Raw genomic sequence first — 107,267 nt, 5'->3', positions numbered from 1 at the left:
ACTAGTGTACCCATACAACAACACAGTGTAAAGCCCTATATTGTAAACACAGTTCAAACTTCGCAGTATACGATTAGCGAATTAAAGCACTTTCATATTTCTGATAATGTAAAAATACTGTACACAAAGCGTGACACGAGTCAACCAAAAAGAGAACCACGAAGTTCAAGCTCCTCATTTGACACAGTGTCGATTTTGAACACACCATTGTGAACTAAAAAGATGAGTTCACACCGTTTACCTTCTATGTTCACATTCACGACATCGTCATTCATGATATTGTGGTGCTCTTAATTCCTATTTGTTGATAGAGGAATTATGCGTCCGTCCGGCCATGAACTTGATAAACAGTAAGAATGGTTTTGGTTTTTGGTCTTGTGATTATACATATCAGCTAAAACCATCACCATAAAACAAACAAACGCATATCCCTGCCTGATTATTTTTTAGAAAGAAAATATGGTGGGCGAATGTGCTTGTACCATTAATTGAAATTGGCGAATGAACTAAATTGTGTTTATAACATCAAACACTGCAACGGAGGTTTTATCAGTTTACGAAGCTGTTAGTGTGACGTTATGAACCCAGTGTCGTGATATTCATCAGAATGTTTTTTTTAAGTGTGTTCTGTTGAAAGACATATCGATCATCTTACATTGCTTAGGCTTATTCGACTTCATCAAGATATATATATATACATTTAAAAAATATATCTATATACATTATATTCAATAACATACAGTACATTCCTAGCATAATATAAAATTATGGTTTTGTTCAAACCACCAAAATTATGATCGGAAATATGCCTTATGCTCCTCAATTGTCAATAATGTACCATGTGAACATACAAAGTAGGGTTGTTCCTGTAGACATATTATTACAATTTTGAATGATTTGGAGAAATCCACATCGCACTCAAATTTATTTTGCAGGACTTCATCCTCATAAAAAAAAGATGTACAAACGTAATCACCTCTGATACAAAATAATTGTAATAGCCATCAAGCCATTATAATCAAAGGAAAATTATTTTATGTGTTCGCCTACGTTTTGTATTTTGTTCTTCAATCATTCCATTCATGGCATTCAATTTATTATATTCCCTTCCAATCATTCCTCGTACCTTAATCGAATGTTCAAGTGTTTTATTGCAAGTGAGATTTGCGTTAGGTCCTATATGAAAAAGAGTTAATATCAATTTCAATTTTTTTTTTCTTCTTCAAGACCCTGAAAGACTAAATAGGCAGCCATTATTTAAAAAAAACACTTGAATCCACCCCAACTCTTAATAAGATGGGATGCCCTAATCATTTTTGTCAAGCTAATCTGCCAACTTCACAAGATAGCACCCCTCTCCCCCACCCCAGACATACACCCTCCCAAATCCACACCGTGCCCTCATAAACACACCCATGCAGTCATTCCTCTTTTCCATTGTAACCTCCGAACCCCGGTGTTCCTTGAATCAGGCGATTTGGAAAGAGCCCAAATGATCTATTGTAGCTGGAAGGACAGTTTTTTTAGAGTCCCGTCGGACTTCGACCATCGCTGTTAATTAGTACTTCCGTGATCATGGGCCCGCCGTCGATGTATCTAAACAATAGCCCCTGTAGAGAATGCTTTCAGTCGGTGATATGATACCTTGACATCGTACCCAGTTAAAGGTGCATTCGTTTTGATAGGTTCCCACTGTAGTACAGACAGGTTCCAGGACCAGCTCACACGTCGGTGGACATGGGATGGGTGTCGTCACCACGGGAGCTGCCGTGGTGGTCGTTGTCGTAGTCGTTCTCCTCGTCGTCGTCTTCCTAGTCGTGATAGGAGCTTGAGTAACCCCGGCAGTGATGGGTCGTCTCCTTGTAGTGGGGACTCCTGAAATAAAGTAATTAAATGTTATCAACGCGTATACATCTTAAGAGTTGCCTTTAATACAATCATTACTTCTTTAGCGTGCCCATCCGTTTCAATGTATACTTTTAGGTCAACAATGTTCAATTATATCATTTTCAATTCTACAATATTTCTATTTTGTCTTATATACTTATTACATCTATCTTATCTTATTACATTGTTTTATGTCAATTATTGAATGTATATGTATTTTGTACTTGCTTATCACGCTCATATTGAAACGGAGACAAATCCATCACATCAATTATTTTGGTTTAAATTAATCTAATCAGGATCGGAGATTATCGTTGTCCATAATGATTATCTATTTAACAAACGTACGCTATCGAATTTTGCTCCTTGTTTAATTTGTCAGATATACAGATCAAGGGCTGCACTTGGGTTTTTCTGTTCTTTGAATTTTTCTGCTCGATTATGGATTAGCACAAGGGTAGGGTTTAGTTTTAGGTCCATACTTTTTGTTAGGGACTTGGTTGGCGTTATAAGTGATGGAGCAATTGTCACCGAGAATTGTCTCATAGAATCTTTATTTCTGTCATCTATATCTGTCTCTCTAGCTCTTAGTAAATGTTCAAATTTATATTTCCGATAACAAATTATGATACTACATGTACATACTTTTCGGTGTTACCGGCTGCCGTCTCATACAGGCTCCTACATATGCTATGTACCAGTAACCAGTAGCTCCTACTGCGCAGGCGTGTTGCCGAAAGAAACATGCCGATCTATAAGTTTGATCATTGCTCCCACATACAGTTAAACTCCGAGAAGGGTTCTGTTGACAATATCTTGGACAATTCCTGTCTTGCACTGCAAAGGAAAAATGGTAAATACTTGTTATTTGTTTTATGTGCAAAATGATTACTTAATACTCATCACGAACTGTTTTAAATAAATGATTTGATAAGCACAACAATTCAGTCAAGATTAACCCCAAAATATGATAGTTAATATAATACTATACCTGTTACCGTTATTGAAACATTGTAAGGGTAACACATCGAACATTATGTCTCAGTGTATGATAGATGCTTTGGAATTATTGGAATTATTAAGCGATGTATAGATACCAATCGCAAGTAATCAAGCAAAAAAAAAATAATCTAGTGTGTTGCTGTAAAAATAGGTCTATAATTATAATAATATCCACACAACGGAAAGACGTTTCCGAAAAGCAGAAGCGGATCTAGAGGGGGGGTTGGGGGGGTTGCAACCCCCCCCCAAAAAAAAATCCGGGGACCATTTTTTTAAATCTTATCTTTTTTTTTAAACTTGTAATTTTATTTTATTCTATTTCTATGTGTTTATTTCATTTATTATTATTATTATTATTATTACTATTATTATTATTATTATTATTATTATTATTATTTCTTTTTGGGGGAGGGGGGGGGGGGGGGTTGGGCGAACAAATGTCACAGAGTCCCTTGCCCCCCCCCCCCATCAGCTTTTTTGAGGACACGGGCCACCGCCGAAGTGACAAGCTAGGCCAGCGTTGCCGTTTCTCATCCCCAAAATCCCCACATTAAAAAAAAAAAAAAAAAAAAAAGGAAAAAAAAAAGAAGAAAAAAAAAAGAAAAAAAGAAAGAAAAAAGAAAGCACGCTGGAGAGAAACCCTTTCAAGTGCAAATATTGTGAGAAGATATTTAACTCATCTGGTAACTTAACCAAACACATGATAACTCTGGATATAACTGTGTATTTAACTGTTACTTGATTTAAAAAGACGTTATCATGCACTGCTTTTTATGGTCTCCATTGTGTTAATAGATGCCAGGAAAACATCACTTACGGGTTCAAATAAACACCCCAAAAAAATCGGCTCGCCGCTTCGCGGCTCGTAGACGATGCTCCGCATCGTCATTATTGGTCAACCCCCCCCTGAGCAAAAAGCTAGATCCGCCCCTGAAAAGTGTTCAAAATAGTCTCCCAAAAGTCAATGCATTTGAAGTTTGTGTCGGAGTAAAAGAAGCCCTTTGTTATTTTGTACAATTGCGTACCCCCACATGTTGTGGTCTAGTGGATAAGTCGTCGGACTGTGGATCACAGGGTCCGCGGTTCGAGTCCTGCCGCGGCACTAATGTCTTTGGGCAAGAAATTAAATCTACATTTGCCACTTTTCATCCAGGCGTTAAATGGGTACCGGTAGGAAGGAATTCCTTGAATGCTGTGAGCACCGAAATCGGCGTCCTAGATGCAGAGCCGGGTAACATTCGGAGCGCCTTGAGCACCTTGCATGGTGGATATGCGCGCTGAATAAATATCCTATATTACTATTCTTACCTGGAACTTGTTCCTCCGAGCTCTCATCAGTCCCCTGTCCCTCCGAGCTATCATCGGCGTTACCATGGAGAATGATGCATGCCAGGAGGATGAAAACGTACAAAGATGATCCCTTCATCTCTCTAATACCCTCCTAGAACAAAGGTCTGTGGGTGGGGGGGGGGGGGGTAAAAGCAATCAGATCATTATAACCAGTCCCAGTGCTTTATTATCATGATCATATCTTAATATATTGACAGTTTATGACGACGCCTGCATGACAGAAAAATATGATACAATTATTACAATGATAATGTTGTTTACCCGGGAAAGCCTCATCATCATCATTACTGATCTTCCTGAGGACCCTGTAAATATGACTACCGCAGCAATAATGATAAATACCCATTTACACCTGGGTGGAGAGTGGTAAATATAGATTAATTTATTGCAAAAGGACTTCAGTGCAGTGAAGGGATTCGAACCCTTAACCTTTGGATTGAGAGTCAAGTAAAGATAATTATACCACGTTCAGTTCAGAAAAGAAAAATGATTGAGGTATTGAAAAAATAAAACTCCACTAATTTATAGTTCGTTTGTAAGGAACACTATGTGGAAGTAATGCAGATACTGGTCTATTTTTGAAGTACAATAATGTGAGTCATGATGATAAGCTGTTTCATCATAATCTAAGGTCTCGATTAACTACCAAAACAATCTTTGAACAAATCCGAACTTTAACAAGTTATATATAGATTGTAAGGAAATGAAAAGAAGCACAAACAGTAATAAGTGAAACTGTAACAGAGCCTTCTCGAGCCAAGAATATCAGACCTGTTGACACAAAGGATATAAAATCCCGATATGAAAGTACCCACTAAGCTCAACATCTTATATGACTAAGTTTCGATAATACATGACTAAGGAACTCTTGAGCGTTCAAAACGCCCCTCATTTTGAAAGATTTAACACATCTTAGAAATAGCGGACATGAATTTCGCGATGATTCACCGATTCACACCGGTCTAGTCACGATAAACACAGACGGAATACTGTACACATGGCACAAGAGGGTTGAAACATTCATTCACTTTCAGATTGTTGTTGTGAGGAAAGTTTTCAAGTACTCTTCTGACTAGCCGATGAAAGGCCCTTTGGGGAACTGTTTCTTTCCTGTTACTTTCTGTGTAAATGGCGTATTCGATTTGTGTGCATCGCTCTTTGAGCTTGGATGATTATGAAGATTATTAAAAGAAAAGTATTTAATCCGCACCAGCACAATTTTTTCCTGCTGTATTACCTTTTACATAATGGATGTAGTGTACAAGTAAAAAACGAATGGGCAGAAGTTGAACATGACACAAGAACAGCAGATTTACATTATATACCTTTTGATGAAAAAAATGTAAAAGGATCATTACTTTGCATCATGGGATAAACCAGGAATTTCCCGCTTTTATCTTACAGTGAAAGACCGTAATAACAGTTAAACAGGCATGCCTTTTATCATCTGATTGTAGAAAAGACTCCGATTTTTTTTTTTTTTAATGAAGGTGTCAAACTATGAAAGCAGAATCATATAAGGCTATGGAATATTAAAGTCATGTCATTCATTCTTTGGGTAAAATTTCGGCGTCAACTTTGCAGTGTTTTTCATAATAGTTTTTCATCCCTGTATATTATATATCTTTCAGTGAAATATTCTTATCAGTGTCATCGTCATCCTCAACTTTATCATCATCAACATCATCATCATTATCCTTATATTTGACATGTGCTTTCAATTAGTTGTCAATTCTTCTTAATACATTTGTTCATCTATTGCATAATATTTGTTTTGGGCTTACAGTGGTAGTCCTTCTTCCTCAATAGTTGTATAAATTATGATGAAATATGATGCTTTGACAATTCAAATTTTCTTTTTTTTCTATAATAATTGTTATGTTTATTTGCTTATATATTATTCATTGTCACAATGTACCTTTTAAAGGTACTATGTCCCTTTTGCAGCCAACCTCAAATTCTGTAGATCTTTGCAGGAATTATGAATATGTCATGTATGTCCTATCTGTGAAATTTAAACGTTAGCAGTGTCCTCATATTCAAATTATGCAAGGAAACCCCTTTACTTGCTAGACTTCACTGTCAGACACTATTGAGTGACTGACTGGCTTTTTTTCTTCTTTGGTAATAACATATAGGAAAGAGTTGTAAAGGGTACATGAGCATTTGTCTACATCAATAACCCACTTCTTGTGATGGCCAAGATTAAACTGACTGAATCTTTGCGCAGCATAAAACGTATGACCATTTGGTACAATTGTCTGAAAATCAAGACTATTACTTTTGGGCTCTATATAGCCCTAAAGTCGATTTGACAACTAATAGTCGTTATTTTCCCACTTGAAGACATTTTCAATCCCCACCTTTTTTTAGGGAAGTTCTAAATTAGTATTATCTTTCAAATGCAGTTGGAATTTAACTTTTTCATTTTTTGGCCTGCAAATGGGACATAGTACCTTTAATATTTTGTATTTATTATGATATCGACTTTTAAAAACATTTATATGGAATGCAGAAGAAATCAAATCAAATCAAATCAAATCAATTGGAGAGTAAACAAAATGAATAGAGACTCTTCGTTTTAGCAAGATTGGTTGGTGCTTCTCTCTCCCTCACCTGTTGAGCTCATATTTGTATCTTTTGATTTTTGTAACATAAAGAGATATTTAGTAGTAGTCAGACAAAAGTAGCTACTGTTTGGTTGGGCGTAATTTCTTACAAATCGTTGATATACGCACGCATACACATCGTATGTTTATATATAATATATACAGTTTATGAGAAATTATTTTCTAGATAACACTCTATTTAGCATATAATCTTTTCTGTTTACAGTAGTAAAAATCAGCGTTCTATGTGAGCTATAAAAATAACTTATCCCACTTTTGATTTCGTGTCAACATTTCAATTGTTCACTTTGATGCTTTATACAATAGTTTTCTTTTAATGACCCAATCGTCGATTACTTTTAGCAGGGACAGTCCCTGTTTTAGTAAGTTTTTGCAAGTCATAATAGTCAAAATACACAATATAGGGGTAATATACATACAAGCATAGCTTTTTGATATGCCCTACTATATACGTATTGAGAAGAAAAAAAACAATTATCATAAAAGGTCATAACAAGTGAATCATATATTGTAATTGTTAATGTTTAACTATTGCCTACTGAAATTTATGTAAAACATCATTCTTATCAGAATTAATGTTGCCATGTTCTTATGTTATTCACTGTTATACATCTAAATCTAAATCTGATACTCGTACTTGTTTTCATCACCCCCAAAATGCATAGTGATGTCAGAAAAGCTCATCGGTAGCTTGCAAAGAAAGGTTCATCAACATATCGAGTTAGCCTGACATGCATAAGCCCACCTCAAATCCCTTCATCGTTCTGATTCATCCGCCTCTGTAATCAATTTCAACTGAAATTAGTGCCGGATTTTGGCTTACGTCACGCATTAAATAAATGTCATCCGCATCCACACGCGTCATCGAGGGCAAAATGAGTAATAAAATTAAACAAAGTGATACTCCATTATGTCGACTAAACATGAAGGAAAAGTACGAAACTAAAAATAAGACTGTTTTTTGCTTTGTCTACGATATTTTTTTTTAATATTAAAGATTAATGAAATATAAAGATTAATGAAATAGGCCCAGGCCTAGACGGGAATGGAATGACGTATCGATTTCTGAAAATAGAAACATCGAAATGAAATGAAAATGCAAAAAAAGAAGAAAACTAGCTGACAGTAATGCGATCCTATAATCATGATGCATTAATTGGCTCCATATAAAAACAAATTATACATTAGGAAATCAAGAACTCTACTAAATATACTGTACACTCGTCATCTTTTTATAGTGTAAACTAGAATTCCTGTTATTGACAGCACTATGATTGCTGTGCGTTTGAATAGGTAGCCAATATCGTTTTCGAAAAAAATTATATTAAAAAAAAAAAAATCATTTTAACACACACTTCCGATGCTTTGGTCATTATTTTACCCCTATCTCTTTTTCTTCCATACCTCCCTCTCCCCTCCCCCCCCCCCCCCTCACTCTCTCTTTCTCTCTCTCTCTCTTCCTTCTCGTTCACTAATCGCTGCATGAAGCCAACTCAACTATTTTTGCGAACAAACGCGTTCTTTTGGCTTTCAATGTATTTTTTTCTACGAATCAAACCTCTAAATTTATGCATTATTTGCAAATCCGGTTTGAACTATAGTTCCTTCAACAAAACACAGGGGAATGAATGATTACACTTTCCTATAGAACCAAACATGATACGTGTGTAAACTCACATCTCCCTGGTGTAACATATCAGTTCATGCCCGCGTCCTAAACGTATCCTTTACGGTAGCTCTAGATTATAAGTCTATCTTGAGACTTTAAAGGCGACCTAAAATCGATTTGCTTTAAATGGATATTTTAACCAATCTCCTACTCCGCATGTCTCTTCTTTTTCTGTAGTGTTTTGAACATGTGGGGATTTATATAAATCCCTCAATGAAGGATTCTGATATTTCGGTTAGCAACCGCCATCTAACCATGAAAGAATATTTGCAAACGGGTTGAGATATTTTGCTCATGCATGATATTCATACCTTCCTCATTTGAACTTTTTGAGTTGCATTGTCCCAAAATAATGTGATCTACTTTAATTATATAACAAAATATTTATGATGTACTGCATTTCTCCATGAAATTAATCAGCTCGATTTCAAGGACCACTTTGAATGATGAAAGATAACAAACCATTGTCCATGTAATATGGGCTAAATTTGTGATTCCTATTGTTGAAGGGGTTGTTTTATGACTGCAGCTCGATGGCCGACATTCGGTTTCTTTTTATCCCGATGAATAATAACAAAACAACCTAAAACACACCCTAATGATGCAGGGCGATATATAAGAGGTATTTACCTACTACAGCTACAAACCACGCAAGCCCCCCCCCCCCCCCCCCCTCGCCCCCTTGATCAAACCAATCGCTTTAGCACAATATTTGCTATCGTTGTATCAAGGTATGTCATCATTAAACATAAGTAATGCAATAATCTTTAACTGCCATTCATATAATCACGTACATGTTGACCGTTTGAAAGAGGAAGTCATTGCAATTTGATCTTTGCATGAAACTAAAGTCAATTCTATGCCCCTCAAATCCACCCCGTATCCCGACCCTCTCCTGAAATACATCCGCGTGGCAACGATGAAAAGTTCAGATAGGCCGAAATATGAATCCAGTCTTGACAGTTATTGGCCTACATACATATAAATAAATTGAGTTATATGCACGCTGCTTGTTTTTCCTATACAAAATTATTTCCTACAAAGACCTGCCTCTATAATGTTGCCAATGAACGCATGCTATTTTTTGTTTTAACATGTATACAGTTTGCCAAGTCTAATTACTTTGTGATGTCTTGCCAAACCCCCCTGTGTGCAAGGTGCAACGACATATAATATCTCAAACTTGTGCGAGAGATATGATCCTAAAGAATAGGAAAAAGGTGTGTTACCCATTCCATTCTTTATAAATAGGTATGGAGTGGTGCTTAGCAACGAACTGGGGAAATACAACCCAAAATTACGTATAGGGTCGAAAGTTAGTTTGATATAGTTAATATACAACCGTGCAATTTTTAATGATCAAAACTCAGACGTCAACCACAGTTTTGGCTGAATACTATTTTGATATATAATGAATATTAACAGACCTTCAAAGGCAAAAACAAAGCTCGATATTTGCTGATAAAACGTGCACATCGTGCATACTTCTGGACTTTGATTAAACAACTTGAACTCATCGCAATATTAAGCTTCAAATTAAAATAGTAAACAGAACATGCACAGCCACAAAGTTGGGTCATTATTCAATTAAGAAATGTCAAACTACCAAACAATATTAACTATTTTTTAATAAGTAACATATAAACTTTATGATAATATAAAAGCACAATATTGATGCTCACCGATCAGTAGATTCAAATAACGATTGCAGACGATGAAACTAAAATCAATTAAACAATACAGAAGTTTGTTTGGATTCCTGGGTTCCTTTCAGCTAATAGTAATCCTGACTTTGCGGATGATTCGTGGAGCTCACAAACTTCACAGCATCCCTCTAGAAACCTCTCCGAGCCTCTACTTATATCGACCTTGTGAAACCAGAAGGATTCCTCTTTGTCCACAAAGGACCCGGTTTGTGGTGAGAAAACACATACGAGACAATTTTTAGTCACACTCGTTTGTCGACACTCGTTAGTGTTGTATAGGTGCTATATTATGACGTGTTAACTCATTCCGTCCTAGTCTGAACACACGACAGCTGTTTGACGTTCACCCTAATTTCTAAATTATGAGTAATACTTGCATGTTACCATTTACACCTCTCTCTCTCTCTCTCTCTCTCTCTCTCTCTCTCTCTCTCTTTCTCTCTCCTTCCCCTTATCATGCTTTTCAATAATAGTGGTCTACATTCCTTTACATATTTTTGATCCTTTATTGATATGTATATGTAATTCATTTAACCGCAATAGAAATGGAATTAAAAGAAAATTCAGAATGTTTTAAGGTGATTATGTTTAGTTTAATTATTTTTAACTTCATGATTAGAATGTACATAATGTAGCAAACTAGCAAAGAGCTATAAATATTAAAACGCCTAGAAGATAATGTTGTCACATGTTTCGTTTATTCAATTCATCTTTACGAACTCTTGATGAATATCGTCATATCACTGGCGCGGCGTAATGAAGGACGACGGGGCACCCACCACCCCCAAAATAACTTTAAGAGAGAAACGTTTAAAAGGAGAACACGGGGGGACGCCAGAGATTGATTAAAGATAGATCGCCACCCCCACCCTCCTCCTTCCTAAGTTCTGACTACGTAGCTTGGCTTAAAGGCCCACTGCACTACTTGTAGCTACTTGCGCCCTCTATATAACAAACAATGCCTAATCGGTGACCATTGGTCCCCCATGATCCTCTTTTTCTTATGTTAACTGAGAGCTGTGTTGATGAGATAACCACCTGTCCAGTGACCTTGCAGGGCAGTTTAATCCCTCCTGTAAACTATGGCAGATAAGCTTTAAAACAAAAGGAAATACAACTTTTCTATCAATGACGTCTGCATATTTTTAACTTGTATTCCTAAAAATAATTTTCCGGCATTCTAAATTTAGACAATTACTCAATGGCCATGACAAAGATTCATCAGTTTCTAAAACTTAACCACAATTAATTCCCTTCCAGTCTCGAGCCTTCCTTCATTGACATACGTCGTTGAGTGTGTTGGGTGACAATTTTTGAAGTATGATTCAAACTTAGAGTTCATCAGCAGCGTCCCTCTTTCCCCTTTTCTCTGAATAGGACCCATGACACAAAGTGAAAATGCGGAGTCGACCTCCATTCTATTCAAAACCACATCATTGGATCAAATCAATATAGGAATGTAAGAACTTCTTTAATGTCCTGATATACACAGGAAGGCAATTAATTTAACTTGTTCGGTCATTAGGAAATGAATCGTTTGAATGAGGAAAAAAACAGGAAATCTAACATTAAGTAGCTATCACCTTTGAACTAAGAAAAAATGTTTTTATTAATATGCCGTTGGCATCGATGCTTAGAGCATGTGTTAACAATAACCGTATCTTGGGAAGAATCTTATTTTAATGAGTTTCTACGCCGGAGATATGTTTTCAGATGAAGTATAGTGAAATATTCTTCTAAATCAAAATGGCAGCGAAGAAATTGATATACATACCCATTTTGGATTAAACGTGCACAGCAGCCAAAGTAGAGTCACAAATAAAACCCTCATGAAAACGTTAAATTCAAATTTTGACTGCACTAGAGAAATGGGTAATTTCTGAAACTCTGCGCCCTAAACTCCTTCTGTCGACAACTGTTTGCAAATAAGTACTTAATAAATGTTTTCAGTCAGATTACAACAGCATCATACGTCACATAATCGCGTTTACTTGATGAATTATAGGCAGATACAACAAATCACAATATTTGGCACATCTATCATTTTGGATATGGTTCAAGGCAGACTATTTTGATTTTGATATTTCGTGTCAGTAATCTCTCTCTTGCTCTCTTTCACTCCCTCCCTCCCCACTCATATTATCCTGTTCCCCGTTCTCCCAGCCCCCCCCCCCTCTCTCTCTCTCTTTCTCGGTTACTCACTCCCCACCCCTCACTCTATTTTTTATACGTAGAACGCAGGGCATTTAATTTCCTCGTCTGCTTGGGTCATATAACAGGATTAGATTTTTCTTTCCTTTTATCCCAAAGGGTACGCGATGTCTGGAACAGTTAAACATACAAATCAGAAAGTTAGTTTGGATTTATGATATCATTTGATATATTTTCGAAATATAAACAACATCGGTCTTATAAGATGTGTCAGATCGATCAGTGGCGTTTCCAGCCCATATAGCATGTAGGGTGAACCCTGTGTATCCCCTCCCCTCGTGAGTGCAGATTTTATTACAACATCACGCGGGGTTACGCAGAAGAATGTTACGCCCCATACCCCTCCAATCTAAAAGATGTTGCACCCCTTTATCATTTTTTGTTAATACGTCACTGGCCTCATTCATATATTACCTGAGATTGTAAAACATGCGTCCTGTTATTGACGGAAAAGAAGTGATGTCAAGGAAAGTTTGACGTAGGCTGTTTGCCAGCTCCTTCTTATCCTAACATATGGGAACCATTCCAATGTACCACACTTGACCCCTCCCATCCCCTCGATATTATGATTCTGAATACCATGTGTATATGGCCATTGGTGATTGACAGAATATCCTCTGAGGTCTGACTGGAAATTAGGTTAAATATCCGTACATGAATTCACATTTCCAACTTCATAATGTTTGTCTTGTTTAGTTTAAAAGCGATTTTTCTAATGAACATTACGTCGTCTAGTTTATAACCACCTCCTCCCATATCACACACACTTTAGTTCAAGTGTATTATTTTGGCACAAACTCATTGTGTGTCACTTTGCCTTGAGTTGGCCCTTTTTTCAATATTATCATGATAATACCTGTAGATTGTATTGCTATTGTTATCAATTCGTCAAATATATTTAAACGCTATACATTGCTGTTCATGTGTAATCTATATATTTTAAAACGTAAATTTAATTACAAAGATTACTAAGATATTTTTCTATTCAAATGTTTTAAAATGTAAAGGATCAGCTGCCTCATAGACATACATCAAAGTATGTTGCTTTGTTTCAACATATAAACATAAACACAAAAAATTACAATGACTATTAGATGTCGATCTTTTAAACAGTTAACAAACTTTTATACATGATAAGGGGCGAAGCCAGCCCATTTTTCTTTGGGGTCGCTTCCATAAACAGTTCCAATCCCTTGGCTACAATCTTTTTATCCATCCCTTCCATCGGCAAAAATGATATATCGAGATTATCGTCTGTAGTTTGGTTCATGTTTTTTTTTTTCTCTCGAATTTACCGATATCATTATGACTTAAGGTTTATTTATTCACTTTTTCTCTTTGGAAGTTTGAGTTTCGAGGGGAGCGGGTTCACCCCTTATCGACGCCCCTGAACGAGAGAGGGAGAGAGAAAAGAATTACATCGGTAGTTCATAATCTAACCTTGATTATCGCCGTAATCGAAAAGTAATCTGCGACAAGTCATATAAGGATTAATTCTAGACGTATTCGGTCGGAAATCTGTACATATTTGTCTAGAGCTGTAGGATTATCGTGGCTGTATTCCATTGTTTGGTTCCTTAAAGTGTATTGTTGGTGATAGATATTTTTAATTTCTACTTTCTCCTCTCTTGATAAACTTCCTTCAGTGGCGGATCCAGGATTATCTGGCCGAGGACACACGTCGGGACAATATTTAACAAGTAAACATTCATGAAAAAGAAGAGAAAAAAAACAGGTCACCATTTGTTTAAAGCTTCATATTTTGTGTGTGCCTTCCAGCTGGTTCCGTTTAAACTTCCATCCTTACTAAAAGTTACACACCATAACAAATTAAACAATGAAATTTGCCTCGTAAGTTGTTGCCTGGGTGACGGATTTCTGTTCCGACATCCTAATGATTTATGTTCTGATGCCCCTATAGGGTCAGTCAGTCTGTTTTGTGTGTATGTGTGTGTGTGTTTTTTGTTTGTTTTTTTGTTGTTGTTGTTGTTGTTGTTGTTGTTGTTGTTTTTTTTTTTTTTTTTTGGGGGGGGGGGGCGTACATGTAAGTTATACATCAATTGTATAGAGGCGAAGCTTTATGGTGTCCAAAGAAAAGGATATCGGAAATTAACGATGGACTGAATGAAAATGTCTTCTGTGCAATGGGGGAGGGGTGCTTTATAATTATGAGCCTCATGGATGTATGACGTTCTATTGTTTATGATTTGTTGATGTCTCACTTATAACAGGGAAATAGTTCCCCGCATAAAAAAAGTTGAGTTTTTTTGGTTTTCAGGTGCGTTAATTCTGGGGATGGGGCATTAAATTACAGTTTTATAATCGTTTATCAAAATGCAGCGTATTCTACTAACTTTAGACTCCCCCCCCCCCCATGCCCTTTCCCATAATGAAGTCAGATTCATGCCAGTGTTCGTTTCAATAATATTATTAGACTGCCTTGAAATGACATCCTTATTGAATCACACTTTGAAATGGAGGGGTACCAGAGGTAGTTTTTTTTCTTTTCTACTCATTGTTTTGGTTGGGAGGGGCTTGCTTGGCATTAAAGGTCACTCAAGGCCGGATCGAGAAAAAAACCTTCCTCAGGCGTTAAGAGGAGTGAAGATTTCAAATATCATATTCTATTTTTGTATCAATATTTCGGTCATTGGGCAAATTTTTGCCAAAAACATGTTTCTCTGAGCAAGCAAGACGTCCACCTTCTCCCTGATCCTACAATCTTTCTTTCCTCTCTCTCTCTCTCTCTTTGTGTGTGTGTCTCTCTCTCTCCTTCTCTGTCTGTCTCTCTGTCTCTGTCTCTCTCTCTTTGTGTGTGTGTGTGCGTGTGTGTGTGTGTGTCTCTCTCTCTCTCTCTCTCTCTCTCTCTATGTGTGTCTCTCTCTCTCGACTTCTTCTTAATCTTCTTCTTCTGTCAGTCGCCCTCATTGTTCGCATCATGTATTTGCAATATGTTCATTTTTATGTATGTAAGTTTGATACATTAAACTGTCGGTCTTGTGATATTATCGTCAATTTTAATAAAGAAATCAATTTGTGAGGAAGATTTTTTTAAATAATCGGTTGCCAAATTATGTCTGTTATTTCGATAATTTAGTTTCTTACATGTTTCTATCATAATACAAATTACCAGTAGTAAGAACAGAACAGTGAAGAAAACTAAATTCGTGTATAGATTTTTTTTGAGCTGTTTAATCACATTTATTATTCATGTATTAATCGCTAAAGCGTAACATGCATCAAATGATACTGTATAATAATACGTATTTTAGGAAAGGGCTTCAATGAATAAATAACTTTACAATTTCAAATGTATATATATATATATGTATATATATATATATATATATATATATATATTCTTAAACATATTATATTATGCATGCTAGATTTTCTCTCTAAATTACCTACAGTCAATGAGCACTACGTCTAAAACATATAGTGCACATGGAATTAAAATATCTTTGACAAATGGATTCAAACCCATCTAATGCAAAGTATGGCTGTGTGTTATGTAATTTTTTTTGTTTATCTCTGATTTACAGACAATTGTGACTGCGGGGACCAGCCCCACTGGGTTCATTCGATCAATGTCATAGCAAGGTTTTGAAGGCTCCTTATTTTGAAGAGAAGCCTGTCTTCTGAAATTTGCGACTTTCTAAAATACATGTTATTTATTGATAATCATAAAACTGAGAAAATAACTAGTATCCTCCAAGAACGATAATTTGAATCCGATATACGGAAATCCATCATTTTAACACAATACGATTATAATCAACCCTTACCGGGATCACACCAATTAAAATGGTCCTTGATGAATTATTCAGCTAGAAATGTGAAAAGAACTTGGTTTCTTTTGGTAAAATCTATATACCCAAATTACTATAATCAGAAGACCGTAAAGGGAATAGTTGAATGTAATACGTCTTGGTAATTAATAATTATAATAATAAATCTTTTAGATCATATTCATCTACCAAAATGACAAATATAAATACAAAACACAATGAAAACTTTTAACGCTTTAGATTGGTTCTTAGATTGTGTGAGTCATTCTTCGAATATCTCCCTTGGGGTCCATGTTTCTTTTTCTCTTTCTTCCCACCTTCTTTCTTTCTTTCTTCATATCTTTCATTGTCTCTCCTCTAGATAATCCAAACACGATTTGGCTGGGCGGTCTTCAAGGCCCAGCAGTGCCCCGATAAGCGGTTTCAATACCGGGTAACGTAGGGGGCGACGTTGGACACAACCCTTGGAAGAGGATGATGTCATCTTGACTGATCTTGCCTTGACACTGCAGCAGAAGGAACACACACTCATTGGTGTATGTGACAAAGTTAGGAATGGGGTTCGGAGTGGAGAAGAAAGTATTGAGAGCCGTATACGTAGCGCAGACTGGTTTGTTCTCTATGGGACATGATGCCGGGCAGCGACTCTTTGTCTGAGGGAGGAAAGAAGGAAGGGTGTTAAACGAAAAGGAGTTAATCAGAGAGAATGAATGCTGAAAGTGAGAACTGAGAACAGTTTCTGCCGTTTCCAAGTTCTTTACATATTTTGAGTTTTGATAATAGAGCCGCTAGTAGCTAAGTTATTGTCCTTTGGGGAGCGCCAAAATCTGTGTAGGCTACGGGGCGTCATTTTTATGACGTAGGAAGTTGCACCACCGAATGGCACGGTCTTTGACACGACAAGTAACACCGTACAAAAAGAATCAAAAATAAACTTTAAAGACAGTGTCTTGAACTACTGGGTGGAGGCTCAATCGACTTTAATGGCTCAGATACTAAATCAATCGAAATAGTCCCTCATATGCCCTGGGCATAAATCTAAAAACTACAAGAACGTTAGGAACTTGAGTCCTATATCGGTCTTATTCTGTACTCAAAGATCTATTGTAAACTTGATGCATCTCAAAGTGTTTCGCTGGTCTTGATCTCAGGACCCATGATACTGTTTACTTTACTGTCATCACGGTTTTCTTTAAGAGATTTCTATTTAAAAATCGAATAGATTGGGTAACAAAATCATGGTTTGTGAACTTCGCTTCACTGATTCATGATCTCATAAACAAACAAAATATGCGTTGACATTGACCGCAAATGAAAACTTTCTTACTCGCAGTAATCCCACAGTCATCTCCTTTCTTTTATAGATCGTTTGACTATTGTCATTGAACATAAGTGATAATGTTGGAACAAATATAAGAAATAATTCACCAAGAGATATCATACCGTTGTTGGTAGTACTAGGGGCTTTGTAACCATCTGTCGAGTCACGGCAGCTGTCTTGATCCGTGGAGGAGCAGGGGTAGCTGGGCATTCGCCATCGTAAAGAATTATTTCATCCTGGCCGACTTTACCAAGACACTTGAAGAAGTTAAAGAGGCACTCGCTGTCGAAGGTACCTACTGTAGTACATACCTTCTGGCTAGCGAGTGGGCAGAAGACCTGACAACCCTCTTGGGTGGTAGCAACCAGACGACGTGTGGTGGGTTGGACTGTGGCAGTGGTAGTGGTAGTTGTTGGGGCAGTGGATGGTGTGCGATTTTGGGGAACTGTGAAGTAAAATAACCAAAAAATCGAATAACTCATCTTAGTGATCAGGGCATGGGAACATCTTTAGAATGTATCATAATCACCGATATTATGTAGTACACATAATCAGAAATAATCCATTTTATATCCATTTAGGATTTTAACGAAATTAAATACACTCTAAGAAACCAAGTACTTTAAACAAATGTTGTGAATAAACCGATAGCCAATTCGTTCATGATTTTTGAAAACTATATGCTGGCTTGAGATACCTAGTAGATTTTTAGAAATATCAATTTGTTTCCCCAAGGACAAATTTTGTTCATTGTTTGTAGGAAAGATAATTTCACATTTATGTCATTAATTGCTTATTTGAATTTCTTTGAGAAATCACATTATGTAAGCGCAATAATCTTTTGTCTCAAAATCAATCTTGGGTATTAATGAAAGTAACAATCCTACGTATTCCTCAGATATAAAAATTAATCTTCACTGCGTTACTTTACCAATCTACAACTTTAATGATATGCAAAATAGACCAAGGGTGTGTGAAGTTTAGTTCTTTCTAATTTTTGCCCAAGCTCAGCACGAAATGACCGATAACCTCTACCTGGTTTTTTAGTATGCGGACCTATGCTTTGGGTATGTGATGACTCCGTCTCTTCTTCATCTTCCTCATCATCGTCGTCATCATCGTCGTCCTCCTCCTCTGATTCGGAAGGCTCTAAAGTGGTAACAGATGTAAAGATTTGAAAACATGTGTGTCTTAAATTATTTGTTATGCGTATGTTCGGTCACTTCTCTTTCGTTTGTGTTATCATGTCATGGAATATAGTAAAAACCTGTAATAGATCGGGGTGATATACTTTATATTCTATCGCACACCATGTTGGATCTTGTTAATTTACAAACTTCACGCAATGACATTGCTAATTAAGACACCCAAACATATATTCATTATAAGTGTTTCATTTGGCTTTCGTAATAATGTCAACCAATATTACGTAAGAAGGACATGGCTAACCAATGCACATTTCCGTTCGTGGCAAAGGCACTTCCGTAATGCATCACGTGATCACTTTTTCCTTGGAGGAGGAAGAAGGATTCGGAAATGGGATGATGGTCATTTGAGGCTTTCCAGAGGGGAATATCACGAATCAAGGGGGGGGGGGGGGGGGCTAAATGTCTTTCTGACGTGTAATAATATTTGTGTTTAAATCTCGTTGCCGAGCCTGATGAAAAGAACATATTCATTCTTTCACTATACATGCGATCGTTATCGATTACTGTGGCAACAATTCCTTAGATTTGAAATATTGCCTCCAAAACTAATGTCTGCAAATCTTGAAATCATCTCTTATTATGTTCAGATACATGGGAAAGCTGGGAGTCACGGCTCTTCTTAAGGCCTAAAATAAAAACTTGTTGTATTGCCCTTTGCGACCGACCCAACAATCTGAAAATCTACGGTCGGCATTATAATTTTTTTTTAAACCATTTTTTAGAATTTTTTGTATTAGTGAATAAAAAAATATGTATTTTGTTTGACTTAGGATATAAATGCATACAATCAAATTATTCCAAACAATCTTCACATTGCTAGCAAGTTTTACAGGTAGTTGAAAACCAACTTCGTCAGCAGGAAAGCACAGAATGCTGTCTCAACACAACATTGCAAACCATGGATTATTATGAGGTGAAAAATATATGAATGGAATGCTGACTCTGAAACACATATATTAAAGCATTAAAAACTGAGAAATATCAGCCAAATGAGGGCGGGAAAAAAACATTCAAAACTGAAAAATATCGGCCCAAAGAGGGCGACAACAAAATAGTTTTAAAAAAAAATCTTTTCCGACCGACCGACCCATGTTTTGGCACCTAAAGGGCAATACAACAAGATTTAATTTTAGGCCTAATGTATGATTTATGTTAATGGTTAAAGTGTTAATCACAGCTAGACGTTTATAGATTAGTCAGATTGTTGCCTTTTGTATCTATTTTGTTTTCCTTTGCATTTTTAATAAAAAATTAATGTTAGTTCTCATCATTAAATGAATTCCATTGTACTCCCTTAACAGGTGTTGGTCAGTGATAACGGCTTACCTGCCGATTCCGATGTTTGTGGAGATTCAGATTCAGCACCTTCCGATTCTTCAGGAGATGACTCTGAAGAAAGTTATATACAAATCGTACAATAACATGGTCAAAATAATGTACTGCAATAAAATGATTGACCTTAAAAAATTAATCGTAGCATATTTTCTTGATACGATACAAACATTATTATTCACATGTTTATTATAATCATTGAGTAATTTACATTTAAAAAATACATTTACCAGATCAATATACACAAATCAAAGTTCAGAAGAAAAGAGAGAAGGAGAGAGGGATACGAGAAAGAAGGAGAGAGAGATACAGAGAGAGAAAGAGAGAGAGAAAGAGATGGATACAGAGAAAGAGAGAGAGAGAGAGATGAGGGATGTGGAAGAAAGAGAGAGAGGCGGAAAGAATAGGATGGAAGAGAGGTTAAGAGAGGATTGAAAGTGAGAATACTGTACAGGAAATTATTTGTATTATAGACATGATATGAGAAAATGGTTTGATACTTTAAACAATAATGATTTTTAGAAATGGCATATGTTGGGAGTAATAATTATATTTATGGTATGATTTTCATGTACGCTTACGTACAGAGTGACGATGTAATCCGGATTGACCGGTGAAGATTTGGCTGATTCTGAACATTCAGAACGATTTAAATATATTTGATGGAATAAAATCCTTTGACTACCATGGATTTTTTTCTCCAAGGATTAACATTTGTCATTAAAGAAGTAAGATAAACCGATACTATGACATACCTGCTTGTTCTGCTGGTGAGGATTCGGCTGGTTCTGAACTTTCAGGCTCTTCTGATTCTTCGGGTTCTTCTGACTCTGATGCTGCAGTCGAATGAAAAAATATATAGAAAATATATGAAAAATACAAGTTCTACGAACTTAACGGATTTAGGTTTTTGTGACAACGAAAATATTGTTTAGAAAATTCTTTGTATCTCTTCAGAACATGGAATCTAGTAAACAAAACGCCAGGTTTGAATATGACATACCTGCTTGTTCTACTGGTGAGGATTCGGCTGGTTCTGAACTCTCAGGCTCTTCAGATTCCTCGGGCTCCTCTGACTCAGATGCTGAATAAGAAATATAAACGGAAACTTCATCTTTATAAGTTAAAGGATTCAAGTGAATATTCCTCACTTCACAATGATTACAAAAATGATTATAATGTCGATTCTATTCTAATTGTATCATCAATTTGTGTGCAAGTATGGAATATATAATAAGTTATGATCTATTTTACTGTGTATTATTTGTACTTGTCTATATCTAAGTTTTGTTGAAATGCTTTTTAAAACTGAGCTTGTAAAACTTGCAATGTAATTTAGCTCTCGGGCTACCATTTTGCAGTTGTTCTAATAAAACCATTATACTACTACTACTTCATTATTTAACTCGTTGTAATTCCAATGTTGTAATTGTGCGCTTTGCATGCTGAAAGCAACTGAACTTAGAGGCAATTTGTTGTTTATTACGTCTTCAGAACATGGAAAGCATCAAAGAAATACCTGCTTGTTCTGCCGGGGAAGACTCAGCTCCTTCTGAACCTTCAGGCTCTTCGGATTCCTCTGGTTCCTCCGACTCAGATGCTGTTTGAGATAGTATACGAGGAGAACATTTAGCATTTGTTTAAATATAGGAGAAATGAGGATATAAAAACTGTTTAAATATTACTTAACTTCAATTTCGTTTAACGTTCCACCGAGCAACTTTTTGTAAGGTAATCTCCTTTTTTCCCTCAAAATATAGAAGGCACAAACGAAGACATACCTGCTTGTTCTACAGGAGAAGATTCGGCTGGTTCTACGAACTTAACGGATTTGGGTTTCGTAATTGTTTCTCACATCCGTAATAGTCGGAAGTTATGACCAACGAAAATGTTGTTTAAAAAGTGTGTATTCTTTTTATCTCTTCAGAACATGGAATCTACAAACAAAATGCCAGGTATGGATATGACATACCTGCTTGTTCCACTGGTGAGGATTCGGCTGGTTCTGAACTTTCCGGTTCTTCAGATTCCTCTGGTTCTTCTGACTCAGAAGCTGTAAGGCAGAAATGAAAAAGCGTCATATACTATTATATGTATCATTTTAAAGAAAGTCAGTTAACTAATTCATGGGGACTATATTTCTGGCCCATAAAACAATTAATATGAATGAGTTGTTACTGTTTTTATCGTGTTTTTTTTAACATTCTGGATGTACAAACATATGGAACAATATCTTATAGGATGTTTGTTCTATTGGAGATGTGTCTGAACAGTTCAGGGCTCTTCAGAGTATTTAACATCCTCCGACTTGGGGGCAGTCTGGAGGAAACGGTATTCGGTTGTGAAAAAGATATTTATCTATAGCTTCATAGAGTGTTATCTTTGATTTTTATTGATCAGTCTTGTTCTGCAAATGCATATAATCTGTACAAAGGTGACGGATGCTTATCGTAGGATTACTAATATCTGCTCATCAAGAGAGCTACAAGTGAACTCAAAATGTATACCTGCTTGTTCTGCTGGTGATGATTCTGCTCCTTCTGAACCTTCGGATTCCTCAGGCTCTTCCGACTCCTCCGGCTCTTCAGACTCGGATGCTGTTCAGTTATAAAATGAATCACAATTTTTTTCAATACAGCAGCCATTTTGAGATGAAGAAATCAATCAATGCATTTATTTTGCTTCTATGTTCAGCTTTTCTAGGGTTACCGTAAAACAAGAAATATTCCAAGGATGTAACAAGCATTGTTGTCCACAGCCACTTCGCTATCCATAATTATAATTTCAGATATCTGGGTTCTAATGCCTTAACTTGATGGTATATGAAATGAAAATAATAAAGAATCAGACATGTCCAACCTTTAAAGAATTTAGGCGATTTGTACAAATCTGATGGAGTGAATTCTTAACAATTATCATGAATTTTGTTTTCGAGGTTGAACATTTATCACTAAAGACGTGCGATGAGACTATACTATATTACTTTGACATAAGAAAAATAATAATAGGAAATTAAACGTCTGCGATTTTTTAAGACATGGAAACCACAAACAAACGCATTGTATGGATATGACATACCTGCTTGTTCTGCTGGCGAGGATTCGGCTGGTTCTGAACTTTCGGGCTCCTCTGATTCCTCTGGCTCTTCTGACTCAGACGCTGCAAAATGTCCATCACATAAATATTAAGCTTAGAATTTAATTTCAAAATCGCTCTGAACCTTACATGTTTTTATTCTCCATACAAATAACATTAATAAATCATACTGACATCTTTTCGACATATTTTCTATAACGGTAACATGATATGATACATGATCCTCAGAGATAGTTTACCTGCTTGTTCGGCTGGCGAGGATTCAGCTGCTTCTGAGCCTTCTGGTTCCTCAGATTCTTCTGGTTCTTCAGATTCTTCGGGTTCCACAGACTCAGAAGCTGCAACAAAAAAAGCACCAATGGTTTAATCATTGCTCAATACATATCATTTTAACTGCATTAAAGAACGACATCAATACACATTTTGAAAGAGCGACAAAGTGCCACCGTTTATGTTATTTACGAAGTTTACCTGCTTGTTCGGCTGGCGAGGATTCTGCTGCTTCTGAACCTTCTGGTTCCTCAGATTCTTCTGGTTCTTCAGATTCTTCTGGTTCCACAGACTCAGAAGCTGCAACACAAAAAGCACCAATGGTTTAATCATTGCTCAATTCAAATCATTTTAACTGCATTAAAGGACGACATCAGTACACATTTTGAAAGAGCGACAAAGTGCCACCGTTTATGTTATTTACGAAGTTTACCTGCTTGTTCGGCTGGCGAGGATTCTGCTGCTTCTGAACCTTCTGGTTCCTCAGATTCCTCTGGTTCTTCAGATCCTTCCGGTTCCACAGATTCAGAAGCTGCAACAGAAAAGCAATAATGGTTGAATCATTTTATTTCATTTCATTTATTTATTTAAACACGGTAACTCTCTCAGCCTACACGACTTTTTTTCCCAGAAAGTCCGTGTTAACTGAATAAAAAATATACAAATTATATAACAAACAAAAACCAGTAACAAAACATAAACATATGCAAAATAAACAAATCAAATCAAAACAAAGGAAAACATAATTGGCATGGGTAACTATGAAGAATGATAATTTGTTTTAAAACATCAATTATTATAATGTACAATATATAAATTAACAATAATGAATAAAAAGTAGATAATTAACAGAGAAGTTTATTGTAAACCAAGAGTCTGATTGACTCTCCTCCCAAGAGTTAGCCACACCCCCAATTGCTCTATACAAATCATTCTAACTGCATATTAAAAGACAACATCAATGACAGTCACATTTTGGAAGAGCGAAAAAGCGCCACCGTTTATGATATTTACGTATTTTACCTGCTTGTTCGGCTGGCGAGGATTCTGCTGCTTCTGAACCTTCTGGTTCCTCAGATTCTTCTGGTTCTTCAGATTCTTCTGGTTCCACAGATTCAGAAGCTGCAACAAAAAAAGCACCAATGGTTTAATCATTGCTCAATACAAATCATTTTAACTGCATTAAAGGACGACATCAATGACATTCACATTTTGAAAGAGGGAAAAAGCGCCACTGTTTATGTTTACGAGCAAGAGTAACTAATATGCTTGTTGAACAAGAGCCAATTTAGCTCTTTCTTGGCGCTCTAAAATCATCGGGTTCGAATGATTAAGGTGCTTTGTGAATAGTTGTAACTAATGTGAGTAGATTCTATAATATCTGTTCAATTTTTTGATCGCTCTCTCTCAAGCAAGCGATACTAAGTATTTTCAAATACGTGTAACTCAAGTCCCTTTGTTCAACGACAAGTTGGGAACCAGAGAACAACACGACATTAGGGACTTTCCGATTTGCACGTCGACATGCACGTCGACGTGGACTGCTACGTACATGTAAGACGTCCTTTTAAGGCACGTCGCTGTGCCTTAAAAGGATATCACACGTAGCAGTCCACTATGTCGACGTGCAATCTAAAAGTCCCTGTTGACGTCATAAAGGAAAACAGTAGTTTATCTGCTTGTTCTACTGGCGATGATTCTGCTCCTTCTGATTCTTCAGGCTCTACTGACTCTGAAAACGCTGACAAACCAAAAAGAAAGTTCGTTATACCTTCGTCGAAGGCCACCAGGTGTGTTCAAATCGGATGACGAAACGAATAGATTATCATCAGACTTAAACGATACTCCGGAAAAGGATGAGTTGCATAAATTGTATTCATGTGATCATTATTACTTCTATAAATTATTATGGTGAACTTATTACTAACATTTGTATGGAAGAAGTTTAGGAATTATTTGGAAAGGATACTGATGCTTACCGTTTAGCATGGAACTAACGGCATGTCATTAAAATGTTCTGTTTGTTATAGCCAAGTCTGTCATTCTCGACAATTTCCTTATTCTCATTCTATGAATCGTTGATAAATGCAACAAATAACTCGTCAGTTTTAAGTGAAATTTAGATATACTTGGTGACTAGTGTTTACCTCTTTGACTAGCTGGTTGAAATCGAGAATATGAATATGCTTCATTCCCATCTGATGATTCGCCACCTCCAATTGCAACTGAAGATACAAAGGGAAAGATCAGAGATAACCGATAGTTGAGATTCATTTAAGTTTTATTATGATTTATTAAAATAAATGAATGACATGTCTTCACTAGTGATTTTATTGCAAGACAAATTAACTCATAACATCGATAGAAGGAAAATGGTATTATGTTATCATTGTGTCTACCATCATTTAATAATGTTACGATTCCTATAACACGATTAATTTTCTTTCATGGCCGTGTACAATTCAACCGACCTTTTAGGCGACTAGCTTGTTGCTGCCATATTATCGCCAGAGTGCAGCCTGTATAGTTGCGAGTTGCCGTGTCTTTTCAGTCACCTAAAGCTTTGTTCAGAAAGAGAGGTTTCGGAAATGCCGTCCCCTTTCCTGGAAAACTTGTCCCAAATATTATTTTAAAATTGTCTTCAGTTTACTCTATTTGTTGCCCAAATTGTGATTTGGTTGCATAGGCTGAGTTTGACAGTCTTAGGTTACCATTGGTACCATCGTAACTCAGGTAGCCATAGTTTAGGCCGTTGGTGCCCATAATATGTCCCGACGATTGCATTGCCTTTATACAGGCTTCGCGCTTGTCAATGGTATTGTCGAAGGGTTGATCCATTACAGCAGCTTGGGGGCGCACTTCTCGAATATGGCAGTCGCTTGGATGTAGGACAGGGCCACTAGCCTAAGATGGGTGAGTGTTCTTAATCGTGATGATTTAAATGTTTGATAAATGATCGATTGAAATTAAAATTTGATGAGGAAAATGATAAATTATGTCTTATTAGAGCACCATTATGTTCATTTCATACCTGGTGAAGACTCTTCCTCTTCTTCTTCTTCCTCTTCTTCTTCTTCATCTTCCTCCTCCTCCTCCTCCTCTTCTCCAAAATTGATCCTTTGTCGTTGTGGCTGTTGTTGTTGCTGTTTTCTCTTCAGGTTTCCCATCGGAATCGGCTCTTCGAAGGATGGTCCCACCTCGCGTACGCTGGAGGTAAAGCTAACAGATCCATACGAGTGTACACATGGTCCCAGATAGGCAACCTGCCAATCAGCAATAGGACGTTGGGCGCATGCGCTCATACGTAGGTAACACCATGAGATGTATGTTCTTCCGTTGGTGGAGCAGATGGTTTTCTTAGGAGGAGGGGCTGACCAACACTTCTTAGGACATTTCACTGCGGGATTGTTCATTCCTACAAGAGAATGAATGGACAATTTTGTTGAAAAAAATTGATACCAATCTTTACTCTTCGACTGTAAATTCAATCTTTATAATCAGCATATACATTTTGTTGATATAACTTTCCAAACCGAGTAGATTCATTGAACCATGAACTAACCACCGAATGATGAAACCAAAATGCAGGTCATTTTTTCGCAAAGACCAGAAATGATATGACATGTATTACAATTTCTTAAGCATTGTAATAGTGTAATAATTGACCGGCCCTATTATGCAACACGCAAGATCGATCCTGTTCTACAAAATGGCAGAATAGTTATATTACCTCTTTAAATGAAAAAGGGGGTATCTACTCACCGTAGTCATGAAAGTTCTCAAGCTTGTCCTCGTCCATATCGTCAGCACAAATTACTACCAGGCATGTTGCCATGACAACCAACCAGAGCAGGTTCCGAGACGTTGCCATCATGATGATGCTACGAAAGATAAAGTAAAATTAACTTCAAGAGTAGTCTCGTTGCTCACTTAACAGGTGTACCCCTGTTTTACAACCTCAAAGAAAAATGATGGTAATGTTTTGTTCGATGACGTTCTGGTGGTCTTACGCCGTGCTTATTCCACTATGAAATATCCTTTTTTTTAATGCAACTCATGAAGATATTTACATCGCTTTTATAGCCGATGCGATGGTCTAAACTATACTGCACTGCGAAATGAAGACGTAAAATAATTCAATCGATCGTGTTGGTAAAAGTACTGTATGACTGTCGAAGTATTTATCTAGAATGATTATAATCCTGAAGCTACACCCGTTTAACCTTAATCTTATGCTCCAAATGAAAGTGCGATGGCAACGTGCAACACTTTCCTGGTACAAACAACAGATAATGAATAAGGAAATCAGTCATATTTGTTTTGATTGCCTTTACAATGGACCTCATTTTAGTTTAGATATGAGACATCTTCGTTCTGCACATAGTGATTGAGTCATTGTTTTGAGAATGAATGCAATGCGTGGATGAAAGGACAGGAAGCAAACGGTGGAAGTGACACCAACCAATATAGTTTACAGACATGTCATAGTTATATCAAATGATCAACATATTGAGATCTAAATTGAGAGAAAGGGTTAGAGGGTCATTGTTAAACAAATATTTTCGCCTAGCTGTGCCCTCCATTTCACTTATATAATTTTGTATTTGTTTATAATAAAAGAATATTTACTTTGACATCCTTTCACAGAGCTATGCCACTACACTACCAAGAAAACGTTTATTCTATTCTAGATTTTCTATTATGTATTTGTTTATTTACATTGACGACAATATTTGTATTTCTTCTTACAAAATTCAATTGTCTGATAAAAGTAAAAAGGAAACAATAATACAGGCAAAGTGTTTTTTCGACCGTGATATTTGTGTCTCTCTATGTCTCTGACTCCTCCATATACCATTACCCCCCCCCCCTGTCTCTCTCTCTCTCTCTCTTTCTCTCTCTCTCTCTCTCTCTCCCTTTCTTTCTCTCTCTCTCTCTCTTTCTCTCTCTCTCTCTCTCTCTCCCTTTCTTTCTCTCTCTCTCTCTCTCTCCCTTTCTTTCTTTCTCCCTCTCTCTCTCTCTCTCTCTCTCTGGTAAATCAGCTGAGTGCCTCATATTTCCAGATTTTTATTTTGAAATAAAACTTTTACCTTACTCATCCGATTTGTGTCCCTTATAAACACGAGAAAAGAAACGGTTGAAAGAGGGCTTAAAATTATAGTGATATGCAAAAACAATACAGAACTTTACAGGAGGAATCATAGAAATATCAAACAGGTTAGAACAGTAATTGTTTAATCTGAATGTCACCTTTTCTGAAAGAAAATAAACTTTGCCCATAAACTTGCAATCATTTGTTGAAACATTTTTTGTCTTCATGAGATGATTGTAATAATATATGATTTATTATTGATAGACAAAGTTGATCCTCTCAGATCTTTATTCACCAATTTATATGACTCTTTAGAATAATCAATAACATTCTGAGATCTAATTTTAAAAAATCCCTGTCACGAATAAATAATAATGATCCTCATAATCAAATCATGAAAAGAGGTAAGAGAAATTTATGCCAACTTTATGGGCAACATTCATGACACATGATACCACACAAATTTGATTTCGTTGACCTCCACGATTCTAAAAGCAATTAATTACAAATATAACTTACATTATTTTCCCTTTGTTGAACGTTCGCTCATGTGATGTCTGAGTCAAAATTAAACTGATGCGTCCTCTATTATTCACAACAAAATGTTGCAAATGCTCACTTCTTCTCCCTTTTTAAAATCTAGTCAAAGTATCTGTATATGCAAACTGATCAATCCAAAGTATGTGCCCTTTGTGAAAAACTTCAGTTTATGTACGATCAACTTTTCTCTATTCCCCCTCTATATACGTTGTCTTGAACTGTGATTGGTAATGCCGACACCCATATTAGTCAGGTGCTAGTGGTCATATTGTTCGGAATAATAGGAACTCAATCATCGATAAGATCATTCTAAAGGATGTACGTACATCAAACTAGGTACGTGTACGATGATTCTCAGAGCTATTTTCACCCTATTCAGATTTTCAGAATGCGAATAGATGTTTTGCAAGAGAATTGTTTCCCTTATACTTAAACCTAGTGTCAAATGTTCATCAAATGATATATATAATTATGATGATATTTCAAGCTCTGATTCAAGACGGATCGATCACGACCCCATTTATCAGTGTTATATCAATGCAAAAGTGCGATTAAGGTTTTTATTAAACAGGATTTATTCAGAATTATCGAAATACTTAACGGATATTTTTTTTCAATTATTATCGTTATTACGACACCTGAATCCAAAATCAAAATAATTATCATATAATACATGAATTCTTATTCAACCCTCGAAAAAAATTAAACTAGAGATTCTATGCTGTATCTCTATAAAAAAAAAAATTAAAAATGGGGTAGCATATGAATGCAACTGGATTGTTTTCTTGTTTGACATCACCATGACGACAAAATACAAGTTTCTTGAAATAATAAAATGATATCTTTAGTTTATACGCCGTACTAATTAGTAGCATGGCCTACAATGTCTTAGTGTATATTTCACAATCTCTTATCGACTTAGCGGAAGCTCGTCTGCAGGATTCTGAATTATAAAAGATCTGTTCACCCTTATGTTTTCCTGTTTTCTCGGGCCTCCATTCATTGACAATTTTATCACCAGGGCAGATTATACTGTAAAATGAACCCATATCCTGCTTCCTGTATTGCGCGGTTGGTACTCTCGTTTGACTCATCGAAGGTTGCTGTGAATATTTTGGTCTCATCTACGAAGAGACACGCGGTTTTTTTCAGTATTATGTATTGAGAAACCATGTTTGAAGTTACAGGCTATTAAGATATTGTGATGCAGTATCATTTTTCTGTTCTGTTCTTATTCTACCTAATAAAATCAACTCGTCCTACATAATTCTATTTGTTTGGCTTCATGGTGTTCGATCTGCGTCCTGGCAAACGCCCCCCCCCCCCCCAATGGGTCCGTATTCTAAAACCCGGCGCTCAGTCTATAGTCGATTTAGAACTCGAGTCATTTGTTTTCTTCGGCGGCAAACGTGATCTAAAGTAATGTGTTATCAAATTGTTAAGTATTAAAAATAGCCTTCTGTATTCATCACTTTAAGTCTTTAATTAAAGAAGAAAAAGAAACAAATTATTTCATTTTGATTATCATTAATCGTTATCTTTTTTTCTTTCTTTTCCCCTTGAATTCCATGGCAAAAAACGACCAATATAAACAAGTTCTTTGAAGAAATATTTCGTAAACAGCCTTTTCACACAAACGGTGAAAACCTTCCGTCACTCGGATAGGACGTTGAATGGAGGGGAAACCCCAGTATAGTGGTTCATCTGCACATCTTAATCAGTGATGCCTGGAGAAGATTTACTTTTCGTTTACAATTTACTTTTCGCCTCCCAGATTGACACCAAATAATAAATTGTATGATAATAATGATTATACTGCTACTACTACTACTAATAATAATGATGATAGTAGTAATGATGATATCAATAATAATGATGATAATAATAACAATAATAATAACAACAACAACTACCACATGATATTATTGAAACCCATCATTTGTGAAAGTTCATATAGAAATAGGATTTTCTCTCGTAGATGGGGTACTACAAATTCCTTTTATAATACAAATTAAATGCACTTTCCTTCAGGAACTACACTGTGTGTAAATCGTCGCTTTATAAAACATGTATGTCCTTTCAAAAATTCCTTAACTTTAGGCGTGAAGATTCCTCACACCTTTTTAAACGTTACTCTACAATACATCAAGTGTCAAGCTTTGTCTTTCTCATTAATGACAGTATTTTTTTCTCTCAATCTAACTTCGGTGCAGCTTTTTTGATTACAAGAATACTATAATAACAATATTAGATGTGTCATACTACTTTCTGAAACATGTAGCAAAATTCGAAAATATTCTTCACAGAAATTCTTTTTTTACATCTTGTTAAAAATTCACCCTGGTAACGCTGTATATACTGATTTATTTTCCTTTCGATATTGGATGTTATTTAGTTCTACATTTGTATTATTTCCTTGCAGACTTTATTCATATGTTGTGGTGCCCTTGAGGGGTGTCACAAATTGCACCCATCATGCAATACACCGAATCCTTGACTCTTCCGCCAAACTTACAAACCACAACAATTACCCATTCACAAATCAATCGCAAGATGACAAAAGGAGAAATTCAACTTCTTCACTTTTGTGATCATAACACGATATCTGAAGGAGTGAGAACAAAAATGTATAACACTTGATCGTTGGGTGTCGTGGGTAGAACGTTCTGGATTTGTTGCTGGGTATATACTGAAGTAGACCTCCGGGAGGAGTTGAGCGTGTAGACGTGTAGATACGTAACTTCCATACAATACTTCCAAGAGGATGAGTTGGGGAAAAGAAAGGAGGATGGAGTACTCCTTGAGAGGAACCTTGAGAGGAACATGTCTTCGATTCGTCTTGATATTGGTTGCTATATTTCAGCTGTCTTCTTACCCATGCGAGGCATCACCGAAAGGTCATGATAGATGGGTTGCCATCGCACCGCACCAGAAACGGCAGCCGATTACGGCGGTGAGTTCAACTTGTATTAGTCAAACTTTTTCAAGCAAGTTCCCTGTTTTGGAATTCTTAATTTTACATCACATCAATAAAGCATTTTCCTCTTTTTTCAAAAGCAAAACAAAATAGTGAAAACAGATTAAAGAGACATACATATGTGACATAAAAAACTCCACCAGCTTGAAAGCCAATTTATTTTCAAAAATAGAACAGTTATTCAATAGGTTTTTAACCCAAAACTCGACAATTTTATTAGAATTTAAGTCACGATATCGTAGATTCAAACTATCAAAAAAACATCTTTTAAAAATTATGACGAGAATTTATTCGTTTTCAACAGATTCTTGTAAGTGTTCCTCGTGCAATTTCTTTTTTATTCAAATTTGAAAACATATTTTCAAGAGTCTATAATCAAAACAACAGGTGTTTGCTCTTTATACGATAGGTTACAGGGTTTCACAATGACTTCCTCTATTGTGCATAAAAATGAAGTTACCTGTATTTCTAGGCAAACAATCCTCTATTCAACACCAAAACCAATCAAAAAAAGTTGTTGAACACACCTCCTTGTATAGTATGATTTTCAAGGTCTCTCACAATGAAGGATTCTTATTTTCGGTGTTTCAAGGAGGCCCATATACAGTATATAGGAGGCTCAAGTATCTGCTTCCATTGCAGCACTTTTAAAGTACGAAATAGCCAATTCTTTATCTTCCAAAACAAACCTAATTTTGCGATATTGCGGTTCTTTTCGTAAAACGACCTCAAGTCTCTGATTCTGCATCATCGTGATTAGCGTGGTCCGCGAATTATTAAACAAATATCCGTTTACATCAAAGGAACAACACCCACCCCCCCCCCCGAAGAAAAAAACTAACAAACTAAAATGAAAACACTAATTTTCATGGATTTTAGAACATTTTGTTATTTGAAATGTTGATATGTATATAGACAATTTGTAAACGTTAGAAGTTTGGAGAAAGGTTTCCATCCTAGCAACTAACTTAAGTTTACTTCATTTTCAAAATACTAAGAATGATCAGGGGAAAGACTATATGGTTTCCTATGGTAATCCCTGTAGCCATTCAGAATGTTTGGTTTTTATAATGGGATAAACATTCATAGATAAGCGTGGGTGATATTTCCTTGATTGTTTCTGTGTTCACGTTGATGATGTCATAGAAGTTTTTCATAAAACCTATACCCCAAGCCTGCACATTTGTTGTTGTTTTTTCAAAATTCCGTAAGAACACACTGCATTTACAAAAATAATAAATGTGCATACTTTAGATATAGATTTTATGGAAAATACAATTAATTTTGCTAAAATTCCTCTTACTATCATATCCACGAGTCGCAATCCATAACTAACAATGTTGATATCAAAATGCGAAGAAATACAGTAGATCATAAAAAATGATTGAATATTGAGCCAGTATATTGCCTAATGTAATTTACCTCGTTTTGCATCCTATAATCATATATTGTCAATATCTTTTAAACTGTGATTTAAAAAAAAATGGTCAATCAAATGATTGAATGATATTTATACGGACCTTTCCATCCTTACTAAACATCACGCATAAGTGATAGCCCTAAATAATTTACCATGCCCCTCCAAATATACATGCTCTGACTCTGCGTTGTACGTGTCAGAATGAAAAAAGGTCCCAAAGTGGAATAGAGGGTGGGAGATTGTATTGAATAAGATTATTATTCTTGCCACCATCCCAATGACTGTTGGCGAATACAAACCTCGGCGAGCTCAGACAAGGTAGGTGAGAACAAAGCCGGCAGACAAGGGGGCGTGGGAAGGTGTATGACTTCGAGACAATCTGTCACCGGAGCGACGGGCGGAGATCTTCGGTTGCCCTGGAGATCAGAACGTTAAGGGGTACATAAAGCGGGGGTGCACCCCTCTCACCTTCAAACATCCAATATTTGAAGAGATAGCTGTAATAACTATAATTAACTTTATATAAATTATATTCATTAGGGTGATGTTTAGCAACGGCATCCAATCACCAATCTAGAAATAATCAGTTAAAAAAAAAAACTATTACCGCATTTAATTTATAATGGATGGTCAATTGCAAAAAAACAAGTGTTACAACAACACTGGATCAATTTCATTAATCCTTTCCAAGTTTTTGATGTATTAACAAGTATGGGAAAGTTGTTGTAACAATGGCAATAAATTATTTAAAATGTTGAAATATTTATCAGGTGTGGAAATTCAAGATACCGTCGAGGTGATAATTATCATTACCTCTTAATTATTGTTGTATAGTAGCCTCCCTTAACGACGTCATATTTAAAACTGTATTTTGAATGAATGAAGTAAGAACCCGTATCGTCCCTTTAACGAATGCAAATCACATTTTCCATCATTTCCTTGATTCACCAGTTTATACCGCAATGAAAGACTTTTTCCATAATGTTAAATCCGACCCGTTATTTCGCACAAAGTTTAAGCTTACCCTCAGGTTTTATCAAATAGTCTAATATCAAAAATTTCAAAACGTTCTTAAACCTCCAAAGTGAATGCAAAACCGAAAAGTGCAGTTCCTCGAAAGAAACGTATGCCATGGTTTGTTTTTCTCGATAAAGTCGACACTTTGTTTTCAAGGGATTTAGAGACAAGCTCAGCAACGTTCATACTGTATTTCATTACTGTGTAAAATGTTGGTTTAATAGTAGTTAAAAAAACTTCAAAACTGCGGAACCAAACGTATTTGCAATTTCTATAGGCCTATACCTTTTCAAGACTAACCACACTATTGATGTAATCGTAGGCTCTACGGTTTTATCCATTAAAAATATGATTTTGTATATTCTCAAAACCTTTATAAACGCTCCAATTAAGATCACAAAATCATTTACTCAGAGATCCAATAATAATTTATGGAAACCCAATAACAATCGAGTCTTTAAAAGGGCTCCTTTAACAAACCTCTTTGTATTTTACATGAAGGATCCAGACATTTATTTTATAATGTAAATATAACCGGTTGACGAATAGATCGAGAATACATACATGTAAGTTCTTTGAATAATTTATGGAAAACTAACGTATTCCTTAAAGTATGTTGTATTGTTTTAAAGGAACCAGTTATTAGAAGAAATATAGTTACTATTTCATGTTATATATTCTGTTTACAGCAAGACCTGATAAACCGATTCAAGAGACAGTCAAGTGATGTGGTAAGTATAAAAACAAAATATGATACATCATATACGTGTATCATGTAAATTTACGTTTAAGTTCCTATATGTTTTTCTTCTTCTTTTTCTCCTCCTTCTTCTCCTCTTTCTTCTTCTTCGTCTTCTACTACTTCTTACTTTTACACACAGAACATAAATTAGTTCACAGTTCAATATCATTATATAACATCTTAATTAACCTGTACAGTATTTCTAGGCCTATACTTATTGTGATAGTTCATTATTCATATATGTTTATTTAGAAAGTTATCACAACTGAATCTTACGTGGCTTGAATTATTCAAATGCATGTTAGATATGTTGAGCTTTAACTTATACCACGTTTATCTTTCCTCATTTAGACGCCTGTGTCTCCAGAGATAGTCCGGTTCCATGTCGAGTCTCGGATTGCTGTTCGGTTTGCTAGTACAGTGATCAGAGCTTACATCCGTAATCCGGCATCGGAGAGACAGAGTGTCTCCTTTGATCTACTACTCCCCCTCAACTCATACATCACCGACTTCAATATGTAATCAGAATATTAAATTTTTTTTAAGTTCATTACTTTTTTTTACTGTGTATGGGTACAAGGCGGAGTCTAGGGGCTACAACCCCTATGAACTATGAAAATAACAATGTTCGGGTAACCTGCCTCATATTTTAAAGTAGTATTTAGGTAATTCTCATATTGTCACATCTTCTCCTGAATATTTTTTTTCTAATAAAACTATATTTAAATGCTCAATAGATACAGTACGTATTTTGTTTTCTCATGCGATTCGCTCGCTCCGCTAAATTTAGAAGATGGAAAATTCATATTGAGCAAGAGACGTCAGTATACTTAATTTCCGACATTCATAGTTTTTAGTTTAATTTCTTTAATTATTGATCGATATGATGATATTTCTTTAAAACATATTCCGTTTTGTGGCCCATTGTATTTCTTGATTTATGAACGCTTCCATGTTATTATTTTTCTCTCTCAGGAATGTTGATGGTGTGCGATACCAGGGTTATGCCGTGGATAGATGCTTAGTCAGTGATCTATCACACCCCTCAGATGTATCTATATCTAGTCTTGAGAAAATGGAGTATACGACTGGGTAAGAATCATACATTGTTTTTTATCACTACTATTGATCATACATGATTGATTGATGTAATTGATTCATGTCTATAATAGCGCCAGGATACAGACGTTCGATCGAAGGAAGTGTTTACAGTTTCCGAACTCTCGACGTCTCCATGTTTTTCAAGATATATTTTCAATGTTATCAAAATTAGATCAAGACTGTAAACTGTATTAAAATATGACAACATTGACACAAACATCGCCTTCGTCGTCTCATTCCTGCATGGCGTCCATATATCTAATGTACTCACACAGCTGAAGAAAAAAATGAAAGCAATAGAGAGATTTCGTTCGATTTTTATTCCATTCTATAATGAAAGATTCGCATTCATTGAAGACCTTATGAAGGGAGAAACTGGCGTCGTATGGAACTAAACCTATCTAAGTATAGGTCATTTTGTAAAAACAATTGATGCAATATTAAAACTTGATCTTTTGTAAATGAATACAGAGGAGAGCAGACCAGAAACTTGTTCACTGTGACGGTAGATACTGTCCCTAGAGGTAACGTCCAGATTATGATTCAGTACCAGGAACTTCTAGAACGCCAAAATGGCTGGTACACACAGAGGATCAGCGTTAGACCGAGTCAGGTAAGATGCACTTGAGTCGGGATGTTTGCCCCCCCCCCCCCCCACTCAAGATCAAGGTCTGGATACGTCACTGACACACGCCATGTTATGGGTATTTTGTACATGTATCACGAGTATAATACAAAAGCAGAGTGATATAATACAGAGAAGAAAGCCCCGAATTCTATGAAGCAAGGGGGCTGTGTTGAGTACGCCCATGGAGACTTCCCAGTCGACCGATGGTTCGCGAGACCGAAATATACGGTCTTTTTGACGTCACAACACATACATACAGATTTGTCGGTCTCTCTTGGACCAGGGCCCCGTCTTACAAAGAGTTACGATCGATCCAAATCAATCGTAAGTCCTCCAATCAATCGCAAGTTTACAATCTCCTATCTCTTAACGTACATAGTTACGATTGATATCAATCGCAAATAAGTTACGATTGATATTAACTCTTTGTAAGACGGGGCCCAGGTCTTCTGAACCTTTGCCATACGAACTGGCATATGCTCTCGTTTACATAATATAATGTAAATTAATTATCTACAATGTATCCAAATGTTATGAACTCACTCAGATACAGTCACACAAATATATTCTCAAAAATTATCAGACTTTTCAAACAATAGCTGAGCAGCCTGAGCTACTATTCTTCTAATGGCTGTTCATATATTTGTTACGACATCATGTAGGCCTATTCTTTTTAGTTAATTTTACATCCATTTTAACCGATGTATACATTCATTTTATGCTACAGTATACTCCAGTCATAAATTCTCTCTCCATTCTAGAGTGTGTATGACTTCCGTATATACTCTACGGTGACCGAGCCACAGGGTATAATACGATCGGAGACTGGTATAGATACGAGATCTTACACCGAATCGGTTTCCTCTCTTCTCACCGGCAGTATGGCAGGACTCGCTCAATCTAGTAAGGACGAAATACGTGTCTTAGGTCTGCTTGTCTTTTTAAAGCAATACTATACATGAGGAAAACAAAAATCTTTTTTCGATAGAGTGATATTTATTGTGATTATTTTGTATGTCGAAACTTACACCATTTGTCGATCCGATAGATTTGTAATATTAACGTTACAAATCAAGTAGTACAGTTTCTGAAACTTTAAATGAATGTTATTGACTGATTAGGTAGATTTGGAAGTAAATTAGGATTGATATACATTTCGATCAAACATCAAAGTCACATCGATACACGTTTTGAAAATGCTTATACTTGAATGTCTTTATCTCTCATTGAAGCTGCTGGAGATAGCAGAGGTCAAGTGTACGACCTCGGCAATCACCTCAGAAACACACGAACATTGGGGACGACTGGGACAACGAAAGTTCAGATCGACTACCGACCAACCCAACGACAGCAGGATGAATACGTTAACCTTTACAATACTCCTGGTATCAATGGTGACTTCATAATCCGATACGACGTCGCTCATCCTCCGGGTGTGGGAGAAGTACAGGTAAGTGTTCAAAATCTGCCGATTCTCCATCATTTTCTCCGGCGACAATTGCTCCGGGTTATATATTTCGTTAAAGATGGAGGGTTATTATAAGGTAAGGGTTATGGTTAGATTTAGCGATATTGTTATTAAAGTCCAGGTTTAAGTTAAAAGTTCCGTTAGATAAAGGAGCAATTGTCGACGGAACATGTATCTCACAACAATTTCATTTAATTTTTCTTTTACTGCCTGTGTACTTTATATGCAATGTTGAACACCACATACATTGATTAAAGGCTAGTGGAATTATTGTTTCCAAAATAGACCAGTAAAATATGATGAAATCGGCGAATTAGCAAATAATCACTACGTTTATTTGTTTTGACAAAACACTGTGGATGTTCATTGTTGCCAAAGACAAGATATACAAGTTGTTGCTGATTCTTATAAATTTATTTATTTTTTAAAATATTTTTTAACTTCTGTACCTGGAAATAATTTACCAAATTTGCCTCCCGACTTAAACAAAATTGTGGTTTACGTGATAAGGTCGTGGTGATCGAGATTCGAATCCTTATGAATTGCAGACCTCTGGAACGAACTTCATCCATCGTTTCGCACCCGCCAACTTTGGCGCCGTAAAGAAGAGAGTGGTCTTCGTCCTCGATTTCAGTGCTTCCATGTACGGGAATAAGATCAAACAGACCAAAGAAGCGATGTACACCATTCTTGACGAGATGAATGACAGCGACCGTTTCAATGTGCTACCCTTTTCTGATTACGTCTATAGTGGTTGGAATAGTGGTCAAATGGTGGATGTGAATCCGTACAACATCAGAGATGCCAAGGATTTCATTCGCCAGTTAGACATTCAAAGAGGTAGGTAACTGAATAGATTACAAATATAAGAAACTAACAGTCAACTCACTAATTGGTTGATGCCGTCGAAAATTCACAAGCATTAACATTCCATTTTTGGAATGGAATGGTAAAAGTGTATTTTACATGGACACCTGTAATCTACAATAATTTGTTTCTATATTGTGCTTTTTTTAGAAACCTGTCTAAACAGAATTGAATATTAAGTGTAATATCACATTTTGTAATTATTGTGTAGTGATTTTTATGATTATTGATAAATAAAAGTTTTAAAAGATTTTTTTTTTTATCACAAAAGGTAAAAACCTTATGAAATGATCATACTCGGAAGAAAGTATCGCATCAAAGCTGTATTGATTACAATAACGTAAAGACAAGTGAGTGAAGACCGTGAATAGAGGTCACTGCCACATTATTTTATGACAAGATTGCATCCTATCACCTTCTCTCATATTGCCTCCCATAGGAACCAACCTGAACGATGCCCTGTTAGGTGGTCTCAGTCTCCTCGAATCCACCGGCTCCATGAACTCAACCAGCTCCAACCCTATGGTGTGCATCCTCTTCGTGCTGACCGACGGCAAACCTTCCGAGGGTGTGACCAGTCTCTCTGAAATCGAACGTAACGTTCGTAACGCCAATAACCAGCGGTGCTCTATCGTCACCCTGGGGTTCGGCAGGCTTGTTAACTATAACTTCTTGGTTCGTCTTGCCCTTCAGAATCGTGGCATGGCTAGGAAGATCTATGAAGACTCGTCTGCTGCTGGTCAATTACGTGGTACGCTTTATACTTTTAATTTTGTATCTGTCATAACAATAAGTGAAGGAATTACTAGTGAAGAATATCTCTCCCCGAGCGTATAGTACAAGCCTGCCAAGTCCATTACGTAAATTAATGACGGACATTATCGGGCAGTGGGTTATATGAAAAGTCTTTTTTCTCGATTTTGTATAAAAACTTCCCATAATACATGCATAAATCCCATTTTTGTCTCCGTAATATGTTTGCCTAATATTTCATTCCAAGTTTTTTTCTCAGTGAGTCGTTGAATTTCCGATAGACTGACCTAAAGTGTCGATTCCTAAAAAGTGTGTTTTCAAGTATGATATTCAAATCGTAAACAAAATCTTTCTGCAGGAGTTTACAGCGAGGTTGCCACGCCGCTTCTCTTCAACATTGTTGTTGAATATCTCAACAATGCTGTGAGACCTGGAAGCACCTCATCCACCACCTTCCCCAACTATTTCAACGGTTCCGAACTTGCCGTCTCAGGAGTGCTCAGTTCCGGTGATCTCCGATATTTGCCGATCAAGATCACTGCTGTTGGAGCCGATGGCGTCACGACTTTTCAGGAGGATGTCAATTTGAGGGTACGCTAAGAAAACACACGCACACACACACACCCACGCATGCACACACACATGTTTTTATTCATTATATGTTTTTAATTATTGTGATTGATATACATATACCAATATAATGTAGTTTCCAATCTCTTGTAATTATTGTCTTTTAATGATTTTTTTGAAATCACGTAACATTGTTCTATTTATTCATTTCTCCACTGCAGTACTTATAACATAAATCCATAAAATAATTAAAAAACTTGGTCCACTTTGGAAGCGCTTACAGACAAATGTAATAAGCGCTTTAATATTCTAACGGAATATATCATTTTTGTTAGGTAGCTCATAACTATTCAATAGTCCTAAGTAATTTATTCATTTAATTTAGATTAACCACAATCATTATTAATGTTTTGCAATGTTATCTTCTTTGTCTTTCTTAAAGAATGCAAGACTTGCACTGATGGAGGTAAGTGTTCAAACGATATGAGCTCAGTGTCAATGTGAATGAGTTATAAAGCTATTTATTACTATTATTTTGCAATACACTGTCTTGGTACATGAAACAGACTTGATCTTAACTATTAAGGCAGCGTCATTTTCAATTTGTGTATGCTTGGGGGATTTTCGTCGTATATTTTCTAGTTTTGTTTTATAACAATTTAATTTGGTGCAACTTCTAATGACGTATATTCAATTAAATGGAAATATGAATTATTTTGTCCACAATTATGGTAGTATCATTGATGTTTTTGAATCCTCAAAGAGAACAGATGGTTTCTTTTGCTTGGGGTTAGCAGGTATAAAATATACATATCTTTGGTGAAGTAGAATGGTATATTGCATAATCTATTCGATATACGGCTTTCTTATAATAATAATAGATCTGGTTATAACCTGTCACTATCATAAATTAACATATTTTCTCTAAATAGTACACTGATTTCTTTTTAGAATCCCAGTGCACTTAACGACAATACCATCCCTTCGAACTTCGTTGAGCGGACATATGCGTTCATGACCATGCGAGAGTTGTTCGATCGATATCGACTAGCAGATGACGCGATGGAACGACGCGCCATTGCTGAGCGTGCCCGTGTTCTATCCCGTCGTTATAACCTCCTGACGCCGCTGATGAACATGGTTCTTTCACGCGTGTCGGAAGCTGGTGAAGTGGACAGCGATGGGGTGTCGGTGACGAGGATAACCGAGTCGAGACCGAGCGGATTTGAGTGGTCCATGGTTGGGCCGTCCATCGGGAGGATTGGAGAGAGGGCAGCTGGCATAGGTGGGGCGGATTGCGCCCCACGTCCCGTAGAGCCTCCGCCGAGACCACCAACCAGACCACCAACTAGGCCACCACCACGGACCCCAGAACCACCACGAACTGAGCCACCAAGGACTTGGCCACCGAGGACGTGGCCTCCAAGGCCAGCGTCGACCACGACTCAAGCCCCAAGGACTAGACCCCGTCCAAGGACCTGGCCTCCAAGGCCCGCACCCACCACAACTCAAGCCCCGAGGACTAGGCCCCCTCCAAGGACCTGGCCTCCGAGGCCCGCCCCGACCACGACTCGAGCCCCAAGGACATGGTCACCGAGGTCGTGGGCTCCAGAGACCTGGCCTCCGAGGACCGCACCAACCACAACTCAAGCCCCAAGGACAAGGCCCCCTCCAAGGACCTGGCCTCCAAGGACCTGGCCTCCAAGGACGGTACCAACCACAACTCAAGCCCCGAGGACAAGGCCCCCTCCAAGGACATGGCCTCCGAGGCCCGCCCCGACCACAACTCAAGCACCAAGAACAAGGCCACCGCCAAGGACTAGAGAGCCCGCAGTCCGCCAAATCGTAAGTCGACTCGATATCTAAAGTAAGGCTTGAGAAATATGCCATAAAATATCGATTGTAAATAGGCGTTGTTTGTCGTTTAATCACTTGCCTTAGTTTTGTATTGTTACAGATAATGTACAGTCTTGTCCACATTTATTTTCTGTTTTTGAAAGATAGAACTACTGATACGACCTATAAGATTTTAAAGGATCACAAACCTATGTTGGGTTGTTATGTACAGGTAACCGATTAATAATCAATGTTATCTTAACAAGACAGAAAATGAACGAAATCGTGCGTCATTTCAGGAAAACCCGATAGTTTTGAGAAGATACAACGTGGAGTCGGACACAACGGAACGATATGCTCGAACCAGAGTCGAAGCCGAGTATGAGAATGTTGATTACGAAGTCCATCCCATCGAGTTTAGCCAACAGATACCAAGTGGCGCTTATGTCTCTGACTTCTTTGTGTGAGTAGCTGGTCATGAAATGTTATCACGACATCACGACATTTTGATTGACATTACTTTCAAAACTGTTATCCATTTCGATGAGTTTTCTGTTTAATACTAATCATTGTATGATAATAAATTAAACTTTATTTCTCCTTAGACCTATAAGCTAAGAAAGATAACCAACAGTCTTTTTCAAGACTACACCAACAGTCCTTTTCACGACTACACACCCTCAAGAAAGATTACCGAGAGTCCTTTTCAGGACTCCTCAATCCTCCCTCTCTCTCTCACATGGTGCATCCGCAAGCCTACTGTATAATAAATGATTGTATCATAAGTATTCATATTGTTTTTCTTTAGCATAGACCGTTATCTTCAGTCAAAACATGTCAATGGTAAGTACAAAGTGAGTCGTGGCTATCGAGTTCTTGTGAAGGAAAATGTCGTCCGAAAACATCGGGCGCTCTTTAAGCAATTTACGATGAGAATAAGATGATAATTATAGTCTGTTGAGAGCTAGAAGGGCCCGTAACATTTATCAGATTCCAAAGATTTAACGCCCTGTTGGTTCGTTACAGGCAAATTGGTTTTAATTTGTTGGGTTTTTTTCCCTCCAGGGATATCGATGGAGAGCGATACCGTGGTGTTGTTCAGAATATTCGTGATGACGATTGGCGTAACGTGTTTGCTACCAGTAGCAGTGGACAAGTCCTAGCCGTGCTGGCCAGAAGGTACTTATTTAGAATTGAGATTATTAGGGTGTGGTTTGCTCTTCAAACTAAACATTGGAAGAAGGGAAACTAAAGTTTTCTCCTAGGGATAGCTTAAGTTACATGAACTGAACTCTTTAAATTATACATCGTAAAATTCGTAATTCTATAATGACAAAGTACACAGCACCAACGAATGTAAACAATTTATGTCAAAGCATTAATATCATCAAAGTTAAATGTCATAAGAATAAAGGTGATTTTATTTTTTGAACGAATTTTGCTAAATTTGTAATGCGTATTCTAATAACAGTCATGTTAATGGAGAGTTGGTGTAAACAGACTTGCTGGGCAAGATAGATGTTACCATTTTCACTTTGGTTAAATCTATGTTCCTTTCACACGCACACCTCTTTCCAACGTACTCTAAGATGCCATGACATCTTTGTATTCTTCGTATCTCTTTTCTGTCGATCAGGGACCCGACAAAGGATGCGTTCGTGATGCAGGTGCCTGATGTCAGATCCAACGGCCGTGTGACCTTTGTCTTGACCTACGATGAACTGTTGAAACGAGTCCGAGGACAATATGAGCAAAGAATCAACGTTGCACCTCAACAGGTTCGTACCGTTGGTGGACTTCCCATGCCTGACCAACAAACTTGCATCTATCATTATCTCTTTCCATCTCTCATTCTCTGCCCTCTCCATTCTCTATCCACCTTTTACCGCTTACGCTGTCCATGCACTCATGGCTTTTCTTTTTCGAACCATTCCCCTCTTTCTACCTCTTTCTCTCTCTCTCTCTCTCTCTTTTTTTCTTCCTCTCTCTCTCTCTCTCTCTCTCCACTTCTCTCCTTCTCCCTCTCCCCATTTCTCTTTCTCTTGATTCTAGTATTTTTATGTTTATACTATATTTCTTAATTCCCACCTGCTGGACCTCGAATAGTTTTTACCCTCTCATTTACTCCCCCAGCTCGTAGAAGATTTCGGCATCGACGTGCAGGTCACGGAGCCTCAGAGGATGCGCGAGATGACCACGGAGTACGTCGGGGACACCCGGACTGGAAGGCATACCATCAACCTAGGCACCGGGATAACACAGGAGAGTGACACGCGGGCTCGTTTCAGGTTCTACCCGACGGTCTATGACCAGTCGTACTACAACGATAAAGGTCTCGATGGGGACATCGTCATCAAGTACGATGTTGAGCATACTCCTGACGGTAGTCATATACAGGTGACTATAATATTGCCGCCTTCATCTTATATCCTTTCGTTGTCTTTATAATTTTGTTAAACATATTTTACGATGACCTTCATATTGTTAATTATGATTTGATTATAGACGGATTCAATAGGGGTAAACCCCACCTTGTTTCCCTTGAAACAGAAATGAACGTATATGTTGTGGTGGTGGTGGTTCTTTTACCTGACTGCTAAGAAAGCATAGATGCTTAATGGTAAGCAGCCAGACGGCCGACGGCTTTAGGTCCTATCCGAGGGACCTGGTAATGAGGATTAATGCTTTACCAACGGGCACTAGCGCATCGTCTTGGTTTCGAGCTCGGGTCGTCGGATTACGAGACCACTGCTCTGCCGGTTGAGCTATCGCGCCTCCTATAAGACGTAGCCGCAATACGTTGCGCTACCCAGACATCGTGGACTTTCGCGTTTGTCACCCCCCTCCCATTTACAAAAAAATCCCGAATTTGCACTTTAATAACGTTGATGTGTCTATTGACTAATTAAATAGCATCTCCACCAAATAACAAAACTAGTTACCAAGCGTCACAACCCCTTTTCCATGTTCTTCACTTGTCATGTGTATATCTGATAATTCCCTTTTCCTTTTTTCTGCAGAGACAAAATGTGATATTCATAACTGCTTTTCAAAAGAACAACTAAAGTTTCGATATTAATGTCGAGTATAATGTTGGGTTTTAATCCATGACTGCAGGTCCAAGACAACCACTTCGTGCACTTCTTCTCTCCGTCCGAACTGAACGCCCTTAACAAGCAAGTGGTGTTCGTCATCGACGTCAGTGCTTCAATGTACGGGAACAAACTCAGTCAGACCAAAGAAGCTCTTAAAACCATGCTGGACCGTCTCAACCCCAGAGACTACTTCAGTATCATCACTTTCTCTGATGGGGTTAGGTACTGGAAGGGAAGTAGCAGACTGGCACCAGCCCATCCACGTTATATCGAAGAGGCCAAAGCATACGTCGATGGCCTAAGGGATGACTCGGGTAGGTGACTTCACATATGCTCCGGCGACATCAGGGCCCTGGTTCATCAAACTTGATATCAATTGCAAGTTACAAGCTACTGTTACAAGCTACTGAAATCATCGCATCTGATTGGCTGAGAGCAAATATATCATAGAAATTAGCAGTTGTTATTGATAACAAGTTTTATGAAACGGGCCCTTGCTCCGTGCTATAAACCTTTGGGGTTTAAGGTTTAGGGTTATGGTTACGTATAATGTTTGGTCCGGGGCTTGAATCATGTCAGTGAAGGAAATGACAGCGGAGAAACTGTCGTCACGGGTCATATTTCGCAGGACTTGTAGGAAATCTTCAATCTGTAGGTTTCTTTATTATCTAACTGGCCCTTCCAATTGTTTACTCTTTCTTGTCGATCTTCTCTAATAGTTATCATAGTACCTTTTTCCAAAATGTATAAACATCTACCGACACAATTACTGTAATCAGGTTGATGTATTTACTTTAATTGTCCGTATTCTTTTCCATTCTCCACACATATAGATTAGGGATTTCTGGAGCTAAATTTGTCCATGTACCTATTTTCTCTTCTAGAAACCAATCTAAATGAGGCTATTTTACGAGCGGATGAGCTGCTAGACAGCGAAACCGTATACAACCGGCCGGGTGACGAGTACCTCAGTATGATTATTGTTCTGACCGACGGTATCCCTTCAGTCGGTGTCACCGACCCCCAAGAAATCCTCGACAACGCCCGCGAAGCTATCGCCGGTGAGCATTCCCTCTACACGCTTGGGTTCGGTCGACTAGCCGACTTCGATCTCCTCGTCAAGCTGGCTTACGAGAATGACGGCATCGCCAGGATGATATACGAGGACGCGAGCGCCGCCGAACAGCTGCGAGATTTCTACCTAGAGTTGTATCGTCCACTCTTATTTGACGTGTCTATTGAGTAAGGAGTTATCTTTATTTTGATTAAAAATGATTAAACATAATTATGTTACATTGCCTGAGTGCTAAAGATGTAGATGCTTAAAGGTAAGATCTAGGGAACATGCAGCTGAAATGTCTATCACATATGAAACCAAAGAGGAATACCTTATACCGAGTGCAGTAGCGCACTGATAATGTGGGAAGTGACAATAATTGAAATAAAAAAGGCCTACTGAAATTATAACATTTGATTGGATGCGAGCGAATTTGTTTAATCGTTTTGGAAAGTAAACAATAATAATAATAATAGTGCAGTTCTTGTATAGCGCATAATACGTTATGAAATAACATCTCTATGCGCTTCCAAAGAGCTTTGGATTTTATTACCCTAGCTTTAGCTCCGGCAGCCTTATCAGCGCACAGTGCATTTCAAGGAATAATCCTACCAGGTACCCATTTACCTCACCTGGGTTGAGTGTGGCAATTGTAGATCAATGTCTTGCCAAAGGACATTAGTGCCGCGGTGGGACTCGAACCGCGGACCTTGTGATCGACAGTCCGGTGACGTATCCAATCGACCACAACATGCTCTATCAAATAGGGGACAGTAATTTATTATGTTTTCCAAGACTATCGTTCTTTAAAATGAGCCCTTAAGAAATGACAGTGATCTTTTGGTAATTTATAGAAAGTGGATATAGGAAACTCATAATCTAGGAACTGACAATCAATCATGTGATGGCGAGATGTATCATCATTCCGGCCATTAAACATCGTTTTCAGAAAGATATAATGATACTAGTGCAGGTTTCACATGAACTGTCTCTTGCTGAAACACTATCGCGACAGGGACTGACTCTTTCTTGACGCACCGTATGAGAGTGCCATCGTAAGAAAGGTGATTGTAAAATGAACAGAGTAAAGATTGCGTTGAATTCACTATTGTCGTCATGGACTTAATCAGCGTAGGTAATAGCGCAAACGAAATGACGGTTCTGAGACACCTACCCCCTGGACATCCACCCCCGGATAACCACCCCCAGTAAACTAACCCATAGGACAATAACCCCAGGACAATTACTCCCGGACAACTACCACCCGGACAACTACTCCCCAGACAATTACCCCCTACGACAACCATCATATAGGACAACTTACCCCTGGACAACTATCCTAGGGGGTAGTTGCCCGGGGGTAGTTGTCCTAGGGGGTAGTTGTCCTAGGGGGTAGTTGTCCTAGGAAGTAGTTGACTGAGGGTGGTTATCCGGGGTGGATGTCCAGGGGGTAGGTGTCCGGATACGGAAATGACGCCTCGCATGGAATTGGTATAAATCATTCATTCCTTTATCGTCTTTTAATTACACGCTAGATACCCTGGCGATGTGGCAGACGCAGAAACCCTGTCGGAGAGGCGTTTCCCTGTATACTTCGACGGATCAGAGCTGGTTGTAGCTGGAAAGCTCTACGACGATCCACCGTCCAACAATCTCAGAGGTGTGATCGAATCGACATCAACAGACGGACCCGGGCAGAACAGATTGACTACTGATATTAGGGTATGTTGGGGGCATCGGCAATGTGGACCACGAATTTCATACCTTGTAGAGTTTTTCAATCTGGAAGAAAAATGTGTTTGCTTGGTTTCATGATGTCGATTGATGTTTATGGCAAAAGTCATGAATGACTGGGAATTGCGAACATATTTGGATTAAGCCCTCAACATTTCTCTTCCAAGAGCAACTGTTATATCCCTAATGATCACATATACGCTATTTACCTAAAAATATGAAGCTTTCGTTGTAAGTTTTATGTCGTAATACGAAACGTGTCTTGTGTTTGTAAACTATATTTGACACGGAAGTTCTCCTTTTAGATCAGATTTGAAGATGCGGAGTTAAAGCAAATTTGTACATTTTTTTTTTTTTATTGACACTAATCCATTTTTTACCATATCTTCATCTTCACGGAATCTGCTCTAGACTTGTCAAATAGCCATAAAATAATCGACTCTTAAATCTATATAATTATTTTCTTAAAAAATACAGACAACTTCACCAGAATTGTCATATCAGCGCACAGTACCCGATGTGGTTGAGCGCATCTGGGTGTTGAAACGCCTCGAGGATCTCATCCGTCAATACGCCAGGAGCACGGATCCTGTCCAACGTAATGAGATTGCAGATCGTATCATCACACTCGCCAAGAGATACAACCTGGTTACCCCGCTCACTCCATTGGCTTTGAGACATCCAAGAACGGGAGACGTGATTGACGGAAGTAATAGTGCTATTCCCCTTCCGGGTTACAGTATGGCCAATAGTGCCAGAGATCTGTTGAAAAAAGCAATAGGTAAGATTATAGTGTCCTTGTTCCACATACTAGTATTTAATACCTTACTGCACATGTCGTAATGTGGCTGATCGAATGGCTGAATACATGCAGAAGGCCAAGGCCCCTGTTGCAATAGAATAGACCAGAGTTGAATTCACCAATAAGATAAAGAGTAAAGAAATTCACAGAGGACAAGTCAATAACTTTTGTAATAATAATTATTTTTGTCTCAAATTTAACAAGTAATATTCCTGATTTACGGGTAACGATCTTTCATAATTCGACAGGAGCAAGTAGCTATATACTTTATGTTTTCACAACTGTGACGTTTTAAATTTCCTTCTTTAAAGGTAACAGTGGACCTACTACAGCTCCGGTCAAGCTGCAAGATGCCCCGCTGGCAATGGAAAATGATGTAAGTATATCGACCCATCTTCATTATATAGTCTTTCAAAACTTAAAGCTTTAAAATCACCTTTTCCTCTATTGGCAGATGACATCAACGATAATCCACAATTAAATAACATGATCGTTTTAATAGTGGATCTACCTTTTTACCTTTCTTCTTTTTTTTCCTTTTTTTTTGTTATAGATTCTCATACAAAGGTCGGAGAGGAACTATTTAGTTAGAGTGTAAAATGTTCTGGATCATAGTAACGTTCTCCAACAATAAACGGATACATCTTTATTGTGGATACGAAATAGACGTCTTAGGAAAGATTTGTTCAAGGATTTCCCCATGTTTTTTTTTCTTTCTTCCTTTTTACAGGAAAATGTCAATACCGTGCTGTTTAATGTGATGTCTTTGATCATCCTGCGTTACGCTATGACTACAGTTGAGGTTGAGATGCAGAACGAAGGAAGACAACTAGGACATGCCGTCTTCAAACACAAACTACCCGAGGATGCCTTCATCTCGAACCTGACTATGTAAATTGCTTTTTACATCGAATCTTTAGCTCAAAATATTGACATCAAGTGGATTAAATAACATTACAATTCTATAAATACTCATGTGCAATGGTGGTTACTAATTATGGGTAAACGTTAAATTCATATTGGTTATATCAATTCTATCAACATCCATGCGTGTTTGTGTCATGGTCATATTAATGGTGTTTCGAGAACCCTTTGCAGCCTGTCTAAATAGCACGGCGTTACAGTTTATTTAAAGTCATAGTTATCCTCTTTACTTTAAATTCAATAATTCAAATGGAATAAGCAATTCCAGAAGCCTACACATAAATTAATTGTAGTAACACAACGACAATGTATGGTTTTAATCGTAAACCAATACTTTAAAGAGATATGGTTAATTTGTTCCAATGCCTTTCACGTTATTTTGATGTCTTCTTTACATTTCTCCTTAACTAGAACTGTAAATGGAGAGGTGTACACGAGTGAGGTAACGGACCCCCAGGACACCGCAGGTCTAGGACTGGGTAACCTAGAGATCGGGCGCAGTGGGGGTATTCTTTCGCCATTGTAAGTACTTTCTAATCTTCTATTCCAGCTGACGATTCATACATTATATAATAATTTTAAAGATAATATTATATCAGGCTATGTTTCTTTTTACACTCTAGTATTGATTCGTTGTCGTTTAAAAAAACAATTTCATGATTTGTCACTGATGATTACCTTATCATAGCCATGCGCAACGACGGAAAACAAATTCAAATACATGAAACCTGCAATGTTTTCCAGGTATGTGTTTGAAGTAAAATACAATACCCCCCTCGCTCTCTTTTTCTTTTTCTCTTCTCTCTCTCTCTCTCTCTCTCTCTCTTTCTGTCTGTCTCACTACAGAGGTGATCTTGAGAACAATCTGCTGGTGATAGCGGTTCCCGTTGAACCAGGTGAGAGGGCGTACTTCCGCCTGACCTATGAAAGGAAGCTACCAAGGCGTCTCGGAATGTACGAACAGAAGATTGGAATCTTCCCGGAACAGGTGACGATAGGAGTTTCTAAGAAGTCATATCATAATCTCAGAATTTACTTAGCATTAAAACCATACAAAAGAATGATATTGATATTCTAATTTGTATTAATTTGGAGGAAAACAATCGGATACTCATTTACGCAAGCCAATATAGTCACACATCTCTTATTCCTCAGTAACACTGTTTTTCTTTCAGACGAAAGGATTAAAGAAACTGTCAAACCATGTCGTTAATAATCTTCATTAGATTATATTACTCGATTACTAAAATTAATTAATCATAAAGACAAATACAAACAAATTGTTATTATTCGATGAAATGACAATGTCTAGCTCTTTATATCTTGAAGGTGGTTGAAGTGATGAACCTTGACACCGTCATCATCGAGCCTCAAGGGCTGTCTCGCTTGGATAGTTTCCTGCTAGACCAGTCTGACCCATCCAATCCCATCTCACTGGCCCATAGAGTCCAGAGACGAAGCGACAATCGATGGGAGGTCCACTACTCGCCCAGGGCTCGAGAACAACTGGGAGTGTCCCCCATGGGTATCATGGCTGATTATACGGTGCGGTATGACGTCGTGCATGGCAACGATGCCGGTGATATTCAGGTAGGTCTTCATGCTAATGTTAACAGGACCTCTAAACACTGACTACTCATACTCCGTGACAAATATACAAATGTTTTAATCATTCGCCTTCTTCCATACAGATGATAACATTTTCACCGTAACGCTGAGAATTTGATGAATTACTATTTTTTTTACTCTGGCCGCTTTTGTTTGAGTCGTAGTATTACATTTCACTGTTCAGTGTCACTATTTGACTATTTCTAAGTAGTTATGAAATGAAATGACACTTTCCTGACTACTCCTGTTTTCAAACGCCACAGGTCCTCAACGACTACTTCGTCCAATATTTCTCACCGTCCGGCCTCTCGGTCCTGCGCAAGAACATCATCTTCGTGATCGATATCAGCGGCTCGATGTCGGGCACCAAGCTGGCCCAGGTCAAAGATGCCTTGTCGACCATCTTGGATGACATGTCAGAGACGGACAAGTTCAATATCCTTCCGTTCTCAGATGATGTGCACTTCTTGGAGAGTACTGGGATGCTCTACTCCACCAAAGAGAATGTCCGCAGAGCAAAACGCTTTGTCATGGGACTCCAGGAGATGGATAGTAAGTCAATGCAGGTTTTCTCACGATACATCAAATAATTTAGTGAATAATCACTGTATCGTCAGCGTTAAGAAACACATATAAAAACCTTCATTTATTCCACGAAACAGTCTTGATCAGTGTTTTTTTTTTAAGAAGAAGAGGCTAATACCATATTTCATGACACGATTCGTAGCTTTACTGAGCAAAAAAGCGCGCTTGGAAGATCATTTGCGACTTTAGCTTAGTTTAGTTCTCTATATCAGTCATTAATAAAGCAATGGGTTACACAGAGAGCTGACGGGTAATGTATAGCCCTAATTACAAAGCAATATATAAGTATGAATTCAAATTGGAGAAATTATGTTTATTGTATAGGCCTACCAAATAAAATGGAAGGTGATTCGAATTACGATTAACCACTTTTAAGTCGGTGTATAATTTGAAGCTGCGCGCCATATTGAATCTTTTCCCACTCAGACACTAATCTGCACAAGGCCATCATCTCCGGGGTAAACATGTTACGTGCCGAGAGCGAGCAAGATCCGCAAGAAGAGGAGATCGTCTCCATGCTCATCGTCCTTACCGACGGAAACCCAAACCACGGCGAGATCGATAAAACTATTATTGAGCGAAATGTCCACGAGGCGATCAATGGCGATTTCTCGCTCTTCTGTATTGGATTTGGTGCTGATGCTGATTATCCTTTCTTAAGACGATTGTCGTTGCAGGTAATTTAAAAAAATTTGTAGGTATATCATTCAAGTGCAAAGTTTGATGGTAACTCCTCCTGATATTGACATTAGAACTTGAATAATGTTCAACGTACAAACAGACGAATGTGATGACAAAGTAGGTATTCACAACTTAAATTGGGTCTGATTATCCATCATTAAAATGATGAATAGTGTGGAATTCAGATACGTATAAATGTCATTAATATTTACAATATCTATATTTCTTAATCAGACCAAACGCCATATTTGTCATGTTGATGTACTCAAACATGAATCCTTATTAAAAACAAATTAAACTAGAATGTTTTTCCATATTGTCAAGAAAACCAAATGCTGCTACAAAATACGCTTCCTTACTTTGATCTTTCGCTTAGAACCACGGGGTTGCACGTCGTATCCCTGAACGCGCTGACGCTGGAGAGCATCTCGAGAATTTCTACTACGAGGTGGCCACGCCCCTGCTCCGGGACATCGAGTTTCGCTACTCACGAGGCATCGAACCTAACTCGCTCAGTGACCGTACCTTCTCGAACTACTTCAACGGTTCTGAATTGACGGTGGTGGGCAAACTCCTGCCCAACTTGCCTTACGATGCACTCAACTCGTACGTGTACGGCAGGACCACAAACGATCCGGTCACACTAAGAGGTCATGGTGACATTCAGGTAAAAGAAACCGGAGTTTAATACGACATATTGTATTTAATGAATCTTATATCCCCATACAGTGTTACTGTAATAGTTTTTTTTTTTTAATGTAAATCAAATCACAAAAGTTAAGCAAGTTTTCATCTAATGAACCTGAATAAACTATATGCTACTACTTAAATACATATCAAGGTGACGTCGTAGACCATGAGTATTGGCAGAACCCTTCAAATTAAATTATTAGTTCCGTTATCGTTATTCTTTATGCTGGTAAATTAATAACTCATTCTATTGATGACGACTTTCGGTGCTGAGAATAATTTTTTTGATAATAATCTCCAGCTATATCTTAACAGGCCCTTTTTCGATTATAAATTTAAATTTTTGATAAAAACGATTAACTACATAACAAGCGCTGATGACCTTCGAGATTTATTTATTATGTTTTCCTCGAATCTGTTCAGGTGCCGTCTCTTTCCCTCCTTGATGATGATGTACCAGAGGATATCATCGAGAGGATCTGGGCTTATCATATCATCCAGAGTCTCAAGAATGAACAAGCTCTAGCCGAAGAAACACCCGACTACAGCATGATAGGAGACAGTGAGATCAAAGACAAGTCTGTTCAGTACAGGTGCAGTTTCTCCTTCCAATCGTTACGCTCGAAAACCTTTTATGTATTTGTTTATCTTACACGAGTTCAACTTTTGACACTATATTAAGTAAAGTAGTATTACGTGAACATAATTTCTGGTGCTGATCGTTTGATCTATCAAATGATTACTTCTGGCATGTTTTACTTTATAGCTTATTCAATTCTTTTTGTGTTGTTGTAAAGCTTTGAGATAGATGGAGTATGGTAAAGAGGTGGTATTATACGACATCGGTGACTACCTCGGTAGCAGGCCCTTTGATGGAACTGTCTCCGTCGCAATCGATTGATTTCTAATGTTAATTGCAGGGGGTTATGTTCTAATTTATGTAAAATGAGAGTACCTGGCTCGCGTTAATCATTTGCGGATACATAACAAAAGAAATGGAATATGATTTTTATTTTTCATATTAAACGACTTCAATCAGATTCTTCAATCCATCTACTGCGTTGTTGATTCGTCGAGATGATGGAGGGTCTAGTCGGGTGAATCCATTCGGTATGAGAGTCATCAATTCACCACTACCTCGTACAGCTAGAAAGACACTCTCCAGGAACTACACAGTCATTCCACCGGCTCCCATCCCTGCACCAGAACCCCTTTCGGCAGGTAATAACTCTTTTCTTTATCATATCAGGACAAAGTACACAGGCCATGAGCCATTGGTTTCAGTTTATATGTTACATTGGTTTCACTTCTATTCCTACTTGTGTATATTTTGTCCTCTTGCATGAAAAGTTGCAATTATATATGAACGCATTGATCAAACTGAATTTCATTTTTATGTACCGAAGAAAAGGCGTTTGACTTTTGGAGTTGCACTCATTCGCTTTTTGTTATGGCAAGAATTCTACATAATATGACATTTGCGAAAGTATGCGAAACGTAAAATTTCTTCTGGAGCGTACAATGTTTCACACTAAATATGCTATTTGTGTGTGTTTATGTAACGATTTGCACCCTCCTCACATCATATTGAGATTACACTAGGGGAAGTTTAATGGTGAGATTTTGAAACATGATTAATGATTTATTTATTTTTATCTTGATAAGTTTTATTGGTCAGAAAACACAATGATTTACAGAATATTCGTTACATTTTTTATGTAGAAAATTAAATAAATAACCATATTGTTTAATGAATTGATCATGGCTTTCTTCTCTGGTGTTTTAGGATTCACCATAGCCGTACCTAAGGTGGAAATCACTGTGTGCTTAGACGAGGATCCAGTAGATAGTGACGTCATCGTTCTCTTGGAAGATCCCTTGCAGGGTAAGAATGTCTATCAATTGTTTTTTTTATTCGCCGAGGAAGATGGGTATATGTTCACATAATGTTTTGTAAGGTATACAGACTGCCTGTCTACAAAGCGACAGCTTTCTATCATTTCCCCGCAACAGTGTTTCTCTTAGAAATCAGTATTAAGGAAAGCGTTAATAGAAGACCAACTGAAAGGCCAACTTTTGTGTCTCCTTTGAGCTTATGTCTCTTTAAACAGGTTTAAGTGCAGTGTTTTTGTTAGATTTAAAAAACAAAACAAAGGGAAATAAAGCCAGTAATAACAAGCTGGGTATTTTACATTTGATTTAATCGGCAGCGACGGAGAGAACATTCGTGAATCCTACTTTGTTCAAATCTTAATGGACTGATGTTATTTGTTTTGACATTCTGTCAACTTAAACAAAACCATGTCTCTATTTCAGGTGTCTTTGTGAATGGGCGGATCGTTGGGGATACTGTTCCTGGTCGACTCGGAGACAAAGAGCGTACCTTCATCGGCGAGATCGCCATCGTCCTCAACGCACCTCAACCCTCTCGACATCGTCTCAAGTTCAACCCTGGAGGTATAGCCGTCGACTCCAGTCGTCCCTTGCGTTGGGGCATCACGTCTGCCTATAGCTTTGGATCGCACACTCTGGAGATCAGTGGAATGAAGGTGGTGGTGTCGCTCGCGAATGGTGCAAGATTTGAGATAGAGAGCAAACGACTGGATTCCAACACTGACAGGCAGCGACCGGATGCGTTCACGTTTAACGTGCTCGATAATTCTGGCCTTACGTCTGCTGTCGATGGTATCATAGGTAAGTTGGAAAGGAAGGAAGGTAGATGATCTCAACAAAATGGTGATCTCAAATGTAAATGATGTAGTTCAAAGAGAAACAGAAGGCGATCGGAGTGTGAAATGCATTCCTTCTTTTGGCTAACTAGTAAATATGTAGTAATAACAAATCACCATATCCATACATATCAGAGCTTGACATAGTTGCAAGGCCTTGGTCACCAATTTATGGAACAGAGTTGACACGCAACAAACAATCACGTTTAAAAGAGTAGAAAATGTAAACAAAATTACAGAATTAAAATCTAAATAAAAGAAGCTCTTTTATAATATTCATAGCCTACTCTTTCCCTATATAATTAGGGGGAGACGCAAAATTGTAACAAAGAAAGATAACAATCACAACAAGAAATGGTAAATGATCTTTAAGATGAAAATCTTTGTTCACGCCACTCTTATTCTTCTTTTGTCATCTCTCATCAGGGCGGTTCCAACGTGCCAGTTTGATTCTAGACCAGCCCAACTCGCAGCTTTTCTCGACATCTTCTAGTGGATGTGGCCTTTCTTTGTCACGTAGCCGAGCCGTCAGCGTAACCCTTACGTGGCGAAATAATGGTCTTTCCGGTTCAAGCGAAGTCTGTGACGCCCTCGGCGGTGACATGCTGTCAAACAATCTAAACGGACTGCAGTATACCAACTTCCGACGTACTAGTCTTTATTCTACCATCTAGGATGGACTAAGAATTATAACTCATACCGTATTTTAGTCTTTGTTCAACAATGTAGGGACTAAAATATCTAAATGTACGCAAATCGTTTGTCTTGTAAATAACAAGCCCCGTACGTTTAGTCTTTATTGTGAAGTTTGAAGTTTGAAGTTTGAAATCGTAGATTCTAAATGAACATGTATCATTTGTCTTCTAAATATCAAGGTCTATGCATATCATATTTCTTTACTATCGGATCCATGGATATGATAACAAGATGTGTTTGTATTCATTTAGCTACTTATAGTTTTACAATTTGTATATATCTGTATTTCTATCTGTCTATTTCTCATTACATTTATGTAAATTCGTATTGAATAATCATCTTACATACTTTGCCTATTGATATGTTTGTATAGTTAGGACTTGTCATACGTTACGTACAGATTTTCATTGCGAACCTTTTGAAAATTTTAGATAACTTTTGTGCTGGCAAATCGATCGAAGTGGTCAATTGTATCGCTTAACTACAATAAGGCGTGAGATTTTTGCATCACTTTGAATTAATTTACTTTTTTATGTTTGTGTCAATTTCATTGTATGGAGTAACGCGAAGTAAATGCACAGATATAAGTTGTTATATATGTACAGTCTGAATGTAGGGAGAGTAGAAGTAATATTATAGAAACAAGTTTAGCTTAATTCTTTTTTTTTTGACGAAGAAAGAAAGTTGACTTCTACGATAATTTGTAATGATTTTGTATGAATATTATTATTCAACACCTTATTTAATCATGCTCCTTAGTTTACACCATTCACATTTCAAATGCATCTTCAAACAATGATCTTTAACGCCACACTACATAGACAGCGTGTGATGTTCCAATAGCCTATAATATTTATCAAGCAAGCGGATTCAGTGTTTAAAAATTGTTGTAAATTTTCGATTGAGACTGCCGTTGATCAGCCATTGATTGTTATCATAATTTCACTGTAAATTATTTCTTCATTGAGGTAAATAAGGCAAGATGAATAAGCAGAAATTTAAAAGAAACATTCATGATTTGAAGTTTACAAATCTTCAGGTTTTACGTAGCCCCATCCTTGTCCCTGCAAAGGGCTTCCATAAGTACTGTACATAAGACCCCCCCCCCCCTCTTTTCAGTTATTGTGTTCATATGAACTTTATAAACTCGTTGATGAATTTCTCTTTCATATAATTTCAGTTCTTCCTTGCAACTGTAGTCGAATCAAATGACTGAAGCTATGAAACAAATATACAGCACTTCAATCACTCATTTGAAACTAAAAGCGATGAATAAAAAAGGGGAAACATGTATCTAACATGCATACCAATCGTCTGTGTCTGTATTATTTAATCCTATGCTTAGGAAATAGAGAGTTGATGAAAGAGAATGTGATAAGAGAGAAACACTGCTTATATTTTAATCTATAATTATATTGGTATGATTGGTGAATGTACAGCTCTTTGAAAGGGGTGGGACGGGGGCTCGAATATGTTTTCAAATATCTTACAGGCAAAAACATCACGATTTTTGGCTGAGAATTTTTTGGCTGACACAGAATGTATTAAACACAATCACATTCGGGTCATCATGCAGGACTGTCAAGATTTATTCACGAAACTATGCAATAAATAGAGAGGAAAAGATTCTACAAAATATTGCATCAGCAAATTTCTTACAGTGTATTTAGCGATGAGCTAGTGAATGCCTACACCGACAGTAAAGAATTTTCGTTTGAAGTTCAACAGTTCAGACTTCTATGTTCAGACAAGAACTGAAAAATAAAGAAATTATTTCTCAATAATAATATTACACAATAACTATGATAAATTTGTAAGAATTAAAAGTAAATATTTGCTGTTTCCATCTTTGATAACACGTACGAACACACGTAGTGTACACAATCAATTGATGGCACATACATTTTGAGCATGCAAGACAAACAAAAATGACGCACGGAAATCGGGCGTAGGTAGTGGCACCAGGCGGGGGGAGCCCAAATTTGATATCAATTTGAAATTTAGTGCGCTGAAATTTGAAAATCGTGAACTAATTTTTTTGATTTTTTTTTTCGAAAATTTGAAAAATCGCACCCCCCCTCTCTTGAGCGCCAAGGGGGGGGGGGGGGGGGGGGAACCATCTCCAAAAAAAAAGTAAAATTAACGTAAAGGGGGCACATGTTCCCACCCCGTCTAAACCAAATACGGTATATACATGTACCTTCATGCCCGTATTATTCACTAGGGGTATAAATGGTGTGAACCCCCCCCCCCCCCCGCCAATTTCGACAATCCTTTTCTTTCAGTCTTTCTTTTTCATTTTTTAGTTTGCTTGATTATCGGCATTTCCAAAAAGAACCCCCCCCCCTTATCCGTCAGATAATCCTGAATCCGCTACATAAAATGTGCAATATTTACCGATATCTGAAAATGTGACCTTAAGGTCATGGACTACGGACGTTGAAATCACTAGTTGAAAATAGTCTTTTTACCGAGCCTTAACTACAGACAACCTAATTGTATACGGGACGCGCATATTTTTTTTACACAACTGTTAAGCCATTTTCGCGAGAAAAAAAACTCCAAGAAGTGCTCTGGTAAAAGAGTCTAAGTCGTCAGCGCACTCTGTGCAAGCACGTACACCCAGGGAAGGGAAGATGATAGAAAGGGGAAAACAAGGATAGTGGAGAGGATATGGAGAAGGAAAAACAAGGAAATACACAAGGAAAGAGAAGAGGATAAGTCAAAGGAAGAACATATAAATATATAATTGAAGAGCTAAGAGGATCATAGATCTAGAGTTAGGAAAAACAGGGAAATGTACAACGAAGGAGAAGATCGAGGGAATTAATCTATCAGATTAAAACAAAGAAATAGATGACGAAGGAGAAAAGGATAGATTGAAGGAGAAACAAAGATATACATAAAACAAAAGAGAAGATGTTAGAATAAAGGAGAACAAAAGAAATAAAAAACGAAGGAGAACTGGGGCCCCCAGTTCTCCTTCGTTTTGTATTTCTTTTGCCGCCTATAGATTGAAGGATGAAACAAAGAATTATAACGAGGCGAAGGAGAAAAGGGACAGATTGAAGGGGGGAAAAGAAATACATGACAAAAGAGAAGAGGATAGATTGAAGGAGAACACAGAAATACATAATGAAAGAGAAGAGAGGATAGATTTAACCCAAAACAAATAACGAGTATGTACACATGCATGTATACATGCAGCACCAGCAATCCAACAAAACTGCTAGGGGTAATGCTAGACTCTGTCTCTGGTCGTTTGCACATTATATTTGACTGAAGTGGCTAAACAGTTGTGTAAAAAAAAATATGCGCATGCGGGACTGCAAGCAAGTTTTGCTGGTTATTACTAGGTACATGTAAGCGACAGTGAGCATAGACTACGTTTCCGGCAAACTATTAAGCTTTTTTTTTTTCAGTAGCGGAATTAATTGCAAAACGCTTATGATGTTTATTGTATTTACGAAAGTTTAGGGGTGGGTAGACACACTTTTTTTGTTTGACAAATAATTTATTCAGTTGCTCTTTGATCATGGTTCTGTTGACTGAGTATGCATGAATGATTGTGACCATTATCAAACTATACCATGACGGTTAGTTTGACTCCATACATTGTCTACCTCAGATGACCGTTTTATAGCGCTGTTGACAGCGGTGTGGATAATACCTCTTGCATTGCGATATTACACAGTTGAAGGAGGCTTTTTATAGGTAAGTTTTCGAAGTTTAGTCGCTCTCTATATAGTCCAACTCGGAAATGATTGTACCATAGCATATGCCCTTGATACATTATAGACAAAGTCTAATTTGTTTCTTTATTTATAGATAATAATGGAGAGGAAGCTATAATGTATCAGGGCTAGATTGAAATAGAGTAACTTACTTATAGTATATACTGTCCCAAATAAATCTGTAAATCCGGACCGATTTTAAAATTGATATACCTCAGTATCTTTGTATGTGACATTTGCGATAGATGCTGGCATTGGATTTAATCGTTGTATGTGTATGAGGTTCACTTTAGTTTAGCAATTCGTGCTTTAGTTTAGCAATTCGTACTTATTGATACGCTATTAACTTTTGTTAATGGCGATTTTTGTTTCGCTTCAACGTACACCCCCCCCCCCTCCCCCTTGCATACATACGTACACACCATATAGAGTAAAGGGCTCTTACGCCCTTATGTATTCGTATTGCAGCTCCTCGTGTCTATAGCGCATATGTTATGTTGTTTGATAAAACCATGCGAAGATGAGCAAACATTTCGATCAATTTCATCAGCAAGTTTCATCAGCTAAATAGCATTCGAATAGAACATCTGGCCCCATGCGGAGACACACTGTCATTTTGTATGTTACCCTTTCTTTTCTTTTCTTTTCTCTTCTTTTACGATAATTTCTAATCAAGTTTTTGTTCCAAAGTTATCAAGAGCATTTGATCTTTTCCAATCGGTGGAGGGGTGGCCCGGATTTTTTGTTTTGCTGCATTTGGCCTCTAACACGCAGACACTATGATCATGACGGACAATGAAAGCGGACAAAATATACAGTTCCTCCGGTAGACAAAGGAACATCCCTTCACTGTTATTATGTAAAAATGTGTAGAACAGGTGATTATGTATGTGACACCTGTTCTACACATTTTTACATAATAGCAGTGAAGGGATGTTCCTTTGTCTACCTGAGGAACTGTATATTTTGTCCTCTTTCATTGTCCGTCATGTTCATAGTGAGATCTGTTGAGAGAAGGATTCCTCCACCCCCCCCCCCTTAATATGATAATTTATAGACACGCTACTACCTTGTTTTTGCCTGACGGAGATTTAAGGGCAAAAGTGATATTTCACCAGAGAGACACGACGTATTTCATTGAACCCTGTCAACTGCTTATAGATCAATGGTGCACTATAAATGAAAAACAAAGGCAAAAGGTTTCAGACTTGCGAAAGAATATTATTTTGTCAATCCATTCCATTGTAACTTACATTGAAATTATTGTTACACATTAATTGAATAACTTGTATCGAATAAGCAACCTTCCCCTTTATAGAATGAACTTTATAATCTCATTATGAACTACATCAAGAACGATTTTGAATTTATACAACAGTAGTCATTTACTCTACTGTAGGTTAGCATATCACTACCAAATTCTAATGACAGCGTATTAACCCCCCCCCCCCTCCCCTAAAAGAAAAAAAAAATCGGAAAAAATAATCGCGTACCGGACACGCTAATACCTTGAATATCACTGAACAATATTGACGGACTTGAGGGTCAATTTTATAACACCATGTGCTCTAAGTTCATTCCATCGACCTACGTATTCCATTGCATAATCACGCTAAATAATCATATTTAAATCATTATTTAAAACAAAAACAACATATATATTTATGCGTGGATATTGATGGATGACATATGCTTATTGATTCCCTTTACAGAAAAGAGAATATAATAGAACCCGCGTATGATAATGAATTGTTGCAAATGCATATTTTAATTGAGTACAAGAGCAGCCCTTGATGAATCAAAGAATCGATAGGGGGCACTGTCAACTCGTGGATCCAGGCGCGTACGCAGGATTTTTTCAAGGGGGGGGGGGGTTTAACATTTATAAATCGGGCCGAAAAATTCGACTCATTCGAAAATTCGAAAAATTCGACTACGACTCAGCCAGCCGCTGAAAAAGCGGGGGGGGGGGGGGGGGGGGGGGGGGGGGGTAAGAGGACACTTTTTTTTTCTTTTTTTTTTGGTATCGAAATTTGAAAATTTGACATTTTGCTCCGCTGGGGGGGGGGGTAAGGCCATCTTTTTGAGGTCAGCCATGGGATTTAAAAAAAAAAAAATTTTAATAAAAAAAAAACCCAAAAAAAAACCAAAAGGGAGGGGGGGGGGTTTACACAAAAAAAATACCAAAGGGGGGGGGTTCAACCCCCCCCCCTGTGTACGCGCCTGCGTGGATCTATATATCATATAACAGCACGGGGTTTCTGACGTCTAGAGAAAATTAACCTCCTCTCAGCTCAATTACAGTGATAAGAGCTGCCCGAATTTCATTTTCAAGTCAACCGTAAGAAATAATATAGACTGAGAGGAATTCAATCTTTTATTTTGAACACGTGCCTAACGACTCCGTATTCGCGCCTGTCCCCGATCTTCGCGTTCCTGTCATCCATTCTACAATTCTCTTTCTTTCATTTTCTTTCTCTCTCTATTTCTCTCTCACTCTTTCTCTCTCTCCCTCTCACTCTTTTTCTCTCTACCTCTTTCTCTTTTTTCCTCTCTCTCTCTTATTGTAAATTTACTAAGGCATACCGTTAATATTTTGTTCGTAACTTTCGCCTTTTTATTATATCGTTATATACTATATTCTTTGAACACAAATCTCTATCATTATCTAACTAAGTTTTAAGGGTTTGCGCCAAACCAGCATTGCTTCTTCAGTGTGCCCCTTCCTTTTAAAATTAGGTCAAATGTTCCGTTATCATTATATTATCGTCAATATTTCTAGTTTGAACTTTATATAATCTTATCATAATGTTTTATGTCAATTATTGAATCAGCATGTATACTTTGTACATGTGCTTAATCATACCGGTTCGTTCTGAAATAGTAATATATAATCAAATAAATTAAATGAAACCAAAACCGCCTTTTATCTTTGTATCAAAGCTTGATCGATCTCGGTTCTTGAAACAATGTAACATCGGACTTTGGAACGACCAAGGACTTGACCGAGTTGATAAGGTATACGTGTAAACATCATGTGGTTCGCCTTGCCCTTTCTGCACGCCATGTTTGTTTCGAGAAGATCAAGGCTAAAATAAGATCATACGTTGCCTATTGATAGTAACGTATCTTATCTCTCTTGTAATTGTATTCACACTTATACATGGAATAACATTACAGTATCTCCGTGATGACAGCAATGATTGTTTAATAAAATTTTGTGTACCTTTGCTTAGGACGGCGTTAACAAAATTCATTATTCTATACCAACAGATCTGGTCTGAAAACGCTCTTCATCTGGACCTCTTTCTCTTTAATCTGAGTAACAATCGTCACCAGAATGGGATCAGATGATTGGGAGTGGTTCTGTGGTACAAACAGCAGTGACCTGCCAGACTTTGATAACCAGTCTTGGAACTATGAGGATGTGTTGAGTAATGAGTGTTTGGTGGATGCTTTCATCGCCGGGACTCAGATAGGGTTCTTCGTCCTAGCTCTTCTAGTTCTCTTTCTCACCGCATGCTGCACCTCACGCAGGTATTATCTTGATTAACATTATGACTCCTTAAAACACTCTTAAATTATTTTCTTCTTAAAATGACATTATGTATTTCTCTGACTTTTAAATTATGAAATGTACTGATACCATGAATTGATGTAAATAGACATTATATAAGAAGGTGTGATAATGTTAATGAGTAAATTCTAATATTCAAGTAAATCTATACAGTATAAAATAATATTCTGACCATATCAATTATTTATTTACCATTAATTGTGTTTCTACTATTTGATTCGGATAAACATGTACATATATTTTTAGTATACATCGGTATAGACTTGTTCCTTTCCACAAAATAATATTATTGTATTGATCAGAATTATAAAATCAGGTAATAACAGACAGATGTTGGTTTAGTGTTTAGTTCTCTCTCTCTCCCCTCTTATAAATCGACTCTAACGAGCTCCAATTCGAAACTAATCGCATCTTTTAGATGATGACGTTGAAATCGGTCCCCGAACGTGAATAATAAAATCTGTTTGTCGGCCGTATTGATTATACAAATATGTTTTCATAATCTTTTTTTCTTAATCCTCAAGTGATGTACCACATCGGTTCCTGCTCCGTTACGTAACACATAGTCCTAGATATCTTGGTACCTTTGTTCTGGTCGTGATGTCAGTGGCATCTGTTGCGGAAGGTATCCTGACTGATAGCACATATACCAACCAACCTACACAACCACATCTCTACATTACAGGTGAGTCATCTATTCTACTGATTTTCAAAAAAAATTGATCCTTCTTCTCTTTCAATTCAGTCCATAAGGTCATACACGGGGGCGGTGGGCGATTCGCCCCCGTGAGCTACAAAATCGCCCCCGTCAGGTTGCTCACGGGGGCGATTGCAAAATTAAAAATCGCCCCGGTGGAATTATGAAATAAAGATAATCTTTTCTGTTATAACTTTAACACAATATTGAGTTTCAATTTTCAAACCTTAAACCAATGAAATGGAACTAAGATTAGCATGCAAGGTTTCTCGTTTTATGAGTAGGCCTATTATTACCGATTCAGCTCGCAGAGCAGTGCCGCCGTCAGAAGTGGTTATAGACCTACTGCGCCGTTAGTAGCGGTGCTTGTGCACGCTGCCGCACCATGTCTGCTGGAGCTGGAGGCGATCGGGCAAGGGCAGAAACATGGCCTGGAGAAGTTTTTCGTTGTCAGCAAATAATGAACCTCGACCAGTAAATCAATATTAGGGACTTTTAGATTTGCACGATGAGAACGTGGACTGCAACGTGTGACCTCATTTTAAGGCACTGCCAGTGCTTAAAAGGACGTTACATGTGATTGCCAGTGCCTTAAAAGGACGTAACACGTCCACGTCCACGTCCACGCAAATCTAAAAGTCCCTTTTGAGGAGAAGAGGAAGACCAAAATGTCGTGGAATGATATGGTAACATGGGTAGATCTACGGGGGGGGGGGTAGGGGGTTTAACCCCCTCCTCCCACCCCCGGTCCCCTTGGGCTGCCAAGTGAAAATGTTATATTAAAGCGGGGGGAGGGGGATTCTGGAGAGGAGGACTACTAATCTATTTTTTTTTTCAGGGGGCGGGGGAAGTGAAGCGCCGTTTTAGCATGACTTTCTTTTTAACTCTTACTTTCACCTATCTCAGATAACCCTAAGTTTTTGGTTGCTGCTTTATATGTAGTTGATAATGCATGATTAAAATAAAGAGAGAGAGAGAGAGAGAGAGAACCACCATCATTTTGCAATGGTTCAGGGTTCGTGTAAATTAAAACCATTTCTTAGTGTCTCAACCCTAAAAAAAATAGCAAAACTATTTTTGAGGAAAAGCATTATACTGAATTAAATAAAGAATAATAGCTTTATATTGGATCATACTAATACTGATACGGGCTAAAGACAATGTGGTATTTGTATAGAGGTATTCCAAAATGACATTCTGATAATCAACATTTGTTCTGGTATCATATGTATATACGCATAATACAACTGATCTTTATGATTTCTTAACGTGACATAGCTTCTTCTCCCTCTGCAAACAAAACAGAAAACAAGGTTATTTAATAAAAGGACCATGCGACAAATAATCATTGTGATTCAAATTGATGCAAGGATTTTTTTGAATAAGCAATGCTTTTCACCAGAATCTTCTTTGTAAAAACGACTTTTACAAATCTCAGCCATGCAATTCTGCTACTGTGCTGTAAGATCACTTTGAGATTAGGAGAAGTGTATTATGTAATGGGTATTTTAAATTGAATGGAACGTCTCAACTTAGTAAGCATGGCTGAGATTTGTAAAAGTTGTTTTTACAAAGAAGATTCGGATGAATAGCAGTGCTTATTCAAACAAATATTCGCATCAATTTGAACCACAATCATTATTTGTCGCTTAATCCCTTTTAATGACCATGTTTTCTTTTTCGTTTGCAAGGGGAGAAGAAGATATGTCACGTTAAAGACATCATAAAGATCAGTGTTGTATGCGTATATATTATATACACAGGCCAGTAACAGCTATGTAGCTTGTAAATTTGTAAGAGGGAAAATGCTGATTGAAATGATAATGATGAAATAGCAAATAATTGAGGAGTATCATAGGTACCAATTCAATGGATATTTGTATAAAAAAGAGCCCCCGTCAGTAATAAAAGAGCCCCCGTGAGAAGGCTCACGGGGGCTCTTTTTTCGGGGGAAGAGATCCCGTGGACAAAAAAAATTAATTTGAGCCCTGGTCATATAGGCCCAGGCGCGTACACAGGGGGGGGGGGGGGGGGGGTTGGATTTTTTAATTGTTTTAATTTTTTTATTTATTAAAATTTTTTTTTTTAAATAAAAAATTCCCATGGCTGACCTAAAAAAGCTGACCTTACCCCCCCCCCCCCAAGGGAACAAAACGTCAATTTTTCAAATTTCGAGACCAAAAAAAAAAAAAAGGGTCCTCTTAGAAATTCCATAACATCTCGTCTTGAATGTACAATAATAACCAATGATGGTGTCCTCCATCCTTGTAATACCTCAGACTCAGTCACACCGACTCCAAACCGACCGATTATAAGTCAGTCTTCGTATATAATATTTTCGGCGGTCTGTCGGCGGTTTGATTTCGGTCTCAATGGTATGACTGAGGTGTACATCTGAAACCACAACTACCCGTTATGATGCAATCAAAGTTATACAATTGTTCATCCCAAGGCATATCATCTGCGTTAAGTGGAGTTGTATCCCTGCTCTACTTTGGTCGTCTCGAGAGATGGCGTGTTTGGAAGATGTCTCTCCTCCTCCTCGTCTACTGGGTGGCTTCCTTGGCAACTGTAAGCATCCAGATTGAGTCCCTCATCCACCAGGGATACAACGATGTTCATGTGACAGCCTTCGACATCAATATCATCATGATTGCAGTATACAGCTTCTTCTTACTCCTCGAGCTGTATTTCCTCGTAGACAACGTAAGCAGATTCTCTTTTCTTCTCTTTTTTCTCGGGATAAATGTTGATAGGCCTACATGTATTTTGTTTTGCTTTTGTAGAGTTGTTGTTGTTTCTTCCATTGATGCGAATATTATATTTATATAAACGTCTATTGGCACTTTAATCCTCACTTGTTTCTTTCGACGCGTTTAAAGATTTCTTCTTCTTCCCCCTTCTTCTTCTCCTTCTTCTTCTTCTGCTTCTTTCTCTTTTTCTTCTCCCTCTTCTTCTTCTTCCTCTCGTATCTGCTTGTCTTCATCATTTGAACAAAGTATCATCTATGAATAGATATATTAAATCAGTTTGCTATACAGTAGCTTAGCTACGGGGAACGATGAGCACGACCCCACCCGTCGTATGTCGAGAAAAAAAAAGGGGGAGGGTAACCAAAAAGAATGTGAAAGATTGGACTATCTCTCCCTTAAAGATCAACTGGTGAGAGGAATCGAAAGAAAATAAACAAGTTCAAAAGTTTACACTTTGGTTGTATTCAAAGTCATACGCATGATAAATTGACTAGAACCATTTTGTTATTTGTATGCAGGACAAAGTCCACCTAGGTCTATAGAAAGCATTATTGTTATGCTTCATACACAGGTGCCTAAAATATACAAATCGGGTGACAATGCAGAAAAGGAAGCGAAGAAACGTAACCATGTTACACCTTTCAGTTAGTCTCGTTATTTCGAGTATTTTGATAACACTGCCTTTTACTTTCGTCTACGCCCCACCCCCATCCCCTCACTCACGATGTTTTCATATTGATATGTTTACTTATGTTTTGTGAAACAAACGCTGGCATAAGTAAAATGATATACATGCACATCTCTCTCTCTCTCTCTCTCTCCGTTTCTCCTTTTCTCTGTTTCTATATATCTTGTCTACTTAGTACTTGTAATTGTCTTTTTCTAATTCTATATTTCTCTCCAATATAATTTCCTTTGTTATGACTTTTGTATTCCACCTCCCCCCCCCCCCCTTCCCCTCCTCTCTCAGTTTACCTCTTTATGTTGTTCCCTATCACCCCTTCCATTGAATAAGCAATTTTAAGATATTGAAATCGATTCTCTCTCTTTTCATCTTATTATTTCATTTATTTATTTATTATTTTAGTGGTTTGGTTGGAGTCCCGGCGTGGATGAAGTGCCTCGAGACTTAAAGGATGAACGCATGTACTACATGGAGCGCTACGTCGACATCTTCTCTCAGCTTGTCCATTGGTGGATGAACTGGCTCTTCGTTCTCGGTTTCAAGAGGCCACTCGAGATGGATGATCTGGGAAGCATACCGGAGGTCCACAGCGCCGAGTACAATCATAGACGGTTCAAGAACAACTTCAAGAGAGAGATAGTGAGTCGCGCTCCAAATCTAATTTTAGACGCTCTAATCTTTGGGCAACCAGACAAACCAAACCCTTGAACTTCAACACCATCCAGACCAACGAAGATTGCTACCACTAATCACTCTTTGACAGAACAAAACTGATTTGGAGCACCCTCTCATTGGTATAAAATCTGCCCCCCCCCCCCCCCCCGATAGCAAATCATATATACAAGTCACTCTTGTCAAAAGTTAAATTCTATATAATTACAACTGCATGCATGATGGACTGCGCATTTTTAGTCCGGAAGGGGTGTTCGGTGCAGTATGGACAAGACAAGACAGATAATTTCGGAATTTCTTTTTTGGTAATGGAAACCTTAGATAAATACATGAAGTAGAAGCCGCTCAAAAGAACTGTTGTTAAAACCAATTTCGAGTAAATTTCAGTCTACTGAGCGCATTCAAATCCAAAATGACGACATTTAAGTACTTTTAAGTGTTTAAGTACCCCAAAAGAGTGGATTTTAATTCCCTTGTATTTTTAGTGTGGAAATGGCGGCAACCAAAAAGATGTCCTTAGTGTGACAATTCTTAAACCATTTTCTAGGCTCTGTTATTGACTTTGCTCTTTGTGTGTTTATTTTGTTTAATAAGCATATTCGACACCGTTACGATCGCTATTCAATGCCAACCACAAACACGTGTTATTCATTTTAACTTGCAGGAGCGGGCAAAGGAAGAAGAGCGGGAACCGAGTCTGTTCAAGGTGTATTTTGCCACCTACTGGGTCCGAATGCTGGCCGGTGCTATCCTCAAGTTCATCACAGACATGGGAGCCTATGTGGGTCCGTTGGCCATTGGAGGCATCACCCTTTATGTCACCGATGCTGTCTACGGGGAACATGAAGTAAGACAGGTCTTAGTTATATATAAAGGATTTATTGAAATCAAAGAAAATCACATCAAAAACCAAGAACCAAAGACTGACACCTGTCTTGGTACAATATAAAATTTAAATCAAGTATACATAATAATTAGAACTCTCCATCTAAATACTCTGGCAAGATCTTTCTTTCTCTCAATTTAGACAAGTCCAGGGGCATCCCAACATAATTATTATCCATGGACAAAACATCATTCCTGTATTAATCATTGAAAGGGAGAAAAACTCCCTTAGCCCGGTGACCAGGCTATATATATACCCTCCAATAAGTAGGTGTGTATGTACATGTAGGTATGGAGGGGGCATGGACCCCATGTCAAAAAGTGAAGAGAGAGAGCGGGGGGGGGGGGTGTGGGGGGAGTGGAAAGAATGATCCCTACAATCACAACAAATTTTACAGATCAATATCATAACACTTAATGTCGATTGCATTTTCATATAGACCTACATCAAAATAACAGGGTTTTTGAACTCCGACGAGCTTTAATACAGCATTATTTTATGGCACTACTTGAGATGAAAATGTTCGACTTTAGCCATACAGGCCTATAAAAATGATCTTAATGATGTGAACGGAAAATATGCAGAAGCATCGCACACACGTCAATTATCGAACACAATTTTACTACAAACTATTAGTTTTGTGGATGTCTTTATAATGCTTAGTTCAAGCTTTAATGCGTGTTATATAGACATTTTATGAACGCTGTGTTTGATGTTACTGCCCTGACTACTGGAACCTATATTGCTATGTAGAATAAAAATCTTGATAGTACCCATCGGTCGCCATATTATAGTACACTAACTGGTATTATGACGTTATCAATACATAGAGTATCAATATATCAATTCAGCCACAAGTAATACAATTACCGTCCCTCGATCAGATACAGATAGGTGATAGGGATTTTACGGTTAATGCCCTCAAAACCTAGACCTCCTTCCCTCTTTACTAACGAATTGCCATACTCTCCCAGTTTTCAAGAGGTGTCTGAAAACACATCTTTTCTAATGTGTTGTAATATTCCCCTCTGTTTGTAATTGATTTGAGCTTCTTATGATAATGTTCTCTCTTTTTGTTTGTTTATAAGTATTTCTTGTTTATGCAATTTGTATTTAATGAAAAGGCGCTTTTTAAAACAAAATATAGTATTATAACTTATCACCTTTATCTATATCCATATACATGTGCCAAGAACTTCATAATTTACTTACGTCCTGAGTCGTGCCGATACCAAATTACAGTGTATAGCTCCCTCTATATAGAAAACAATGCATAATCGGTGACCATTGGTCCCCCATGATCCTCTTTTTCTTATGTTAATTGAGACCTGAGTTGATGAGATAGCCTCCTGTCAGTGACCACCCTGGGTGGTCTAATCCCTCCTGGTCAAACTAGTATAGATGGGCTTTAATGTCCCCCGAATGTGTCTATGTTATACCATATACATCAAACATCTAATAGTATCTGTATCTCATATTCATAATGAATCAGATTATAAGCGTATTACCGTTCGATTTGAAATGTTAAGCCTCGGGGTGAAAAATTAAAACCTGATTCCAGCTAAGTATTGACTGGTTTCTTATTTGCAGGACGTACCACCCCACCCGGTGAGCGTAAAAGAGTTCTTCGCAGATGGTTACGTTCTGATCGGTTGTATATTCGTCACTGCTCTTATAAGACACATGTGTGACCAAACATATCAGTTTATCACATCCATAGAAGGCATCCATGCTAGGTCGGCCCTTCAGGTAAGGTATCATTTAATGTACAAAAACATTTATGAAAAACTCGCTTTTCGGCAGCATTCCATAATCTTACAAAATGTGATATGCCCGCCGAGATATTGGCGCTTGATCCCGTGTAATAGCTGTAAAGTCCTTCTATCATTACTGTGAATTAAGTATCTATAGTAAAGCTTTATTTCTCATCGTCAGTTTATATCAAGAAGTGAATAGAGAAAACAGTGGCATACACATGATTTTGAATAAAAAGGTAAATTCAAATGGTTATCCGTGAGAGCAAAAAACTGCAACGAATAGAAATGCAATGAATGTTTGTACTTCATCCTATCAATTGCTTTGACATAATTATGTTCATTAGTGAATAACACCGATGGTAATAACTTTCCCCTCCTTTGGATATAGCCATGCTTGTTTCCTGAAATCCCATACGTCGCCTTCCCCCCAAACTAGTAACTATACATAAATGTTAAACTTCTCAAAACAGAGTACGATCTACGAGAAATCCTTACGACTGTCTACATACGCCATGACTGGAGGGGCGATGACCATGGGACAGATCACCAATCACATGTCAGTAGATGCCAACAATATCATGATGTTCTTCATGTTTGCTAACGAAGTCTGGGCAACTCCCTTCAAGGTATGTTCCACTAAAAGAAGAAAATGTGCAAGTAGAAATTTTTGTATACACGGTATAAAATCAATTAAATCGATAGCCCAAGACGAAAATTAAATGTGTAAATGCTAATGTCAGGTGTACCGTTTTGGAGTCATTTCAATAAGGCAGCTTTCTTGATATTATATTAAACCTCATTGACCCCGGTGGTTGACCCTATATCTAACATCGATTAGCATTTTGCTATTAATGGGATAATGATTAACGGAAGAATGATACTGGATGGTGGTAATGATGATGAGGCTTATGGCGATGATGATGATAATGAGTATGATGATGTGGTGGTGATGATGGTGATGATAATGATGATGATAATCAGAATGATAATGATAATAATGATGATAATGTTTTGGAGGAAGAGAAGGGTGAAGATGATGGTGATGATGATGATGATTTTTTTGTTTTGTAATATTCTTTATTGTATTCACTCAATAAATAATATTAATTCATACAAATTGTAATATATAACATATTGAAACCAATTAAAGAGTACAAAATACACTAATCTCAATTATATTGAATGAATTAATATTGTTATAACCCCCCCCCCCCCCCTCTATATTTTGTTCTGTAGTACTAGTATCCCTATTACATATTATAATTTATAACATATTGGAACAAAGTACAGACTACAATCAACTTAGTTATATCGAATGAATAAAGTTTGTTATATCCCCTACCCCCGTTAAAAACAAAACCAACAACAACAAACAACAAACAAAAAACAGAAAACAAAACAAAAAAAACCAAAAAAAAAAAAAAAAACCAAAAAAAAAAAAAAAAAAAAAAAAACGATACAAGAAGACGTGGGCAGTCTATGGCAGTCGAGACCGGTCAATCACACACAGCTGTGAACCGGGCAGGCCCCCCTTTCCTCATCCCTTGCATTTTCTTGCATATTATCCATGTTTACCTTGAGATGTTCCCATTTTTTATAGTGGAGCGTCAACGTATTTCGTTCAGTAGCACTCTTTCTTTCTTCCTGTTTACTTTTGAATATTTTCTCTCTTATTTCTTCAATACTTGGAGGCTTCTTTTTTTCCCTACTAATAAATATCAAATATTTAATTAATAAAAAATGATGATTATGATAATGACGACTATAGTGATGATGATGATTGGGGGTGGGGGTGGTGATGATGAGGATTATGGCGATGATGATGATAATGAGTATGATGATGTGGTGGGGATGATGGTGATGATAATGATGATGATAATCAGCATGATAATGATGATAAATGATGATATCACCAGTATTCGATACTGAAGAGCGCATATGGCACTTGTTCTTAATAATTACGTCTTCCAAACTTTAACTTGGAGACAGCGCTATCAATAATATCATTATAACAATTTGATTGCATTGATTTCAGATCATATTTTCCTTGGTACTGCTATACCTGGAGCTCGGTACACCTGCATTGATCGGTGCCAGTGTCTTTCTAGTTGTGATCCCTTTCCAATTAGCGGCTGCCGTCGCTATGGGAAAATTCATCAAGGCTGTTCTGGTAAGTCAATTGCTAGCATGTTCAAATATCAGTTCGAAAGATCTTAGCATCACTCATGATAGGCGTCAGTTTTGTGAGAAATAAAAGATACTGGGTGAGGTTATACTCATTACATTCGCAAAGCACTACATCTTTTAGAGATTTATATAGAGACAAAATGATGTCATGTCGAAACACATTTTAAAATGTTAACATTTCCAGGTTTGAAAATTGATCTTTGTAACGTTGGCATAATAATATGGTTATTTGTATAGCGCCGGTATCCGTCAGGTTCTGACGCTCATGGCGCTTTACACATATTACGGAGGACATACTGTTAATGAATCTCTTTATATTACCCTGGTCGTAGCTGAGCTGCCAGCGTAACTAGCGCTCAAGCATATCAGGTACCCATCTACCCCTGGGTGGATAGTGGCAAATGTAGATTAACGTCTTGCCAAAGGACATTAGTGCCGCGGCGGGACTTGAACCCCGTACCTTGTGATCTGCAGTCGGGTGACTTATCCATTAGTCCACAACACCTGTATGCGAAAATGTCTTCCTTGTCCATCTAATTGTCTCAGGGTACGGCGGACTACCGTCTGAAGATGTCAAACGAGATGCTACAGGGAATCAAACTCTTGAAGCTTTATGGATGGGAGAGGATATACTATGAAGCAATCAAGAAGGCGAGAATCAAGGAACTTTATGCTCTTCTGAAGGTCTACACATTCTTCGCTGTAACGTGTAAGTTTCCGACAATTTTTTTTTGCATTCCGGTTTGGGTAGTATTGTGCATCTACTTTTCCAATTTCGCTCGGTTTTCATCATTTTTGCTCGATGTTTGTGTACTTTGTACAAATCATTATCTTCTTGTTGAGATTATTTCCAAATTCCATCAGCTGCAGCCTAGCGACACGAGATATCAGAAAAGACCAGCATTACCGATTCGAGTGACCATTACAAATAGAATATGCCGGTAGTCGTGGCAGTAATGAAAAGTAATGTATTAATATTGAGTGCTGTCTTTATCATTGACTGAAAAGAAAAATTGGGGGTAAGATATATAGGCTTATTTATAAATTCCGCTCTGAGATCCTTTAATCGTTCGAAACGTTTCGTTGAATGGTGAATATCGCTTATTTGTAAACGCATATAAAGTTATTATTATTGTAAATACATATCAATTTATTATTACGATGATTATACGTACTGTTGCTGTTGAACTCTTCCTTTCGTCATCCCGATTCATTTTCCGAATTTGGTCTATTTTCACCTCATATTTTACTTTTGAACTTTCAGTTATCATCAATGCTGCAACTCCAATCGTCGTCACCCTTGTGGTGAGTTTCAAATTTCTCTTTGTACACTCTTATGAAACTATGATTCTTTGGTTGATGTTGCCAATAATCACGTCAGCATTCATCCACAAAATATTCGGATATGAGAACTAAATTGCATCTTTTATATCCTCCCTTCAATCAATTCTTCTCTGAGTTTTAAGCAACTTATCTTATATTTATTAAAGTTATCGAACCCAACTTCTGATAGGGAAATCATTAAATTACTTTCCGTTTGATACTTTAATGAAATGAAATAATCAATGAGAATTTAGGAAATTCGTCTTTATAATCAAACTCGACATTGCAGCATGTTTATGAATCTACAACCATAACAGAACATGGTCATGTGCAAGTTTCAATATGATCTTCGATACTTTTATAAAAGCAATTAGAAAGTGTAAAAATGTTACAAATGTTTTGATTCCTTCCAGTCTTTCGGGACATACACACCCATCACGGGGAAGGTCCTCACACCTGACGTGGCATTCACAACACTCTCGCTCTTCAATCAAATGGCTGGTCCTCTCTTCATGTTTCCTTTCGTCATCAATCTCTTTGTCAACTGGATAGTGAGTACAGGACGTCTTAAGACGTATCTCCTTGCACCCGAGGTTGAAGGCGCCGATGGAGTGATCAGCGATCTACTGAAGGAGATTGATGAGGATGTCGATGTAACGGACAGTGCCGAGAGCGTGGGAAATTCACATGATGACGTAAGTAAATAGGTGTTCACGTGTGATCTGTTACGTAATATAAAGATTCAAACCTATAGGACCCGATTCGAAATAAAGTTAAACATGTTAATTTTCAGTTCCCATGGTTATCCTGTCCAGATACATATGTCCTTTAATCTTCATGTAATATTTTTGCTGTACTAAAATAAAACCACGGCTTTGTTAAACATACCTTACTGGGGGTGTCGATTCGTATTTAGGATGGAGAGAGAAGTGGCGTATCACCTACGTAAGGGGAGCCCTGTCTGCCGTAAGATATTCCTCAAGGATTTTTGCTTCCTTCTGAGGTTTCAAACAGAACACCGACTTGACCGGATGCGCCATCCTAAAGAGGATTCCTATCATAAGCATGCAAGACATAATTTCAGTCCCATAATAATTGGACTTATCCCAATTGACCCTCCCCCTATTGATTGTCCTTGATGTGAATCCAAGCAACGTGGCTTCGAAGTGGGTAATACATGTATCAAACCCTAAATGGTCTTAATGTTGTCCTACATTCGAATTTGGACAGAATATTTTTTCGTAGCATTATTTACAACCACTTTCATTCTCGTTGTCTCTTCAAGGATCTTTCAGTGACCATCAAGCATCCCCGACACAGGAAGAACCGTAGTCATAGCAAACAGAGAGACGATGCTCATCAACTCCCTGATAAGACACCATTGTTGAGTGGTGACGGATCGCCACGTGGATCTCTCTCTTACGGATCTACCAATCCCATCAAACATGGAGATACGTCATTCAGTGGCAGCGGGGATGTTCCCGATGACGTCGCCATAAAGGTTTGACCAATCAGCTAATTAAATATGATCACGGTTATAAGCATGGATATATATCTCCATGGTTAAAAGCAACAACATCTTGAATGTTTGAACTAGATTACTATTTTTGACATACTTAATAAAGTTACACTTTACGTATAGTATAGCCAAAAGAACCATATTGAACACTTGTATCAGAGTAGTAATCACACATTGTATAAACAATGCTATAGAATGATGAATTTACTTTTATATTGTTTAAAAATTATTCGCTGTTACATCCCATATTAAGAGAACAAACGTAGAGCGAACAAGAACGAGAATAACTTGAAGTGTATCTGTACGAATAGCGATATTAATAAACCTCGGCTACGTTTTTTGCACTAGGCGTATGGGCATAATAATTTATCCAGGGAATGGTTATCATCTCTTGTCCGAATGTGCATTTTCCCGTGGAAGCGGGACTGACTATCTCCCTCGCTGCTCGCATAAGATGTTGACCATTTCAAATATACTCGGAATGGGCTGCAGCCGACAGCCCCCCTTCCCAATAAGGCCATGATCTTTCACCGAAAAGTGTTTAACAAAATTATTGATAGTGTACTGATGTAATTTTGTGGTTACAGATCTCCAATGGTAACTTTACTTGGGATCCCGATTCCAATGTATCTATACTGTCCGACATCAACGTAGAGATACCAAGAGGTAAGAGAGCGCATCATTAGTTGGTTAACTGTACATGGAATTACTGCAACATGACTTAGATATTTAATGCCCTATCCAAGGGACAGAGTAGGGGCATGTGTACATATTATACGCAGAGCATCTATCCAAACTTGTCTCGAACCCACTTGACTATCTTTCGTTTGAAAGACATATGGCCAATTTAACTCATCTAGTTTGAGAGAAGCACGTAAAATATTTACCACCTCCGAGAAAAAGCAAATTCAGATAATCTGTTTGGCGTTCCGAAGAAAGAATATTTTTAGAAATAAAATTGTATTCAAAGTGAATAAATTTACAATTAAGAAAAGATACCTCGTCATTCTCGCCATTATCAGCTCAATGGTTAAAAAAGTGTATTTCTGATCATCCTTAGGTAAGCTAACAGTCGTGATTGGGGCGGTTGGATGCGGAAAATCATCCCTTCTCAGTGCCATGTTGAATGAAATGACAACACTCTCCGGCACCGTTAAGCACAACAGGTAGGTCTATAACATGTGTAGGTCTGAGCTATTTATCCTACCGATTTATTCTGGATGATGCTATAGCTCTTACAATTTTGCCACTGTATACAGCTCTGGAGTACACTGTTTATCATTGGATATAAACTGACCTCTTAATAAAGTATTATAAAGTTCCTCAAAATGTTATTCTTTTTTTCAGAAACACGAAATCCATTGCATACGCCCCACAGAAAGCATGGTTGGTCAATGCTACGCTCAAAGACAACATATTATTTGGCGAAGAGATGGTTAACAGCAAGTAAGTATAGGAGAAGCTTTTTATGTGATTCATTACAAACATAACTCTACTGAAAGACGGTCCAAAAAGCAATGACCGTAGACCTAAATCCAATCCCATTATACATATTGTTCCCTCACGGTATATAATGTCTAAAGGCCTACTGATGATCAAACTCCACTCTTCTAGATATCGCAAAGTGATCCAAGCATGCGCTCTGCAGCCCGACATAGACATGTTACCTGGTAAAGACATGACAGAGATTGGCGAGAAAGGGATCAACCTGAGCGGAGGGCAGAAGCAACGCGTCAGTGTAAGCCGATGTCTCTACTCCGACAGGGACATCATCATCTTGGTAAGTAAACCTTATGTATCTTGGTAAGTAAACCGTATGCATCTCGGTAAGTAAACCTTATGCATCTTGATAAGTAAACCGTGTGCATCTTGGTAAGTAAACCTTATGTATCTCGGTAAGTAAACCTTATGCTTCTTGGTAAGTAAACCTTATGCATCTTGGTAAGTAAACATGCATCTTGGTAAGTAAACCTTATGCATCTTGGTAAGTAAACATGCATCTTGGTAAGTAAACCTTATGCATCTTGGTTAGTAAACATGCATCTTGGTAAATAAACCGTATGTATCTTGGTAAGTAAACCGTATGCATCTTGGTAAGTGAACCGTATGCATCTCGGTAAGTAAACCGTATGTATCTTGGTAAGTAAACCTTATGCGTCTTGGTAAGTAAACCTTATGCATCTTGGTAAGTAAATCGTATGCATCTTGGTAAGTAAACCATGTGCATCTTGGTAATTTATAGTTTATGCATCTTGGTAATTGCTTGTAGATCCAGTGATCAAACGATGTAGATTTATTCAATGAATGAGCATCTTTCAGTTAGTGACATTGCACAATGTTCCAAGTAGAGCACAAGATTTAATATTGTTCCATCATTCTTCAAATCTATTTCCTCATGTGTTGATCGCAAAAATGATTAATAATTGCTGAAATATATAGACTAATTAAGGAGAAAAGGGTCTTCTTTTGGAAATGTACGATAAAAGGAATGTATGATTCTACTTTGGCTCCTCATTTAGAGTTATTTCTTATTCAAACCTATTTTTGCTTCGATGTTGTTTTCTTTATCTTTTGATATGATCGTTGTAACATATTCCATCCCAACCGATATCGTTTTTTTTTTAACAGGACGACCCTCTCTCTGCTCTGGACATGCACGTTGGCACGCATCTGTTCGAGAAAGGATTCCAGGGTATCTTGATGAAACAAAAGAAGACAGTCATACTGGTTACCCATCAGCTCCAGTATCTGCCTGAAGCCGACAAAGTAAGAATTTTATATTCTATTATACTCCAATTGAATCCTACGCCATGCAGAAATCATACTGGAGGAAGGGAAAATTGAGACCTCGGTTGTAACTTTCCTTCGTTAGACTCGACCATAAACCTTAGCATTGGGTTTTAAATTTAGCATGTTTTTTAGAACACGAGCCTAAAAACCAAGTTTACAAGTGCATTCAGCTTTCGATGTTTTCTCCCAGCACCCATATAACGGTGAATATTTATTTGCTACACGTGATGACAGGCTACCATTCATAATTGGTTATTGCTATGTCGGGTAATCTTTCTGGGAGTCAAGTGCATTTATAGAGATATCCAAATAATTCGAATACAACTGAACTGGTTTAATGAATAGCTTCCATGGAAAAAACCGTGAGCTTCGTATTCTACTAAGTTTGTTAAACCTGACCCTTAAATTAAGATTTCATTTAGCAAATGAATAAACTTAGACCCCGGGCTAACTTTCTTTAAATTGTTAAACTTGATTTCGAACAAAAGATTAAACACATCGTTGGGTTACGGACATACTGTATGAGCTTTCAATATACCATTAAAAGCTATATAATCTTAAGAGTTTTTTTTCCAACCCTCAAATAAGCGATGAATTCCACTACCGTGCAGCCATATTCGGCTGTACGTTCTGATCAATCCCTTCTCATGATCATTTCGTTGGTTAGATCATTGTGGTGAAGGATGGCCGCATCACTTGCCAGGGTACTCCCGAGGAGGTAGCCGAGGCTGACCCTTCGATCATGACTGAGTCTGAGAGAGCTATCAAGGAAGTGACCGAATCCGAAGCCGAAGGGTCTGGGGCAGAGTCTGAGTCTCTGATGAATGAGAGAAGGGCGCTCAAGAGACAAATCTCAACACAGATGTCTGTGTTGAAGGACGGCGCTGCTGATAAATCAGGTACTGTGTGTGTACTTTCAGAATAATGAAGGCAAAAAACCGATATCTTATTCTCGACTTTTGATTGGTCAAGAATGGACATCTTTTCAGATGGATATTCATTGTGTAATGCCAATAAAAAGCTTCAATGTCAGTTTGCTTATTCGCTTCAGATCAAGTCAATTTTAGCGATTTTGTATATAGTTGCCTCAATCTGAAGTTCCTGTTCGAATATTGGTATCACGGAACGTCCTACTGCAATCATGTTAGTAGATTACGAATTGAATCATTAATGCAGTTATTCTCGGTAATCATGAATGTTAACCACTTCGGTGTACTTTCTGGTATATTTTAGACGAGAAAGCAGGACGCTTGATTGAAGAGGAGGAGAAGGAGAAAGGTTCTGTGTCTTACCAGATGTATATGTACTACTTCCGAGCCATGGGCTATTGGCTTGCATGTCTCATGATCGGTTGTGTAGCCATGCGAGCCGGTCTTCAGGTAGCTACAAACTTCTGGCTCTCAGACTGGTCCGAGGCGGGTCTCAATTTAACCGGGGTATGTCATTTTGAATCTTATTTTAATTGGCTCGTCATTCTTTGCTTTACTATTCTCGCCTCTCTTCATTTCTAACTACCACCCTTATCTCTCTCTCTCCACCTCTTTCTCTCTGCCTCTCTCTCTCTCTCTGTGCCTCTCTCTCTCTCCACCTCTTTCTCTCTGCCTCTCTCTCTCCACCTCTTTCTCTCTGCCTCTCTCTCTCCACCTCTTTCTCTCTGCCTTTTTCTCTCTGCCTCTCTCTCTCTCTCTCTCTCTCTCTCCTGCATTGTCTTTCCTCACCCCTCTCCAGGTTTCTTTCTCTATCTCTCATTATTTCTTTATCTTTTATGATTGTTTTATTCATTTGCTTTCGTCTAACATTTCATTTCGTTTATTTTTCAAATCTCTTTGTTTCTTGTCATTTTAATCTTATCAACTCGTGGTTCATTTTAAATTCATGGTGTAGATATTTTGTACTGTGTGTCAACCTCTTGACATTTTGGGGAAATAACATGATTGAGGTTATTCAAAGCATTTCAGGAAGGTTATGTTTACATCTTTAATACAAATACACGCAGGGTGAAAATTGTATGACTTAACAATATTGGTTTTCTTCGTTTTAACAAGTTATTTAGGAATAAACCATCACTAATATATTATTTAATGTTTCTTATTATCATGCACAGGACGCCCAACCAACGAGTTATTATTTGAGAGGTTATGCGGGTTTCTCTGTGTCTACTGTTTTTGGATCCGTTTTATCGAATGTCTTCAGCTGTATCGGTGCCTTGCTAGCGGCAAGAGCGATACACTTTGCCCTTCTACAAAATATCATCGGAATACCAATGAGGTATGTAACATTTATATACGATATCGTCATGAAGAGAATATTCTGATAGTCATCATCAAAGCATACTTGGAATGAGATTGTTATGATGCTAAAAGAAATCATGGATGATATCAAATCTAAACGGGTCAATTTACCGTTAGCAATGTTTTTAATTAGTATTATGATTATGTTGCCTCGTATCAAATATGTATATTCATTCCTATTTTCATATCGTACCACTTTTAATGTGCCACTCTCTTCTTTCTTCATCGTCTTGTTTACCGATACCATAATAGTAGGGTACGTAGGTGATCATGATCATGTTTTTAATGTCAAAATTCACTTTCTATGATGAAAGAAATTTTACATTTATACTATTTTTGACTTTTTAAAGATTCTTTGACACCACCCCAGTTGGACGAATTCTCAACCGACTCTCCAGTGACACACAATGGATCGATCAGGTAAACTATAAAATAATGATTTAGATGGAACACGAGCGGAGTATTGATTTGTAGGTAAATTTTTCAAGGCTACCCGTAATTATTTCAAAGGAATAAGATCGAATGTAAAGGTTGGTGAGCTCCGCTATAAGAGCTTTTAGTTCTTGACTTTCTGATCAGTATCCTCTGATTGTCTTCAGGAGAATGATGCTATCAAGGTCAAAGATCAACAAGGAGGGCCAACAATATGGAATCTGAAGCTCTCTCCATTATCAAACAACAAAATGATGGCCCTGCATGAATCCCCCTCCCCCGTGTAGTCACTTTAAAGATAAACTCCAGTTCTGGTAAAAAAAAAAAGAAAATTAATTCTCACAGAATTAAACGAAACTTACATCGAATGTTCAAGATTACAAATAAATGACATGTGCCAAACAATTTTGGAAGAAAATGTATACTGGCTGAGTAATGAGCATAGAAAGACAAGAAAAGCAAGGTAGGACAGCCCCGACACCATGTGTGTTGTCCCATATATAGCTTTCTGTGTACAGTGCTTGTTACTTTGCCAAGACTCGGTCAAATTTATTATGATTTTGATGACTCCAGAACCTTGCAGTGCACACCAATACTTACATGCTACATGATCAACTGCATGTTTCTGATCCTTTCCACACCTTTTCTTTCACAATGCATTGCATTACCAGTACTAAAATTTATCTTTAAGTACATCAACTTCCAATCTTGATTCGCAGTTCCAAGATTTTCACTTTTACTTTTACTTGTACTGTATCATACTCATAATCGTTTACAACACGATTGCAAAGTCTTTCGAGAAATCAACGGAAGGGCAAGTGTAATACCCTACTGTATATAACATCCAACAGAAATCATGTCCGGATTACATAATATGTCATCGCAATGTTCGCACGTGTTCAAAACATGTCTTACAACGGACGGACGTAGTGACAATCGTGTTTTATATTAATTACCGTTTTGTATAACTATTGTACATGAGATTGAGATTGATTTTTGAGATTGAAAAGGTTTTATTGATTGCACTTCGCAGCCAGATGGCTGAATTATGAACAATTTACATTGGTAATGAATTATAATACATACAAATGTGGTTGACATTGTCACAAAGTATAATATACAGTATATAACAAAATTCATAACAAAGTTCATAACTAATATGACTAAGGCAATAACAGGCAAATTAATTCACGTTTAAAATATATTTTGTGAGGTGACACAAGAGTAGGTCAAAGGATGAGCAAGCAGGCCCTTTGCTCTTACACGCTCTCATTCCTATACACGCTCCTATACTCACTCCTGTACCTTGGACACTCTCATAAACACTCACATCTACACTCTTATACACACTCCCATTCACACTCCCATACACTAGCTAACGGTCTGCTCGCTCATCCTTGGACCTCTCGTGTCAAGGAGTGTCGGGTATTTCAAAAAAATAAAAACAACAAAACAAGTAAGCTCCTTCCCGACTTTCGTACATTGGGGAGAAATAAGCAAATGAATTAAAAACTTGTACATTGGGGAGAAATAAGCAAATGAATTAAAAACTTGAACACCATTTGATCAGAATTGCCATGTCATGATTGCTACAAAACCTTATCACTATTCAATGTACATTTTAAAAAGATGTTACAAGTTGATAATACGATGTCGATTGTCTTTTTTCCACAGCGTTTGATTCACTCCTTCAACATGCTTCTCAATACGTTAGTCGCCGTCATCGCCTCCTTCATCGTCAACGCCATCGTCAATAGCTACTTCATCATCTTCCTCATCCCTATCGGCATCATCTTCATGTGCATTCTGGTCTACTTCGTCGCAACATCCAGGTATGCATAAGTCATCGAAATATTTTGGCATAAAAAGTTGAAATGAGATAGGAAAGAAACAAAAAAGAGTAAAACGGTGATAAGGGAGAGGATAAGAAAGTAGACACGTAGGGAAATCAAGTAGCATAAGTAAAGAATGAAATAATAATATCCAAAGTATGGGACTAAAAAAGAAAAAGAAATTAAGCAGAAATGGGTTGTAACAAGGTTAATATCATTTTTTAAACGAAGAATATTATTGAGCGCGGTACTTTTACCGGTGGGTTCAGAATTTTGTCTGCTGCTTCATGAAGTTTACCAATTGATACACGACCTATTCATTATGATGGCTGTTAATTAAAGTAGTCCCGAATAGAAAAGATTTGAGACAACTAAATTGAAATTAATGTTAAAGCCTTTTAAATCTAATGAAATTATTTACACTAAATTATGATATTGAGAAATGTTCTTGTTTTTTCCCCTTCAGAATGTTGCAGCGTTTGGAGAGCGTCACAAGATCTCCTGTGTTCGCTCATTTCTCTGAAACGCTTGGCGGTCTGCCCATCATCAGAGCATATAAGTAAGACCCCCAATTGGATGGGTTTTCAATTTTGTACATTTTATTCATCATCGAAATTGTATATGTACTACCAGTATTATATTTTGGACTTTATACACCGTCACTTGTTCATATAAAAAAATTAATGTAGCTGATGTAGTGATATTACCAGGAAAATGCCGATGGTTAATACGAAGAATACAACCTGTCCCGTTCTTCCATTTTTATATCTCTCTGTTAGGGATGAAAAGCGGTTTTTCAAAAACGTACTGGGGAAAATCGACAAAAACAATACAGCTTTGGTGTATTTGTACACAGCCAACAGATGGTTAGCGATTCGATTGGTGAGTTTTTGTTCATTATTTTTTTCTTTTTTTTAATTTTTTAAACTCGATAAAAATTTAGCAAGTTTCCGATTAAAATATCTTTCAAAGAAGAAGAAGTAGTATAAACAAGCACTTTTACATTCTGGCTGAACGATTTGTATCCAACTTTCTCCATCGAGAAAAAGTGTCTGGATTTATATTACATTCAGTTTGAACCAAAACATTAAAATGGTGATATTATATTCAGGCGCGGATCCAGGATTTTCCAATAGGGGGGGCCGGAAATTTGAAAATTGCGCAGACCCTTTTTTAAACTCAACATATCAATACTTACAAGGTCATAGCACCATAACGGTACAATTTTTGACATTTCCATCGGGGGGGGGGGGGCTATAGCCTCTTGCACGAAAAAAAAATTCGGCTAGTCAACGAAGAGATCGAGCAAAAATTTGAGCATAATATGTATATTGTAAAAGTGTTATTTATCACGAAAATAAACGAGAAAAGATATCAAAAATTCATATTCAGGCAGCTCGGTGTCCCCCCCCCCTATTACGTGCGAAGCGCAGAAGCTTTGACGTTTCATTAAATTATTAGAGAAAGAAGACGATTCGTTGTACCATTCTCGACTCTTATTCCTTGTCTGAATTCAGTTACCCTCCCCCTCCCGCGCGAAGCGCGGAAGCTTTGTCGTTACATTAAATTATTAGAGAAAGAAGACGATTTGTTGTACCATTCTGGACTCTTAATCCTTGTCTGAATTCAGCCCCCCCCCCTCCCGCGCGAAGCGCGGAATCTTTGACGTTTCATTAAATTATTAGAGAAAGAAGACGATTTGTTGTACCATTCTGGACTGTTAATCCTTGTCTGAATTAAGTTCCCCCCCCCCCCTCCCGCACGAAGCGCGTAAGTTTTGACGCTTCATTAAATTATTAGAGAAAGAAGACGATTCGTTGTACCATTCTCGTCTCTTAATCCTTGTTTGAATTCAGTTTCCCCCTTCCGCGCGAAGCGCGGAAGCTTTGACGTTTCATTAAATTATTAGAGAAAGAAGACGATTTGTTGTACCATTCTGGAATCTTAATCCTTGTCTGAATTCAGTCCCCCCCCCCCTCCCGCGCAAAGCGCGGAAGCTTTGAAGTTTCATTAAATTATTAGAGAAAGAAGACGATTCGTTGTACCATTCTCGACTCTTATTCCTTGTCTGAATTCAGTTACCCTCCCCCTCCCGCGCGAAGCGCGGAAGCTTTGACGTTTCATTAAATTATTAGAGAAAGAAGACGATTTGTTGTACCATTCTGGAGTCTTAATCCTTGTCTGAATTAAGTCCCCCCCCCCTCCCGCGCGAAGCGCGTAAGTTTTGACGCTTCATTAAATTATTAGAGAAAGAAGACGATTCGTTGTACCATTCTCGTCTCTTAATCTTTGTTTGAATTCAGTTTCCCCCTCCCGCGCAAAGCGCGGAAGCTTTGATGTTTCATTAAATTATTAGAGAAAGAAGACGATTCGTTGTACCATTCTGGACTCTTAATCCTTGTCTGAATTCAGTCCCCCCCCCCCCCTCCCGCGCGAAGCGCGGAAGCTTTGACGTTTCATTAAATTATTAGAGAAAGAAGACGATTTGTTGTACCATTCTGGACTCTTAATCCTTGTCTGAATTAAGTTCCCCCCCCCCTCCCGCACGAAGCGCGGAAGCTTTGACCTTTCATTACATTATTAGAGAAAGAAGATGATTCATTGTACCATTCTCGACTCTAAATCCTTGTCTGAATTTAGTTGTTCCCCGCTCGCGCGTAGCGCGGAAGCTTTGATGTTTCATTAAATTATTAGAGAAAGAAGACGATTCGTTGTACCATTCACGACTCTTATTCCTTGTCTGAATTCAGTTCCCCTCCCCCTTCCGCGCGAAGCACGGAAGCTTTCACGTTTCATTAAAGCTAGAGAAAGAAGACGATTCGTTGTAGCATTCACGACTCTTATTCCTTGTCTGAATTCAGTCCCCTCCCCCTCCCGCGCGAAGCGCGGAAACTTTGACGTTTCATTAAAGCTAGAGAAAGAAGACGATTCTTTGTACCATTCACGACTCTTATTCCTTGTCTGAATTCAGTTCCCCTCCCCCTCCCGCGCGAAGTGCGGAAGTTTTGACGCTTCATTAAATTATTAGAGAAAGAAGACGATTCGTTGTACCATTCTCGTCTCTTAATCCTTGTTTGAATTCAGTTTCCCCCCTCCCGCGCGAAGCGCGGAAGATTTGACCTTTCATTACATTATTAGAGAAAGAAGATGATTCGTTGTTCGATTCTCGACTCTAAATCCTTGTCTGAATTTAGTTGTTCCCCGTTCGCGCGTAGCGCGGAAGCTTTGACGTTCCATTAAATTATTAGAGAAAGATGATGATTCGTTGTACCATTCGTGACTCCCAATCATTGTTTGAATTCAATTCCGGCCCTCCCTAGCTAAGCGCGGAAGCTTTGACATTAAAAAGACGATTCGTTGTACCGTTCCCGACTTGTCAGAATTTCAAAAATATTTCCCTGTCTGCTCCTTTTTCGTCCTATATCCTCTTACTGCCCCTTCCGCCCCTGGCTACGCGCCTGCTTTAAAAGGAAAATGAAACAATCATGATTGTGATAGCACACAAGTAGGTTAGTAGAAATGAAAGATCTATTACACCAACCATGGATAAATCCATGGTTTTACCAACATGAATTCAAACACAAGCACAAGCGAGTTGGTATGAGCTGAAGGGCAAAATAAAAGTTGTGAAGCCTCCCTACCGTTATTTTAAAATTTGACTATTTAAAAGACATCCAAAACATTGTGCCCTTTTCAAATTTCTCACTAAAGAGTGGTGACCTTTGTAGCGCAGGGGCTGTTTTTAACGTTTAACTTTGAATCCGCGGCTCGAGATTTTATGCGGCCGGCCCGGCTGCCTCTAATCAATGACTTTTGCCAAGCCTATCCTGGAATGATTCAAAATCTCCCGATTATAGTTTTTCCCTTATTCGTCGTTATTTTGTGTATTACGGGCCGGACTTTGTTGCGTGAAAAGTAACCCTTTTTCTTCTCGTTTTATCTTTTTCTCTCTCTCTGTTTCTTTTCTCTTCTTTCTTTTCTCTTCTCTTTTCTTTTCTCTTCTCCTTTCTTTTCTCTTCCCCTTTTTTTCTTCTCTTCTCCTTTCTTTTCTCTTCTCCTTTTTTTCTTCTCTTCTCCTTTCTTTTTTTCTCTTCTTTTCTTCCTCTTTTTTCCTTTTTTTGCGCCGCCAATAGGGGGGGCCGCGGCCGTTTCGGCCCCCCCCCTGGATCCGCCACTGATATTAGAAAATTTGAATTGAGGTGGGTGCAGGACAAAGTTTACCAAAAAGTTTGCCAACCTTGAAGCAAAATATGTTGACTAGAACGGGAAAAAAGCTCAAGAATTCACTTAAAAGATTTATAACGAGCCCAACAAACATGACAAATTCCTCTTTCCTCTTTTGACGCACGTACATGACATTGTCTAGTAGAAGAGTTTTTGATTTTGTTTGCAGGATTATCTGGGAGCAGTGGTTGTGCTCATTGCCAGTCTGTCGGCACTCTTGGGGGCGCTCTATCTCGGTGTAGATGCTAGTTTGGTTGGGCTTGCCATCAGCTATTCATTAGAGGTGAGCACTAATTTCATTATTATCTTGCCACTTAAACACAGACACTTTAATATCCGACTAATGTTGCAGTGGCTTTGGCACAACATGAACAATTACTTACGGAGTAGTAGCTGTTGTTGTTGTTGTTACTGCTGTTGTTCTTCTTAATATTGTTGATGTTGTTGTTGTCAGGGCATATTTCAGTGGCGGATCCAGGAGGCCGCGTGGAGTGACATGTGCAAATATTTATTTGTCCATCTTCGACTAGAATTTTGTTTAAAGCTCTCTCATCATGTTGCTTGTCAGTAAATTATTGTGGAGCATCTGTGGGCACCATCATCACCATGCCTATGCCCTGATCTTGCTTTGTTTCGGCGGTTTGATTATGATTCAAAGACATTTTAGTGGTTGGCCATTGTTGGGATCATATAAGTAATGTTCTCTCATATAAAAAAAAAAAAAAATTCATTGTTTTATTTTTTAAGCCGATTGTATGAAGAGCTCATGATACAACCAACTTTTTACTATTCTCAGTAGTATTTACTTCGAAAAGCTTTAGTGTTACGACCACGGCAATGAAAGAGATAACATAATTTGCGTTTCCATACTCTTTTAATTTTGTATCTTACTTAGATCTCCATCTATATGAACATGGTGGTGCGAGGTTGTGCAGACTTGGAGCTTCAGATGAACGCCATGGAGAGAATTCGATACTACACTGAAGTAGAGAATGAGGAATACGACGGTAAGGAAATGATACAGTTTGATACAGAATGGCTACAGCCCAAGAGAACGACATGTCGGTCTCGCAGACCTTCTGTCCACCTTTCTTAGGGTTCATGAGATCGACGTTGTCGGTCCCGTGCGCTGTCGGTCGATTCTGATATCCTAATACACTCTGGGACCACCTAAAGTATCAGAGTAGGATAAGAATAGTGTCATTTAAAATGGAAATACAATGTACGTGTACGTTAGTTTGGTATAGATGCCGGTATAGTATAAGGTACTAAAGCTCAACTGAATGGTTATATTGTAGAATATCATCTGACGGTTGGAATTAATGAATAAATGAATGAAAGAAAGAATGAATGGTTGAGTGAATGAATGAGCGAATGAATGAATGAATGAATGAATGAATGAATGGATAGGTGAATAATATTAATGAATGGGCTAATAAATTAATGAATTTAATGAGTAGGTGAATTAATGAATGAGAGAATGAATGAATTAATAAATGAGTCTCTGTGTCAACTGAAGAGATGATACAACACTTTTCTATTCCGATTTCTCTTGCAGGTCTGGAACCTCCACCCGAGTGGCCCCAGAAAGGTGAAATCATTCTTGATAACATCAGCGTACGTTACGCCCTGGAGCTCGATCCTGTACTGCATGATGTCTCTGTCACCATCCCTCCTGGTCAAAAGGTTGTAATTTACTCTAATTTCAGCACAAATTTGTAAATTGAAAGAAATTAAAGTAAAGGTGGAAAGAGGAAATGGGAAAGGGATTAGAAAAGGAAGTGCGAAAGTATTTTTTTTTTAATTCAAAAAGAAAAGAAAAAAACATAGTATAAAAACAGTTATTTGAGTCCAAAAGGAAAAGTAAGAGTTATGTTTGTAGAAAACCTTTAAAAGAATGAAAGCAAAATTTAATGTCAGCAACTTAGTTAACATAGGATTACTACACGAGATACCAACTTTAAGGCAGTGTCACGTATATTACTTGCGTGACAACTCACATTTAGATTCTGAACTTATATGAATTTCACATGTAATGATTTGTTTATTGTTGTCGATGTTTATTATAGTTGGGAATATGTGGTCGAACCGGGAGCGGGAAATCATCGCTAACACTTTCTCTCTTCCGTATCATCGATACTTTCAAAGGTAACCTTTATTCTAAGACGTTTATTTCTTTATAATCCACCATTCTAAATAACACCTAATTGAACAGCATTAGATTATTATTCTATTTGTATACGACATACTTTGTAAAACAATATTTATTTTATTCATGTGTAATGTTATCGATCTTGTGTTATATTGTTATATTTTATGTAATTATGCTTGATACATTATGTTTTACTTGTTATTATTTTTGTTGTTAATAAACTCAAACTCAAACTCAAACTCAAACTCAAACTCAAACTCAAACTCAAACATTAAGTGAAAACCCCATGGGAATGACAAAAGTTTTGCCCTGAGGGTGCTTTTAACCTATTTTTCCTTTAAACCATTCCTTCAAGGAAACTAATCATTGTCAAGTTGTGAAACTATACGATGTATAAATTGTTACATTATTATAGTCTAAATTTTTAGAAAACCTAGGTGAAAGATGCATGTATAAGCATATACAGCATACATCGTCATTTTTTAATTTTTTTTTTATCGAAGGTCGAATTCTGATTGACGGAGTAGATATTTCATCAGTTCCTCTTATCACACTCCGCCAACGACTCTCTATCATCCCACAAGATGCCGTTCTCTTCACTGGAACTATCAGGTAACTATAAAGGATCGAGCGCTATGGTGTAGTGGTTCATTCTATTGACCTTCAGTCGAGAGTTTGAGGGTTCGAACCTATGTGTATGCATTGGTATAATGGTTAGCTCGTAATCATGATTAGTGAGTGTGAATATGCAAATGTGTAAGACACCCGTATGACACCGCAATCAATCAAAAGAAAGTATGATATTTTTGATATTTTTAAAATCTTGTACATATTCATGTTTGTATATAGTATTAGTATTTAAGCACTATTGACAGTGTTTAAATCTTATTATTAAAGTCTGAACATGTTGGGCTTGTGTCTCATGCTTTAATATAGATTTAAAGTAAAGGAAACACATAGGAACGTTTTCAAGCATTTAGTAATTTCTTCTCTTCTTCATATACACGGTGTCAAAGTGTATAATTAGCTGCAGTTATTTCTAAAGAAGTTTTTGCTTGTTTTCTTCGAAATTTCGCTACCTTATAACCAGGATTGCCATATCATTTAAGTTAAATCAGTTGATGAATAGTACATGAATTCATATACCTATAATGTGTCTGATTATCTTACTTTCAAGACATAACATTGATCCAGCGGGTGTAAAGACAGACGATGAACTGTGGAAGGCTTTAGAGATAGCTCAACTCAAAGAAGTCGTTTCGCCATTAGAAGGTGGATTGGGTAAGTGGTTTGTCAAAAAAGTATTTAGCACTGGCTGTATGCACGAGTGACATGGTTAGAACAATAAAGCTGCTTCACTGCTCAACTTTAATATTAGTGATATTGAACTGTTTTATATTAATAATTGTGTAATATTGTGGAATTCATAAAACGATTCATTCCACCCCCCCCCCCCGGTCTCATATTAGGTTTGAAGAAAACTTCATGAAATCACTACTAAATGTTCAGACGTTGTGAGACAGTGACGATCACAACTAGATTTTGGAATAGCTCTCCTATGAAAAGTGACCCCCCTCTTCATCTTACAGTTGACCATAAATTATGATAGAAATTCAATAATTAAAAAAAAATCACATCTTGCTCTTTGCGATTTATCGAATTTGTATATGCTCGTCGTTTCATCATTTTCATTTCCCAAGAGGAGCCTCCTCAAGGCTGTGCCCATGCAAACTGAGAGCTTATTACTTGGAAATTGTTCTGGAGACAACTGTCTCAAAGGATATTCTTTGATGATGTCATACTCATAGAGCAAGTGTTCATTCTAAATGGAACAACCACCGTACCCAAACTTTCGATAAGTTTGGAAACAATCCATTATCACTGTCTCTGAATTCTTGTCTTTAATACTTTTTTCATCAGACTATATCGTGACGGAGGGAGGAGAGAATTTCAGCGTTGGTCAGCGACAGCTCTTCTGTCTGGCCCGGGCTTTCCTCCGTAACTCAACTATCTTGGTCATGGATGAAGCTACTGCTTCCATCGATCAAGAAACTGTAAGTTGGCCCCAGTATAAAACCAAGGATCCCGTTAAACCTTTTCTAGATTTAAAAAGAATGTGGAGAGTGAAAACTTGGATATTCTCCTCCAAAAAAAAAATCCATTCGTGTTTTGAAAATGCTCAACTGAATATAAGTTATATGGCTATTATAAGGAGAAAGGGGAGTAGTAAAGATAATAGAAAGGTAGAGAGAGAGAGAGAGGGAGGGAGAGAGAGGGGGAACCTTGTTAGACATGTTTTTATAACCTTAGAAAATAGGCAGGGTTTGTTTAAAGTTATGTTTTAAAAGAAGTCATTAATGTGGCTGACATCACCCTTTTTTAATATCACTATCTTTTTAAATCACTATTTTTGTTATATCACTATTTTATGATATCATTATTGTTAATACCACTATTCTTTTAATATCACTATTTTTATCTTTACCATCATCTAGGATCGCATCCTCCAAGACGTGGTGGCTGATGTCTTCCAAGATAGAACAGTCATCACAATCGCGGTAAAAACAGATATTATAGTATATAGTACAAATTTAGAAAAAGTAAAAACAGATCTTTGTATTTTTATGCTAGCGTGAACAATTTAATTCATAACAAAATATTGCATTTCCTGTCTAAGAATAAATGATCCATCTTTGCAGGACAAAAAATATAAATAAAATTCATGAAAATAGCATTATATATAATTCAAATTCATGTGATTAACAATGTTATCAGATATTTCGTTTATCAAAAACGGGAAAAGATAAGTTCCAGTTGTCGATACATTTATAGTGTATACCGTCTTTTTATTGTTATACAGTTATTTTTTGCGGATTTCTAAATTACCATGTGCTTTATCGTGTTTACTTCATCCTTTTTAAAAATAAATTTGACAAACCTACAACACAATGTATGCGATTGATATTGAAAATTGATAGACTCTTGCGATTGGTATATTGAAAATTATTGCTGTACACAACATCAGAACATTTCATCCGAGTATTGATAAATCCGAAATGTATTTACATTGTCTTTTTATTACTCTTCACCTTTCAGCATCGCGTGGGTACGATCTTGGACGCAGATAACATCCTCACTCTCAGTGACGGTCGCGTCGTCGAGTTCGACTCCCCGAACACGCTCCTCGAAAAAGAAGACAGCATCTTCGCGTCGCTGGTCAAAGCTGGCAAATAAAACAATTACCCAAGTCATACGATTAATGCTAAGGACACAGTTGAGCTGCCTGTGGTATCTGATAAGGTATCGCACAACGGCTAGATCATTGTTTTTAATTATAATGGATAATGATTTCTTCTTTAATTACATGAAGTTTACAGTTTATACAGTTTTTACATTTTTACAATTTAAAGTCTTATTGGCAAAGCTAAAAAAGTGCATAAATAAATTGGTAATATACGTTATATTTGATTATTGTTTGCAATAATGAAACATTTTTAATAGGTTTGTCACTACTGTGAATATGAATACATTTCTTTTGTTTGAAATTGTTGAATATTGTGATTTTATTCCTTAAAAAATCGTGTGACTGCATGCTAAAAAATGTGTGCATTAGTATATTCTATCGGAGGAGTTTTATGCAAATATAATCATGTCTGAAAGAACCAGTTTTGTATACTTTTAAAAAGGATTATGTTCTCCAATAGATTGTTTAAACATTAAATCCTGGAAATATGTCTGGATGCATCGTGAAAATACGACTTGTCGATTATAAGTTAATGATCGATAATTTATTAAATATACTCGAAATGATATAAAACATACAATGAAGAGTGCAATATACATGATAATAGGGACGGGTATTGATTTAATTCAATATTTTACCGAAATCACCTGAACAATGATTTACCACTAATATTATGTTATAGTGTGCGTTTCTCTCCGAAGAAAAAAAATACTCTGCAATTTTGTTTACCCCTGCAATTACCTAATAGTATCCAAAGTTTGAAAATGATTTTTCCAGCTGTATAAAATAACGATTGTATTTTTGTTTATCCATTATGAAAATGAAAGTAGAAGTTTGAATTTGAAAAATATATAGGGGGTCATTTGTTTGCATGATTTCACTTTTGTGTTTAAGTTTCAAATTCATTAAAAATAGTATATCCTATTTAGTTTACACGTTTTTTTTTTATAAGTATGATCTGAAATGTTTAAGAAAGCTTGCAGCAACAGCGAAAGTAGAAAATCTGTTTATATTATAGAAAGCTCTTGTAGAAAACGTGGAGTGGCATGGAGTATATAGGGGAATAGTTGGTTCACGTGATGTGTATACATATAGGCCTAGACATCTTGTGATCCATAGCACTGTAAACCGATTTTATAGTCAAGAAAGACTAAAATACTTTTATTTCATATAAGCAAATAATATAGGCATATTGTTTGGTAATATATTGCTTTGAACTTTTATGTACGCTCTCGAATATTTTCTATGCCAAAGAATAAGAATAACAAATTTTTGCTGATAATAATTGTCTGTGTAAGTTTGCATTTGTGAGTATCATTTTAGTAAGTAGACTTTTGTAACAGAAGAATATCATATTACCACATATTTCCTGGCCTTTTAAATAATATAGTTCAGCCATTCATTATCATTTACCTAAATTATCGTCATGCAAAGTGATTTTTTTTTATAAATATCATGTACACTAAATATTTAAAAGTGATACCTTGATACTAATTTATGACAATATTTGCCTATTTTTGCAAACACAAAGATTTGAATATATAGCAGACACAAGCCTATTTGAAAAAATGACAAATTATTGTTTTGATATTAAGCAAAAATTGTTCATGATAAAGACAACAAAATTATGCGACAACGTGTCGAGTGATCGGGGTATAAATACAGAGATCATTGAGAACAGGAACGGAGTGGAAAGAGAGAGAGAGAGGGAGGGAGAGACAACCTGGGGGAGAGAGAGAGAGAGAGAGAGAGAGAGAGGGGGTATAGAGAGAGAGAGAGAGAGAGAGAGAGAGAGAGAGAGAGAGGGGGGGGGGGGTATAGAGAGACCGAGAACAAGAGGGTTAGGGTGATTGCGTTAGTGTTTTCAGTAAATAAAAAGATGTCCAATATATACAAAATAATATTCTTTGACCAATTTCGCGTTTTTTGTTAATGTAATTATTATATATACATTGTGTAGTTGATATTTTAATGATAACACATTTTGAACCAGAATTAATGTTTTACTTTAAAGAAAATGGGTAAGTAAAAGGTTTCTAACGATTTACTTACATTGAGCAAATTTAAGAAAATTTACATATAGGCCTGACCGAAAATGGAAACATCCGCTTTTTTAGGAGTCATGTTAAGGACCACCTCGAGAGTTTTTTGTTTTAATAAATAAATCCACGCTCCCTCAAAAGAGTAGGTAAGTTTTACTACTGCTTTTAATCTGCCCGTATCTGTCCTCCTTAAATTTCTCGACCCGCTGAACATCCCCGCCCCTGCCCCCACCCCCACACCCCCCCCCCCCCCCTTCCTTTACCACGCATCATATCGGTCTTCAGACGGAGGATAGTCAATGGTAGGAGGAGCTAGGAGGGGTCCATTGCAATTAGGGCGTGGTCATGGGCGGGGCGCGGCGTTGTGCCGACAGTGTTTTTTTCTTCAATCCAGTCCACTGCAGAAGAACGTACGTGTCCTGATAGATTTAATTTCGTTCGACGTTTGAAATAATGGAATTTGGCAGTCAATACACCCATCTTATCTATGTCGTTTCTCAAGGTCTACCGTAGAATTTATAATGGTTTGTTTGTCAGCTTCATTGCCTCAGAGATATAGACTAGTATTGCAGGAAAGTACCGGTACGTGCATGAATGGGAAATTGCAAGAGATGGCGCAGTCAAAATCACCGGGTATAAATGTTGTAGCAGTTTGTCAAATAACAGCAACCGAAGATAAAGTGAAGACACACGACTCATGTAGGAGAGTTGTAGAAACAGCATGCAAGATGGGAGCAAAGGTAGGCCTACATAAAACCTACATATTATCAAAATATACCATGTACTCACTACTCACGTCAGAGTCAGACTACAATAGCAAACTCGGTCGCCCGAACTCCTCCGGTGGAGCTCGCTCAAATACCGCTGAAGGTTTGTGAAGGTTGACAATGCAATGAAGCATATACGTATAATATTGTACTGATTTGTTTAAAAGTATACATTTCATGTAAACAGTTTTAAATTGCATGCATCTGCATTCTGTGTAGTTTGTCTGTGGGAATATTGCTAATTTTATTAGTGTTTTGGTATGCATATATTCAACCTTGATAATTTATGAATATGAAACATCATGATGTCTGATAGTGATAAACACGAATAGTTGAATATGCTGAACATAAGAAACCAGAAATGTTGTAAATAATAATTGTTGTAATTTGTAATTTATTTAGCCGATTTTCCACTTTGAGATGCTGTCTAGTGTCTATGAGTCGGTGTTAGGAATACAAATATATTACAAGTTACCTGGTTACCAAGAAGTGATGTGAGTAAAATGAAATCAATGCAAATGGCCTGGTTTCAGAATAGTTATGTCTTCAAACTCTGATTTTTTTGTACTGTTGGTGATGATTTTACGAGGTATTTTAGTTCATTGTAACTTTTATAATTCACATTTTCGGCATAACATTTTTCAATAGCAAGCATAAATTTAGTTAATCTGGTTATGTAACAATGTCAGATTAAAAATGTTTTAAAAAAGGAAATAGCTCTGCCTAGTTTATCGACACCTCACTGTAGAATGATGTAACAAGTATTGCTTCAATCAACCTGCTTAGTGCATGAGAATAATACCTATTAATAGTATTATACCTATTATAATAATACCTATTATACCTGTACATTGGCTTTTAAAATTTTTGTTTGATGTTGCATGTCTTTTATATTTCACACATTCTTGCTGTCTGCAGATGGTATTCTTACCTGAAGCCTGTGATTATATCCAGAGATCACCGGCTGAGAGTGTGGAATATGCCGAGGACATCAATGGACCAACGATATCAGCTTTCAAACAGCTTGCAAGGGATCATAAAGTATGGTTATCCATTGGAGGCTTCCATGAAAAGGTACAATATTCATAAAATGAGTCAATGAGTATCAGTTTTGCTACATCTATTACTTCTTAACCTTATCATCAGATCCAACTGCGTGAAAATAATTGTAGTATTTTCTCCTTTGGAAGCATAGTTCTTTGACTACATATGAGAGGGCCATCTTAAAGGTAAATTTTGATAAATTTCAAATAGCGCCTACGGCCGTACAATGGTAGCTGCGACCATGAAAATCTCAGAAAATGTAGTTGTGATATATAATTTATATATATAACGGGAATAGCTAATGGGTCAATTTTAGTCAAGAAACATTGTTTTATAGCTTATTTAATATCTTGACCTTGAGAGGGAGCTATACAACAGAAAGAGAAGAGTGTATTATTTAAAATTTCATAACTTTGGACTCGATTTCAACCGCGACAACGATTACTGAATATTGTAGGATCGCATATGCTTCCAATGTGTCACAGTTGAACAAAATTTGTGACCCAATACCAAAACTTTGTATTACCTTTAATATAATGAGTTTCAACTAGCTACTGCCTAGAGAGTAGGGAGCAAAGATGAAAGTCAGTTTAAAAGCTAGAACCTTTATTCAGTGAAAGATTAATCCTTTCAATTGACAACATCCACAAGAAAAGAAGAAAACAAAAACAGTGTTTGTTGTTGTGATAAATGGGAGAGAAATTAGGAATGAGCTTTAACAAAAAACCCATATAGTGATCATACTCATACAGTTTTATACTTACCATTACAAGTGATTGAAAGATTTCTATCAGTCACATAGAATATATATTTTACCTTCACATCTTGTTAAGTTTATCAAGATCAATAGTCAGTGCATGATTAGAAGAATACACATTTTTAATGTTAGTATGCAATTCAAATGTGATATAACTATACCTATAAGCAAGATTTATTAATACCGGTATGCATTTCAGGACCCTGAAAATGACTTGAAAATGCTGAATACTCATGTGATACTGGATGAGAATGGAGATGTGATCAGCAAGTACTCCAAGACTCACCTATTCTCTGTGGATATTAAGGGTCAGGTCAGGCTGGATGAAAGAGACTGCACCAGCCCAGGAAAGACCATCGTACCTCCAGTCAACACTCCTGTTGGGAAAGTGGGGCTAGGAATTGTATCCTTGTACTAGCTTCATGGCACAAGTGGTTTAGTATTAAGAGGATGTTTTGCATTTGCTTTTAATGGTCTTAAAGGCTGTCTGCACTAGTTTGGCCAGGGGGGTTAGACCACCCTGCAGGGTCACTGACAAGTGGTTATCTCATCAAATCAGCTCTCAATTAACATAAGAAACAGAGGATCATTGGGGACCAACAGACACCGATTAGGCATTGTTTGCTATATAGAGGGCGCAAGTAGTTATAAGTAGTGCAGTGGGGCTTTAAATAATGTTTTCTTCTTCTATTACTCATACCTCTTTTCAGTCTTAATGAATCTTTAAATGAGCAGTAAGGGGCTGCAACAGCTCAGTTGATTTCTTATTACTCCCGGGCCAATTGTGATAATGAAGTTGCTGGTGTGGTAATGTTTCTCCCTCTCTTGTAGCCTTTCATATTCATATGTGAGAGGTTTAGTGAGTTAAACAAAAACACAGGTTTATAACTAAAAATATCGCTACAATTAGTTAAAATATTTATTCGGTTGTGTGATTATGGTATATTCCTTGACCTTACTGAAGTGCTACGACCTACGGTTTCCAGAGTTTTCAATGACACTGACCAAGCAAGGGGCAGAGATCTTGACCTTTCCTTCAGCTTTCACGATCCCAACAGGAATGGCTCATTGGGAGGTATGGAAGATTTCTTTTTCTTTGATAGAATGTAGGGTTTTGATCGGGGACGGGAGAGGCTAAGCATCATTTTGTTAGGATTGTCTGTAACTTGCAGATGGTGATAACTTTGTTTGGGCTTAATGATAAAAGAAATGAAGCTCTTTTGTCAATTTTGAACTTCTGAGGACCAGTTTTCACCATCCTCTACAAACTCGGTAATTCTCTTGAGATTTGCTGTAATAATAGGCTACATATAACCTGTATATGGTATTTAAATGAGGTTGAAGCAATGTTTTTTTCTAAAATGATTTCATCTTCTTAGCAAATTTTCTTTTCTAACACCTAGCCTTTGTTACGGAGCAGAGCAATAGAGAACCAGTGTTATGTCATTGCTGCCGCACAAACCGGAAAACACAACGACAAGAGAGCAAGCTATGGCCATGCAATGGTAAGCTAAGGAAGACTCCATTAATGATTATGTCATGTCTGTAAAGTTTGTATAGAACTGGCTTGCTGTCCCCATCTTTACATCTATGATTAACATGAAGGAAAAGGTACATGAAAGGAGAGATCAATTTAGGGCCAAGCTTCAAGTGTAAATAATATTCAGTCAAACTTGTCTATAGCGACCACCCAAGGAAAACACAAAAGGTGTTCTTTGAAGACAGGTGGTCTTTGTAGACAGGTTCCTTTAGTACATATTTCAATGAGAAACCATTTTCAAGGGGAACAAAAAATGTGGCTATTGTAGACAGGTGGTCTTTGTAGGCAGGGGGTCACTAAAGCAAGTACGACTTTTGTAATATGCATGTAAAATGAAGATAACTTTTTAACACAATAATGCAAAGTTTACACAGTTTTGTTATGGCTGATTTGATTCAAGTACTAGATTCAATAACTTACTACAATGAGATAAATTTTATAACTTTCTTTTAATTCTTCAAAATCTGTTTATTTTCTTCTTTTTCACCTCAGATTGTTGATCCTTGGGGAGCCGTCATTGCACAGTGCAGTGAAGGAGAAGGAGTGGCTGTAGCACAAATTGATCCTGATTATCTTCAAAAGATTAGAACATCAATGCCAGTTTGGAATCATAGGAGAAATGACTTATATCCACAATTCTAATGTTATTGATTCATGAAGTTAATGAGAGCATCTGAGAATTTCTAGTAAAGAGGGAAAAGTGTTATTGGTTTGAGGCATGTCTTTAATTGAGGAAAGACACCGAGAACTGTATTCAGGAACAAAGTCTCTAAACTGGACTCAATTTTATTGCTGTCTTGGAGCTGTTTCGTTGCAAGCGTGGACCTAAGATGGTAGAGGAGATTCATTATACACTAGTATGACTTTATGAAGTGTTTTCCTGGTCAACTGTGAAGTAGTTAGCCTATCACACTGATGTTAGGTTACCAGTACACAGGAGGTGCTGAGGAACAAGTAAACATTAGAAGTGTGTATTTTTATTAAAGGTGAAATTCAAAGAAAATCACAAATATGTCAACTAATGTATCACTAGAAACTGGTAAGCTAACAGATGGCCATCGTACAAGTTTTAGGTCAACTACATATCGGGTAATTTATAAAAATACAAATACCGTACAACCATCTCCACAGCAGCTGGGATATACGAGAGATTCGCCAGAAAAATAACGATGTTTTAATGACGTCACTATATGGACCAATACTGCCCAAGCAGATGACATCCAATAAAGAATGAACATAATTGCAAAGCTATTATTTGTCAAATTATGATGAGTTTAGTGTATATAAATGTAATGTCATGTCAAACCATTCAAAAGGGGATATGACCCGATTCTGATAACTAAAATCTTTTGCTTGTAAATACACAGGATAGGGGTTAATTAACAATCAAAGAAACCAGACTTTCAAATTGAAAAACCCCCAGAATTATATTAAGGACGGCATTATTTTGTTCCCTCTTGAAACGCTGAACATACCGCAGTGTGTGCAGCTGAATATACAATGGCGTCTTATTTTGTTTACAAGCGACATATTCCTTTATTTTGTATTGCTGCATGTGTCATCAAAATAAAACCATGTGCGGGGTTTAGAGTGAGGCAATAGATTATACATTTAGCCTGACGGTAGTGAAGTAAGAGAAAGAACTCAAGAGAAGATGAAAACACAGGCACTGAAAATGTGTGAGATGTCATGGGACATCGTCTGCTTGTGCAAATCATGTCCATACTGTGATCTCACACAACTCAGCAGCGTTCGGAGAGCTCTTCAGGTGCTATGCCGGGGCTGTATTTAAGCGTTTTGTAATTTATAAAAATCGTTACTTTGAATGTTTCCAAGCATTGAATTTTGATAATCTTGCCGAATCAAAGTTTCAACTTTGCAATAATGAAAATAAAGTTAGTTTTTAAAATCAATGAATATCTACTTTAAGCGAGTGAAGCCCACAATTGCATAGCATTTATACATACATGTCATTAATGTTGGTTAAACATTTCATTTTTTAATTGAAATGTTATGGGTCCTGAAGCCCCCTCTTCTGCAAGTCACTGTAATTCCTACATCAGCCGACTTTCCGTATGTAATATAATATTAGTCTGCAAGCACAGACCCTAATTTGACACTTTATCAAAAAATCATTGTGCCTTGAGAGAAGCCTAGCCCAGCTACCTACTGGTTATGTCAATATGTGTCAAGAGCAGCTATAGTATATGGCCTATGGTAGTCTTGTAGTGCAGACTCTCTTTTACGAATGACCAGGGTTTGTGCCTGCAAATTAGTGTAATATAGCCTGTCTTGTAAGAGATGTCCCCATGTTCTCTTCGTAGGTGATACGATGAATTTCAGTCCATGATTAAAAATTCAAAAGAATTGAATAAGGATTTGTCTTGGTTAGCATTCTTATGATAAATCGCAGCTAGCATTTTTGTTATCAATGAGTAATCTCATATTATATCGGACCTTGTCGTAATTTTTATGATTTTGTAATTGTTTATAATTATATAATAATTTTAAAACCTCTGCTGCAAAAATTATTTTCAAATAACTGGACGTATTATTGTATAGTATTGTTGTCAATCACACGACTGATCTGCGTAACTTCTTTCTTTCTACAAATGTATTATGATATCATGCTTGGACATATCCGTTTTTTCTTCACTTTAAGAAGGAAAAGTCTTCCGAAAAATGGGAAATTGTTAGCATGAAACTCACAAGAATATATACCGTTATATAGTGAAACCTGTCTATAAAGACCACCCAAGGGAGTCAAGAAAAGTGGTCTATGTAGGCAGGTGGTATTTATGAACAGGTGCCTTTAGTACATGTTTCAATGAGAAAGTATTTTCAAGGGAAACTAAAAGTGTGGTCTTTGTAGACAGTTGGTCTTTCTATACAGGTTGTCACTAAAGAAGGTTTGACTGTAATTCATTCTTCCAGCTCCTGATTTTTGTTAGATGAAGGTATTATTGTTTAGTAAAGTTATTTGATTGTATTTACTACAGTACGGCACTGCAGACTACTTTGTGCAATTCTGTAGTAACAACGAGTATGTGAAAAGAGTTGCAGAAAGGTTCCAAATGTTTGTTTTCTTTCATAAGTGATTAAACTTAGGTATTTGGAAAGATGTGTTCTTCCAAAGTTTCTCACGATAAAATATGTAGGATATTCCAAATTTCCAATTCATTTTCCTGTAAAAAAAGACAAATTTCTTTTAGTTCTCTCTAGTAAGAGTATATTATAACCTCACTTTCTACTACCTTACAAAGTTACAATGCTAACAGAAGAAATATCTTTGGAGCACTGATTCTAAGTATTAATCTCATACAATGCAGCCAATGTGATGTCATTTGGAAAACATCAACATGCCTTTGTCATTCTCCACCCAGGAAAGAATGGTAATGTAGTGATCATGGACTGCCTTATTAGTATTGTCGTGATTGCCAAATTGCCTTCCCCCTGTGTGCAAATACCTAGGGAGTAATGCTCCAAAAGGGGAATTTCAGTAACCATGTTCATAATAAAAATCTTGCATATTGGTCAAATTTCTTATTTGCAAATTATGTGTACTACCAATTATATCATTGTCTTATTCAATGGAGTCCAGTGCTGGTGTAGTCATTATTGTGAAGTCCTGAAAATGTTAATAAGAGGTGGTTGTCTGATTTCAGCTGGAAGTTGCTTGGCAAAGTGGTAAAATAAAATAAAGGGCCCATCCTCCACATGTGTTAAAACTAGATTTTTTTAAATTTTTAAATTTATGATAATGATTATTTACAACCCTTTATTTTCTCATTATACATGAATGAGTGTAGATATTGTGAAAATGAAGGTTATTTTTTTATAATCACTCCTCTTAATTGATTCATAACATCATTACAACCCCTTTAAACATTAATTAAAGAAACTTATAAAACTGCAAAGTGAGAAATGTTTAAATCGATACTTGTCAGTTTAATATGATATGAGGTATAATAATGGTTGTCGTGCAAGCACACTTGCTATAATATTGTAAAATAATTGGGAAAATTAAGTGGTTGGGGAAAAAAATCTGTTGACTGCTTATCAGAATCATGATGCAGGCATGTCTACTCTTGTTTCATCGTCCATTCGTCATAAAGAGAAAAACTATTTTGACATTACAAACTTGTGAGTGATTGATGTATTACTTATCCATTGGTGGATTGTTTTCGTACATTACCAACCTGAAGGAGTTCATCCCAAAGCCCTGTGCAAAACCAAGTGGCAGCGACCTCCCAAGAAAAGCCTGGGTCAACCTAAACCGTGTCAGAACTGGAGTTGGCCGCACACAATATTTCCTACATAAAATTGGAGCTGAATCATCACCAAACTGCGCCTGTGGAGAGATCCAAACTATGGATCATGTCATTGATGATTGTCCGATCTACAAATCCCCCCACGGCGCTTCCGGACTTCGTGAGCTCGATGATGAGACGATCTGTTGGCTCAATAAGGATCTTCCTATCTAGATGATGTACTCCCTGATATTCTTTGCACGAACGAACGACGAACGAACCAGTTAATTTTGTGATCATGAGCGAATTATTAATAATGAATGAATTGTTTGATTGATTGATGGATTACTGGAAGTGCGCGATAGTTTTGTTGTGTTTTTTGCCCATGGTTGTTTGATGGTATAATTATTGTTTTATTAGAATATCCATAGCCAGAAAATTAGGTTATGCTATTCAGTAACGCGGGGACAACATAATAAATGTTAAATGAAATATGTTGAAAGAAGTGCAATAAACGAGTATCGAAAAATTCTTTTGGATGATCCGATCTGCGTCATTGATGTAGTGTAAAGCAGAGAAGAAAAATAAATAGACATAAATTAGTATGAGCGAAAGAAAGACAAACGGGAAAAGTGACAGAGAGAGAGTATGTAATGTGTCCGTTTCACTTTTAAATGCAATATATCCCCTCCATGCCTTGTCATCTGCCCCTCAAATGTTAACCATCTAGTACAGCGTTTTTCAACGAGAAAGAATTGTTCATAAGATATGGCTTATGCCGAAAAAGAATTTCAGTCATATTAAAAAATAATAATATAGTTTGAACAAAAAAGGCGTCAACGTCACGAAAAGAAAGTATAACAAATTAAAGGTTGCCCAAATATATCACTTTGGGTATTTCGATGGGGAAATAAAATTTCAGAGATAGTAAAATTTCTTTTCCTTTGCTCGCTCACTTGGATAATTAAGAAACGGAATAGTTTCAGGCAGCGAAATCCATGAATATCGTCTGGTTCGGGCAGCATGGCACATTTAGGATATTTTGTTGAACTTTTATGTCGTAATATGGGTTTTATACCACAACAAAGTGTCTTTTCCCCCCTTGTTCGCTTCTTTCTCGAAAAAATTGATTAAACAACATGATTCCTAGCAAAGAGATGACCAAATGTACAGTTTATCTAGGGTATATATTGATGACTAAATAACATTTTTTGCCATTTGAATGAGTTTTCGCTCGCTCGCAATATTTGAGATCCGGATAAGATATTTTCGGGCAAGCGGCCCTCACGCGAAAATTTGCTTGTATGTGTACGAATAGTGGAAACTCCTCTTTGACTAATTTTTTATACTTGGTGCATGATGCGAAACTTTTTAACTCCTGAGGGTTGCCGTGCGTGCATGACTGCTAATTAAAAAAAAAAAAAAAAATGATCTAAATAGACTAAAGACTGGTGCCCCCTCCCATTACTGAGCCCACGTACGCTACGCCAATGTTCAATATATCACATTATTTTGAAAAGCCAACAATTTAAAATTGCACAATTTAAAATTTTCTGGAAATATCATTCCATAAATTGGAATTGGGATTTACGATCGAACCCGTAGAGAGTTTTGGCAAATCATGCATACATGCTTTTTATCTTGGTTTTGTACCGCCGCTTGCTGTCCTCGATCATACTTAAATTCGTAGAATGTCTTATTATGTAATCAGACGACTTCAGCCATAGGCGCCGGAAGTGGGGGGGCAGGGGGGGCAGTTGCCCCCCCAGTCAAAAAAGTGGGGGGGCAAAACGCATTTTTGCCCCCCCAAAACGCCCCCCCCTCCAAAAAAAACAAAAACAAAAACAGTAAAGGCTTGTATTTTTAATCCAAAAGAACGTAACAATAATAAAAACCTGAATTAAATCACATATACAATTCCATTCGAAGAAACGGAAAGTTCACAGGAATTAAATTTCATAAACATTGCGCATGCCACCTATACGGTATTTATCAATGGAGGTCTCTATAATAGCGATACGCGCATATCGTGGACATATTGTGCGAGAATGGGAAAGCGTGCCCGTTTTTTTGTTATAGGGGTGAGAAGACATGAGCCCCTGAACGCTGGCGTACTGATGGGGGGGGGGGGGGGATGATGTATTTCTTATTCGAAACAATTGATTTACAAATGTTGATGTTGTGACATGATTTTCCGGCATTTTTTCTCCATTTCTTTTGTAAGTCATACCTTTTTATGCGTTTGTTGGAAAATAAGAAATTCCCAAATTACAGTCAGGCGAAATACGCTAATTTAGAAGCCTTTATGTCATGGTCTGCAAAGTGGCTGGGCTCGAGCCCCCCCCCCCTCCTTTTTGAAAAAGTATGTTAAAGAAAAAAAGAAAGAAAGACGGAGAAAAAAATAAGTGACCTGCCAATGTCACAAATAAGGTATAAAAAATGCTCATCTGACCGTAATTAAATGCTTAAAACCCCAGAGCTTACGGGGGCTCTGCCCCCGGACGCCACCAAGGGACCTTAGGCGGGCCCCTGGATGCTCATCTGACCGTAATTAAATACCTAAAAACCCCTGGACCCCACCAAGGGCCCTAAGGCGGCCCCCCTGGATGCTCATCTGACCTTAATTAAATACCTAAAACCTCTGAGCTTCCGGGGGCTCTGCCCCCTGGACCTCACCAAGGGCCCTAAGGCGTGCCCCTGGATGCTCATCTGACCGTAATTAAATACCTAAAACCCCTGAGCTTCCGGGGGCTCTGCCCCCTGGACCCCACCAAGGGCCCTAAGGCGGCCCCCTGGATGCTCATCTGACCTTAATTACATACCTAAAACCTCTGAGCTTCCGGGGGCTCTGCCCCCTGGACCCCACCATGGGCCCTAAGGCGGGCCCCTGGATGCTCATCTGACCGTAATTAAATACCTAAAACCCCTGAGCTTCCGGGGGCTCTGCCCCCTGGACCCCACCAAGGGCCCTAAGGCGGCCCCCTGGATGCTCATCTGACCTTAATTAAATACCTAAAACCTCTGAGC

At 37.5% G+C, this 107,267-nt stretch overlaps 6 protein-coding genes across 16 annotated transcripts in view; 4 read left to right on the top strand and 2 right to left on the bottom strand.

Moving 5' to 3' along the window:
* LOC100891265 overlaps positions 1-10,548 on the bottom strand; it is an 11,379-nt gene extending 831 nt beyond the window's left edge. Inside the window, exons 1-4 of the mRNA XM_030972606.1 lie at positions 10,221-10,548; positions 4,198-4,343; positions 2,533-2,724; positions 1-1,875 (exon numbers count right to left, since the gene is read on the bottom strand). The exon at positions 1-1,875 is cut by the window's left edge and continues 831 nt beyond it. Coding sequence (XP_030828466.1) covers positions 1,574-1,875; positions 2,533-2,724; positions 4,198-4,315 — 612 coding nt within the window. The 5' untranslated portion in view covers positions 4,316-4,343; positions 10,221-10,548 and the 3' untranslated portion in view covers positions 1-1,573. The remainder of the gene's footprint in view (positions 1,876-2,532; positions 2,725-4,197; positions 4,344-10,220) is intronic.
* A 5,264-nt stretch (positions 10,549-15,812) lies between these two features.
* LOC763199 (fibrous sheath CABYR-binding protein) lies at positions 15,813-29,346 on the bottom strand. 11 transcript variants are annotated; one of them, XM_011669710.2, is made up of 19 exons: positions 29,085-29,346; positions 27,236-27,354; positions 26,505-26,888; positions 25,621-25,698; positions 25,149-25,214; positions 24,497-24,595; positions 23,907-24,005; positions 23,675-23,773; positions 23,443-23,541; positions 23,186-23,266; positions 22,615-22,704; positions 22,080-22,160; positions 21,627-21,707; positions 21,111-21,191; positions 20,863-20,943; positions 20,102-20,164; positions 18,603-18,716; positions 17,690-18,012; positions 15,813-16,899 (listed from the first exon to the last, which is right to left on the bottom strand). In XM_011669710.2, the coding sequence occupies exons 2-19, from the start codon at positions 27,345-27,347 to the stop codon at positions 16,639-16,641; spliced, it is 2,292 nt and encodes a 763-aa protein (XP_011668012.1). In that variant the 5' UTR covers positions 27,348-27,354; positions 29,085-29,346; the 3' UTR covers positions 15,813-16,638. The 11 variants fall into 11 exon arrangements, with proteins under 11 accessions (XP_011668012.1, XP_011668011.1, XP_011668013.1 ...); XM_011669709.2 differs by lacking the exon at positions 29,085-29,346 and having other exon boundaries at positions 27,236-27,713; XM_011669711.2 differs by lacking the exon at positions 29,085-29,346 and having other exon boundaries at positions 18,624-18,716; positions 27,236-27,713.
* A 6,275-nt stretch (positions 29,347-35,621) lies between these two features.
* On the top strand, positions 35,622-54,482 carry LOC594390. Its single transcript, XM_030999915.1, has 28 exons — positions 35,622-35,779; positions 36,237-36,353; positions 36,834-36,975; positions 37,752-37,893; positions 38,223-38,440; positions 39,007-39,298; positions 39,765-40,076; positions 40,437-40,669; positions 41,091-41,114; positions 41,600-42,493; positions 42,784-42,947; positions 43,550-43,663; positions 44,121-44,262; positions 44,618-44,881; positions 45,602-45,893; positions 46,464-46,821; positions 48,172-48,358; positions 48,848-49,151; positions 49,484-49,548; positions 49,903-50,063; positions 50,508-50,618; positions 50,943-51,084; positions 51,426-51,686; positions 51,968-52,256; positions 52,716-52,966; positions 53,347-53,637; positions 54,084-54,253; positions 54,458-54,482. Coding segments are annotated over exons 1-28 (5,967 nt in total). The 5' UTR covers positions 35,622-35,777.
* A 28-nt stretch (positions 54,483-54,510) lies between these two features.
* LOC105440031 (inter-alpha-trypsin inhibitor heavy chain H5-like) lies at positions 54,511-58,382 on the top strand. Its single transcript, XM_011669708.2, has 4 exons — positions 54,511-54,881; positions 55,447-55,545; positions 55,977-56,354; positions 56,816-58,382. Exons 1-4 carry the CDS (start codon positions 54,773-54,775, stop codon positions 57,061-57,063), a joined length of 834 nt encoding a protein of 277 aa, XP_011668010.2. The 5' UTR covers positions 54,511-54,772; the 3' UTR covers positions 57,064-58,382.
* Positions 58,383-64,159: 5,777 nt separating this feature from the next.
* ABCC9a (ATP-binding cassette sub-family C member 9) lies at positions 64,160-93,830 on the top strand. The gene is given in 33 exon segments (NM_001281759.1): positions 64,160-64,356; positions 64,921-65,081; positions 67,546-67,799; positions 68,934-69,170; positions 69,868-70,050; positions 71,680-71,838; positions 72,317-72,472; positions 73,882-74,016; positions 74,580-74,742; positions 75,298-75,338; positions 75,770-76,051; positions 76,642-76,857; positions 77,463-77,541; positions 77,936-78,041; positions 78,223-78,321; positions 78,490-78,655; positions 79,504-79,641; positions 80,333-80,564; positions 80,899-81,101; positions 81,770-81,933; positions 82,307-82,376; positions 84,063-84,220; positions 84,687-84,779; positions 85,000-85,102; positions 88,614-88,727; positions 89,340-89,451; positions 90,003-90,130; positions 90,514-90,592; positions 91,100-91,208; positions 91,774-91,877; positions 92,517-92,650; positions 93,092-93,154; positions 93,693-93,830. Coding segments are annotated over 33 exon segments (4,776 nt in total).
* Positions 93,831-96,225: 2,395 nt separating this feature from the next.
* Positions 96,226-100,684, top strand: LOC585232 (deaminated glutathione amidase). The gene is made up of 6 exons (XM_785065.4): positions 96,226-96,622; positions 97,568-97,723; positions 98,650-98,853; positions 99,415-99,525; positions 99,854-99,955; positions 100,483-100,684. Exons 1-6 carry the CDS (start codon positions 96,404-96,406, stop codon positions 100,630-100,632), a joined length of 942 nt encoding a protein of 313 aa, XP_790158.3. The 5' UTR covers positions 96,226-96,403; the 3' UTR covers positions 100,633-100,684.
* Positions 100,685-107,267: the final 6,583 nt, after the last annotated feature.

The sequence above is a fragment of the Strongylocentrotus purpuratus genome, unplaced genomic scaffold (genome assembly GCF_000002235.5).
Source record: "Strongylocentrotus purpuratus isolate Spur 01 unplaced genomic scaffold, Spur_5.0 spur5_scaffold_6, whole genome shotgun sequence".
Taxonomy (NCBI): domain Eukaryota; kingdom Metazoa; phylum Echinodermata; class Echinoidea; order Camarodonta; family Strongylocentrotidae; genus Strongylocentrotus; species Strongylocentrotus purpuratus.
The sequence above is the reverse complement of the archived record's forward strand: the minus strand, read 5'-3'. Positions and strand labels throughout refer to the sequence as shown.

What these genes read in the sequence shown, in the direction of transcription:
- LOC763199 (XM_011669710.2), bottom strand. Translation starts at nt 27,347, where the DNA reads ATGATGGCAACGTCTCGGAACCTGCTCTGGTTGGTTGTCATGGCAACA. An exon ending in CTCGCCAGCCGAACAAGCAG is followed by an intron (nt 24,006 to 24,496) that starts GTAAAATACGTA and finishes TTTCTGTTGCAG; the next exon opens with CTTCTGAATCTGTGGAACCG. An exon ending in CCCTAGTACTACCAACAACG is followed by an intron (nt 16,900 to 17,689) that starts GTATGATATCTC and finishes TTCCTCCCTCAG; the next exon opens with ACAAAGAGTCGCTGCCCGGC.
- LOC594390 (XM_030999915.1), top strand. An exon ending in TATGTCTCTGACTTCTTTGT is followed by an intron (nt 42,948 to 43,549) that starts GTGAGTAGCTGG and finishes TTTTCCCTCCAG; the next exon opens with GGATATCGATGGAGAGCGAT. An exon ending in TGGCCTAAGGGATGACTCGG is followed by an intron (nt 45,894 to 46,463) that starts GTAGGTGACTTC and finishes TTTCTCTTCTAG; the next exon opens with AAACCAATCTAAATGAGGCT.
- LOC105440031 (XM_011669708.2), top strand. Translation starts at nt 54,773, where the DNA reads ATGAGAGTCATCAATTCACCACTACCTCGTACAGCTAGAAAGACACTC. An exon ending in ACCAGAACCCCTTTCGGCAG is followed by an intron (nt 54,882 to 55,446) that starts GTAATAACTCTT and finishes CTGGTGTTTTAG; the next exon opens with GATTCACCATAGCCGTACCT. An exon ending in TGCTGTCGATGGTATCATAG is followed by an intron (nt 56,355 to 56,815) that starts GTAAGTTGGAAA and finishes ATCTCTCATCAG; the next exon opens with GGCGGTTCCAACGTGCCAGT.
- LOC585232 (XM_785065.4), top strand. Translation starts at nt 96,404, where the DNA reads ATGGTTTGTTTGTCAGCTTCATTGCCTCAGAGATATAGACTAGTATTG. An exon ending in CATGCAAGATGGGAGCAAAG is followed by an intron (nt 96,623 to 97,567) that starts GTAGGCCTACAT and finishes TGCTGTCTGCAG; the next exon opens with ATGGTATTCTTACCTGAAGC. An exon ending in CAAGCTATGGCCATGCAATG is followed by an intron (nt 99,956 to 100,482) that starts GTAAGCTAAGGA and finishes TTTTCACCTCAG; the next exon opens with ATTGTTGATCCTTGGGGAGC.